This window comes from Synchiropus splendidus, chromosome 1 (assembly GCF_027744825.2).
Source record: "Synchiropus splendidus isolate RoL2022-P1 chromosome 1, RoL_Sspl_1.0, whole genome shotgun sequence".
Lineage (NCBI taxonomy): Eukaryota > Metazoa > Chordata > Actinopteri > Syngnathiformes > Callionymidae > Synchiropus > Synchiropus splendidus.
In genome coordinates, this window is record NC_071334.1 from 45,620,997 (window position 1) to 45,737,260 (window position 116,264).

Consider the following 116,264-nt stretch of genomic DNA (forward strand, 5'->3'; position numbering starts at 1 on the left):
TGTCCATTTGCTCTATTGCTGAATGAAATTCAGTATCAAGTATCAATTACGCGCTCACGTAAAATGTAGCTGTTAGAGCGTTTCCGAATTAACTGTTTGTCATTGGCCCACACTGACACCGTTGGTAATCCCTTTACATGCATGTCAATATTTACTATTGTCAACACTTGACCAGGAGAGCATGAGTTATTTAACAGCATGAAATACTGCTCTATAAAGGCACTCGCGTGTGGGTGTTTCCGAGGTTGCTTGGATGTAAATTGGTGTTTGTGTATTCAATTTTAGCGACCACTGCCACATACTTCTGTAGATTCCACAGTTGGAGTGCACCAGTGGATGACTGAATGGATGAATGGTGCACTCTACGGTGGACAAATCCTACTTTTGGGTTCGGCATTGGAATTTTAGTGAAAATTCATTAGCTATTTGAGTCCGATGTTAACTGTGATTTCACTTTGCTTGTCGTGTTTTGAGTAGTCACTGGAATTGGAAGTACAAAATGCAGATAAACCAAGATTCTCATGTTAAAGAGGTAAACAAAGAGGGCCAAATGATTCGTCAAACCTAAGTAACAGCTGTGACCGGATAGCTGTACTGTACCGTTCATTAATCCCAAAATACCAAAGAACTGAAAATCTGAATTCCATGTCATGTTAAAAAAATTGGCTTTGCGCACATGCTGTATTCAGATTTATGAAAACATCAGCAATAGAGGCAGCTAGACACAACTAAATCCCTTTTAAATATGATCATATGATCAACTGATGTCTTATTTTGAAAGAACCTATATTATTCTTATTCAAGTTTTTACTTTTATTTCTTCTCATTATTATTTGTATTATTTTATTTTTTTTATTTCATGACTTACCAAAGCACTTTCCTAATAAATATTATTATTATTATTATTATTATTATTATTATTATTATTATTATTATTATTATTATTATTATTATTCTTGTATGGAGTGACTTCTCTCCCTCACTATTCGGTCAGTGAACTGTCTCCTCTGTGTGGTACATTCGGTGAACTACCAGGCTTTTGGGAACACAGCCAGTGCAGTACCACTGTTTACCGAAGGAGGGCAGCAACGAACTGTAACAATTTCTATTGTAGCAGTCAGGTAGATTTTAACGAATTGATTTGCCCGTTACGATCAACAGCTTGAATTAATTCAGTGATTTATGCACATTTGATTTCTTGCCTTCGATAGTTTTCTGATGGCTGGACTTCAGCGTGAGCCCATGGTTCTCAGTGGGGGAACTGAAAGCTTGTTTTAGGTGAGAGGTTTGCCTTGAGAGGGGAAGATTTGTGGCTCTTATTCAGGAGTGGCAGCAGGACAGAGGATGGATTATGTTAGAGACCACACATCTCAAATCCGAAAGAATATCCACCCTAATATAGACCTGCTTCATACGAGGCATACACTAAGTCAAGTGTATTTTCTGTAGGACGGGCTCACTTGATCTGGTTGTGATGTGGTTTTGTTTCGATCAGCAGCCCCCGTTTCTCCGAAGCTGAGCGGACACCTACAGTTATGGGGGTCTCATATGGTTTAGAGCCTGTCGATCAGAGCATGACTAGAATATGTGCCGGAAATGATCTACGAAATGAGAAAATACTGAAAATAAAAATCCCGATAAGAGCAGGTTCAACCCCGTCACTTGAAAGAACTGAATTTGACCTGCTCTTTCGACCCTCTTACTTTCTCTTTTCCTTCTCACTCTGTCTCCTTCCGACGTTGTCCATCAGAGTTTGCCTTTCCAATAAATAAACAAGTGATTAAACCGACAGGATGTCAGGATACCCGCTCCTGACCCCACTTGACCCCTCATGACTTCTGTCACAAGTGATCATGTGACCAGGCCTGCAACGTCCATCTCTTGTGGTGGCACCAAGGCCAGGTCATTGCTTTGAAAAAAAGAAAATGTGGATCGTTTTTTTGTTGCAAATTTGCGGACAGCATGAATAACAACTGTATAACCTGCAACAGAAACGTGTCTCTGCCACGTTGTAAACACGAGTGACGCCTCTCAACGGCCACTGAGCTGCTGAAGCAAGAGCAGACCTGCTGCTGGCTTTGCACGCAGACAAACAAACAGAGGAGCTGACAAACAGGCAAGCGCAGACACAGATGACAAAAATACATTCACACTCTCTGATGGTTTCAGGCCAGAAAGTCACATCTGTTTCTATGACGGCCGAAGAACGGAATCGGCAGCTGCAATCACAATTACTTTTTACACATTTGCAGTTAAGAGGTTTGTGTGATGCAATATCCTGTACATGACAGCGATGATCACTCTTATCGGCCCAGGGTAAGAGAGATCGGGGCTCCCACGATGTTTTTTTTAAAAACATATACAAGACAACATAAACTCTGATTTCTATATTTACACTTCTATTTATAGTTTTGCACCTGGTATTCCATATCTGCGCGCAGTCTATTGTACGTTTCTATGATATTATGTCATATCAGCATCTTTTTTTCGATTGTCTTATGTCCTTTATTTTGTGATTTCATGTAAGTTCAATATCCCAACATCATATTTACTGAGTGATATTTTGACATTAAAATGTCCTAATGTGTTTTTTAATTTTAATGTCTGAATATGTATAATATAGTGCCTGTATATATACCTTTGACGCCATTTTATTTCACAGACAAAGCATCCCTAAATAAAATCCTTAACTCATCACTACAATTAGATTAAAAAGAAAAAATATGCATCAGAAGAATAATACTTGAAATATGTTATACCATCTTGTGGAATATTTTAAGTCAGTTTGTCTGCTTTGGCAAGACAAAGAGTGATCACTAATGTCTCAACGTGAAAAAAGAGGAAGGAAAATAACTGCTTTGTTATGAATCAGTAAGGACTTTTGAAGCGTCACTTGAGGGATCAAGGCAAATGGTGAGAAATTAAAAATGAATGGCTCAGTTGTGACCATCTTCCAGGGAATTAGGAGAATTAAGTGCAGCCTTGGTCGCTGCAAATTTTCTGACTCATTTTCCAGCCTCTGTAATCTGGAAACACCGAACGAAAACGTTCTCCCACCAGTTTAAGGAACAATAAAGAACCGCTGTACTCCAGAGTGATGTCATTTGGCCCCACGTCAGAGTTTGATTCGCAGACTTGGGTCCAGATAAGAAGATAAACATCTGTTGTGGAGAAATCACACAGATAACAACGTACGCGAACGACTCTGGAGGTCAGCACCTGCACTCGCAACTCTTTGTTTTCCTTTGCTCAGTTTGTCCACCCTGGCTGAAGGCAGGTTGTTGTGTGTGTGAGTGTGTGTTTGCAGATGGCTATCGGGAGGCTTGGTTATATTTAAGATACAAATCTATATGCGCGGTTGTTGAGCGCATGGAAAGTTGAAAGGGAAAAAGCAGTGTGTGTGTGTGTGTGTGTGTCTTTCATGTTTCAGCTGCTCTCCAGGGAGTCGCTCAAAGGTTCAGCAGCCATGATGACAGACGACTTCAGCTGCAGTCGCTGCCTTGCTCAAAAGTACACCAGGAAGTACGGTAGCCATCATCACAACGTTCTAGCACAAAACTCTTCAGTTTTCTAGTTCACCTTCATCACGTGTGGAAATAAGCTAACACTAAAACGCTGTGCTAACCCTGATGTGGCATTGAAACGCTTATCAGGCTCAATTATTTAGGGGGAAATTTGCTTGTTCAAGATTAATTTCTATGTTCCATATTCCTCAGAATATTGATCTCATCTTCAAAGAAAGTGCAAGTCTTAAATATTGACACGTCTTTGAGTGTGTAATATTATTCCAAATGCACTTTTTTTCTGCAAACGGACCTAACACATTCATGCTAATCTGAAATTGTATTTTATTATTTTGATATACAGAAATATCAAGCACAATATAAAAAACTGTTTCATATTCATGCTTTTTCTTATCTGTTGCATGTTATTTAAATGCTTTCCTTAGTTGCACACTAAACAATTCTTCACATCCCCACAAGGGCCTAAAAAATAATGGACCTTCTCCAGACATGGCGGCTCATTGTAGAGACTTGCAACACAGACGTCTTATCCACATAGTCTCATCTTCGATTTAACCAAGGGTTAAACACATCTGAAGCAGATGCAATGGTTGTGACGTCGAATGAAGGACCTGACGCTTCACCGCTTTCCGACAAATCCGAGATACTTGGGATGTTGGTGAATCGGTTTCAAAGGAGCCGACGGAGGCCAGACCCGACACACGAGACAATAATGATGCAGCACTGTGATCCATCGCTAATGTGATCATTGGATGTTTGTTTTGAGCAAAGAGCTCAAAATCCGCCGATGCTCAGCTTTACTTCATCTGCTCCCATTAACGGCTGGCACAGCTCTTGTTTTTCCGTTGTTGTGCAAAGAAGCCTTTTCATATTCATGTTTCATCAACTGACGTTACTTGGCCACGCGTCCGCTTCCTCGGGCGGCTATTACTCTGTAATTATTAAAAGGATCGCACTGAAAACGTAATTGTTGAAACCCGAATTGGACTGCACAGTTAAATGAAAGGATCTTAATTCAATCACAGGGTATTAGTGGCAGAACCGATGTTTACTTCATGTCCAGACTGAATTTACTCAACTGCTGTCACCATTTTGATGACTGCTCACCAACATGAAGTTAAATTAAGAATAGTCTAGAATACACCTCCTCAATTTCAGATCATGTTCCCAGTCTCTAAATCCTTGTCGTTTTTAACATCAAACACATATTTTGTGTTTTTCTGGGTATCTGGCAGTGTGGTCCATAGCTCACCATCACTTCAGGAAACTAACAGTTCTGTCTTCACCTTTTTCAAATATACCGATACATTACACACACCAAGTTTGAATCTGTTTTTCCAATTGTTGTTGTGCAAAGACAGCAGTCCTGCAGCTGAACATTTTCAGTCAATGTACAGGCAAAACTGAATATGTTTCATAAGTTGAGAAACGTCTTTTTAATATTTGGAGAGAGCTGTTTAGGATGTGTAACACAATGATTAATGTTGTACAATCTAGCTGCATATTTAAAGCGTCACGTGATCGAGTCGGGACTCCATGAAAAAAAAATTATATTCAAATTAATAAGGGGTTTCATGATTAATTAATCATTCATTTATTCAATCATTTGAATATTTGAGACCACAATAACCAAATTCAAATTCAATGATGGGGGAGCTGCTTGCTGCTTGAAGTGCACAGAACTTTTTATTGAATATAAAATTTCCGTCCATCAGCACAATTTCATTTACACTCTGAAAACTGAATCTGGGCTGCACTCCATTTTTTCTTTCTTTCTTTCTTTCTTTCTTTTGTTGATGAAACATTTTTACACTTGAGAGAATAAAGACATGGAATTTGTTCCACATACTGTGGATACAGAAGCAATGGGCAATAGGCGGAGGACAAGTCGCCAGTGCATTACAGGGCAACACATACAGTATGTAGACACACAACCGTTCACAAGGCAGCACAAGTGAGTGCTCAATGATTTTAAGGGTAAAAGTGTCACATTTCTTTTATCATGTCATGTTTTGGTGATAGAGCATCACATTATGTAATATAACTTGCCATTAATGTGTCATTTACGTAGCGTTTTATTCCCTGTACTTACTTACTCAAAGTAAATGATTTCAGTCCCGGCCCTAGTTTAAAGGCAACACAAACAAACTTGTATAATAAAGTAGATTGTATAATCAAATGAGAAGTATTGAGCTCGGAGTTCCTGTTTTCCCAACACAGATATTAGGAGGATTGATGTATTTGGTGCATAACTGAATGACCTTTAAATGCCTGGATCAGGGGTGGCCAACCAGTCAGAGGCTCAGAGCCACATTGTTTCATTGTGTCTCTGAAAAGAGCCACATGCTACACACATGTAAGGCTCACCTGAGCAGCAGGTCACGTGACTTAGCAGCAGTATAGCGGTTCAAGCACATCCCTGTGTGTCACAAGGTCGCTGGTTCACGACCGCCGTATGTCTCTTGTGCACGTACTTTTAAAATTCATACATTTTACCATGATCCTCCTAGAAAGATCAAGCGACGTAGATAGAAATGTGTGCGCCATCTATTTTACTTCTATATTTTTTTACGTGGCTCATGCCACCAATAACATGGCGCCAGTCTGTGTGTGTGTGTGTGTGTGTGTGTGAGCGACGCTCCAGACTGGAGCGTCTCATCTTCACTCCACTGGATTCAACAGATTTCATCACGATCAACAATGAATCGTGGGTGAAACACATGCCATACCTTCAGTTTAGGGAAAGTGAAAGTGTGGATAGTGGCTCTGACAACGTTCCAAGTCTTAGGACCGCGACTCACATTGCCATTGAAATATGCTCCAACCCCCACCCCACTTCGACCTGGACCATGTGCGAGGAGGTTCATTGTTTATGTTATGTTATGTTATGTTATGTTATGTTATGTTATGTTATGTTATGTTATGTTATGTTATTTTGACATTTTGCCGGAATAGCCCTTACTTTTTCATCTTATTTCCTGTATAAACTATCATCTCAACAGCAACTTGACCAAAATCGCAGCCAGCTTTGGCGGCTCATTTGGTGAAGAGGCGCATGAAACTGGGGAAAGAGCCTCATGGGTTGGCCAGGCCTGGATCATTTGCTATTCTTAGCGGATGCTAAGGTGCTTTCCACCAAATCGTGGGTTTATCTGAAGCTGTCTTCAAGCACAAACAATGACTAGTCTTCTGCTGTAAAAGTCGTCCTATTCTACAGAAACGTGTCGCTTATAAGCTGTTTCAATGCTACTTCAAGAGGTGTGTCAAGCCAAGTGATGTAAAAGATGAACGCGTAAAAAAGAATCACACAGATAATAAAGATATCCAATGAGGTCCGCTGAGCATAAATCTGAATTCAAATCTATTCCCCGATGAATGTCATGTTTTGAACCCAACAGTTAGCCAGCCTGCATCCGGCGTCATGGTCAAGACCCAGGAAAGTTTGGGGTTTGTGACACATTTTGGGACTCACTTCTCCAAGTAAGTTGTTGATCAATACGCCTGGCAGCGTGATGAATATGCAGCAGGCGTCCGCCGGCGTCAGCCCAGAAATTGCCGGTCGTCAGGGGTGGCGGGCTCCGTAATTTGCATCTCGGGGATCCTGCAATCAGCCTTCTATTCATTAGCGCGCCTGCCACTTCATCTGCTGTCCACTCCAACCTGCCAATCTCACCCCCAGCAGCCAGCGCATTAAAAAGCACTGAATGAGAAAGTTTCAATTACAAGCCACGGCGGCGGGTAGTGGTGTAACAAGTCCCTCGCCCTGTATTTAGGCCACTTTAATCGGCTGTCGCTGCATTGTGCCGGGAAATTGGCAAGAATCTCGCCGTAATCTTGTGTATTTCATATCACCTTTATCTGGAGGTGACGCAGTGAGCAAAGAGGGAGTCTGCCACGGCTTTGTCTGTGAAGTGGGTCTTCAGCTCCGCCGTTGTCATCCTGCGGGGGTGAGGCGCCGGTGTTAAACATCCATAAGGGAACATTGTCTCATGATGATGATATACAGAGTGTTAAAGGCTGAACAAACAATAGAGCAGTGATTTCTAATCTGCTTTTGTCCTTTTAATGCTATTTCCGCACTGAAGACTGTCGGATCGCTTGACGTCGGGACATAAACTGACATCCTGCACACTCTCATTGAGACTATAGAGAACAGAAATGCAGGCAAATGGTTAGAAAAAGTGTTTCTTGTTTAACTGCTATATGGTTGTGATCAAGATCAAAGAAAGTGATGGCTGGTTTCTCCAAATCTTGCTCTGTCTTTTTCATTCCTTCAGATGTCCGAGTCTACCGAGGCTATATTCCCAATTTACCCAAATTTTTGCAGAGCACCATTCAGAGTTCTTACAAAGGTCGTGGGGCAAAATCACCTTTCCATGGGCTGTTGGTGGTGTTGTGCTTGCAATGCTGCTTCCTGATTTTCGCAGTCAAACAAAGCTCATGACACAGATGACAGGTTTTCAACAGGGTTAAATGCCATGGTACAGACTAGAGCAGGGAAGCAGAGTTAAGGAATCGCACTCAATATTACTGCTTTTATCTCGCACTGGTATCACCTCACGCAAGGACACACAAAAATTTGCACTTTCACATCCTGCACCCAATCGCTTTTGTTTCCTTCGTGCGTCACTTTTGTTTTACAGAGAGGATACACGAGTGCTTCAGCTCGCCCCGACTGACTTCACAACTTAAGGATGTGTCCCTGCAGGAAGGGAGTTCCTCCTGGACTCTTATAAGGGAGCCAGAAGAGAGTGCGAGAGCGCGTGTGTGTGTGGGGAGGTGCGTGTTCTATTGTATTACAGCGACACAGTTGCTGTTTCCTGCATCATAAATCCAAGCAATATAACAAAATACTATTACTCTCAATTGGAGGACGACTTACACATTTAACTTGAGGAACCAAAACCACAAGAGGGTTCAGTTATATGATGTCTCCAGAAGAATGTTCACAAGGGGCCACAGGGAAATGTTTCAATAATCCTGCTGTCTGGAGACTGTGATCAGTGGATTGTCAGTCAAGTGTTGTGACCGATCACGTGTGACAGCCGGCGCTCTGATGAAGTTGAACTGGTTGTGATACGTCCGCTCCTCCCTACTCGCTGCTCACTCAGCTGCAGCATGGCTGCTTTGGAGGTTCTTTCAATCTGTCATGTAAAGTTTGCATCCTGCAGCACATGCACGGGAAAATGCTGCAATGAAACACGCCATTTAAAGCTCCAGCACTTCACGGAGCACGGAGAGTTTTCTTGGCTCATGAAAGTGAAGGTTGTTAGCGCAGCTGACTCTTAGCAACACCGGCCATTCTGAGTATGACATTTGGAATGATAAGAAATAAACATGAATTTCGCAAATTTAGCAAGATGAGCAGGCTTTCTCAGGTGTTGTTTACACAGACACGGAAACAGAAATGACCAGATCAGTCGCCGTCTTGGAGTAGGGTGCAGCGTTTGTCAGCCACCTGAATCATTCACAGACATCGAGCAGTCTCCGGAGATTCACCTGTGACATCTCACATCAAATTAAATGTTTTTCAGTTGTGTCTTTTTTTTGCCACCGTGAAAAGGTATATTAAAACGTATCTGAATGAAAATGACTTAATGGTTCATAGTTTTCACATCATGTACACAGGTCTCATCATTTTGATTAGAAATTCATTGTCAATCCATGTGATCGGTGTCGGTGATCGGCAGCAAAAACCCTGATCAGCGCATCCCTAGTATTTAAATATAGTTGTATTTGACACTGGGGTCAAAACTTTAATAATTAAAGATCAGAACTGAGGATTCTAACAAAAATGTTCCACACGCAGCATCACAGTTAACTTTAGTCTATTTTTGCCATTTCAGTCAAGAAAGATGAATCCCACAAAGAACACTATTATTTATTTGAATCAATCGCATGGATGGATTCTTAATAGAGTCAACACTGTTGAGCTGATTAAAGCCACCACAACAATGTGGGGTTGAACTCACCAAATCATTGATGAGAAACATGTGTCAGAGCAGCAATCATAAAATAAAATGGGATCTGTATCAACATTGCGTCTCAATCAAAGGTCAGGCTCGGAACCGTGATGTGGAAATGATCTGAGATCAATTGAGCGCAGGTTTCCGGGAAGAAATGGCTTCCAGTAATGTTTTATTAAAATACAAAAAAGCAAGCAAACATTGTCTTTTCACAAGTCACAGAAAATATAAATCTATATCCATCTATAGCCTGTGAACGATGAGGCCACACACACTCACTGTTGGCTCGGGAGAGTGTTGTGAGCGTTCAGTTGTGATCCGCTCTTTGTTGAACTAATTTTTTGTTTGTTGAAACATTTTTAGTGCAATTACATTTCATAGTCTCCACATAGAACTATATTTCTACTTCATAGAGTGAAGTTTACCATCCCATCACTCTCAATAACAAACAGTTATGGTGACCTAAACAGTTCCCATGATGCTTTGCAGTCCAGTCAACCAATCGCAGTGGTTGATGGCAACAAATTGGTTCTGTCTCCACAGACGGTCAGTTGACCTGCGGAGGAACAGAAGAGAAGTGGGAGGTAGAAGAAGGCGGGACACATATGGACGAAAACAGTTTCAGCACTTTAATGTAATTTCACTGGTCTGACGTCACGTCGCTCAATCTTAGCAGCATGAAGCTTGTGCACCTGCAAAATTCCTTATTATACTCCTCAATGACTGTGATTGGTTGACAGTGCTGCAGAGCATTGTGGGAAGTCACTGTCACTGAGCTTGTTGTTGAGGGCAGTGGCACCTCACATGCTAAATTGGTGATATTATTTTACGTAGTGGCTGAGCAGGGAGGCTGAATTAAAGAGAGCCTTTTAAATAACCAAACTCCTCCATCAACAGAGCTGAGCCATAGGAGCCCGACCCCTGCGATAAATGCTTGTCTCACCCTCAGACTGTCTGAATCTTGTCATTTCTGAGAAGACAAAACATTTATTGGCCAAACAAGATCAACAGTTATTGAATTCTCAGAAACTGACCATGGTTAACAGAACTTGATTTAAACCTTTTGAAACAAGAGCTATGAAAAGAGCATCAGTTGTTTTCCTTTGGAAAAAAAAAAATTTCTACAAATAAATGTGCCTGAATTTTTCAGTACATGCATGTTTCAAAACAGTGATTCTTAACCATAGGGCCGGTAAATAAAATATATTATTTTTATTCTATGATATTTAGACATGGTTTTATTGTATTTATTTTATTCAGAATTTCATTCATTTTTTTCTCTAGTACATTTGATGAATATGACTTCTGCTGCTGGTTCTGCTGCAAGTTGGACTTATCTATGACAAATAAATATCTTTACGATGATCACATGGTTTCATGTCATTTCACAAGGTTTTGGTTTATTCACATGTAAGTAGATTAAATGAAATCAAGAGTCATGAATCAGTACTGTTCCTTGAATGGGCCCATTTGTTCTGGAAAAGGTGGACCCCGAGATAAAAATTGTTTTAAAAACAAATGTCTTTCCACCCCACCCTAAGAATATCTAATCTAATCTGAAGATACCTGTGTCAGTAATGACAGAAACAACAGTCATTTGACAGGGTTCTGCCCTGGAACATCCCTGCTCGCATGTCTCTGCTCCTGTAACTGGACTCCCCCAGTACTTCTCCCGCTGACATGCGTGCACACCCACACAGCTCCTCTCACTAAATGACTGAAATAACACTGTTATGCTTGCTATCATCGTGTCAAAACCCATTTCTGTTTCAGTCTGTTTCACCTGGCATGGCTGACCGGACTTGCCACTGTCAAAATACCTGACAAAATGGGGGGGCAAGTTGGTTGTGAAATGACAGAACACAAGCAGTTGAAAGGCAAGGTGAATTCCGAAGTTGTAAAAAACTGAATTAATGATGCCGCATGTCCGGGTGAAGAACAACAAATCCCTTACTGCTGAGTGGTGTGAGCACCGTTGCGCTCTCCTGCTACTGAAAAGCCAGTGGAAACCCCTCCGATCTCCAAAGCCCTCCCAGAGACGCACCTCAGCACGCACCTGTCCAGACCTCGGTGAGGTTTGGATGCAAGTGGAAGCAGAAAAGGCAGATTGAGTGTGAAAAAAAGTGCATGAGGGGCTGCTCGGTGGGTGGCAAAGGAAGGTTCACAGGATTTGACAGGAGCTATTTGACTAATCCAAAACAACAGCTGTAAGGTAGACCTGAAGAGGACGGGGGGGAGGGAAGGTGAGGAGAGAGGACGGCTGGCAGTTGAGGAGGATTTCACAGAACAGAAAAGAGAATTATGGAAAGTAAGTACGTAAAGGAATCCCGCATGTTAGCCCTGAAGGGGAAATGAACCTCAAACAGGCAGAAAAAAATGCAAGAGAGATGGAGGTGACCTGTCGGGGTCTCTCATGGTAGTGCATCCATTAGCCCCCGCCACAGAGGTTAGATCAGCAAACAGCACAACACAGGTGAGAATGATTACACAGCGTCCTCCTCACGCATGCTCCGGCCTTCGTGACACATCTGGATGGATGGTTTTTTTCTGGAGGGAGGCAGCAGTGGGGTGGTCCTCACTACTCCTGCACATCTGTCCTGCTCACCCGCTCGTCCCCGCACCACAGCCACTCACATTCCGCCGCTTTGTTTTAGGAAATATGGAAATCACTTTAACCTCCTCACGGCTACATTAACAGGCAGAAAAATCTAGAATTGAGCCAGACAATAATGACTAAAAAAAAAAAAATATATATATATATATATATATATATATATATATATATATATATATATATATATATATATATATATATATATATATATATATATATATATATACGCATTCCATCTGATTTTAAGAGTATTTGGCTATTTCCAAAATATTACATTTGCATTTTTACTTAATACAAATTGTGGAACATGTTTCACAATCTGATATTGCTGCATTCACTGGTCATATGCAGTTTAATATAGACCTTGGATTTCATCTATAAAGGCGGCTTGTTTTCAATCTCCAGCCTCTGGTCATGATTATTATATTATATATTATTATTTATATTTTTATTATTATTTATTATTATTATTATTATTATAAATACACACACGTTTGTTTTTCTATCCTTGTGGGGACATTGGGAGGTTTCTCATTGCCATAATGCTTTCCCCAGCCTCTCACCCTAAACCTAACCAGCCAAAACAAATGGCTCACCTTAACCAGCACTCTGAAACTGACAAAAGCTATAATAATATATAATATACAAACTGAAACCTATAATGACCCAGTTATTTTGAAGTCTTCATCCTCAAATTGAGGCTTAACCACGTGGGGACCAGGCAAATGTTCCTACAATACGGACCTGACAAGGATAGTGTTTTGTCGAGAATCGGTCCCCCCAAAGTAAACAAAGAACATTTACGAAACATATAAAATGAGGAAAAACAGATGAAAATGAGGTCAGTCTGATCCTTGGAAACGATGGGTTATAGACAAAGTCATTGTTGTTTGTGTATTGTTTAGTGGGACAAAAAAAATATTATTATTACTTATACTTATAAACAGCTTGCAGATCACATCAAAGTACACAGGCACAGCGTGACCTGGATGAATCTCAACACTCACCTATTCAACACAAGTTTTCTCTCTCATTCAATTCCAAGGAAGATTTACCGGAATCATGATACAATAAAACCAAATTCCGCTCCGTGCTCCCCTCCATGTGTTTTTCTTCTCGACTGTGTTTATTGAGTCTATATATTCTGACAATATCTGAAGTCGATATTTGTTTTTCTTTGTTCTTGCACCTATGTTTCTCTGTAATCTCCTCCTCCATACTGGCAGATTAAGTCAGCGCTGACTCAAGCTTCACATCCTAGATTAAAATCACAAGAAATGTTCTGCAGGTGATGGGAATGTGATAAGAATCACAGTGATATGATCAAATGAAAAAAAGTTGGTGCTTATATTGCAGGATCATCGCACACTCTGCTGCTAATGTGCCAAGATAGCTCTGTGTATCTTCGTTGAAATATGTTATTGAGATCATTTAATCCCATCTCCTCTCATATTGATCCCTTACAAGGCAGGAAAAACCTGTTGATAACATGTTTTTGAATGGCCTGTGTATGACATTTTAACATTGGTCGTCTATTGTTTCAACAGCATGTCAATGTTTGCATTGTTACATATTTATTCATCCAGACTTCCTCAGTATAGTTGCTTTGCTTCCAGAAATCTTTAATGATCATCATCATGACAATATGATGCCGTGTGTTATCCACATCCTGGGATATGACGCAGATAAATGCTGCCTCACATCCTGTTTTTTGTCAAGAATGTCACTGTAATTGGATTATATATGTTTATGTTTAGCATTGTGGTTGATAAATGAAAACAAACACAAGGTTTAAGTGGAATCCTGGACCTTTCTGCATTCCAATGCGAAGTACGACAAACTGCGGTTCTGTATTCCATTTAACCAACTGAGGTTATAATGTCGGCCCTGTTCAGGGTCTTGGCTGTGAAGCCCGGTGCCTGCGGCTTTTAAGACCAAACCAAGAACAGAAAGCAGACCGTTTCTAGATGTCTGGTTTCTCTCATCACGCCGCTCAATGTCTTGTCCGTCCTGGTCCAGTACGCAAAACTGTCTTCTTCTCCCGTCACAGCGGTAAATACGAGGCGCTCACTCTGATAGGATCACTCCATGTTCGGTCATCAGTGCGGTTTGGGCGAAAAAGATGGGAATAGAAGGGAACGAGAACTGACAGTTGAAGGCTTCATGTTGAAGGGTTGCTTCACAACGCTATTGAAAAACAACCTGCTCCCTTGTTGACTCAGGTCCAGATTAACTGCAAGTTGAAAGAAGCGGAGGATATTTCATTGTATTATCTTTTTGTGTATTTGAATTTTCCTTTTCTGAGGCTTGATCAGAATGTAGTTTGTACTGACCAAAATTTGTTCAGTCAACATAAAGAAGGACACAGCAATAGTGCACAGGTGCACACAATAGAAGTTAAGTAAAGTCAGGATTGTGATGTGAACTGTCCACTGTTATATGTGGAAACAATGGCATAGCAGATTCCAAAATGGGATAGGGAATTTTATTAAACACAAAAAATATATAGATAAAAAGAACAAATAAATCAGTGGCAATTTGAAGATGAAATGTTTGAGTCATATGGTGTTCCAGCAAAAAAAAAAGATATTGTATCACAAAATCAACTGTAACCACAGTAGCAAAATAATGTGAGATTCCAACCATTCTATATTTCTTTCTTTGTTTTATTTTGAAAAACATAAGCATAGAAAATAAAAAACAAAAAAGCATAACGAATTGTTAGGTCTTGCATTCACCTGGAGTGATTTCGAATTATATGCAAATGAAATGTCATAATTTGGAGGAAAGGTGACAAGGTTGACAAATAGAAACATATGAACAGTGTGTGTGAGAATTATTTTCCTTGTACCAATTCTTGCAAAAGGAACACATTCTTGGAAAAGCACCTCCTTGTGGGGACCTTTGGCTATTTGTGGTGTTCCCCCAAGTTTAGTTCTCAATTTCAGGATTAAAACATCAAAAAAAACAGTGCCATTCTAATTTCATTGAATTTTCCTTGAGTTTCAATGGATAGTTTTAGGGTTAGAGGCTGGGGGAAGCATTGTGTCAATGAGCGGTCCCCACACAACAGAAATACAAGCATGAATGTGCACCTGGAAGTGTGTAAGTAACAGCAGATGCTGCACTGACCTAAGAGGCTTCCTGGAAACAAATATGAGAGAAATGGGTTTGGGTTAATTCAGCGTCACTTGCGCACACATAAGCACAATGTGCATTAGAAAAGCAACATATTATTCTAATGCTAACAGCGGCTCATTGCAAGTTCACAGTTAAAAAACAACCTTGTTATATTGTTTGTTATATTTAAGTTTGTATGAGGAAAATACAAACCTTATTTTCAAGCTAAGCAGAGGAAAGAGAGGAAAGCTAGCTGAAGCAGACTGCACATGACATGGAAAAAAAAAAACAATAAACAAGGAAGCCTTTTTGTTTTATAAAATGAAACCAGTTGAATTCAAACAGCATATTTGGGGTGGACAAACTGCAAGCTTGTTTGCTTGTCTGTGACAAGAATGCGCAGTTGAATTTGAATTATTGCACCAAACACATGCACCTCTGATTCGCCCTCAAAGCTTGATCCATCGTACCCACGGCTATTTTCGTGGAAGTGTTTTTGTTTGTGAAAAGTTACAGCCACAGTGACAGAGCTAGGGCTTGGAAAGCAACTGACGCTTGCCCGGACGGTTTGTCTCTGGCCGCTGATAACGCCCACTATCAGATGTGTGATTGAATGCGGCGCCTCACTGAGAACCACGTTGCCCTCACATCCATCTCTAGCACCGGAAACAATCCCACTATCTCGGTGACGAACAAGTGGCCTGGCCGCATGATATCACCTCTTTAGGAAAACAAGAGGAAACGCGTGCCAGTTGCTCGCACATGTGATCAATTATTTTTCGGGGGAGTCAAGTTGAGGGGAAATTTTCGACCATTAGCCCTTTAGTCCGGGGGATCATACTGAGGCTAATAGTGACTAAACACTGAATAAACACATTTGGCTAATAGGTCATTCAAACCTGAGGCTGAGGTGATGGGTGAGGGGTCTGTTGGAGAGTTCAGCAGTTACCTGCTGCTCTCTGGAACCAATGAGTCTGTTAGCCACTGGACCACACTCAGGCACAGCAGTGAGACGCCGTTTGACTGGGGGGAAAACTTTTCCATCTTAATAAAGTTGAGTCCTGCTGTGGGCTAGGAGTTGGGTCAAATAGTAAATATGCAGAATAATCAATATAATATTGAGCTTTAAATAAAGGAAGCACAACTGGAAAAACAGTGCACAGTCCTGTCACTGGTAGAGCACTATACGCACAGTTGCTGAAACAGTTGTGTGAACCTTGTATTAAATTGACTACAGAACAGAATATATTGGATATATTTGTTTATTTTTTTCTTAAACAGACATCCCTGTAAGTGTATCGTTGGCTAAAACACAAGACTCATAAATACATATATTTCCCTTGAACAATTTTTTCCCTCATTTATGATGTATTTGTTATGCTAATATCAGAATCAGCAGATCTTTCAGATTGAAATAAAGTAGAAAAACAAAGTTAAGCTACTTAACTAGTAGTTTATATAGAAAAGACGATCCACAAAAATGACGTTTAATTGAATAAATGCAGACAAATTGATTCCTACTGTCAGTCATCTGAAACCATGTTAACCATGTCCTGTTACAACTTTTGAGCATGAATATTGTGTTTACAACTAACCTGGACATAAGTTTTAAGAAGTAAGTTTTAATTCACATGGCAGACAGTGCATTTAAAAGTTGAAAGCAGATTAATAATTTGCAATTTTTCTTCGGTAAGTAAGTTCAGTTCGTTCGACCAAATTCAAGACAACTTCTATGGCATAATATGTAAAGGCAAATTGAAATAGCGTGATTTCATTTCTTTATTTGTCCAGGATTTTTTATTTAATCCTAAATGACTGAAACATGTAAAAATGAGGAAAAACAGAATCACATTAGAAAAGAAGACGGGGGCCAAGCGGGTTTTCGACAAAGTCGAAAGTCGTAGTTTGAGTATTGTTTGGTTGGACAAAAAAATAAAAATAATAATTCTTAACAGCTCACAGATCACATTAAAGCGCACAGAGATGCAAATACACACCCACATGGCGGCACCAGCTGAACATTTGCTCTCTCATTGAATCACCTCCATTCCAAGGAAGATTTACCCAAAATCATGATACAGTAAAACCACATTCTGCTTGGTGCTCCCCTTCATGTGTTTTTCCTCTCGGCTGTGTTTATTGAGTCTGTACATTCTGACAAATATCTGCAGTCAATGGTGAGCAGTTTGGTCCCATTACTTTTTCCTTTAATGATGTTCTCATCGCACAAAACTCATGTGGGCTCCCTCTCTTCCCATCTCCTGTCCTTCTCTTGCCTCCTTGTGTTTATTCGTCTGGCGGAGCAGCAGGCCCCAGAGCCCAGAGGCAAGTCAAGTTCTCAGGGAAACAGCAAGTCTCCACAGAGCTGATATCAAAATAGTTTAAAATGTGAATCGTCTGATAGTTCCCAGTGAGCGCCGAGCCGATCCAAACACTTCCAGATCGCCCTGCCAGCAGAATGTAAACACAGCCGGGGCTGGGGGAGGACGCAAGTGAACCTGTTGAGTTTTGGCCACACCACAACACTTGGATTGAGTCTCGGGGTCCAGCCTTCACCAGCGCGATGGTGCAACTCCGGAGGTGGACGTCAAAACAGTAGGCAGGTTCATCAGATGGGTGACCATTCACACCAAGACTTCAGCAAACACTGCCTTGCTCGATTCATTTTTTTCCCTCTTGAATTTCAAAACTTTGCCTGGATTCATTTCTATTTGACACGGTCATCTAATGCTGCACATTGTCCTTCAGCCACGTCTTTAGTAAAATGGTAAACATTTGAAGCGTTGTTCAGTTCAGATCATAAATAATAACAGGCATAAAAACTTTTGTTAAATTCTACTTATTTTTTATGTAACACTTTTTTTTATGTAACATTTTTTTCTTTTAAGTCCTTTCAGTCAGTTTAATTTCGTTTTTATCCTTCACATTTTTTACTTTATTTGAATTTGCACTTGCATAAAAATGAATGTATTTTGTTATATGAAAAAAATAATAATAATAAGCAAAAGTTGAAAGAATGGATAAAAAACAATGTGATGAGTTAACAATATCAGCTAAACTATTTTAAGCTGGGGGTGTTTGTTTTTTCATGTTGTGAAGAAAAAGATACAATTAATGAATACTCCTTTATGACTTTATCACAGCCTGATATTTTTTTTTTAATCCTCACATTCAATGTCTGTGTTCTGGTTTTAAAATCTACTACAGAAGAAGGTGGAAACATCACTCAGTTAAATGAACAAATGCAAATAAAAATAAGCTCATATATATTTATGCATGGATCTTTTATTTAAAAAAAAACAGTGTACTTCACTTGACCTAAAGAAAAAAAACAGACTTAATGAATGTCTTTTTCATAAGTCGACTGATAAATAACAGATGTACGCTTAACATCATTCATTTCCCATCTAAACATATAAGGTTATGAAGAAGAACTAAACATATCTGCTTAAATCCTGTTAAAATTATTAAAAATGATCAAATTGGAGAACAAACAGCAGAATCACCATCACATGCAACAATAATGTCTGAGTTCTTTATTTTTATTTATCTATATAACTTCTACTCTTCAAGATATTAATTCTACATTTTTTACAAAAGAACATTAAAATAATCTCAGTAAAAGGGTGCAACTTTGTGAAAAAGGAAAGAAACCCTTTGTATTTATTTTTTGTCTGTGTTGTTTTCTCAGTATTGCAATGCATCACTTGACATTACCCAAGCAAGCTTGAGCTGCAGCTCATCAGCTGTGAGCAATTTTGTCCTGAGCGCAGCTGCCAGGCGGATAAGACTTTCCTTCTTTCGTTTACTTTGAAATGTTCCCTTTTTTTTTCAACATCCAAAATACACAAAGCAGCCAAATTGCTGACATGTGTGCGAGGGGCAGTGAGACTCCTGCATTCTTTCATGCCCCACTATGCAAAACTCCACATTGTTTATTTAAAGAATGCTGAACACTTTAGCACTATTAAGAAACATGTCATATAGTAAACTGAAGGTTTCCTCTCAGGAAAAATCCTCAAATGTTTATTTGGCTTTTGCAAAAAGTTATTTTAGTTGTGACTCATAAACTGCTTGCATTCACATCAGCCAGTAGAGAAGTGAGGAGGAGCAGCACGCTAACTGAGTGAGTAAACATGGAAGTCGTGTGATTATTTATGTGCCGGGGTGTGAACGCAGATGCATCATCTTCGGATGATACATCTATGGCATCATCCGTAGATGCGTAGATGCATCACCTCACCTAACCTCCGTTGGGTGAGAGACAGCATCTTTATTATCGATGAAAGGTAAAACCCCGATAAAATATTGTTCTTCGGTTTTAATGCTTCAATATAATGTGCCTGTAACTTACCCCACTTCTTGATTCTGTTTGTGAAGAGAATCAATCCAATGTCTGTAACAGAGGGATTAAAACATTGACATGAAGAGCTGGGCTCAGGAAGTCTGACTGCACCCAAGACAGGACAGGACACTCACAAACCCAAGGAGAACAAACACATCTGCCCATTTCTCTGCAGAAGCTGCACCAATACAAGCTCATGTTGTAGCATGTATAAGAAAGCTACACTCATACTGATGCGCACAAGTGTGAAGAACTGGGCCAATGAGCTTGTGCCACTGAGTTAAAACCAGAGATACACTTTTCATACTAAAAGCCAGCCGGAGTTGCAGCAAAGCTCAGGGGGAAACAGATGAGCAGAACATGAGAAAGTTATCCAGGGCATCCATGTCCAGGGTAGAATCAGCAAGATGGCGGGAGTCTCCAACCAACAGCCTGCAGCCTGACCCCGCCACCAGACTTGGCTAGGCAATCTGTCAAACTCAATGAATAAAAACATGGATTTTTTTTGAACAGCCTCAAGCTAGTACAAAGCTTTTTCTTCCCTTCTGTGGTTAACATTTATGATCGCTTCTTGTTAGAAATGGCTAACCTTGAACCTTGGCATCTCTGTGAGCCACAAGACTGAGGCAGATTCACAAGTGAAAGCGAATGTGGCCACTTGAAAAGACTTACGGGGGTAGGATTTGGCCCCCAGGCCTCGAGTTTGGCTGAAAATATAAGTGGCAATGTATTGCCAGTTTGACATTATTGAACCCATCCACTCCAAATAACCAACATATCGTGGATGAGGAAATGTGATTCACTGGCCTAAGGTGCCTTCCTGCACTGCTTGTTCATCTCTATTGTTTACAGACCTGGCTGGTGCATCTGAGTCATCCGTGGGACTGGCCTGCCTTCCCTCCACTTTTCGTCGTGGTCGCGCAGAACCCTGCCAACAGAGGATTCTTGCTAGGACCTGGACACTGAAGTGCTCACTCTGTCATGTTCGTTTCTCTCCTACTTTTATTTTGTTATTTCCAGTTTTGTTCCGCGTTTCCTTTTCTTTGTTTTGCTCCAGATTGCTGATCTTCTTATCAAGACATTTTGGATATCCACACCTTGGGGCCAGAGCGCGTCGCCAGATGGTTACTTCGCATCCTCACGGTTTTGACCCTCTCCCGATATGTCTTGTCTTCCTCGCTGCACTTCTGGTGTCGACGCTCTTGGTTTCTCCGTTCACATTTGTCTTTGTAATAGTGATGGGGCCCGCAACACCGATGCGGCGGTGCACGCACCAAGCTCACAGAGCAAGCCCCGCGACGGTGCGAGTACTGCTTTAAGACAATCACTGGACCGATGAACAAGTCGACTCGGCAAAAACGCATCAAACTGTGTTTACAAGGAAGAGCATCTGTCAACAGGATGTAACTGCTGAAACAATCTAACATCATGGTTCATTGTAAATGTCTTTATTATTTACTTAACGATGGACCAGAGGGAACTCAAGTTGACTCGGACCATTTTGATCATTGACATTTTGAATAATGTAATTATTTCTAATTTGTTTTACCGAGTTTGTCTCAGATTTTGGACTTGTCTTGTTCGGTTCCAATTAATTTCAGGCGGCTCATAGTTCACTATTCACATTATTTCTTGCAAGAAATGCAACATACTTAATTTAGAACATTTCTTTTTTTTTTTTTTTTTAATAAAAAAAATGCCCAAAAACTCACAAGCATTCACATCGTTTTCACTTAGCCTTTCACATTATGATACATGTTGCCATTATTTAAAGATATGGAATAATACAGTTCAGTCTGTCAAGTCGGTGGCCTGCAGGGATTTTCAATGTCCAGCAGGTGTCAGTATTCAGTGACGCAGTATCAACACAGTATCAACACAGTGTGTCGAAAGGCTTTATGATGCCTCATTCACCCATGACTACTTTGTAATACCCGTCTGTGTAAATAAATCTGTTAATATAGCCTCCTTCTCCCGAGTCTTCTATCAGGCCTCAACAATCCAGCAACTGGGTCAGACTCCCAAGACAGCCATGACACACTCATCATTATTTCCTCCCATTTCCAATAGTCTCTGGAGATGGTTCACTTCAAATGTTGACCATGCTCAGCCTCCTGTCTGCTGAGGAACCTGTCTGACCCTCCACTTGGGTAAAGTGGAGCATTTAACACCCGCACATCTTGAACAACAACACCCACACGAGTCCCAAAGTAAAAGTCTCACATCTGTGGCAATGTTAGAAGAGGTTTAAAAAACAGGTTTCTTCTCCACATCTGCGGTATTACTGACCCCACATCATTGGAGGAGGAGACTGCCCTGATCCGTAACGGGACGGAGAGAATAATTAAACATGACAACATGAGGCCCAAACTCCGAGGCAGAGAGTTGTGTGCGAGACAGAGCGGGATGTAAGTCCTGAGAGAGACAGACAGGGGAAAAGTCGAAGCCCTGACATGTAAACCGGAGATGACGGCCAGAAGACGGGCCGTGAGTCAGTGGGTGGGAGGAGGGCGTGGAGGGAAGGAGAGGGTCTCGCTGTGAGTGATAGCCCACCAGGGCCTCCCAGCGCTGCGATACGTGGAACAGCTAACCTACCTTGACATGCGTAGGAAACCCAAGCCCCTCGGAGCCCTGCGTCAGATAGGAGCCACCCAGAGAAGCCGGCCACAACTGTGTAGCCCGAGCCGCCGTGTGTCCTTTTTAACTAGCCGTGTTTAGATGAGCGCACGGCCAAGGAATGCTACAGTATAGCTCGCACTAACCACAAGCAAAACAGCGACAATGCTTTTCCACGCTCATGGGAATAAACCCAGCTACCAGAAGGATCATTGCCTTTGGTTGTCCAAGGGTTCGAAAAACACGCCCGGAACTTCAGGACACATTGTGTTAAAAGGAGACTTGATGACAGTTTGACATGAACAATGTTAAAAACGCCGCAGTATATGGACCGTTTCTGCCGATACCATACATCATGGTACCTCCCTTTTATTCCAGCTGCCACTCATTTGTCCCAGTTGGAGTGTAAACAGAAACACTTCCACATTATTCCCAAATTTCTCCCGTGTGTAGATACTCTCGTCTTTCCCTGTAAAATCTCTGCACTTAACTGGAAAAATGTGCAGTCGGCTCTGACAAAGGTCACCAACATCACTGAAATCTAGGGCTGCAACTAACGGTTATTTTGGTTGTCGACTAATCTCTTCACAGTCCAGTTCCATGACAATCCATCACAATAAACCTTGTCCACATGGCTCATTGCCCTGTCACCTAGTGTTGTAAGTACTTCTTCCCCACCTTCCTGCCATTTACCCGCAACAGGGAGACGGATGCTCTAATGTGGCCTTATATATTCAAGTAAAGTGGCACCAGCAGCATGGCACCTTACAGTGGATAGTTTTGTTAGAAAAGGCTAAACTTTCTCTCACCAATGCAAGAGGGGAAATGTCCTGACTGGACCCAAATAGATTTGTTTGGACAGAGAATAGAAAGAAAGAAAGAAAGAAAGAAAGAAAGAAAGAAAGAAAGAAAGAAAGAAAGAACGAAAGACGGAGAAAATGGAGTAGAAAGAAAGAAAGAAAGACAGAGAATAGGGAGTAGAAAGAAAGAAAGAAAGAAAGAAAGAAAGAAAGAAAGAAAGAAAGAAAAACTGTCACAGACATGTAAATAGCTGCAGGATGGAGGCAGGGAAGTAATGACGGTCTGGGATCTGGCCAAAATAAACACAGGCAAGTCCTGAAGAAGTCCATCACATATGAACCTGTGCTGACTCACAAACACGCAAGCACGAATGAGAACTTCACAACGCCGTCACTTACAGTGGGCGAGAGGCAACGATGGACTCTTTGTCTCCGTGTGTGTCTTGTGTGCATGCGTGTGTGTGTGCTCATCTGAGTGTGTCTTCTGCGTGCATGTGTCGGGTGTTTCCTCGCCGGGCCTGTGGAAGTGTGACTGAGCCTCATTCGAATTCTGTGAAGCGAGAGTCCTCCTGCTCCGTCTTGTCCTCCATCAACTTGCCCACGAAATGTTCAAATTTGACCGAATGTTATCTAAGGCAGAGGTGTTCGGCAAACTGCCGTGTCAAAGAGCGTCTCTGAAGCGTGCCGGATGGAATGCATAACACAAGTCACGAATATCACTCCATCACTGTTCAGCCATGAAAACCTCTTTTTTCATTATTATTGTGTCTGTGTGTGTTCTTGTGAGCTTCTTTCTAGGACACTCTTAATGAAACGTTGACGAATATTAAGTCTCAAGTGAGAAGCAAATAAAGTTCGACGTACATAATGACATAAGTGTTCAAAGTAGAATAAGTGAGGAGAACAGAGGCGCTGAAGCCATTAGAGACTCCTGAGCTACATCAAAAAGCAAACAAATTGAGCCAAGACTTGGAAGCTAGCATCACGTAGAGATACAGATTGTTGAATGACGGGGGAAACAAACAAAAAGGATTTATTAAATGCATTTTCTCTGACCTGAGTTCCTTCAATTGGATCTCCCTACCACTGCCAGCATAGAAGCCATAGAGGTGAACAACAGCAAGGTGGCTTGGATGCTGGACAACACAGTTTTCTCACTGTTCTCTCGCCATGCTTTCGTAAAATGTTAGTGATCTCAGGTGCTACTCCTGGACATGACATCTCCCTAAGTTCTCTGACCACACCGTTATGATGAAACAGACTTGTTTGTTGGACTAAAACTAATCGCGGTCCACGTCACTAACATCCGTCACATGTGTTTGAACTTTATTTGTGTCACTTATACTTCAATCCTTTTGCTTGTTGCTGCACTTTGATAACAGCGTGAGTAAACTCTGTGTCATGGCTAGTCAATGATATCGAACCCAGTAGCTGAATTGGTGCAGGTTTACAGATGACTCGGGAGAGCGAGGGTAGTTTTAACAATTACAATAAATAATATAAACACAAAGGACGAACAGGAACGATGAACCAATGGCGTCAACACCAAAACGCACAGTGAGGGACACGAGCAGGGACAGGGAAAAATCTGAAGCAGAAAACAGGTGAATAAGATTAACCCTGACTAAGGGGAACAACGGAAACCGCGCTCGGTGGTTGCTCACGAAGCCCAAATAACAAAAAGCGCTACTCACACACATGCGAGGAATAACTATAACGCGGAGAAAAAGAAAAAGGTAACAAAAGCACTCACACATGAACTAGCAGCAAAAAGCGATAAAGAAAAAACAAAGGAATGAGAGTAACTCAGGAGGCAGCTGAGAAAAACGTCAGGCATGCACAGAATCTAAAGAAACCAGAGCATGAGAGAAATGAGTCGAAGGAGTTTACCGTGAGGACGCAAAGCAACCATCTGGCGACACGAGCAAATGTATGCCGTGTCGCTCGGAAAGCAGAAAAGGAAGCGGAAACACGGAACCGAACAGGCCATGACGAAATAAAAGCACCAGAGAAACACTCTCATTGCATCTTACCTGAAGATCATATTTCAACTAATCAAAGATAACCTCATACGTCAAGAATATTTTCCCATGGAATAGGTTTTTCTTCAATAAGGAATAAATGGGCAGCATTGTTGGAAACTGACGTCGATAGAGCATATACTACAGTCAAAATCGTGTTTGAAAAAGCTGTTTCTCTAAGTCTCTCTGTTATTTCAGTAATGTTTTCTTGACTCAGAGGAGACATGTGTTTCAGGAGCCAGCATGGATGACTGGAGTAGGCCAGGCAGAGGTCTGGCTGCTGAGAGGTAAATGCACCTGCATGACTCCTCTGACAAACACTGAGATTAAAACAACATTCGTATGTTCAAGTACATCCTCCTGTTTTGAAGTTCCTGGATTGTTAATGTCCAGGAGAGCTGGAGGTGGATAGGCACTTGACAGGTGGGTGTGTGCTCCCCGGCAGAAGTAACCTGCATGCCAGTTCAAAGCCCACCCTGCTCAGCAGCATGAGGGGATGAAAGCTGCTCTCAACAATATGCAGACATGACTGAGTGAAACAGCAAGATCCAGCCAACACAAACAAATGGAACACACCTTATTTCTTGTCCTAAATGCACCCTCATGTGCACCGCAGGTGGATAGCTGCGTGGATCTGGCAAATTTGCATTCAAAATGTAGGATTGAAACAAATCGACATCTAAAGAAACAAATGTTCATCTGGTTGATTCAGAGACACACAACTCGTACGGTATTTTATCATGTCAGAATGTTCTCTCATTTTCTCCATAAATGAATTCAGACCTGAGAGAAAAACACATTGACATTTTACTGTGTAAGTACACCAGGGGGTTCATCCAACCATATATTCTAAAGAAGTCTCGACTGTGTCAATCACACCGGAGAAAAGCCAAACATCTGATGTCATTGCAGCGTCTGGCCACTTCAACTGTGGCCAAACTGACCGTCAGGTGTTGTACGGAGGGAGCGACTGGTTTGAGTGTTTTGACTGTTGAGCTCCCAGGCGAGCTGTAGCTTCGGTATTGTATTTCTTTCCTGCGCTGGAGCCCGTTTCCTGTGGTGGTGCCGTGTCAAACAACGATGACCCTCAACTTCCTGTAAGTCGCATGGAGACGAGTCTGCCACGAGCCCTGAGGCCACGCCAGAAACCGCTCAACAACCTCAGGGAACCCCCCATTTATCCTGCTTTCAAGTCCTTCCATGGCTTTTCCACCTCGCCTCGCACTCCTCCCTCTCCATTGCCCCTTCTTCCACCTTGTCCTTATTCACCTCTCTTTTCCTCCTCCACGTCCTTCTGCTCCCTTCCTTTATGCATGCCTCCTCCTCTCACCCCGTCATCCAGGTCAGGAGGAGGTTTGTCAGACGTTTCCCGTGCAAGCCACAGGTTCAGACCACACCTTGCGCGGGGGATTTCTCCACCATTCTCCAGAAATATCTGCCTATTTTGTTGGCAAGTGAAAGAGCTTATCGGGTAAACTGTCAGTCACTGCTCACTATTCGACACACGTATTTGCATATTGTTAATAGGCAGAGAAACTTTATGTTTGTGATTGAGGAAGTAGGTTGTTTCCACAAACAACCCCAGGCCTTGTTTTGAGTGTGAAAGCTGTCAACCCTTAGTTGACTATTGGTCCCCATAGAAATCAAAGCTGTGACAGGGGTTAAAGGCTCAACCCAACTGCTGTTTGTAGAGGAGAAATCAAGTCTCTACCGCCGAAAGAGCAGATGTCCATCAGCTGATAACGATTCTCTGAGCGTGTGTGGTCAGCTGGATGAAGTCTGTCAAATGAAGTTCTGCACGTCTGACTCACTGTTGCCCCGATTGGACGGAGAGGAAACCAACCCATGAGGCTCATGGATGCGAAGACGCAAAGAGGATAGGTGTGAGAACGGAGGATAAAAAAAAGATAGATTCCACTAGGGACTTACTGTGGCAACCCCTTATTCTAAATTCCAAAATATGACTGTAGGTTTCCTAAGATGAAAGTATTACAGTACTTTCAGAACTTTCTGACAAGAGGACTTTAGACTGATAAAACCAGTGCTCACTGTAGTGTTTTTTCTGCTGCGCTTGAACAAAACTTTTGATTTTATTCTGTAAAGGCTGAACCTCATCTGAGGTTTCTCTGAATTACCTACTAAATTCCACCTTAACTGAAGCACACATGAACCAACAGGTCTGAGATTAAGGTTTTAGGTTAGATAGCCATCATTTACAGACAATTCAGAGATCCATGTGAGCAGACAGACAGGTGGGAGATTCAGAGCTGTTCCCAATATTATGAATACTTTCTAGTTATTTATTAGTCAAACTGTTAATCCAGTGACTTTCAAATGCAACATCAAATTATATTCAGGCTTTACATGGTTTTAAGATCCTAACATTAGTGGTTGGTGCTGATAAAATATAAATGTGTAATAACCACTAGTGGACATTTTTCAGACATGTAACATACACGTGCGTTGCCAAAAAAAAAAAATCTCTCCCTGTCTCCAGATCAAGCCTTGGCCCAGTCCAGGTCAAAGACAGGAAGTGAGCTGGGAGAAAAGGAGGAAGCAGAAGCAGCACTCTGTGACTGCAGGTAGTGAACTTTAGTCTTGACCTCCAACCTCGGCCTCCATCAGTGTGACAATATGCACACTGACAAAACACAGATGTGCCAACACAGCAGTACTGCTTATATTTGACCAGCGCTGGAGCAGCCGCGTCTGGCCCATTTCAAGGCTATTGAGAGTGGAAAAGTGCGTTTACTTTGGCGTACGTCTACTGCTACCCTGAGCCAGAACAATGGCCGTGTTTGCATTAACAGCAATGGAACCAGACATTGTGAGGAACACAGTAGGGATGGCAGTGTGGTGCATGTCTCTTCCCTTCATGTGGTACAGAACATTAAGTCATTGCTGCACCACTGTATACTTGTGGAACAGCTGAACAACTACCACATTGCAGCACACATAGACACACATGTATTCTTCCCAGGCAGAAGCCAAGATCATAGAATTGCCTGAAAGTGACCACATTTCATTGGGAAAATAAATATGATTAAAACCTTTGGTTCTTGTAACTTCAACCGTTGGATGCGCTTCCACTGTTGCAGTGCATTATGGGACTCGTGAGGTGGAAGTGCTTTTAAGAGCAGGTCATGAATAAAAGACAAGTCAATGAGGGTGGGGACAGAAATGTGAAAAGACTGACTAAAATTATAGTTGCTTTTTTATTATTTGACAACAATAATAACAGAATGCTGATTTGTTCAGGTATTACATTTACAGAAGTGTGGAAGGCGATGAAGTTTTCACAACGATCCTTCTTTCCTTGGTGGAACAGGAGCAGCCTCGCAGACTTTAAACAATCGCACCAGCGATTCAGGCTGTTCTGAAGGAGGGGAGCTGCCTCACCAGGGCCAGAAGAACAACCTGCTGCCATGTTTGGAGGGCTCTAGTTTTCCCTCGATGACTGGGTTTGGCTCCGGGCGAGGACGAGAGTGGAAGGGGTTCTCAGGTAGGGGCCGTGATGTGGCCACCTTGGTCACCTACCAGAGAAAAGAGTTTTGCAGTTTTAGGTAAAAGCATTTTAACACCACAGCATTTTCACAGTTGAGCAAAAAAAAAAAAAAAAAAACATTTGGTGAATACAGTTGCATTTTTGGGAGACATGAATGTGCAGACTTTGAGGTAGTTAAGAGTCAAATGTGCTACCAGGGTTCGCTGAAATTCAAAACGGTGAAGCTTCCGTGACCCTTGACAATGAGAAATAATGTTCACCTTGGACAGCTCGCCCAGCTCAGGCCTCTGCCAGCCCAACTTATCAAGAACGCAGCTGTCGAAAGCCTTCTGCTGCTGACGACAACGACGCAACTCAGTCAAGTTGGAATAATCCAGGCAGGTCCAGTACTCAGTGAAGGACTCTGAACAGTTCCCCTTGATTTGTCTGGAAAGTAGAGAGCAGAGGCGGCCAGTTTAAGTACATCACCCTGAAAGAAATTCCCAGTTCACAAGCACAGTAGCTACATGTGGTCAGACATAACCATTATTGGCGTCCAATGTTTAGAGGGATTCAACTGATATGTTGATAATGTAATAAAAAGTTTGCTGTTAAAATACTGGCACCCAATAAAACTGATGATATGGGTCTAAATCTGGGGTGTCAAATTGGCCCTCAGAGGCCCACAGTGAGTGCAGGTTTTTGGACACTGGTCATTTGAGTCTGGTGCTGCTTGTTTCAACTGAACCCTGAATGAATGTATATCTGCTTGCAGGGTTGGAACAAAAACCCACACTCACTGTGGATCAGTTTGACACCGCGGGCAAAGTTCATGAATTAATATGAAGGGCAAAAGAGTTGAAAGACCCACATGCACACAAGACCCACTGAGGTGACTAAACCATATAAACACGGACAGTCTCCACAACTGAAAGCACTTGGGCGCAGCATCAGTGACAACACAAGGGCACTCTGTACTGCTCTCAACAAGCCTTGCAGATTGAGAGCAAAAGAAACATTTCAATTTATTTCAATTTCAGAGGTTGACTATATAAACACTATATAAGAAAAGTCACATATAGCATAGTCTCTTCACTTGAGGGAAATTAGCTCATTCATGCAAAACTGTCCAAGAATGTTGGTTCCCCAGAAGAAGAATGCAGTGCTTTGATGTAGCACTGCATTTCACTCTTGCTACCTCCTGTTGACCACACACATTAACCATATAATGTTTCATGACTCTGAGGAAAAGAAACTATACAAGTACCTAAAGAAGTTGAGCGCACACTCATTAACCTTCCTTCCCTCCTCTAGACATTTTCTGGGGTCTTTTTCCTCCCAGCGGCAGAGCATGAACTCCTTGTTTGGTTTGTCGCACTGCGAGCCATAATGATGGGCAGCAGCCTTCAACACTGCAGACGACACCTTGATCTGCAAGAAGATATCAACAGTGACATGTAATAGACGCACACATGCTAAATGACATTTCAGAGTACAGTGGTACCTTGTTCCAGACCGCCGTTCGAGAAGCGAATTGTTTGAAATCTGAATCGATTCTTTTCCCATTACAATGAATGGAAAAAGAAATAATGCGTTCCAAGCCTTAAAACAGGCTTTTGTAGGAGTGAATGTAGAGTGTCTGCTGCAGGTGCGCTGTTCGTCTATGTGTGTGGCCGCTGCATGTGGGAGGGGTTGCAGAGTGAGTGCCCTCGAGAGAGAGCCGGCACTCTCTCAAGGTGCCCGGTGCGTGTCCAGTTCTGAATGTGCGGTTCTGTGCAGTTTGGCTGTGACAAAGTCATAAACCAAGTAACGCTCTGTCCTCGCCTCATCCCTGTCCCAGCTCCAGCCCACAACAGGACATCAAACCCTGGAGTGAGCGCTCCAGCCTCGGAGGTGTGGAGAGCGAGCACCTCCCCTGTGACACTCTACCACGGTCCAGTGTGGAGACAGGAAAGGTTTTACACCTCAATATGAAGAACAAACAGTTAGGAAATGTAGCTAACGGGACACTGCATACAGAGGCTGCGTTATACACAGTAACAAAGCACGTCGTGGGTCAGCTGATCGGTCCACGCATGTTATGTTTTTCGGGGGCGTTCCGAGTTCTGGATTTTCGTTCGAAATCCATATTAAAAAAATCTCAAAATTTTTGTTCACTTTGTTTGAATTCCGAGGTACCGCTGTACAATGTATTTTCCTCGAAAACCTAGCTCTAAACTTTGACTTGTATGGACCCCATACAAGGTTCACATAGATTCAATGAAAAAAAAAACCCAGACACCAAAGGCTAAAAGACAAACTGAAAAAAAAAGAAAGGACACATTTCTCATGATCTGATATAAAAAATAGTGAACATTGCAACCCGCAACATTGTGGCAATGATGAGGGACGAAATAATACTAGCAAATATCTCTGCATAATCTGCATCTTGAAATAACAGTCTATTTTAAAAATGACATTGGAATTGGTTGAGAGAATGTCATCAAGGACAAGGCAATTATAAGAAACACAAACATGCACAAGCACATATGTGACGACACACAGTATAAACAGGGAAATATATTAAGCTGAATATAAAGGGCCAGATCAACTTTGATGTGCATATTTCTAGATCTCCTGACTCCCAAATAAATGCTTTAATCGCTAGCTTAAATGGAACATCACAAAAAAAGCGATGCACTCACTGGTATAAAATTGCTGTCTACGGATAAAAAGTTCACAGGGGCTAGTTGGACGTAAATAGTCATGATCTTGAACTGTTTGACAGTTAGCGTCAGCTGGCTAGTTAGCTAGCATGCTATGCTAGTATGCATCCTTTCCCTTCATGTCCGCTGCTTCTCACCTCATCCACGCTCAGCTCCTGCAGCGAGGGCACTTCCAGCGTGGTGGGCATGGCTGGGTCCCTTCACGACGCACCAACAGACAGACAGTCACCCACTATAATGGAAACACATCCAAGGTCCCCGTCGCTGCAGCAGGACGTGGGACCGGGCCGTGAAGAAGGTCAGAAGATACCGCGATGAGATGACGCTACACCGCGAACCCGTGAGCATGCGCAGTAAGCGCGTTATGCTGCGTTCATTTGATTATTATTTAACGTGACCATTTAAAATGTGACTGATAACCAACGCTCATCGCCCATATGAAGGGCAATTTCTTCAGTATTAACAGTGTTTGCTCTTATTTAAAACCTAGACGTCAGTCCTCTTGTTGCCACGGTAACGGAACACACGACGTCTTTAACTCACCTAAAGGCGCAGGATATTCACTGAATTAATCCGGTGACGCGATTAAAGTCGAACGTTTTTATGACTTTCATCGTGTATATATTGCCTCTCAGGAGCTGACTTAGGAAAGGACTAATTTGAGCAGACAACTGAGATGGAGAGGTAAAACTAAATCAAGAAAGAACGTCAGTAGATGTATGGTGTTCCAGCCCTGCCAAACTAGAATGTTTGACTGCTTTTCTTTCCACCGCAGGACTGATGGTTTTGGAGAGTACACGTTTCCAACAGGCACAAAATACGAGGGCGAGATGAAAGACGGAATGTTTCATGGGAAAGGGGTGCTCTTCTTTCCCAATGGAAACAAATATGAAGCCATTTGGGAAAATGGCATTGCCAAACAGGTAGGAGAGCAACATTTGAAAATATACTGCCAACAAATAAAGGCTTGATTTAAGATGTTGAATGATGAAAAGTTTTCTTAACGTTGTAATATTGACCCTATTTACGACAGTTGTTTATCCGACTCATCACCCAAGTGTCCAAGAATTCCTGTCTTTGAAGTGCGAAGACTGTTTAGATCACTGTTTCAATGTGGAAATGTGTTCTCCTCAAGGGAAATTTCAGTGTGCCTGGGGTCCACACATCCTACTTGCACGCATGTCACAATGTATACAGTCGCACAGACGCACTTGTGTGTGGTTCACATTGGTTATAGTGAACGTGACATCTGGTCTCTTTTAGCAATCACTCACCATCTTTGTCCTTAGTCATTCTGCCTCTCTTCCGCTTCCTTCGTGAAGATACTGTGTGTCCAGCATGTCAGTGATCACAGCCATCATTATCATCATTTCGGTCTCGGGTCAGTGCCTCTCTGAACCATGACTAACTTTAGACCAGGACTCCTACACACCTGCGAGCCTGGAAAAACTGCTTCCACCAGCCCCGGGAATTCAACCTTTAATGCAAATGACAGCAACATAAGGGTCCAGGTTACCATGGAGTTGTCCGACCCAAAATAACGGTGGACTTTATTTCATTTTTAATTTGCATCAGTCCTCCCAAGTAACCGCATCAAAGTGCCTGAAATTGATAAGATTTTTATGCAGCAAATGTTTGAACCCAAAAACCGATGGCGCTTCTCTTGCAAACCTCAAATAACTATATCAGATGAATGTAACAATGTTCAATGAAGAAACCTGTTTATTATGCAACTTAAGAATAATAATTTCAAGTTGTGAAAAATGGGAATAAAAGCGTGACATATCGAAAACGAATGACATACAGTACTTGCTAAGTGCCCTATTGCCTATAGCAAGAAAAGAATGAAATAAATTTAAAAAAAACGTGAGGGGTGTTTAAGAAAAAAAGATTTTGAAAAAGATTTAATAACCAATAAACTCTACTGAACCTATATATTGGCTCACATTGGCATCCAAATGTTCTACTTTTAAAGTCCTTTTAAAGGCCTTTTACATTGATGTCACGGGTTCTACCTGCATTCATGTGAGTTTCCTCAAGGCACTCTGGTTTCCTCCCCGAGTCCAAAATGTAATCCCTTGAACCAATTAATGTTGGAATTTTGAATAATCTGAAACTTGGTTTGTTATACTAATAATAATTTCTTTTATTTGATATGCTGACATGGAAGAACCAAGAAAACAAACAAGTAAAAAAAAAAAAATATATATATATATATATATATATATATATATATATATATAGCATTGGCTTTTCTACATATTATACTGTAAGTGGAGGGACACTAAATCTTCTTGAACAAAATCCAATGAAACCATTATGTCATTTTCACAAAGAAACTCCTCCGTCCCACATCAAGACTTCTAAGAAAACCCCCAAGAGAAACATGCTTCCACGATCATCCTTTTGAGGTTTTGATGCGCTCTAAGATTTCATTGTCGTCCCAAAACAATGTGGGGAAATATGTCTTTTGTGGTGCCTGGAACACTTAACATATTTGGATGTCAGCTGCATCTATGTGAGATAAACCCTGATAGTCAGTGACCACTGTTGACTTTCTATTAGATTTGATGAGTCAAGTCAAAATGTTTTCAAACAGAATGTCATGTTGACTTACACTAATAGTCTTAACTGCTTTTCATAAAAAAAGGGATCCTTCACATACAAGGATGGACTTCAGTACCAGAGCAAAGACTGGGACTATTGTGTCGGTCAGGACAGGCGCTTCTACAGTGAGAGGTGCAACGGACTGCGGCCTGCAGGTTTGAGCACGTTGATGCACAGTTTAATCTAGCAGCATGAATTGGCTAATCGCCTCAGTGTCTCTGCTATCCAGGCAGAAATGTGAAAAATAATATCAACACCTTCCCTGTTGTCATCCATCCATCCTGCCTTTCTTTTGGCGATGTCACATGTTTCCGATCCGCCTTTGAATATGGCAGTGGACCGCAGTTTGTAACACTTATCATCTCAATGACTAAAATATTACAACTGAAATTTGATCAAAATTGGTGATTTACTGTGTTAGCAAGATGAATCATCTTAACATTTACACTGCAGAGTGAAAGAATGATGTTCGTCCGTTACTGAAACATTTTGCTTTAGAAATGAACCTCCACGATGCAGTTGTTCTACCTGATTCCTTCTGACTCCTGATGTTAGTGTCAAGGGGTTTTACCATTATAGAAACTCAAGTGTTGAAATTCAGCAGGAATGTTTTACCAAGATGACACATGAGTCGCTCTTGTGCTTTAAACAACTATTAATATAAAAAATTTGTTTAAGCTGCTTTAAATTATTCAGTGATTGATATTTGTGATTGTTGAGATTGTAAGGGACTCTAAGGCAGGGGTTCTTAACCTTTTTGATCTTGGGGCCCACCTTTCACAGAACAAATGATTTTGTTTGATGCAAACATAATAAACATAATAAAACCATGTCTAAATATCCTAAAATAAAAATAATGTATTTCATTTAAACTCCAAAGAAGATATTAGAAAAGTGTAAATGGAAGTATCGTATAGTAGAACATGTTCAAATTAATTTTCAAAACTGCTTCAACAGGTGCTTTCATGAACAGTTTTTACTGTTGGGGCAGCATCACTTTATTATTATTTCTTTTCAAGATCTTCTCCATAGTTGGTAACTATCACAGATTTGCAGCTGTCAAGTCAATTCAGTGACACACAATTCAGTGCCACCATACGTGACTAATGTATTAAAACTGAGTCTCTTGTGGCCCTCCCGGTCCAGAGGTGTAAAACAAAAAAACTTTTAGCGGCTCTCAAGGAGGCACTCCCTGCCCAACCATGGGTCCTGGCCCTATGGTTACGAATCAATGCTCTAAGGCACAGCATCAGCCATTTTTGTAGTCTATCGTAGTCCTTGACCATCATTCAATATAAACAGAGCGTTTTGAGCGAGGTGGCTATTTTGCCAAATTCAACTTGATATAACCTTAAAATGACCAACATTTAAAATATTATTTTGATTTGAAGCTACTGAAAATTCATGCTAAATAGGGCTCCTTTAAACGCATGTCTTGCGGGTCTAATGACTTCAACAGAATTTTGGTGCTTTGATATCAGTTATGGGGGTGTTTTTTACTGCAATGGATGTTGTGAAACTATGAGTTAAAATATATAAAATAAAACTCCCAAATGCCCACAAGCCTTCAATTTGAGATGGCTACCCAAGACAGTAGCATCTCCTCTCAAGACAATCCAAGGACCAATGCACGGTTGGGTGGCTACTCTGGCTTGAGAACGCCTGAGGAGCCCTGCTAAAACTGTCCAAACAGCATTGGACATTCTGATGCCAGACTGCTAGCAATAGCTGAGACACTATCACACCCTTCGTTAGGTCAGGACGCTCTCTGTTGCTTGACTTGGCAGATGGACTTCATGACTTCATAGCAAGGCTAGCAATAGCCAAAATATTTGGCTCATCCTCGCATCACGACCCAGGGGTCTTCTTTCCTGAAGCTATTACATGGTAGACCTTCAATTGGGAACATGCAGCCGAGCTTCTGCTGTTAAACGCCACAGTGCGAAAGGGATTTTTCAAGAATTCTCCAGCTAAAACATGAAAAATGAATTGAAGTTGCTGGTATAAAACAACCTTCCTATCTCTGAAAAGTATGTTCTTGACCTTCTGTCGTTGATCAAGACAAACATAAGGCCAACTTCCCATTCTCTACTTTCACTTGACACAGTACATTTTTTTCTTTTTTTGTTCTTCAAAAAGTCACCTTTCATGAATTGTCTGGTTCACTTAGGTAAATCGCAGCTAACAGACCTGCATCCTCCTCGTGTCATCCCCGACGGATGTTACGACTGTGGCGACGGTTTCTACGACCCCCTCACACGGGTCATCACGTCTTACTCAGGAGGATTTCTCAGGAATGCCGGTAAGAATCCACTCTTCATTTGTGATTTGAAGTTGACACAATTTACAGTACAAACAGAACAGCGTACATTGCTGCTAAGCTGGCTAAGACACCTTTCTGTCTTTAAAATGGGGTCAGCTGTAAAGTTCTACATCTAAATCTTAAACTCAAAAGTGTGAAACTCACATATAAATTGTGAATACATTCTGAGCTATGCACTTCAGCCCAACAAGCTAACTGAGACCGACAGGACAGTATTTTGCAGCCCTCTACTTCACTACAAGTTTTTTGACTTGAGTATTTTTGGGACTTTTACTTCTGAATTTATCACTTATAAAACTTTTTTTTTTTTGGTGGCAATACTGCGTGAGGCCGCTGATCCTCTTACAGGAGTGTTGCTGTGCATTCAGAGTGTATCTGCCTCTACTTTGGCTTTTTAGAGTCAATTGTTGCCTCAGCCCAACAGCTACTGGGATAAAAGGAATACACCAATAAAAATTCAGAACAACATTTTAAGTTATTGTTAGGTCTGAAACTAGAGCGTTTATGTGTGTGGAGCTCAGGAGACACAAATGTTTGGGTTTCTGGTTACTGTAAAAACAAAAGTGATTTACTGGCTTCTTGTTTATGTATTTCTTTTGTAACACAAGTCTGCTGTGAGCAGTTGCACATTCATGTTTCTTCGGTTCTTTAACACCATTATTTTGTCCTTTTACTGTCACCTTTCGTAGTTGCTGTGCGGCGTTTTTAATCGGATAAAATCGATGGCGGAGTTTCATTTTTAACTTGTGTAACATGGATTTGAGTTGCTCCTCAAGCACAGACACTTGCAGAGTTAATCCATTTCACTGATTAATCTGCCGAGCTTCCCTCTGTGGACCAGGATTGTTATTTCAAAAGTGTATTTTTTTTTCTCCTGCTGTTTGTCAAAATGGAAAAATGTGAACCACATTTCCTCTTGAGCGGATGCCCAGTTCTTGAAGTAAGATTTTAAGTGTATGTGGTTTGTCAGGTGGCCAAAGGAGACAATGTTGTGAGGGAGACAAAAGTTCCTCCTCTCTGTTTATTACTGAGGAGGGACCGAGCGGCTGTGAACATTGTAAACCCTGTTGCGTATGGATGGATAATATTCATTAGTCTCGGTCTGACCCGGGCTAAGTGCCACACACGGGTTTCCTTTTGGTCCATCTTCATGAATGAAATTATTTATGTAAAAAAAAAAAAATTGTCACAAAAACCAAATGAAACCGATATTTCTAATGACATATACTACCCCCTTATTTACTCTTTTTGCTTGTTTTATTACATTTATTTTCTCCCCCCGTCCACCCGTCCCCCGACACGGTGTTTGAAAAAGAATGTGCACTTATTAAGTCCCACCCCTGATCCACAGAGATGACGGCTGACTCTCTTGGACATTTCCTGTCCAATTTAATTCCCCCTCCCGCACGGACATGAGGTAAAGTCTTGTAGCGGTCATGTAGATTTGACTTTTTGTTGTTCCTCCAAATTCCAAACACATTTCTGTTTTATTTCACATGTTGATTCGATTGTTTGTTACACTACAGATGCACACGTGTGCTAATCCATGAGCTGGCAGGCGCAAGCATGTGACTCACAGACCTCCAGAGCTCGAAATGCAACAATGAGCTACTTGCAACATTATACAGATTAATTCCACAGGCGCACAAATGTGATTTACATATGTGTGGAGGAAAGAAGAGCTGCGTCTCAGCCAGATGTCGGCAGGAAAACAAAATATGTTTAGCGATTCTTTCCGTGATGCGGTTTGGTTCCTGATCATTACAGCTCTGGTATTGATCATTGAGGGAAACGTCGGGGAGATACGGAGCTGGAGAACAAAAGCGGATGGGGGAGAAAGATTTTTTGGAAGTTGATGAAAAAGAAGAGGAAGCGCACACTTTCCAACAATATTTCAGCTCTGGATTGAATTAGCTAAATATGTAGCGGGAGAGGAACTATTCAATTGTTGCATGAGTCCCGACGGTGTGTGTGTGTGTGTGTCACGTGGTTATACGTGTTGAAGAACAATGCTCCCATATCCTGTATGGATTTATTTTTCGACCCACAGAGGTGCAGGCACATTTGTCAGATTGGGTGTGAAGACACAATTTACAGCTCTGTAGCTTCCGTACAGGATGAAGTGGGGGCTTGACATGTCTAGGACAAGCCCCCCAAACACGGGGCTTGTCCTGGACATTTACAGTTCCTCAGGATCACCTGATGTCTACGACGACACTGACAGTGTTCCATCAGTCAAGAAGAGTGGAGCCAGGATTTAAAGTCCAGATGATTTTGGTTTCCCCTCCTAACGTTAGACTCCTGCCCTCCACGGTTACAGTTGCCGGGGTGGATAAACACTGCAAACAACTGGCACCGTGCCAAGCAGCAAAACAATAGGATCTGTTGATAATATTCCCCAAGAGACAATGTATTATTTGGTGTTGTCGCTGGGAGCTGACGGAATTACACAATAAAGCGGTCAAACGCGCTGAATGAATACTTCATACTGAAATGCAGACTGTTTAAAAAAAGGAAGATGTTTCGATAGCTATCAACTTGTGGTGGGTGGGTTTGCGTGCAGATGAACCAGCTGCTACCTTGAGTCACTAACCTGGGGAGATTGCAGGAGAATTATGGTTACCATGTGATGGTATGGTGTTCAGCACTGTGTCGACGGAGAGCATCTGTGTCTGGTCAGAACTGTAGCAACTGCAACTTTGTCTAAGGAAAACAAAAACAAACAAACAAAAACACTAAAACAGCTTGGCTGGAATATACTGACATCTCTGGGAAAAGTCATTAATCCATGTCCATGCTTTGGAAATGACTTAAATAAGGCATGAATCTGAACATAAATGAGAAATGATGTACTGTGTGTCAGTCCATGGCCTGGAAACCAAGTCTCTGTTGAAGGAAATGGTAAAAAGACTCACGAGAGATTGTAACTTACTTTGCTGAGACAATTTAAGACAAGTTGAGACTTAGAATCTGAGGCTTCTAAAATGTGCATTCATTTCAGTCTCATCTCATCCAGTTGAGACTGACTGGCATGTACATGACATACACCATTATCGTCATTATGTTGTTTGTTATAGAAGAACAGAAGAGGGTCAGAGTGAAGAACACTTGTTATCATTCTCCTGGTTTTTGACTATATGCCACTGCATGTGATGCTTTTGGTTTCTTTTTTCAGGGCTGCTTGTCTTTCAGATGTCGATCCACTTGGTTTCCTCTTGTTTGTGTGTCGTGTGCTTGATGGCCACTTGCTCCTGATTTGAAGTCAATGTCTTTTCTCATTGGAGGTTTTGTTGGAGGTACAGGTTGTGTTGTGCTTCATGTTATCATTACCTTTGTTTGCGAGTCTCATGAAATATACATTAAATATATTAATAAATACACAGAAATGATGCAATACATCTGTAATAATAATAATAATAACAATAACTATTGTTGTTGTTGTTGTTGTTGTTGTTGTTGTTATTATTATTATTATTATTATTATTATTATTATTTTACTGTTATTATTATTATTATTATTATTATTATTATTATTATTATTATTATTATTATTGTATAAACAATTTGGGTCTCAGCACTGAGCCATGCGGCCTGGCACACGTTTACATGACCAACAAGAATACAGTGTATTGTACTTCCATGTATCTGGCTTTGAAAGCGCTGCATATTATAGGGTCAAAACAAAAACAAAAGCTTGCATGCGAGCTGTTCAAGTCTCATCATGTCAATTTCATTTCTTTTTTATTCATCAGAATGGTGAATGAAGTGATGAACCATCTGCTGATGAACAAACTAGGCGGTGGTTAGAATTAGATTTCAAATCAATGACACAAACAATTCGCAGCAACAAAGGAGAAAGAAGGCAGAGACCGCACAGGACATGCAACACAACACATTTTTGGCAACTTCCAACTCTCTGTTTGGCATCACTGAAGCTCCGTCAGAACAATAGCAGCTGGCCTACCGTCATAGATGCCTAAAATATCACCGTTTCATCTTTTATCATCACTGCCGACGATTTAATTGCTCAATTTTCTGTAATTACAGTTGTGTACTGGATTTACCGCGATTGATGGAATGTTTTCTTGTTACCTCGACACTGTGATGTGTCACACCGGCAGCTGCCGCGCAAACAGCTTCAAAAACCTTCAGAATCTTTAAGATAGTTTCTGAATAAATCACCCTGGTTAGAAGAAAATGCTGCTTTGCTTCTCCAGCTTTCCAGGTCCACTTCTTCATGCACGCCGACGTGTCGCCGGAGGCCCAGGAAATCAGATCAGATTCTTCAAATGCATTTTTAGGTCACAGAGCATGCGCTTCCATCTGTAGGAAAATAATTTTCTCAGAAATATTTGATGAACTTCAGTAAATGAAGCGTTAAAGCGCGACTGTTTCCTTGTCATTATACACCCATGTATTGTTCCAATAAAGTGTCAAAGGTTACAATCCCGGTTCTGTTGATCCCCTGAAATATCATACACTCACTGCAAACCCGGGAAATGAAAAACAGTCCATCAAATGACGATTGTGTCGACTTCACTGCTGAGGCTAATGGAGGTCAACTGGGACGTTGAGGCCATGAATGGCTTAAATAATGACCTTTTTACTCTGGCAAACACTGGCGTGAATGTTTGCATGGCAGCTGTTGGCGGAGCCTGATCAGTTCAATTGACCTGCGGGTCTGAGCAGGTAGGAAGAAAGAGGGAAAAAGGGCCGTGTTTAACTTGAAGTGGCTGTTAGTTGGTGCCCAGCGCTGGCAATTACACACAATCAGTCAGGCGAAGCCGCAGGACCCGCACTTGCGCACAAAGGAGCGCCTGCGCCGCGCAACCTGGGGGAGATCCCGCTCAAGTGCGTGCAGCTGCGCGTGCGGCACCAGAGCGATGACTTCCCCTGCAATTAGCTCCTCATTTCGGCTTGAACAATGAGCAACGGCTTTATTATCGGCGGCTCTGCGACTCCTTTGGATGCAGAAAGTGTCAGTTCTTCTGCGGGGTTAGTATTTACTGCCGTCTCGAGTGGCTGCCACAAGTTATTTTCTCCTAATTGTCAGGCTCTTTTTTATTTGGATTTGACAAATTTAGCCGTCACGTGAATGGCCCTTCATAACCTTCGCCTTAATTGTGGCGCTTTATCGTTTTTGTGTCGCCGCCGTGCATTTTTACGATTCAAAGCAGACGTCTTCACCGTTGTTCCTGACGTTTCAGACGACGCTGAGCATGACTGGATCTTACGGACCTGTCGACTAGCGGACCTTCATCCGGGGAAACGACCCAAACCTTCTTCCAGTCGACAATAAAAGAAAAGTAACCTCAATTAAACATGTGAAAACAGACGGCTTGTGTTCAATTATTTTATTTTTTTTGGGCGAAAATTCAATTTGTTGTATTTATTGAGCTAAACCAGAGGTGGGAAATTAAATTTCCTAAAGGGCCACATTAGAAACTGTAACGGTTGTGAGGGGCCACCATCAAAAGAAAGACAGCGATGACTACAAAACATGATGGAAAAATATCCAAAATATATGCATAAGTAACAAGGACAAAATGAACCTAAGACGATTAAATCTATTAACAACCATAAATATGCCATGAAACTTACTGAAATATTTCATTTTATACGCACTTAATTTGAATATAAATCAGCTATGGACTAGACTTTCAAGATAAAAAGGCAATTTATTTCAAAATATATTTTCAGCATTACTTCGTATTTTATTTTGAGGAACAAGGAAAACACAAAAATTGCCAAGGCCTCAAAGCAAAAACATATATTTACTGCAGAAGTGGTGGTGGTGACTAAAAGAGAACAAACAAAAAAGTTTTGTCTGACATCAAACGGGCCACAAAAATACAGGCATCCGGCCGCATATGGGCCCCAGGCCACACTTTACCTAGCTGTGAGCTAAACTATATGACTTCTTTTTTGTTTGTTTGTTTGTTTTCGTAAAATGGTTGGTTGAGCACGTTTGTGTCAAGCAGCCAATCTGGTTTCCTCGAGTGGTTTATCGCCCCATTTATGCTCAACGTGACGTACAGACCCGGATACGGACGGAGGCTTCTGTCCGTGCTCTGCTGTATTTCTGCATGTTTCCACCAAGCTTATGAATACGGACCAAACAGAGCAGTACCCCCCGAAAACCGTGGTGGTCAGTGTTTCTTTTACTAGCCCTAATGACACACAAAGAAGACATAGCAATGGCGGAAGGCTGTCGCCTCCCTGAACGTAGCCTCCGTTTTGTCTTTTGTGCGAGGTGTACATTACTCTGCACTCCCATACATTACATTACTCCATCCTTTGTGTGAAATAGTGTCAGAAGTAGGATAGCCCACCGATCCCACCCAAATAGTAGCCACTGTGACTGATCATATCTGAAAGACCAACGTGTGTGTGACGGATTCTAAAGACAGTGAAGCCAGTGACTGATGGCATTGCATGAGTCATACCATGAAAAATACCTGCTGTCTTGCTGACTTTTATGACAAGTGCACCATACAAAAAAAAAGACAATGAAAAGGAGTGAAGAACAGTTCTGACCATTTCTGGCCTTTAATCCCACTTTTCTTACTTCATAGCGCTGTGTTTGTGTATAACTGTGTGTAAACTTGTGGAGACATGTTTGTACTTTAAAAAAAAAAACATTTCATTGGAATTCTTTTTTTCCTGTTTTTCCCATCTTGTGTCAGATTGAATTACTAAATTTTATTCCTTTGCATAGAGGGAGCGAGGGAGTCGGGGGTGTTGGTGGGAGGTTGGAGAGAAAGTGGCCAATGAAAGTCAAGCCATGGATACACAGAGAGGGACATTCCAGTGTATGACGATGAAGTAGAGGCGGAGGAGAAAGAAAATAAACAGGAAGAAAAAGAGAGTGAGTCACTTGAAGTTAGTAAAGAGTCGGGTGCACGACAAATCACCACATTCTATTTTATTGCAATTGAAAACACAAAACATTTAGGATGCACAGTCTATCAAATAAACTTTTATTTCTTAAAACAGAACAGTTTAAGAAGAACAAAAAAAGTGCTTTACAGGGATTTTTACCATCTCAATAAATACAACGACGTTGAGGTCTTGTCGAATCCTGCTCTTCTCACAATGGCCGACACGCACAGACACACACGCACTCACACAGGATGTCTATGTACATTCTGTTTCATATTGACCATTTCTGTACCAAAACTCCTCCGTGTGTGACGGACTCACACGCATGCAGAGGCTCAACAAGCAACCACAGAAATCATAAATAAGTGACGACACGCCAGTTTGAGGGAAATGTAAACTGTCACACAGCGGATTTTGTAGGAATGTGGATGATTCAGCTAAAAAAAAATTGGGTTTGGTTGATTGTTTTTAGGGCTGCAATTCAAATGTTAGATAAAAATGTCCTTCATAAAGAAGAGCGCATTTGCAAAAGACTCTTAACTGGCCGTATGTGGTTTTTCAGGTCATATCTGACCCAGGCTCTGTTGGTAACAATAGTAAATATTTATTTTGATCATTGGGCTTCCAATACCAAATGATTGATGGGTTGTGTAGGAATGTGAGCAAAGGGATTGAAATGAATCAAATGGCGTCACAGTCAAAAACAACGATCAATGCACATTAAGCTTTACAGTTAGGTTTCCTTCATGTGTAGAGGTGAGCGAGTCGACTTCATCCCTCTACATCCCTGCTCGAGGGTCGTCATGTCAACGTCAGTCTGAAGTCCTGCTCACGTGCTCAGTTCCGTCCTCATCCAAGTCCCTTCGTCTGCCAGTCAGAGGATGGCAGGGAAACAAACCTACGTGAGACACCTTCTGGGTGATCGGGACGCGCCGCTGCGCACTTCCTGCTTGTAATAAACGCTTCACCAGTTCGTGCCTCTGGCGAGACGCGACACAATTGTAGTCTTTCCTGTTTTATTCCCAGTTTGTACTTTTATAAGTGAAAAATGTGTGCGCCCAGCCGCACTTCTATGTCACAGGGATGAGCATCTGCGGGGTGCTAGCGGCTGAGCGGGAGCTGAGGCAGTGACATGGCCTGATGAGGAAGGTTCTGTGAGGTCAGCATGGAGAAGGGATGACCTGAGGACACAACGCACATGTCAGGTGGAACAGACTATTCTGGAGGACTTCAAAGCGCACAGCACCACCAACTTACTGTCGATGTACCCGTGGAGGGCCACCATGCGCGCCCGGTCCGGACTTCCAAAGGGGGAATAATGCAGCTCATCAGGCATGGATGAGGGGATCCTGGCCTGGGGGTGACCCTGAGGACCCCCACTGTGCTGAGGTGTGTGCTTTTTGTGTCTTGCTCTGCAGTTTTGAAACCAAACCTATGAAGATGCAACGTTACCAGACGTCATGTGGCTATAATCGTTCACAACAGAGCACAGCAGCACAGCAGATTCTAGTAACATTGGGGGAAACTTGAGAAGAATGCTTGTGTCTTGCTCTCCCTTCACTACGTTACTGACCTGACCCTTGACTCTGAATCTGGGCCTGATCTTTTCAAGGTCGAGTAGGAAGGTTGCTTTCAAGTTTTATAATGTTTATATTAGTGGTGGGACTTTAACAAGTTAACTACGACTAATTTATTACAACATTATTACAATTAATTAATTACAACAAATATTCTGTTTAATTTAATTGAACAGTTTGCTCTCCAGACAACAGGGAACCTTTGTAAGTGCAGGAGTTCCTGGTCCACTGATCCCACTGATGCACAAGACACGTGGCAGCTAGGATGATAACAACAACAACAAACATGGAGGAATCCCTGAACAAAAGCAAACAAAAGCATCTGTTTGCTTTGGTTCAGGGATGTTTTTCACTACACAGTGGCTACTACTACTCTGAATGTACTTGAAATTCTTATAACATTAAAATTCTTATACAAATATTTTCAAGACATTAAAAGAGCTTTAGTTTAAATAAGGCGATATAAAAACCTGAATATAGACACCATCCTGATTTATTGTGCTACTGTCAAACTGATGCAAAATGAACAATATTGTGTTGTTTAAATGTATGTATGCGTCCATCATTTGATTCAGTAATATACCAAATTCATTCCAATTGAAAAATGAGGCTTCTTGTGGAAAATATTCTTACACCATTAAACTGCGATTAATTGATATTTATCAATCACAAATTCTCTAATAAACTAGATTATTTTTTATTGAATCCCACCCCTTGTTTATATTGATGTTTATATTGCCTCTTCTTCGCAAATCCATGGGACCTAAAAGCCTCCAGCTCTTGAGATGATAATCCTTGTATCCAAAACATCTCCTCCGTATATCTCTCCCTTTGTCCTACACCTGCCCTTGAGTCCATCTCTTCAACTGCACTTCAAACACATTTCGATAGGAACTGGAAGGGAGCGCTACTGATGTCAGCAGACATGGTTGCCTCCGACAATAGAACACTTGCCCACAAGTGAGTGCAGGGCTCATTACTGACCTGTATAACTCTCCGGCTCAGGCCCGTCATGTCCGCTAGTTTCTGTAGCGTCTGAGCATCCGGGTTGTTGTCTTGCGCGAACTGGGCCTGCATGATCTGCACGGGGCGTGAGTTAATATCCAGTTCTACATAAATGCAGCTGAAACTTTGAGGCCTGACATGTGTTTCTTACCTGTAGCTGTTCTGCAGTGAAGGACGTCCGCGCTCTTTTGGCTGGCTTGGGTTGACTGTCTTGTTCTGTTGGAACCGCCCCTTCAAGAGTGATACCGTTGCCTGGGACACGAGGCGGGAAGTAGTGAGGATGAGGTCAAATCACAGACATCTAGATGAACATGTCATTATCACAGACCCAGTGAGAATTTGGGGCATTACTGCGAGGATTCATTATTAAGTCGGAGCAATGTGTACACAGCTAAATAGTGTGTTTCCTTGTTGGACAATGAATGTTGGTGCGGAAGAGGAAGGCCACCATTGAGGATAATGGATGACCAACACAGGAAAATGATAGGTTTGCCTCCGGCGGGCTGAGTCAGATTGATTAAGGCGGGGGGAGGTGACTTGTTGTAGCAACATGCTGCATCAAGACAGCGCAAATCTGCTACCTGAAAATGCATGAAGGGGGGAAAACAATGCTATTTCCAATGGTTTAATATGCCAGTAAAATTTGGTGGCATTTTCCTTTGCTCAAGAGCAATGGGTTACACGGAAGAAAAAGTTATTATAAAAATATGAATATAATAGTAAAATTTATGAAAACCATTCGCTTATCATCAGACATTTAACATGACATGTCATTGATATTTAGTACGGTCATGATTTTTATTTTTATCTTGCATGTTTGTTTCAGTAACATTCTGTGTTACCTACTCTCTCTGTTTCTACATTGCTCTTTTATTTTGAGCAGGAGTTACAATCTCAGCGCACAAAAATATCTATGCTGCGCAACAAAAACTCCCGGCCCGGCATTTTCCACCATTCCACCTTCCTTGCAGACCGTCCGCCGTTTGACACCACTACATACACCATGAAACGAACTGCAACTACAAGAGCTGCTATTTGTTTTGGACTACTAGAGCTGGCTGATGTTTGAGTTCTCTTAAAAGTCGCTTGTGGTTGGTCAAAATGTGCGCGTGTACTGAGCCAATAGGGGCGGCGGAGTTACGCATAGGAGAGAGAGTGCTTGCAGCGCAGGTTTCAGACTACAATACACAGAGAGTACTCTAGTCAGGTGAGGAAATGAAAAGTGAAAGAAACATGTTCCTTCTTCAATTCAGCCTGATCCACACGGACTCACTTTGAAAAACGGTCACAAAGTACGGTGGCCTCAAGTGGACAAAATTAAGTCTCACACCAGACGGATTCATGAGCCTTATCTATCAGTTTGAAAAAGGATAACTGTTTGTAAAAGTTGTTGGAAGTTCTTTGATATCCAGCGGCCTCAATGGTGTAATGTGACTTCAATGACTTGAGTTAGTTAACTTACTATATTGGAAGATTCATGGTATACTGTATATTTATTGTGAATATATTACATTATGACTCTGTGATTCAAATTTTAAGAATCTATACAACTTAAAGTCATTTAATTCTTATTTTCTATTTTTAAATTTCACACATGTTCCATTCCTCAATGTGAATTATGCAAATTGTACTTTTTTTTAAAATGCTAATGTAAACTATTATTGCAGTCACCACGGCCGTCAATGGCAGATGGCTCACAGTGGTCCAGGTGAGCGCTCAGAGAGTTTGTGTGTTTGCTCAGACACATGAAAGATTAGAAGGAAAGCAATTTCTCTCCTGATAAATAAAGCGATTCTGATTCTGATTCTGATTCTAATAACATTTATAATGTATGACGCACCTCCCTCAGCGCACACTCACCACTCTCAGCTGCTCTCTTCAGGTTCTCCACCATGGTGTCGTAATGGATCCTGCAGAGAACCTTCTCCTCCACCAGGCCAAACTCCTCTCCGGTGGACAGTTGCCTTTTGCAGGAGAAGCAGGCAAAACACGCCAGGTGATATGCGTTCCCTCGGGCCCTGCGCACCCAGTCGCTGGCGTAAATCTGGCGCCCACAGCGAGCACACTTGGTACCAAACCTACTGTGAGGGAGAGAAAAAGAGGGATAGAAAGAGAATGATGAAAAAAAGGCTTCCTTGAAGCTGCATTTAAACAATTCCAGAAGTAGGTGATCTTTTTCATGTTATCTCCAAGTTGTTTGCAGACAGTGACAGAATTGACCCGACATTCAGCTAATGTGCTATAACCTTTAGATTTGGCAAGATTTAAAGCCATTCAAGAGGAAACCTTGGAGGAGGATGTGGCCTTCAACATAACTCCGGACTGTGGCTGCAAGTTGAGCTCTGAATGCAAACAAACCAACACCTGCAATTTCCTGACTGATGCATGAAGACCCTGACGTATACACACATACACACACTCCGGAGAACAAACCAGCACCCCAGCACACCACAGTGGTTTCTCAGAGTGGGAGATGAAGAAAGACTTGGATGACATCACTCGGTATCGAGCGTCTGTAACTGATAGCAACAGTGAGGTCAGGCAGCAAATAAACCCAAACCACCTGACTCACTGTTCGGGATGGATGAGTGTGTGGGTTGGGGGTTGAGGGACATCGAGGGAACAGATGACAGATAAATCGAGTTTTCGAACCAGAGAGGCTGCACGATAAAAAAGTTTGAGGTCAGCCAAGACTTTCTCAACTCTCCTCATAAGCACAAAACAAGTTGTTGATGTGAAATAAACATGTTGTTTTTGCATTACTGCACTGACCTTGAAGTAGGCTTTTGTACAGTGTCCACAAATCAATGCTTCATATTTATTTAAGTGTTGTGCTTATTACTGGCCCATATAATTTTGGATTCATTGTTCTAAAAAATAATAACCAGAGGCATGGGGTGAAATCTGGTTAAGTCAACAAAGAAGTTTATCACTGATGGAAAAGTGGAAATATTTTGGCGTTTGTTTTGTTTCAGTAGGAGGTTGTAATTTGGCCTCCAATAAATGTGAGTTGCCTGCCAGGGCTCTTATTAATATCTATGTTTTAAAAGAGGAATTGTCGATTTAATCTTCTACACTAGAAGCATGAACCTACAGATGGACAAACTACAGAAGAACGTTATGTTCTTTGTCCTTCAAGTTTCTTTGAGGCTAACGCTATCCAAGGTACCGTGTGATACTTCTTGCTACTTCAGACTTGATACCAACATTAGAAGCTCATGCCACCATAACTTTCAAAGAATACACGCAGTAAACCAACTCAGGCATGTTGCAAAGGCTACATCTCAATACAAGTAAATAACTTGTACTTGTTGGAGATTGTCTGGGGCAAAGCTACTCTAGAGTCATACAAGATTAGAAGGAGGACTTGGCTGATTGGCATGCAAAGCGACTTTTGGTTTTAGAGGAAGGTCACAAGCAAAGCACGAAACAACCGCGAACCAAGCTTATAAACAAATATATTTCCAAACCATACTGAAGTACAATGCCGTCCTTCTGGTAACACATGTATCAAAACCAGCACGAACGATTCCCTCTTTGGATATATAAAATCAATCCATTATATCTGTTGTTGAATCTCATTTCCCATCGTTCTATCAAGACATAAACACTTGATCTGTTTAACTTTAAATTCCTATCCACAAGCTAGTAGTCTCAGGTACAATCTGCCTCCATCTGTATGGAAAGCAAAGACAAGCCGCAAAATGGGTCCAAATACATTTTCTAGCACATATTTCAAAGCTGTCACATCTGATTATCAGGAACAGTGAACAAAAACAGTCAAACGCCTTGGCAGCCCACGGAATGTGTGTCATGGCACGACGAGCATAGGAAGCACTGCACAATCTAAAGTGCTGATATGTGTTGCTTCCAAGAGAGGAAGACTAAATTCTTTTATGAAAACAGTGTCGCCAACATGAGCCAAATGCAGTCGAAAAGCTCTAAAGGAGAGAGGCCTGACGTAGGATGAGAGGAGCAGATGGGGCGACGGATGCTGTACTCAGAGAGGTGGTAGAAGTACGGATCATTGATGGCAGGGGAAGAGCAGGGGGATGTCGACGCAGGAGAGCCACCAATTGAGTGGGTTTGGCAGAGAATCACAGCACTCTAGTCCACTCCATCTGTGATGGAAGTACTATACGGAGACGCTGACATTTCACCAGCAGACCTTCCCCATGCAGAAGAGCTGCCTTGCGTGTCAGTAGCATTGCAAACAAAATGCCCTTTATCTTTAGCCGACTGTGTTTATGCGGGTCACAAATGTCGATTTCAAATTTAGAAAAAATTCAACGCACACTGACACATGCAGGAATGGAGCCAAGATGAAGGTGTTTCTTGAAAGAATCTGCTATTGTATCACAGGATTTAACAGGCACGTACGAGAATAGGGGAGCTCTTGCGACCCATTGGTGGTTTGTCTAACATGTGACCACACGTGAATAAAATGCTGAAATTATTTTTACACACAGCAGAGTTCACATAAAATAAACTTCTCTGACTGATGGTTATTTGCTGATGTTTCATCACAAAAATAGAGTACCGTTTATAGGCGAGTACACGACTCATGATGTGGGTGATAACAGAGAACATTTCCACCTTCCTGGATGGAGGTTTTATTTGCTAATGTATTGATTTATTTCCAGTCTTATTCGATACTGTTCTTCAAAACAGTTTATAAAGTAATTACTTAGATGGAGCACAGAGAGAAAGACCAATTGTATTTTAATGTGATCTAAAACGGATGTTTATTTAGTTATTGTTCTGCAGCTCTACTTTTATTTTTTCATTCAGTTAAGTAATTTGTGCTTGAGGATTGAAAAGTTCTAGTCATCTCTCGTCCAGTTCATTGTGCCACTTGTAATGAAAATGATATGGCCGTATCCATAGTTCAACAAGCATTCAAATTCATAACAAACATCTGTGCCCAGCATCAGAGAGCGTGAGAAAAGTCTCCCGGGTGACTCTAAACTGGGCTGGCATGGCACTCACACAGAGCTTGAGCTGTCACAGCTTTAAGGAGAAAACTCTTAGTAGCCGGTGAGGCCATTCCACAGACAAATCAACTCCACTGCCTCCGCATACGTATCATTTCAAACTACAGTAAAGAGAAAAAACATTGTGGAACGTTACCACTAATCTAGCATGACAGCTTGTCAGCTTCATACTCAAAGACAGAACCCAGAAAACCTCAATTCATCTCCTTTTTTCATTCCCCCTCTCCACCCTCATATGCTTCTACTCCTCCCTCTGTCTGCCCTCTCCTTTTTATTCTGTTTTATCTTTGTGCCACGATCCTAATGTTTATGTTGGAGCCAAGTCAATCTGTATAGCCCCAACACTGCTTGCAAGAGGAAAAAAGAAGTCCACACTACAAAAAGGCTTCTCCCCGCAGACCTCTCATGTTTGCAACCCTCTCTTCCTCTAATCTTTCCAATTCACCTGCCGGTGAAATCCAGAGGAGGTACACGTTTTCTGGATTATTGTTGATGTACGAAGTCGAGTAGTCACATCTATGAGAGCGGTCCTGAGAGAGACTCTGTGGTTAAACTCTTCATTTGTGTCAGAACTGCTGGCTGAAACTACGAAGAGGGGAATTTTATTGAAGCCCTTTAGAAACATTGAATAAATGGTCAGGTTGAGAGCAGTTTTGGAATAGCTTCTTCCAAATCAAAGCACTGGTTTTAACGTACCAAGTTGAGCACACGAGGAGTGAACAGACACATTTAGCAAAAGAAAAAGCAATAAATGATGCAGCAAAGTGAAGCGATATTGAAAACTGTAAAGTGACGTGTGGTCATGCACTAATATGGTTTCTTTGCGTCCTGAGGACACACATTCAGCCACACATGTTACTGGTTAGCGAACACTTGACGATTTAGCCACAGAAGCTGAGGGGTTCAAATCCCAGCGCCACCAAGAAAAGGAAGTCGGTCTTTGACGTACAAGCACAAGGAAATGTAACATATGTGTTTTGTAGAGTACCCACATGCACACGGCGTGAATGGAGGCACAGCTTTCTAAACAATCACCATGGTTCGGCAGGAGGATTAAAAACAATAATAATTCACACATCATGTGACACTTTAGGTCACACGTATATTAACTGGAATTTTACAATTGTGGGAGGAGACTTTATTGATACGAGCTCTCTGTCAGTCATGGTATCTAACCCTGGTTGTATTGCAAAGAGCTCAAAGTTTAATAAAGCCAGCGTAATAATAGAGACTTCAAAGGCAAATGAATACATCCATTTTAGCGGGCGGTATTCCCTGCTGGAAACATGCCCTTTATATATGTGATACCATTTATGTCTTCTGGCTGGTTACGACCTTTGTTTCCATGGAAACCTAATCAGTGCTCCAGCGGCGGTATGATGAGTAATTACTGACAATTCACGTTCCACCGCTCTATTTCGGTCTTGCATTAAAAGTCATGGTCCACGTCTCCCATGGTGCCCCTGATTACTGCAGGAATAGTAGTTCCTGTGTGGCCCTGAGCTCACCAGCCGAGCTGACGTTTCTGTGGAGTGAGAAGACGGAGGGAGGGTGTGTGTGTGTGTGTGTGTGTGTGTGTGTGTGTGTGTGTGTGTGGAGGTACATGATAAGGGGGTGAATGTGTGAGCATGTGCCTGTGCAAACCCCCAAAATATTGACATTGAACCTAATGGCATGGCAGGGTTTTGCCCCAGACCCTTTTCCTCTCTCTCTCTCTCTCTCTCACACACACACACACACACACTTGTGTACACACAGTGACAAACACGCACACAGAAAGACACAAACGTGCGAGGAGGGAAACCCACTCTGATTTCCTGCTATTACGCCCCATTAAAGCAGCTGTCAGTCCAAGTTCAGATGAGAGACTGACACAGTCAAGGGAGCGTCTCCAGAGACGGACAAACTGGACTGCGATTCTGGTCCGGTTCACATTTCAAGCCACTTCAAATCTCAAGTGGTTTACATGGTAACATTTTAGACATCACACCGTTTTTAATATTCCATCACAACATCACTCTGTGGCTATATGGTAGTCTTGTCCTTTCACTCTGTTTCAGACCATGAAGCTAAACCATGATGTGCCTCTGGATCCTAAAGCCTCCACTGTTTCAGCTGTGTAGTGTAACACCAAAGCAAAAGGCACCAAACCATTTTTACGTTTCCTACTGCAACTGCCAGAATGTGGACCACATAAAATTGCATTTTATCTGGTTTGGTCTCGTCCTGACCTCGGTGAACAACGCTTTCACACTCATCATATCTTAGCTCACATGTACTAGACCAGAACAAATGTACTTATTTGCGCACTGATAAACAATGTATTTCACGTTTAAAAAAACAAAATAACTGAACTTTGCAACGTTGCTTTTGAACTTTTCCTCACAATCACCACACCGCAGCTTACCGGTCTGCTTAAAAATACTGTGTGAACTGCTTCACTGTAACAGATAGTCACAAATTTTAAAACCATATATTAACGTGACTCTCAAAATTAATTTAACCATATTTGTCTCTAGATGTTGAGCGAAAAGAAGCATTAATGATTCAAACGGCAGCGTAAAGAAGACTGGTGAGACTCTCATTTGTGCAGGGCCACACGCTCACTAGGAGACACATCATTTGGCTTCGATCTGTTTGGACGGTGACATTGTCATAATTCATTGTGGCTTCTCTTTGATTGGAAGAGAAACAAACCGCGGTGGCCTCACCTAGCAGCATTGCAAAGAGCCTGGATTGATATTTTCACTGCCATGCTCACCAGAGACTGTTTTCGTCAAAATCCCACCACAATCTGTCCAGACAAATCAAACACGTGATGTTCCACCACATAACTAATAGACATTTAATGCTCATCCATCAGCTATGAACCACAGGAAGACAACTGGAACCAAAAGGTAAAAGATGGATTTTATGAAAAACATTTATACCCGACAAAACTCCAGAAAATATCATCCGTAACTAGCTCACTCATCTTTCAAATTATTACACTGAAAAAATCACACACAAAATAATTACTATTTGGAATTACCTTTTATTGTCTTTGCAAATGAGGTTACGTGATTGTTGGCGTCTGTCATCTAAGACAACTCAAATGTGGTTGAACTGATTTCAGTGTAATTTTCAAGAAATGCTGAGGGCACTTTGGTGGTGTTTCAGATCGCCATTCGACCCAGGAAGCTTTTGAGGGATTCCTAACTCACAGTTGACAGCAGCAGTGCAAGTCACCAGCTGTCTTCCTTCTTTACTGTGTGTCAAATTGAGCTCACTGGAATTGAACAATAGCAAACAAATGTCGATGAACGGTATCTCGCCGTGTAGATTAAAATTAGACAGGGATATAACATTCAGTGGAAATGACGATTTGGAAAGAAATGAGCTGCTTGGCGGAGGTCTGCCTTTTGTCATTGACTTGTTTAGAAAATAAATACCTCCGGACATCACCTCTACTTTTTTTTTCCAACTTCCATCAGTTCAGTCTGTTAGAAATATTATTTGAATTGTTTGCGTTTAGAAAACTCTTTTAGAAACCTGACTAATAATAAGTAATGTCTTCATCTGGTGCGTCCAATTATTTTTTGTTTGTTGGGGGCAATACATTTAATTAAAAAAGCGAAACCGTGTTGTCACTTGTGTTGTATAGAAAAAAGGGTCAGTTGAAAAAGAATTTTGAGAAAGCATATCACATACAACAACTACATTGGATGAAACCATATACAATAGTCTTTTCGAAAACAGCATTCTAAATGAGTGTTGTATTGAAATGTATATTATGTTGTTTGTATTTTGACACTGGTTGGTCCATGGCTATATGAGCCCCCGGGCCAGGCACTTACATAGACTTTTATAGACTCACTTTCATTTTTAAAAGTACATCAGCATTATAAAGCAGCACATGCGAACAATGCACAATACCTGAGAGTTGCTCCAACTAGCTCAGCAGGTGAAAAAAGCATGCTTTACACAACAGGTTTTGAAAGTCATTACTTTTTCAGCTTTGTCGTTAGTTTGTGTGGTACTTCGTGTGGTAATTTCCCCCAGTGAAACCCTAACAAGATCCAATTCTGGAACCCTTTTCCAGTCCATTCCTCTGATGGGCGTGTAATATAGGAGTGTGTGACAGCTACATCTGCACTGCTGCTTGCCATTTTAGGGAAGTCTAATGAACGGACATATTTAGAGTCACGTTTAATAACGGTCCGGCCGACTCAGCCTGCGGGGGGTCAGCGCTGAATAAATGCAAAGGGGTCAACTGGAATATTATTATTTTGATGTGGCAGAGCAAACAGAAAATCCCCGTTTTGTTAAAGAAATGAGCAAAATGATTGGCAGCTGTTGGACGGGAGTAAATAAACAGAGATCTCTGACTGTGTCTTTGTGTGTGTGAGCCTTTTGGGGGTTATTAAAAGAGGCAATGTATGCGAGTCTGTGTAGTCTTCATGATATAAGCGTACTCATTTAAAGCCTTCATGTTTTCACAGTGAAGTGCTGATGATTGAGAGTTCACCTATATGTCATAAGCGTGTGTTTTGGGTTTGGATAGGAAGCACATTCAGATCAGAAACATGCTGACCAGGCACTCGGGCAGGTCTAATTGCTGGTCTGGAGGCCGGAGGGTCTGGGGTGGAGGACAGCAAATTGCTGGTGATTATAAACCTCAGAGTAGCAGCTTCGTGTCAGGTTTCTATCAGACAAACACCACTCATGACTTTCTACACACACACACACACAGGCGCATGCAGGTGTTGGTGTTAGATTAAGACTAGCATTAGTCCGTACTGTTGCAAGTGTGAAGACTATTCAACGTTAAACAATACACCCTGCATATGCAAGCCTCGAAATAATTTCATTTATTATTGATGTGGAGCTCTCGAGGGGTCTGAAAAAAATGCACTTGATGGATCTACAATTTTTAATACTGAGCCAAGATTTCTAAGGCTGTAAGTTTCTCCTTTAGCGCTATTATGTCTTATTATTTAAATATATTAATAATAAAATCTGCCATATAATTAGCAAAAATTGTGTTTGTTTATGTTTGACAGCTCCAAAGATGGCCAGATGTAAATCTTACAAGCATAATGTTTTTGTCATTATTCATTCATTGTCAACAGTGACAGTTTTATGATTTTTCATGCTCCTATTTTTAATGATGGGGTCAAGCTTATATGAATAGAAACGATAATTTCATGAGCATGCAAACAACATCACACATTTTTTACAAATTGGAAAAAGATCCTTTTGTTTTGCTGTGGCCTAATTTTGCCCTGTGTCAGATCCAATTGTGGCTTGTGGTTGACTTTTTGAACCCTCAAAGAGTTACGTACTGTTGGGATTCATATTGAACAGCACAAAAGCAAGGGAAAAAAAGTTAATGAAATTGAAAAGAAAATATACAATGCTGCTAAAATCCAACCGAGGACGATGAAAAGGTCCAACACTTCATTGTTTTTATGACTCCACTGTCTCTCACACAAACCCATCCACCCACCAACACACACACACACACACGCTTTACAGAACGAGAAGCACGAACTAAATGTTCACGTGAAAGAAACAGTTGCATGCTAATCTTCGCGCATTTCAATATGCTTTTTGCACCGCGGTCACGTTCTGGGTGTTTGTGTAGGGAGGCATTGGAAGAAAGCCAACAGTATTTTGAGGAAATATAAACTTACCCTACCTGAAATAATCCATTTTACAAAAGATCTCCTTGTTTTTGATGTAGCAGCTGTTGTGCTGACGTAACGACGTTCTGCACACGGAACACTCCAGGCAGCGCACGTGCCAGATCAAGTTGTTCACCTGTCAATCACAGCGGCGGTCAGTGAACGCAGAACGTCACCGTAAAGCAAAAGAAAAACAAAATGAGACCAATGAAGAGGATTGTCATGAAGTCACTAGTATATTAAAAATCCAATATATCTGCCTAATAATAAGCCACAAGTCAGAATCAGAATCTATTTCATGCTGTAAGGTATTATATAATTATTACACATCCAATGGCATATTGGAACAGTGCCGAAAAGTATGAATACAAAAGGAATCATTGCGATACTGATGAGATAACTAATGGTTCGCGTATATTTTAAATAGTTGTGATTCAGTATTACACGGTTGTCACTCAAGTAATTGTTTCGCATAATCCTTTCATTCGCAACGATCTTATTATTATTATTATTATTATTATTATTATTATTATTATTATTATTATTATTATTGTTATTATTATTATTATTATTATTATTACATATTAAACTATTGTAACAACACCTGTAATTCGAAGACAGGTTTAAATATTTTGGGCCTGTGTCTCACTTATTCGATATTAAAAGCTGATAAAACATATGTATATAAAGAAAAAAAACACATAAGTTCAACGACGGTAAATTCGTATTTCTCTTGAGGGTTTTTTAAGCGCTGCTAAAACCCATTAAGTCATACATTTATTATTATTATTATGTCATTATTTAAAAAATAAAATTAAAATATTTGTGCTTGATCCAAATGTGTGAGCGTTTGTGGGATTTGAGTTACAAAACGAAATGAATACATCCGAAAAGAATAACGAACGATTCGTTAAATCATTATCGATTATTGGTTTGTGACCAACTTCATGGATAACTAGCGCTTTTCTGAAGCGTTTTCAGTGTGGTGTGGACCTAACACTCTCTTCATCGGTTGCTTGTTTTCAATGAAGTACTTATATCCGCTGAAATATGCTTTAGTTGTTGCTACGTGACGAACAAAAGGACGAGAAACGACACCGGATGGTGGCGAGCGACGGAAACGTGTCCGGGTGTTGAGCACGCGAGCGCACGCGACCCAGAGGAGCGGAGACGGCAGCCGCGTCCATGTTGTGTCTCCGAGCTTATCTGAGATCAGCAACACTGATCTCATCACAGAGGCAACAGTCTGGTGATGGAGCCTCCGGAAATACACTCGCTGTGTGTCACTGAGACGTTTCTGAAGGCAGCTGCTCGCCTCATGCGCTCACAATTGTTGCTCAATGAAAACAACTTTTCAATTCTTGTTTTCTACCAGGCAACGGAACCCGGCGAGACGAGAGGCCTGTCCGAACCAAAACACCACGCTCCATAATCGTCCTCTCCTTTTGGTCACATTTCACTCGCTGAAAAACAATTCTAGTTATCGAGCATGACATCGAACCACGTTTCTTTATATATATATAATTATTAAATGCCTGGATACATAAGTAACCAAACATTTACTTATTATCTAAATGCAGATTTAAACTTCAGTTAAACATTTAAGCACGTAAGCCTGTCACTTCATTTCCTCTGCAAAATCATATCTAGATATACAATCTCTGAGAAAATAAACACCGTTTGTACCTTTATTTAATTTTAATGCTCAACAAATTACAAATTATTTCTTGGAAAATTCTTAAAAGGCCACTTGATAGTGCAAGTGTTTCTTTGTAAAGAAACAGCGTGGGCCCCTGTGGTCTCTCTAACCAAACGATCGTACTTACGCGTATTATAGCTCCGCTTACGTCATCATTTCATTCAATTTCTCCGCAGTCGTATTCCAGTTTAAGCGCGCTTCAAGTCTAATCTTTAGAGGATATTCTAATAACCAACGTGGGTTTACATACTCCCCGTTAGTTTAATTGTTCTTCCTTTACGCTGAAAATTCATCCAAACCGTTTTAATGTGAACAATCTTACACATGGGAAATAATTGTAACCTAAAGCCACGTGAGTGACCGTTTTCGTCAACACCAACGTTTGTGGAATTTTTGGATATATTTAAATGTTTGGCATTTTAAATTGTAGTATATCGGAAATGAATACATTGAACGAATGCAATGCATCTTCATCATAGTTCAGCGTGATTAATGCAATACATATATTTTTGCGGTTGTGTAATGCAACATGCATTGTACTGTATATATACTGTATATATATATTCGAAAGCATAGTTACTGATGTAAACATATTGTAATGTGTATTCTATTTATTCTATTTATATATTGTGAAAAACATTTGTATTGTTAATGGTGATATAATTTATTATAGTGTCGTGTGGGCGTATTGCATACAGACAAACTAATGGAAAGTTGTACAAGAAATAAAATGTATCACTCCGCAGTAATGACACTCTTTTCTTCTTTATATTTCAACACTTCCCGAACAACGTCTTACGTCGACGTACATAGACAGAGAGAGAGAGAGATTGAAGTCTGTTTTGACCCACCTTGAGCAGGTATCGGTCCAGGATCTCCAGACCGCAGCTGGCGCACACGTTCTTGCCGGTGGACGGCACCGAGCTGGCGGTGGATGTCGGTGAGCACACCGAGGGAGTGGAGGGGGAGCTGGGGGACGAGCGCGTGTCCTCCCGCTCCATGTGGGACCGCTGCGACTCTCCGTCCGACTGAGACTGCAACAGTGTCACGCACGAGTCATTCAACGTCCACCACACGCACACGTTCGCCTTACGATTTAAACGCAGGAATTTGCGATCCTCACCATTGGTGTGTGTACGGGGTCCACGGAGCAGCGTGACGCCCCCGGCGCAGGCTCGGCAGAGATCACCTACGAGACACTCTCTGGATCACTCGGAGGGGATTTTAAAGATCGAGCTTTATACACCAGCCGCCACAATTAATCCATCGGGTCCCACGCCACATTCAAAAGGAGCCTCTTACAATAATAACATTTTGGGCGCAATTCTAGACACGAGAGGAGGGAGGGGTGGGGAGAACAGACTACCTGTAATTACAAATAGAAAGAGGACGAGAGGCTGCTGGAGTGTCAATTTCAGCTGTCGATCATGGGCTGCGCCAGGGTCAGCTAAATGATTGCGCGTTTGATTTTTAATGGTGGCAATTTAATGGAACCGCTTCGCAGAGGCGTGGACGGCTGACAGCGACGTGGAAAACAACGAAGAAAAGCCGTATGCGCACGACAGTTTTGGAGGCAAAGAAGCGGTTCTGACGCATTGTTTTCACGCAACAAGTGGCTGCTAAAAAGATGTCCTCACCTGCTTCGCGGGAATCCCTTCGGAGAGAATCTTGTTTCCCTCAGAAAGAGGGGACAGAACTTCATTTTTCCAGTACATGAACTCCCGGTCCGCGTCTCGGATGCGCGTCTGGCTGTGCGTCAGGACTGCTATCATCCAAACGGCGCCGCAGGTTTGCGCAGACTTTCCTCGCTTTGTCGATCACACCCACGCAAAGTAGAAGACCTCAGCTGGCCGAAAGAGTCCGCTTTTCATCGGAAAAGGTTTTGAGTTCGGCAAACGGAGTCAGTCCAGAGAGGATGAGTGAGCGCGGAGCAGCGGAGTAGGAGTGAAAGTTGGACTCTGTGGCCTGTTGTTAAAGAAAGAGGGGGAGGGCGACAACACAGAAGGCTGGACCTGGTTTGTTAAGTGGTGACACGGACACTCCGCATTGAGATTTTACACATCTAGGACCCGATGTTGGTCTGGCAGTATTGCAAACGCCTTTCACGCTCATGTTCTTGACGGAGCAATTTCGCGCATAACATTGTCCAGTTGACTTCAGCGCTACAGTTAACTGCAGGGATGGGCATCACTGCCTCCAAGTCAGAGCAATAAGTTCAGGTCGGGGATCGAGAGTGACGAGATAGAGATTTGATATCAGTATTTGCGTTTGTAGTCTCGCGTTCGTGACACCTTCTTCATGACTGAAATTCATTCACTGAGAAGCTGACGAGCGCTGTCATTCGTCAGAGCCCCGGAGGAGAGCCTCGCTTCCTTGGTCAGCATTTACTGGGCAATCGAGAACAAAAGGCTCAAGATCAAGAGAATAAATGCGGTTGAGTCTCAAAAAAAAAAAAAAAAAAAACACCGGCTCCATATATATATATATATATATATATATATATATATATATATATATATATATATATATATATATATATAGTTGTTAATCAAAATAAAAAGATTTGCATAAGAACCAAACAACCCTCAAATGTTCGAATTAAACAAACTACTTTGTTTTGTAGACAGCATCAGTTTTCAATGTATACTGTTCAAAACCTCTTATTGTGTTAATATCTTTTATGTTCACAGTTTCCTCATTTTCCGACATGGATCTAAAAAAGAAAATCACGGAACAAATCAACCTAGTATTTTTGTGTCGGTGAAGTTTTTTTAAAATATAAAAACGCAAGTTATTTCCGCCGTATCATCACTTATTGATTAAAACAAAACCACAATGATCGCTACAATTAAGTATTTAAAATACGTCTCCAGATAAAATAAACGGAAAAATGTTCCAGTTTTCTTTAAGCATTTTTTCAGCCCATTCTTTTTTTAATGATACTAGATGTGTGCGACTAGAAAATAGGCGGTTTATTTTGACGAGGGAATTGTGACTACGTGGAGACAAAATAATTTTCAACATAGATTGATAATATTGCCTGTTCATTGAAAAGCTTGGGCGTCTAACTTCATGTTCGATTTTATTTTATTGTTTTAAATATCAAACGGGACGGTGGTTAGAAACGTAATTACGACGGAAGTGTTTCTTTCGGCGCTGCTGTTAACATGGCTTTGCGGCGGAAATATACTCTCAAGGTGACCCATTTAAAACGCGTCCTTCAGCTGCGTCAGTCCTAAGCAAGGCCATTAATTCCATAGAATATCGAGGGCAAATTTGAGAATAGAAGCAGGGAAATATGTGTCGCTTTTAATCACCGTCTGAGTAGCTATGACGCAAGCACAAATATTCGGAAGAAAAGACGCAATTCTAAGGCAAAAACGTGATTTTTAAAAATAGCAATGTGCTCATTTTACTTTTTGAAAATCCATTTAGCATGAAAATGTCGTGGTCCTCAAATCTACCCATTAGAACCACTCGGTGTTTCCAAGTACCATGTGAAACATAAAGTTAAATGGTGAACGATATTTTCAATTGAGTTCGTTCAGGATGTTACATTGTTGATGGACTTGCTGTAAAAAAAAGAAGGCATATATTGACAAAAAAACGGTTTTATATTGAATTTCACAATTGAAAAATAAAGGTGCCATAAAACTCAACACACAAAATTAAAATGAGCTGCGGTGAGACTCCAGGACAAAAACAGCACGCTCATCAAGAACGAAGAAACCGGATAGCTTTCTTGTGCTGTTCATTAAAACAAATTCATTTTAAATATTTGCAAAAGAGGAACATTGTAACACGTGGACAAAACATAACAGAACCAGTGGTGAGACAGCTTCCGACCTGCATAGCAGTCAGGTAGAGTGGAGACAGGAAAGTGGATGCTCTGACAACAGACATTTGAGACAATACTTTAAAAATATATTCCAACGTTGCTGTTAACCACTTGGTGTGTTCAGTCTGTGTCCGCATGAGTGATCACCATCAAGAGGGAAGTGGGGGGTGGTGGTGGTGATGGGTCATCTCCTGAACCTGCGGAAGGGTCTGCTCTGGTTATGGTGGTGCGATTTTGAGTAAGGCTCCCAGCGTTTCCTCTCTGGCGGTTTGTTGTGAACGTAGGGTGAGGGGCCCGAGTAGCTATCATCTGGATTCTCCTCCATCATCTGGAGCTTGGCCTCAATCGCGCGGATCTTTGCGCTCGTACTTCAAGAGAAAGGGGGGAGGAGAGCAGAGATGTGAGCATCAACGCTGAAGGGAAAATACCACAGCTTGGATGGAGAGGGGTGAGCGGGCCAGAGAGGTGGATCAAGACGAAAGTGAGATTAAGCCTAAAGAGATGCAAGAGAGGCAGACTCGGGTAGCGGCGGTGAAATGGAAGTTTGAAGGACTAGGACTTGTGAATGAGAGCGTGAAGAGCGACAACAACTGCTGGAAAACAGTTTCGTTTCCTCTCAGGTTGTGTGAAGCAGCTGATTCGAAGTTTACACTAGGATGCAAGCGTGTTGTGCACACGCTGAAGAGGCCTGTAATAGCCGGAGTGACACTGAACATCTCACAGGCTAAAGACCTATTTGGTTAAAACACTCTCAGTGTGCGGTTGACAGAAGGGGCCACAGTCACAGCTTCAAATTTACATTGACACGGCTTCAACAACTTAATCCGTACAGTTGGAGGGAAACCTTTATAAACGCTCAACAGTCAAAAATGGCTTCATCATATCATGAGGTGTCCCATTCTTTAAATGATAAAAATAAATTATTTTCACACACTTGGCAGAACCATTTTGCAGGTTTAAGTATGAACTTGTGGCTCCAGATGTACGCCCAAAAATGTCATGTTTAATAAAATGAACAATGGGAAATAGGGAATTTATAATAACCACGTCATTAAAAATATGTAATGAGTTAGCGATTGGACAAATACATTTTGCAAAAACAATGTTGCACAATTCTTGAGATGTTTTTTTTTTTCTATATCCATATCTATTGATACAAATTATAGCAGTGCAGTACAGAGAAAATTGTATTTTTTTTGGCTAAATATAAAGGAGTACATTTGTAAGAGGGAGAAAAAAACAGCACAAGAAATAAAAATGCTCATACACTCATTCCAATGGAAACAAAACCAGTGTCCAAGCACTTCATCACCCACAGTCTCCTTTGTTCCTGTTGGTCTCATGACCAACAGTATATTTTCAAGAGACTAAAGGGTGTTCAGTTTGAGAGTTGACACACGTCTCTCCAGAGACTTGAGATGCATCTGATCTGATCTGATCTGTTGCTGAGGAGATACCGAGGAGGTTTAACCGCTTTGGTTGGGAAGAACTCACCCATCGTAGATATTTTGGTTCACTACCCTTCCGAAATTTGACCATGGTGTCAGAAAACGTTGTCTCTTTCAGACTGAACGGACACATCGGCTATAGCGTCTTTTACAGGGTCCAAATCAGACCTGGGCAAAGTGCGGCCCGGGAGCCATATGTGGCCCTTTGCCTGTGTTTTTGCAGCCCTCTTGGGGTCAGACAAAAACCATACTAATAAGTTGTCATTTTCTGTGATTTTTTTGGTTCCATTTTAGCCAGCACTAGTTCAACAGTAAATACAACACATTTATGACTAAATTTTTTGTTCCTTCTTTTCATTTGTCATTATAGTATGATCCTCAAAAGTTGTTGAAAGAAAATTGTATTTTGAAATGAATTGCCTTTTTATATTTGATGGTCCATATTTTTATTATGATTTCAATTCATTTAAGATGGATGCAGAATGATTTTTTACAGGTTTAATGCCATATTTACACTTCTTAATATCTATCCTTGCTTCCATGTGGTATGGTTCATTTCGTCCTAGTTGCTTTTTTTCCGTCACATTTTATATTCTTTTGGCATGATGGGCCCTCGCAACACTCACAGTTTATAATGTGGCCCTTTAGGAAATTTAACTGCCCACCGCTGGTCTAAAAGGTTTAGAAACTTTGTTGCCATGGTGATCATCACCTTAACATTGAAAAGGAATGTAAATATTGTGCATGTACCTGAGGTGGCTGTTGGTCAGAGACTGGTCAGAGGCCCCGCTACTCGATGGTTCCAGGCTCGTGGGCATCGTCTTCTCATTACGGAAACCTTCAAATCTCTGCAGACAACACAGGTGGCCGAAAAGCGACCGGCACACAATGATTGGAACAGAAATAGGCAGACAGATGGTAGGAGACAAACAAATCGGTAAAACCTCATGATAGTGACATTTATATGAATGAGTAAGAGGTAATTCGACAATATTAGAGAGCATCACTCATCTCTTCTTTAAGTGAGTAGTGTTGATCAAAACAACTGAGAGATTGGCTGAGTTAAACTCCCGTCATGTAACAGAGTCAGTCAGTCTGGCCGGTCAAACCATTATATTTACACCATCGAGGATGAGAGTGCATAACACGGCAGCAGCTGGAGGACAAAAAGCAACGTCTGCACTCATTCTTCTTAAAACCACCATCCAAACATCTGCACCAGCCAACACAGAATTCTTGAAGCCTGTGAACAGAAAGAGAGACAAAAACAACACCAACGTTACCAGGCCGATATTAGAAACCAGCAGCGTGCTGCCACGACCAGCCTTCAGCAGGAATTTTGAGTTCCACACTACTGCACAGGAACAAAACAGTTACACAGACAAACCATATTGTACGACATTTGGCAGATTTAGAAAGTGGCATGTCCAGCTAAGAATAGCACAACAACAATGCAAGTTGCACCAGTCGGGTCCCCTCCCCTTCCACCTATTCCGTCAGGCATGTGGACGGAGCGTATGCAGACGTAGCACATGCATAAGTTCAGATACCTGGCTGAACAATATTCTGAATGAAGATAATGATAAAGGATTAAAAACATCTCAAATATCCACGTCAAACATGGAGACAGCTAAGATAAGACAGGATAAGACAGGCAACAACGGCTCAAATGCCACCATCTTGTAACCCAAAGCAGTTGTTTTTTTAAATGTTGATTTCCGTAGACATTAAATTCTAACATTTCTAGCAGCCGTGTTTCAGATCGCAACCTTATATAGGCTCATATATGTTGAACACCAGCTGTATTGTTGAGAATACGATGCTCGATAAGTGTTTCAATGACAATAAAAACTAAACCCTTCAACTTAAGGGGCCAAGTGACAGTTTTTGCATCAGCTGAAGACATCAGTCAGAATTGATAAAAGACAAAATTCAAATGTTTAAAGTGTTTTTCAATGAATGACAAAACATAATCATTTATCTATTTAGTACCCGAAACGGAGTCCTACTCTACAGTATTTTAAGATCACTGTTGAGGCTCATTTAATCTCTTAAACATCTCTTCACTAGCATTCTATTACAATTGCCAGAGTAGCACAACATTTGCATAGACTTTGCACACTTCGGCATGTTGATGACTTGGCTCGGATTTTATTAACCCAAGTTCAGCTACAATCCACAAAAATCACAAAATGTAGAGGTAAAGAAACTGGCCACAAGAGGGTGACTTGATGACCCTTTTGCACAAAAATACACTTTCTATTTCTACATTTAACATCACAAAACACAATACTGGGAGAAGGTGGGTTGATAAAGCATCGCAAATATGTCGAGACATTTAAATAAAAAGTGTAGATGATTATATATTAAGCCAAACTGAGTTTTAAAGATGAAAAAAAAACAGACTTCCCTCAACACTGAATATTCCTAATGTTATAGTGTAAACATTGCGAGAACACTGGAAGCTAAAACTGTAGCTAGTATTTATAGCACAGCCGTGCTGGATTGAGCCAAGCTGCATTCAAGCCTGGGTTTGTTGACGAAGAGACAGCAGCATTAACCTCGACCTCTGTTGACCATGTGATTGTGTCTGCGTGTGTGCTGGGCGTGATTCATCTCTATACAGGATATCCCCTCACCCTTTGCCAGTGGGCGGTCTATTGTTAGGAGCCAGTCACTGGGAGTGCTGGTGCCCCTCTACTTTACACGAGATAGAAACATAACAATATCTGCCACTATCACAGCAGTGTTTCACACGACAATGTGACGCACAGTTAGATGTCACCAGGTTTGACACTTACCCTCACCTGTGCGTGCGCCCAGCGCACCACCAGCTTTTTGGAAAGAGCAAGCTTCCCATTTAAACACTGGATGGCCCGTTCAGCTTCCTGCACATCGACAACACATTCATTTCTCACCAAAATTCATCACGTAAGGGACATTCATTACTCAAGCATATATGTCTTTAGAGAGCAGAATGATATGAAATTATTGCTTCATGAAGACAAACATTTTGGAGTATATTCAATATTTTCTGTACCTGCTTGGTGTTGAAGTTGACAAAACAGTAGCCCCTCGGCTGTCCCTCTAAAGGTCCGGACTTATGAAACAGGAAGTCGAACTGTTTCACATTGCCAAACTTTTCTAATAGCTTCACCAGGTGATACCTGCCAAGAGATAAGTAGGAAGATTTGCTTGACATCTAGAACATGGTCGCTTGAAATACCTCGACTTGAATCACTCACGTTAAATCAAAACTTGTTCTGGGATGTTATAAAGTCTTCAGAATCAACTTAATCATATGCCTTGTCCTGATATCCATGTGATCAACGATTGAAAAACGGGTAACAAACACACATTAGGGTCGAACTGGACTCCTTAACTCCTTCATTATGAAACTGACTGACGAAGTTAATGAGAAGGACAGCTCTTGCTCTCTGACACCTCTTTAGCAGCGGGGCAGCTGAGGTGGCCAGTCAGTGACGATAAATCTCTTATTGAGACAATGCTGAGGATACAGTAGCCGGACAAAGGGGGAATAAAATAGAGGAAGCTCCATCACCTCTGCTCCCCCACCACCAGCTGAGCACTGCGCTTCGCACAAACAAAAGTGAACCGACTGTTGGGCTGAGCTGCCAGGGACTGTGGGACATCCAATAATAGAAACAATATTAGCTCACATGAGAAAATATGAATAACCTTCTGATGATGGCAATGAGAACACAGAGCAGTTTCACAAGAAATTTTCCACTATTCCCATCCCCTACTCGTCCTATCACATCAGCGTCGAGACAAGTCCCGTTCAAGTGGTGCCTTTACATGACTGACTATTGCTGTTATTTACATTACTGAGGTAGTGGATTGGCCCAACACATGAACAAATAATATTGAATGCGTGTTGGACTTTTCCATCTTTTGCTAAGAAGACGATAGGATTTTCCCACACAGCACCATTACTGATGGCTATATGAGACTGGATGTGAATACCTGTCCATGAAGCACATCCCAGGGACAAAATCTGTGCATTAAATGGACAGTCAAAATGGCTCAACCACAAATGCAGATGCCAGCAACTAGATCATTTTTTGGATAACAGCGTGCCAAACCACAATGGAACACTCCTCATGGGAGCCGTAAAAGCCACTGAGGAAAAGGTGGACGAAGAGAGGGACGGAAGGGGAGTGAACAGTTAAGTTTCAGAAAGAAGTGTAGTGAGTGAAGTGCAGAGCAATAGGACAGTGTAAGCAAGACAACAGGGAAGTGCCTTCCCAGTTAAAGTCGGATTCAAAATTTTTAAAAAAATGAGGGGAGAGAAAATTATACTGCAGTGAATCAATTCAAAATGTAAAGAGAGTAGGCAAAATTACCTTCCTAACTCATTACCTTCACAAAATACATATGCACGCATGCACACGCACACACATATATTATCTCAACATTAATGCGTTAACAACAGTCAGTGGTAACGTCACTAACATTTATCACACGTCTCATATACTCCAACTCTTTTTATGCATCAACAGTGTGACAGAAGGATTAGTTCAGTCCAAATCTATAAAACACAGGCAAAATTAATATCACAATATTTCATACGCAAAAAGTGACCTGCCTATATTAAGCGGTGCAGACATATAGATAAATGCATAACTAAGATTTTCTTGCACCATTATGTCCCTTGGGTGAGGCGCTGAAAACAGTGAGTGCAACCAGGAGCTAATTCATCTTCCCAATCAGCCACAGGGGTCATGAGTATTTCTCATGTTTTCCCTCCATATGGTGAACCGGCAGGCTGTTTAGGTAGAAGCAGAACAGAGCTGAGGAAAGGGGAAGGAAACGCCTGTCTAGACGCCCACCAGAGCTGCAGCATTTACATTCACCAGCAGCTGATTCAAGCTCCAAAACAGCCCCTTTCTGTGAAAAACATCACTGCCATCACATTAGCTCTCTCTTCACATGAACAGATGCAAATGCAAGGATGTGTCCGAGGACTTCATGATATTGTGAAACATGAGACACACAAATAACACACAGACACCTCGGTGAATTGAGGCTTGCACCTCAACACACCAAACATTAGCTATGTATGTTTTAACTTGCTCACGCAGACACACAGGTTGACACAGAGAGAGTAAACAGGGCAGGTGAGTGAGGAATGATGGCTGCTCCTTAGCAGAGCAGGTCTCCACGCCTCACTGACCCCCTTTCACACACCCAACCCTGTCTGTACAATCTCAGCCTGCAACACACACGCACTGCACACACAGTTAATCAATCATACAGGCAGACACAATGCATCACCACTCTGTGGGGCAGAGCCGGGCTGCTTTGTGAGCAATGTTTGGGTCTGTCCTGAAATGATGCCCCCAAACTCATAGCGCTCTATAAAAGAGAACCTGACCACCAATGTCTATTATCCAGCATATATTTCCTATCCTTCATTTCGTTTTATCAATGCAAGGGAAACCATGTGATGCCAATTAACACGAAACACTGCTAATAGCTACCGTAATTTCCAGACTATAGAGCGCACCAGAATAATAGCTGCACCCACTACATTTAAGAAGGAAAACATATCTTGTTCATACATAAGCCGCAGCGGTCTATACGCCGCAGGTTCAGTGGTGCTCTGGCTTAAAAACGCTTTTCAAAACTAGTTTTGAAAACGGGGTCCAATATCGAGAGTGATGAAATAGCAGAAACAAGCTGCGTAGCATAATACGGAGCGTCTGGATTTATCCACGCTGCTCTACAGCCAAGATCAAGTCAGCAAGCAAAACCCAACTCGCTTGAGTTAACGTCAGATTTTTTAGCAGAGTGCACTCTGTCTCGAGACAACGTTTCACATCTTTTAGTCACATTAAAGCCCTCAAAAAGCGCTGTTTTCGACCAGGTGACACCACTGCCGGTCTCAGTGGCTGCTTCTCGATTCCAGACCTCCAGGAGATCCACTCTGTTGACGGTGATGTGGACACGTGGGCGATAAGAGAGCATTTTGAGTGCTTTAAGGGTAAATAAAAAGCCTCTGATTTCATGGACTCTGATTTAATCAGCATTTAAAAATCCATATATTAGCAGCGCTGTTGTATAAGCTGCAGGGCTCAGACCACAAGAAAAAAGTAGCATCTTATAGTCCGGGAATTATGGTAATTCTGCTCAATTTTGCTCCATGTGACAATGACCCCACAACACACCTAAACACTGGTGAGCAAAACTAACCACCTACAAATTTCTAGATTCGAAGGTCACAGCTTTGTCCTATTTGAAATTATCCAAACAGGATCACAAGAGACATGGTTTTCTTTGAGTGTGTTTCCTGTTGACATATATTCTGAAGCACATTAGAAAGAAAGATAGCTGAAAAAGTCGTGTGGTCTCAAAACCCCTTATTTAGGGTCTTAGTCTCGAACAATTTGTTCTCGTCCTGGGAGAGTAGGCGAACCCTGGGCACTCTCAGATACCTCCCTAGTTTGAGATACATAATGTTTCCCATCAGACCCAAATAAATTAAACTTATATTACACCAGTTCTCTTCCTCCTCACCTTCTTTGACCTAATAAGAGCTTTGACTGGAAGGTAAATGAAAGTCTTCTCTTTGTCCTTTTTTAAATATGTCATTACAATTTTCTATACCGTGCCTTAGAATATACGTCACACACGAAACATACTTAAAAAAATCTGTTCCTGTTTGGATAACTTCAAATAGGACTGAGCACTGACCCTGAATCTTAGGAAATTGAAGGATGTTCTTTGATGTTACTCACCAATATATATATATATGTAACTACTTGAATACTAAACAATCAAGCATCGCATTAGTTATGAATATTAATTAATATTAAGAAGTTGCAAGGAGTTGAAGAAAAAAAATTGTTTTGTTGTAGGACTGTAGTAGAGGTTGACCGTTCAGTCGCACAAATGAACAAGACAAACCTTTAACAATAGTAACTAGGCGAGTATTTGTTCCAGCCTCAACCATTTACCTTTCTACTGTCATAAATGAGTCTTGAAAAAGTCCCTTAATTAGGTTTCATGTCCTACACATTTGAGGACAAGAACTATGGTTCAAGTATTTTTCTTTTAGAACGACAGGCATTCATGTTTGAGGCTCAGTTTGGTTCAACATGTGTCGGGAGTTGCTACTTTTTGTCCAGAGCTTGTGTTGAGCATATTTCTATGTCAATTTCGCTGATGAAGCTTATTGTTATTGAAGCAGTATTTGTGATATTTAAAATCCCCCCCCCCCACATCAATATTTTCACAATATACTGTAACATCAAGCAGTATTTCTAAATTTAACTACAATTTTTGTTTTAAAATAATATACAACCAAAAATATAATGAACTATTATATAATGAACATTTACTTACTCTGTGATTTTAGGATCGATGTTGCCAATCCATAATCGGTTTCCCTCATGGGCCCCACTCTCTGAAATGATGGAGGCATTTTCCACACTCTCCGCTGCGGACGACATGAAGTCTATGGATAGTGAGAGAGATTCCATAAGAAAGGCACTGGGACAGCACATACCTCTATCAAGCCACTCTACACACTAAACCAAAACTATGATTCTGATTATATTGTCCTACTTGTCTATGCAATTCACGTTTTTTATACAGTCCCCATACAATGCTCAACAGGTGTAAGCAGCGTGAAGGTTTCTTTATGAATGAGATAATCTTTGTTGAAGAATGTGGGTAAATCCACATTTTGTTGCCACAGACACATGAAAATGAATTCATTTCAATAATAGGAATGAGTATTCCATTTTACTACAATTTCAGCTTGTGCTATTTAAGTGCGTGACCAGTAAAAATTACTTATTTGCAATATTTGCAAATCCAAGAAAAACGAGAACACCACCCAATAAAATCTCTTAGTTTGTCCAGTTTGCAATTACTCTGCTTTTAAACAACTTTATTTATTATCAAGTCTGATAGAGTAACATCCAGCAGAATACAGTGCATCGTATTCTTAAAGCAATACATTCAATGTAAGTAATTATAATGTAATGAAGCTGGAAAACAAGAAAATTCAAAACAAAAATGTGGAAGTCTGGTGTAGGAAAATGCATCTGATTATCTACATCTGTTAAATGAAAGACATTCTGAGTAAATGATAAGTGTTCCTATTGACAAAGCACAAGGGAGGATGAACTAGACATGTTCAGATAGTGGAGGTTGACTGCCTGTGGCACCAATGGATGGGAAATATTGAAAAGACATGGCGTCTGTATTTATGTTGACATAAATGCAGACGACATCAAATCATATTTGTGAATATGATTTGATGTAAAACAAATGAAAATGTTGTAAAGGGTGGCTTTTATACTGCTAAGAAACCTGTTAAGTGTGGTTCCAGATTTTAGATAGAAAACAAAAACGTGAAACTCAAGTCGAAACAACCTAACAGTCAAACATCAACAGTTTAGTTTTAAAAACTGCTTGCATTACAATTCGTGCCATTTGTTGACACAGCAGGATATTCACAAATATTTAGTCTGTAGGCGCTATTCCACTAGAATTAGTTTGGCGTTGAGATATCTGAGATAATCCTTAATTACAGGACAAATTCTATTCTTGTTACACATATAAAAAAAAGCCTCGACAAAATGTATCCTTCACAACCTACTTCATACTGAGATGAAATAACGATTGACATTCATTTGCAACACCAACTTGTTTCACACTGTTAGCCGTTAGCTAGATGGTATCAGTTTACCTCTTTTTCAAACTCCCTTCTGAACGACGACTAAATCCTCTTCTACTACCAATTCACTCGGAGATCCCCCGTTCGGGAATCTTAAAAACGCGTCAAAACATAATATTTTATGTCGACTTCCTGCAAAAAGGGCTGTACTTCGCTAGCATGTATGATAAACACTCCACCGTCTGATAACAAAAGGCGCAGGGTGATGTTGTAGCTCGCTCTACTGCTTGGCGCCTGTTTTGTAAGCTTGTCACGTCCCGGCTGCACAAAGCGGTCGCATTCAAACCCCTTTCCTCATAACGAAGGTAGCTCCGCTCTATTGGCGCACGCGGGTACTCGTAACAAACGCACACGAGCACGTCGAGCGATTATGACAGCTTGTGTCAAACGTGTTTCTCCTCGATGTAAACTCGGAAGAATCCTTGCAGAGAAGGTGAGTTTTCAGGTAACACATTAGCTTCATTTCCATCATTTTGATACTAAACGACATAGTTATGGGTGCTGAATTTGTTTGAGTGTCTGGCTTATCGAGGAGTCGTTTTGAACAGACGACCTTCAGTCCCTCACTTGATATTTTCACTTGAATCTGATGGTGCATTGATTTTTTTGTTTTGCACAAGTATAACTTACCTTCTATTGCTGCTTTACATTAAAACAGCACAGAACGGTGGTGAACCAAGTGGGTTCAGTTTGTCACCACTATTCATTTACTGCCACATGCTCAACAAACTCTTTCCCAACACGAAGCTCAGATTAAGGTTAAGCATCAAGTAAAGGCTCCTATTAAAACTATGAATATGTGTGTGTGCACGAACGACAGGATACCAGGCTACAGTATCCTACTGAACACCTGTGTCACACCGGTAATGCTTGACTTCTCATACAAAGGCATCTATCACCGCCCCACATCTGCTCAACCACCTCTGATATCGCACTGCCTGGAAAGCTGGCCGGCCGAGGAGCCTGGATTGGCTTTTAATAGTAACTCTACAGAATTCTTGCCCTCCACTTAACACGCATTTAAGTAAAGGGAAGCATCAGAAGTGGAAAACACCAAGACAAATTCACAATGCATTATCTTCAATAAGTTGAGCTGTATGACCGGAGCAGGATGGTTCGCATTGCCGGCAGTAAATCAGACCTGTTCCCGGTGCATGTTGGTCTCCGCCAGGGCTGCCTTTTGTCACCGGTTCTGTTCATTACTTTTATGGACAGAATTTCTAGGCGCAGCCAGGGGTCGGTGGGGATCCGGTTCGGGAACCACAGAATTTCATCTCTGCTATTTGCGGACGATGTTGTTCTGCTGGCCTCATCGGACCGGGACCTTTAGCATGCACTGGGGCGGTTTACAGCCAATGTGAAGCGGCATGGTTCTCGACCGGAATGAGGTGGTTTGCTCTCTGTGGGTCGGTTGAGAGTTCTTGCCCCAAGTGTTTGAGTTTAAGTATCTCGGGGTCTTGTTCTTGAGTGAGGGAAAAGGGGAGCGTGAGATTGATAGATGGGTTGGTGCAGTGGCAGCAATGAGCGGTCGCTGTATCGGACCGTCGTGGTGAAGAGGGAGCTGAGTCACAAGACGAAGCTCTGGATTTACCGATCGATCGATCTACGTTCCCACCCTCACCTATGGTCACGAGCTTTGGGTAATGACCGAAAGGATGAGATCGCGGATACAAGCGGCTGAGATGAGTTTCCTCCGCAGGGTGGCTGGGCGCACCCTTAGAGATAGGGTGAGGAGTTCGGTCATCCGGGAGGAGCTCGGGGTGGAGCCGCTGCTCCTCCACATCGAGAGGAACCGGCTGAGGTGGCTGGGGCATCTGATCCGGATGCCCCCTGGACGCCTCCCTGGGGAGGTGTTCCGGGCATGTCCTACCGGGAGGAGACCCCGGGGAAGACCCAGGACTCGCTGGAGAGATTATGTCTCCGGTCTGGCCTGGGAACGCCTCGGGATCCCCTGGGATGAGCTGGAGGAGGTTTGTGCGGATCGGGAAGTTTGGGCTTCCTTGCTCTGAATGCTGCCTCCCCGACCTGACCCCGGATAAGCGGCAGAAGAAGGTGAAGGTGAAGGTTGAGCTGTACCCCTCAGATAGAAGCATTATGTACATACATCCTCTCAGCTTCACTGGTTGTATGTGTATGTGAGGCCCTGAATTATAAAATTTTGGCCATGTAATTTCACTAATATTGTAGTTATTCATAATATCTGTCATATTTAAATATTCTGGTGTTAGATATGAGGTGTTCTGAGAGGATGAATATAATGAACAATTTTTTTTCCAAATAAACCCGTGAAATTGTTTTAATAAACTACTAATAACTGAAATTTTATTTCACTCATCAGTATTTTAGTAAAACAATTTATGGTTTTATTTGGAAAATTAAATATTTGCTTCAGCATGCTCATCCTCCATTTTCTTAAATATAATTTACTGGCCTTTTCCACTAAAGGATGAGTACATTTCTGATTAGACTGACTTCCCTGGCGTTGAAGTGTTGGTCCCCAAATGCAATAAAATGCACAAAAAAACACCTCAAAAGATATCACAGCCTTCAACTTTCATTCGTTTGCTTGCAGAAGTTGTTCATAGTGAACAGAAGTGATTCGACATAATTATTGCATTTTCTTTGCAACATCTGCTCCCCTGCTGTTATCGCTGTCACTCTTCTGGTGTACTACTTTCCCTACACATTCCAGTGTTATCCAATCATAATCACGTTGCGGCCAAGTTCAGTCAAATAGTGTTTGGAAGTTCTGTTTGGCGAAAAAGTCCCCCGTTACACAACAGCACAATTTAATAAGACGGCAACATGCTATGTTTCTCCACACTAATGCAGCGAGCTGTTCACAGCCGCTGACAATGAAAGACAAGCTTCATTCTGTTTGTGTCTGTGGGACTTTTGTTGTGTCGAGGTTTGTCTACGCTTGTGTGCACGCCAAGGTTCAGTGACACAGTTCACAGTTAGCACGGTGGGAGGTGGCTGCTACTTGTGGTGTTGTTTTTTGAATGGGAGGTTCCCCCTTAAAGGAATTCCCAAACAACTTTGTCTCTGAGCATCTGTGAGAAGGAGAAGTAGTTGAAACAATTACTGGGCGCTACTTGTTTTCACAACACCGGCATTTCTTGTGCTGTAGTGTTTCATATTGAATGTTCTTTGGGTGGGTTACTATTTTGCACTGTATTACTGAATATTCACTCTGAACGGCCTTGACATCATGTCCCTTGTCAGGTGAAACAATCTTGAGCCCTGTCTGTGAGAATGCTGTTTTGGTTGGTCAGTTGAAAGATCTGGATTGTTGGTCGGGGCGTCTACAAAATAACTACAGCTTGTGAGGTGTGACGAATTTGAAGAAATGAACTCTGGAATGTTCATTTTGTCTTCAACAATTGTGTTGAAATATATTGTCAATTGTCTAACACAGCAATAAAATAGTGCTTAATGATTTCAGTACAAAGCCGCTTGTGCTTTAAGGCCATTGATGTTCTGTGCCGTCACTCACAAGGTCTTGTGATTATATCTTGTACCACTGCAAACACTCAAGTCATGGATGCTTTGTTGACTGCACAACAGAGGGCATGTGTGCAGTTCATGGATTTATTCTCAAGTTGTTTTAATAACATCAAGGCTGCACTAACTATCGTTGAACTAAAACAAGAAACATTTTAATTCATCTGAGCCATCTGAATTAGACATTCCTCACATGTTGCACCCATTTATCTGTTGAAAAAAAATGATTGAAACCGATGTTTTATGAAGTTATGTCGCATGTCTACCTCCTACTGGTGTATATGACTTACTGCACGACATTTGGCAAATAATAAAATCTTTTCAGTTCCTGTTTGATTCCTGACTGTGTGTTCCGATCCCCTCAGATATGGCGATGAACCATCTGAGCCTGCTGCGTCCTCTGCTCTATCAGAGCCTGGTGAGACAAGTCCGGCACACCGCTATTGTGTCGGCCGCAGTCAGGCTCCCTCTTCTTCACCACAGTTTATCCTCCAAGCCAGCAATTTGCTCCAGGTTTTATGCCACGAAAAAGGCAAAAGGTTTGCATATAGATTGTAATTTTCTTGAATATTCCATTTACTGTTTACTCATTGTCTCCTGATCACAGCAAAGTCTAAAGGGCAGGCAGCAAAGGTGAGTATCAACACTGCTCTGGTGGAGGACATCATCAGCCTGGATGAAGTGAAGGAAGAGATGACTGCTGTGGTCAATGCGCTAAAAGAAGACTTCACTCGGAACCTGAGCATTCGAACGTCGCCAGGTATTCATCATATCTCTTTCCGAAATGAATCCCTTCACATCTGGCTCTGGCTGGGTTTGTGATCTCACCCCCCCTTAAATGTAGGTTTATGGATTTTTGATACCGGTGATGGCCTGCCCAGGAGTTATTTATGATCATTGAAAACCTACCTGTATTGGACATATTCATTCTAAATGACCTTTTCCGTGAGCACGCAACCGCTCCTTCTGCATATGTATAGATATTGACAGTGAAGTAGTTTTAGCCTCAAATTACAAGGCAACAGGTGTTATTATATTATGGTGTTATTTGGACTTACAATGAAAAAATTGATTATTTTTAGTTTAACATGTAAATGATTTGTGTTGATATTTTGAATTCCTGTTCCTGAATATAAAAAAAAATGTAATATAATTCAGAATCACAAATTTTTACTAACTACATTCCCAAATTACGCCCGGCATTTCACAACACTTATGTATAAAGATATATGACACACCTATTAGATTAGATGGTTTGATACTAGATTAGATTTTATGCAGTGCAACACTTAGACTACAGGACCAAGTAAGATATAATTATGCACATACTCTTCCATTGAAAATTATTGTGTATATATATTTATTTTTACAGTCAATTTCTTAACAGTAGGACCAAAGCAAGTACCTGATTCATCTGCTTTAACAGGTTGCAGTCATCCATGTAGGATGTTCTATGTGAGTGTATCTTGGTTTTTGGTTTATGTCTTGGGAGATAAAGTCATTTTTCTCATCAAACCTGTTGTACCAGAACAGCGCCATTTACTTGTACTTGTCATCAGCCAGAGGAGACCTTGGTGTGCCCTTTCTTTCCCCAACTACATCCAGGTCATGACCCCGATCCCTTGGGTTCCGACAAATTGAAAAGCGCTCAACTGGTGATGATTAAGATGAAAGGTCTGGTGGGACAAAGCATGTGCTGAATTCAGACTTCAAACTTCGATATTTTCATCAGTGACCCCAATATTGTTCATTTTTGTCTGTGGTCTAATTATTCATCTTTGGATTTTTCATCTCTTCATTCATTTGACCCACTATTTTTCAAAATCCTGAGATGCGCCGGAGGACGGAGTGGTGGTGATCACATTTTCTCTTCTCTGCTTCTTTTCCGTCTGTGTCTTCAGTCTTTCTTTTCTTCTTATTCCGGTCATCCTCCCTTCATCTAACAGTCTGTCTTTCCTGCTGCCCCCTCTCTTCTGTCCAGCTGCACAGTAATCCACAGAGGCAGGCGGACTTAGGGTTGACAGCAGATGATGATGATGATGATGATGGCGATGGAGGAATGGAATGACGTCAGTTGTCCGAAAACCGTGTGTGTGATTCTGTGCCTGTGTACGTGTGCAAGTGTTTGTTCCATGAACTCATCTGGTCTGTGTTAAGACTCCAAGTGTGTGGATGGACTGCTCTGTGTTGATGCCATGATGGGATTAGTCGACCTTTTTTTCCTACCTTTGCCAAGTTAGTTCAGCCTATTGATGGTCAGCGCTTCAGTGGATTGGGTTATCGAGTGTTGTTTAAATAAGGTGGAAGTTGTAGCGTTCACTCATGAGTCGGATTTTAATTCAGACAACTACAAAGGTGTAGGTTGTGTCTTTATGCCCATTCATAGATATGCTTGAATGTTGTTTGAAAATATGACATATTGCGTTATCATTAAAATAATACAAATGTAATCAAAACTTATATTTGTATTATTTTAGTCCATTTATTCTTATAGTTTGGTCAAAATTTGTGTTTACAAAGTGTTTTTTTTTCTCTAAAAAATAATATTGTCACAAAATACATTTCTATCCTAATCTGTTTATATATTAATAATTTTATTCTTGTCAATAAATGTTTTTCATTAATTTTGAAATCAATCAGGATCCTTTTTTTTTCATTCAAATCCTCACTTTGAGTAATTTGTATATTTCTATATATTAAAAAGTCATGCTTTTGAAGTACCGCTAACTTTTCCTACGGAAACATCGCAAACATCCAGAATTTTATAGTGAAACTGTATTTATTTGCCACCACACTTTATCACAACACGTATCACAAAAAACAATTGACAGGTTTGCTTGCAAGTGCACATTTTAAAACAAAAACAGGCCTGATGTTGACTATGTGCCATGTTTGAATATAACAATTTTCTCTACACAATGCTTGATCTAACCCCTTTCTTCTTTTTGTAAATAATTTAAATGATATAAGATTCACGCCGGGAAAATTGCACAGTTGGCTCACCTCCGCTTCACCCTCCTATTCTGTGCGCACACACACACACACACACACACACACACACACACACACACACACACACACACACACACACACACACACACACACACACACACACACACACACTACTGCTGCACAGTCCATTGCAGCGAGGGAGTGATGTAACGCAGAGATGAAGACGAAGGAAACAACTGCTTCTGAGGTTAGCCAGACGGAGGAGTTGAAGAGAAGAAGAAGTTGAGGAGGGTGTAATAGAAAGGGATGAAGGGAAGCGGTGAAGTCGCCCAGTGTTGGCCAGCACACCTTTAATTTCATCATTATGATTGTAGATCATGGAAACTGTCTGATAGCAGTCGTTTTATTCTGTCTGTTACAATTTGTTTAAGCAATTTGTGGCCCCAGTCGCATTTGTTTGGCCCCAGTTTGTCATTTTCTATTAATAGTGTCTATCTAGCGTCAGCATCTAGCGTCAGCAGACCATGACATGTTTTTATGCAGTTTCAAAACTTCTCAATAGCCACATCTGAAGCTACCTTTCGTGAGAAATATGAAATATTTCAGAAATATATATACATTAGATGTACCTCACCCAAAACTCTCACTATAAGCCTTGCCGGCGGATCACCTTCCTCCATCTCTCCCTGTCCTCTGCTTCCTCTTCTCTCAAACCTCCTTCACCACCTCCATCAATCTCCTCTTTGACCTTCCTCTCGGGTATGTGCGTGTGCGTGTGCGTGTGTGCGTGTGTATATGTTGGGGGTGGGATTCGATAAAAAAATTTAACTAGTTAATTCGAGAATTTGTGATTAATCTCAATTCATCGCAGTTTAAAGGAATAAGAATATTTGCTACAAGAAGCCACATTTTTCAATTTGAATGAATGAATGGTATATTACTGAATCAAATGATGGACCCATACATACATTTAAACAGCAAAATATTGTTTATTTTGCATCAGTTTGACAATAGCACAATAAATCACAATGATGTCTATATTCAAGTTTTTATATCGCCTTATTTAAACTAAAGCTCTTTTAATGTCTTGAAAATATTTGTATAAGAATTTCAATGTCATAAGAACTTCAAGTCCATTCAGAGTAGTGGAAACTCTGGCCATTGTGTAGTGAAAAACATCCCTGAACCAAAGCAAACAGATGCTTTTGTTAGCTTTGGTTCAGGGATTCCTCCATGTTTGTTGTTGTTGTTATCATCCTAGCTGCCACGTGTCTTGTGCATCAGTGGGATCAGTGGACCAGGAAAATATATATATATATATATATATATATATATATATATATATATATATATATATATATTCAAAGTGCTTTGACTGAAGCATTTCTTTCAATACATCAAGGGTTTAATGATCATGATTAAACCCTTGATGTATTGAAGTTTGCTGCATGAGGTCCAGTCCAACTCACTGAGCAAACAATTCTATTCTATTCTCACACATCTATTTGCACCACTCCATGCGCTTTATTTCAGCCTGTCCTTGGGTTCTGATCTATTTCGGATTACTCGACACATCCTCCCAAACAAACAAAATCAGGGTGATTGCTCACAGGCAGGCAACCGATGCTGCGAATTGTCACTGTGGGTAAATACTGAGCACTTCTTAATCTCTGTGTTTGTCTAGGAGCACTTGATCACATTGTGGTGACAACTGCGGACGGCAAGTTTCCTCTCAACCAGCTGGGTCAGGTCTCCATGAAATCACCTCAGGTCATTATGGTCAACATGAGCAGCTTCCCCGAGGTACGAAACACACACTCGCGTGATTCGCCGTTTCACTGCGAAAAGTCCAGCTTCTTGGTCAGGAAAAGTGAACCTGAGCAGAACTTGACTCCCACAACTCTATAAATGAAACGTGAACCTCCTCCGCCTCTCAACTGAATCAGAGGCTCATTGATTGATCACTCGGGCAGCCCTTTGTTCTGGGGTGAACGATGGCAACAAGGAACTCAGTGTTTGTGTGTGTGTGTGGCGGTATGCGGTTATGTCTGTGTGTGAGTTTCTGCAGAATAGGAAATGACCTCATTATACCCCCAGGTTAGGAAGGAATGGATTATTTTTCTTTTTCTTTTCCCCTTTTTTCCTTCTCAGATGATACACTACTGTACTAATCACAGCTCCATTTTGTCCGCGCATGCAAAACAGGGTGTCAGTAGCCAGACGCTCTGGAAAATATAAAATTACTTGTTGTTTTTTTTTTTTTTTTTTTTTTTACTTTTAACAGAGTAATCTTCAATCTTCCATGAGAGGGCAGCTGATGACCGGTCTCTCTTCTCCTCATATCCGTTATTTAAATCACTGCTTTGATCTTTTATCTCCAGAATATAACTCAGATGTTTCACTGTGGTGAAATTTTATCTGCTTCAATTAAGTTTGACTTTAAAAACATTCACTTTGGCGCACGCACACACTTGCACAGTCTGACTTTGAGAGAACTGACCAATACAAATTACACTGCTGGAGCCGTTTTGGCATTCCAGAAAGTTTTCCAAAAATATTTTCGTGTCAGCATTTCATTTTTCCAAGGTGCACCTGAAGCATCGTCATGGCGACCAGCAGCACAGCAAAATACAGACATGTGTCTGTCTGCCATACTGCTTAAAGTGTCTCCTCTTAGAGTAGAGAAGGAACCCCCTAACTATCGGTTTGTGCTACCCCAAAAGTGTTCGAGCAAGGTGAGGAAATTAGCTAGTGATAACAGCTACTGTTAGTGATGCACACAGGCAGTGAACTATGTACAACAACAATGTTCACTGTCTGCTGTATAAAATAATGAAAATATACTGTACAACATTTTAAGAATCAAAACTTTCACTGTACACATTGTGCAGCTATCGGGTCTCTCTGTTCAGACCACACACAAATGCATGTTTGTTTTTCTGTTTTTGTGAGGACCTCTCATTGCCATTTTGCTTTCCCCAGCCTCTCACCCTTAACTTAACCATCTTAAACAAATGGCTCACCTTAACCAGGGTTCTGAACCAAACTTGTGCCCAATTATAATAAACAATTTTTACTGACTGATAACCCTCTAAACCTCGTACAGGCCAAAATGTCCTCACAAGAAGGTCGTGTGTCACGACTTGGTACTCACAAATATGGCTAAACACACACACACAAACACATTTTTGAATTTCTATCCTTGTGGGGACATTGTGAGGTTTGTGAGACATTGTGAGACATAACCCTTCCCTCAGCCTCTCATCCTAAACCACAGGTGGGCAATTCAATTTCCTAAAGGGCCACATTAGAGACTGTGACTGTTGTCATCATCAAAAGAAAGACAGCAATAACTACAAAACATGACGGCAAAATATCCAAAATATATGCTTAAGTAAGAATGACAAAATGAACCTAAAAAGATCAAATGTAATTAAGGATATTAAGAAGTGTAAATATGCCTTGAAACATATTAAAATATTTCATTTTATACACATTTCATTTGAATATAAATCAACATAACTGTGGACCAGACGTTCAAGATCAAAATGCAATTTATTTCAAAATATATTTTCAATATTCCTTCAATGTATTTTGAGAAACAAGAAAAACGAATATATATTTATATTTATATATTTACTGCTGGAGTGGTGGTGTTGGTCACTAAAAGAGAGAGAACAAAAAAACAGTTAAATTACAACATCAGTTATAGTTTTAGTCTGACGTCAAAAGGGCCACGGAAATACAGGCATCGGGCCGCATATGGCCCCCGGGCCGCACTTTCCTCAGGTTCTAAACAAATGGCTCACCTTAACCAGGACTCTGAACCAAACCCAATTATAATCACCCAGTTATTTATAGTCTTTATACTCAAATTGAGGCTTAACCTCGTGGGGTCGGGCCAAATGTCCCCACAAAGGCATATGGTCCTAGTGTTATGTCAAGAATTGGTCGCCACAAAGTAGGCCAAACAAGCCCACACACACTCACTCGAAAGTGAGACCAGCTCGCTCACATTAAAATAGAGTTTTAATGATGCCTATCCATTACCAGCCTCACCAGTCCACCTTCGATTGTTTTCCATCCATTCATTAACAGGAGTCTGGGACACAGTGAACCCAGAAATCCTGCATCCCACCTCCAAACTCTTCAAGCAGAGCCCTTCTCTTCTGCCTGCTCGCCTTTCGTCTTTGAAGCGCCTCGTTCTTTGATGTGAACCTTCAGACTAATTCCTCTCCCTCGCCGACATATTAACCAGAACCTGGTCAGAACAATTCCGCTCGGGTTTTCCCGCAACCACCAGGGCGCTGGTTTCGGAGGAAGCAGTGATGAATTTGATGCTGAGAACAATCAAACATAGGTATGGATCGAATCTATCACCCGCGCTCAAAGAGAGCAACCAGAGGCCTGCTCCCCGGACGATTTCGCACAAAAAACAGCAGCGAGAGCTCATGAATTAATTTAATGCGCACAAATAAATTCCTTTAATCTCACTGCCATTTTAGTCTCCCCATGGGAAACAGCAGAAGGAGCGTACGGAAACCGGAGAGGGGTTAAAGGAAGTGGAAATTATATGCTGCTTTGACTCGCGTTTCACATTTGCACCTTTGTTTTTTTTTATTCTCTACCAGAGTTCAAAGACGGCCTAAATTTTGTATATATGTGTGTGCGTGTTAAAAAGCGCGGCTGTCGATTTTTTACATAGTTTCTGAGACCGCAGGATTGTGTTGTCATTATTAGATTAAGTGGCCTGCACAATGTCAGGAAAACCACATTGCAATACACATACAAATGCAGTTCTGCTCTTCCAAAGTACTTCTGATGCAGTTTCAGTGTTGCATTTTCCAAAGATCATTTGAACATCATCACATCCACGCTGTCACTCTGTTGTCCAAACACACACAAGTCAGGATGCATTTAAAAATCAAACGTGGCTTTTGAAGACGCTTTAAAGATATCGTGTCATTGAATTTTCCCACAGTGGGACGAAGAAAGGCCTTCTGATCGAATCTATGAGACAGAATATGTATGACAGAGAGTAGGTATCTTTAGTAGTTTCTCAGTCGCTTTTTATTTACATTGTGTGTCATGTAGCAGCGAAGACTGAACACTAGGCTTAAGTAGGCTGCCATGTCAGTCCCAAAAATATGAGGTGAAAACGATGGCTCATCCAAACAGACTTGTTGCAGTCTCGACTGTATAAAGGAAGTAATGAAAGGTTGAGTAATATTTTTTTCCAAATGCTGTTTTGTATTGCTCTCTTCTGTCATTGCGTTCCAGTGAGAAGTAAACCAAGAGTGGGCACAAGGTTCAGTCCTCCTGAAGAATTGCTCTTCACTGTGAAAATGTCACCACTATCGTTTACAAGCCCAGAATATTAATGTCTTCTAGCGTGTGCTGTTTGAATGTTTCTCAGCCCAGTGGCGTTGACGTCTGGCCTCACAAGGCTAATCCCAGTGAATCTCGTTCAGTCTTTCATGCGGTATCAAACTGGACTTTTTCAATAGCAAAAAGGAGAATAAGATGACCATCAATAAAGTCCCGTGTTTACAAGACCAATGTCATGAATCAAATATTTCCAAAATAAATATGCCATAATATCCAACAGCCATTGTGTGTGTTGGTGCGTATTAGTCTCCAGGAGACTCTCCTGTGGGGTCATGAGGGGTCAGTGGCCTGCCCTGCAACCCCTCAGTCTTGTCCCATGGGGCTCGGCGCTGACAGTGGCCCAAGGCACTTCCATGCAGCATGGCCTGTGCCAGAAACACACACACCTACACGCACACACACACACACACACAATAAACACAATACCGTAATGACTGCCAGCTGGAGTGAGACCACTACCTGATTCTGTAGCGGAGCTGTTTCATTCAATCCTCACCTTTTTTTTGTGTGTGTTAACCTCCCTCAGGCTACAGCGGCTGCCACCCGTGCTCTGAGAGAGAGTAGCATGAACCTAAACCCTGAGGTAGACGGGACAATTATCAAGGTGCCTGTTCCCAAGTGAGTTTTCCCCCAAACACAGCCACACAACTTTTACTTTCACTGCTCTCCTCATATCCATAAGTCTTTGCTTACTGTGGTAACTTTTATTTACATTGTAAGGTTTGACAAAACTGTTCTGTTATTGAAACAGATATTTATTCTTCTTTTATTACCAGTATTCAAATTGTATTGATAAAATGGGTGAAATCAATAGTTGTATCTTAAATAAAAAAACAAAAAAAAAATTGTAGTCAACACTGACATCCCTTTGTAAAACTCCTCAGATTTCACAATTGAACTCTGAACCGGAATCAAGCCCAGGGGTCACTGACCTCTTTGAAACTGCCAGCTACTCCAAGGCCATAAAGGCAGTGACAAGTTTGAAATAGCAAAAGCTGTGCACTTCACCATTGCTACACTATTATTTAGAATGATAAATGATCTTTGTTTAATAAAATTGCCTCCTGTTATATTGATTCTTCACAATTTAATAAGGTAGGAAACATATAGTGAAAGTGAGCTGGTTTATACTATATATATATATATATATATATATATATATATAAATGATATACAATTTTTCATAACTAAGGCTATTCCTCATATATATTTGGTTTTCTGTAGGAAAGGCACTTTGGCTTCTGACTGCTGTGACTCATATTTTTCTCTCAAAACACATGCCTCAGTAGGAATGTACACGCTGTCGCTCGCACAAATGTTTTCACTCTCATATCGATCACTTTGTTGCTCATTGTGTCATCACAGTACATGTCGACCTTAAAGTTGATATTGGAAGGAGAGGGAAAAAAAGTGCAAGCGTAAGGAGTGTTTTTGACGTTGTGATGGTTGGTGTGATGCAGTGTCTTCCAGTTCTAAAAGTAGAAAATGACGGAGTAGCAAGCCGCTCGGAATCATCATACTTTGAAACACAGTGGTCACAACCTTTGGATGTGACATGCTAAATTGAAATAGGTATTATAGGGAATGAAGTCGGAAATGAGGTAATGGATATTTTTTTGGATTTAAGAAGCGAATGTTCCGTTCTTTGTTATGGTCGTTCTGCAGTTGTAGCCGTGGTAACCAGGTCATCGCTGAAATTCACTCCATCCACTGCATGTGAAGTCTGCAAGTCTGACTACGGGTGAGGGGGGTGAGGAGCAGCAGGTGTTAGTGTGGTGGTAGAGGAAGGACATGAGCGTCAAACTGCTTCCCCCTCCAATCAGTCGCAGCACGCTCTCGGCCCTCATTTGCATTTCCTGAGAAAACGCTCCTTGATTGGCTCTGGAATCAGTAATTAGGCCGTATTGTTGGTGGTAAATAGATGCTGCTCTGAATTGTTTGCAAATAGTCAACACGGCAGAAAGCACGGCGAAAAATATAATTACGGGCAAAGACGGAAAGTTGGGAGGGTTCTCTGTTTGATTAGCCACTGTTTGGACTGGAGAGTGCCAAGTCTGCCAGAGAGTGTGTGATGCTCTCCTCTGCATCGCAAGTGTGTGTGAGTGTGTGTGTGCGCGCGTGTGTGTGTGTGGGTGTGTGGCGGAGCTGACACTTTCACTTGGTGTCAAACTTTTGCTCTTTTTTGCCACGGTTTATTTATTGTTTGCTTCTAAATTTGTGTCACTCGTGCTGTCATTTTTATTGAGTTTCACGTGCTGAAGAGCTTGTCTGTCTCTTGGCAGAGTCACAAGAGAACACCGGGAGAATCTCGCCAAAACAGCCAAACAGTTCAGCAATAAGGCCAAAGACTCTGTGAGGAAAGTGCGCACCAACGCTGTCACACAGGTCAAGAGAGCCAAAGAAGGACACTCTGAAGACACCATACGACTAATAGAGAAACAGGTGGGACGTGACAGATGTCTCCGCCTCCGAGCACGTTCATCATATCATTCAGTTTCAAATGGCTTTGTGCACATTTTTACATCATTTCTGTTTTTCATTTTACATTCATTTATTTTAGTTTTATAGTATTAATTATTTATTTAAGATGTATCTGATCATCTGAAAATTATTTTTTATGCATGCTTTTGTGTCATGGACTTGTCCATATGTTGCCTTCATTGTAGTCTCACTGATCCTCCGTCTCCACTGGTTTTCTTTCTGCCATCTTCTCCTTGTTCTTCCTCTATTTTGTTGTGGTGTCTCTTTGTCTGGTGTTCTGCAACTAACGATTATTTTAGATGACGACTAATCTATTCATTATTTTTCGATTAGTCGGCTAATCGCGATTAACTTTGTTTGGACCTATTTTGAATTTCTGTTGAACCTAAAGTTGCTTAAATCATCTCACTGTGATAGTCCGACACCATACATTATTAAACAAGTATATTAAAGTAATGACACATCATGTATCAACCCTGTGAAGCACAGACCATGACAGTTGACAGAGAGCTCCAGTTCTTTAAAACGGAGGTCTTTATTGGTCCTTGAGAAGAATTTAAAATCATCAATATTCATACATGTATCTCATATAAAATATCCACATCAAAAGTTCGTATTTGAATAATAATCTAAAATTATCTGTTCAGTGTAGCTCCCTAGTTCAGTTCTGGTTATTATTGTGAAGGGGACACTACATCTACAACTTACAACAAGCTAACCGACATGCTAGCTGTTAGCTGGAGGGTTTATGGCATCACAGACCAAACACTCTTTCATCATTCTACCATGGTGTCGAAGGGGTTTGCTCATCCTTGAGACGTGTTACCTTCGCAAACAAAACAAAGCCACACTTTTGAACACTACGACCGGTTGCCGCTCGAGTTGGAGGAGGTGACGCGTAGCCTGAGGCGCGCTGCGACGGTGGCTTGTTGGAGTCGGACCTCAGTGAGGAACCAATTAAAGGAACAGAAATGAACATATCTTGATGATTCCAGAGAATGGGATATTTCCTCACTGCTTCTCAGTAACAACCAGTTCTCGATGGTCCCGTGTGTGTTTACCCCAACAGCAACATGACACATCGACACACAGATTTTGACGTCGACGAACTTTTGTTGTCAACGTTATTGATGACATCAACTGATGTTGCAGCCCCAGTCGCAACAAAATTTCTCTGTCACTGTCACTTCTAAAGAGTTGGACTTTTCCAACATGTAGTGAGCAGAGGGTTGTCAGCTACTTTTTAGCTGTTGTTGTACGCGAAACAAAACCTCAAATTGAATTCCAGATGCAGGATGTGCACTGCATACCTGCATCTTCATACGTCTGCAGCTGTTGTGTCTTTTCGTCAAGTGTGTGTCTCTATATCCTTCTCTAATTCATCATTTTTCACGGTCGCCTCCTCAGATCCAGCAGATGGCCGACAGTTTCGCCGCTGACATCGACAAACAGTTGACTGCCAAAACGAAAGAGCTCCTGGGTTGAAGTCGAGGAGCCCACAAGCTTCATTCAGGTCAACGTCTGTATTTTCAGGCGACTCCATTTTCTTGACATGATTTTACAGCTCTTGTCGTACAAAGAGTTTTTGGCTCTGAGTAAACTCACTCGACCGATTGTTGCCCACATGATGGATATTTGTGTTCAGCACTTAATATGAAATTGAAACGACCAGCATCTGCCATCTTGTCCTCCTCTGCTGCTACTTCTTCCTGCGTTCAAACAAACACAGCGTGAAGAGCCGATGGAGTTTTAATGGGAATGGTGGGCTTCCTCCTAATCCAAACTGCCTGGCCACAAGGCCTGGCTGTTTATCCAGAGCAAACTCCAGCGTCTGGATGTAAACTGCTGCAGGCTCATCTCGGCAGCAAGAGAACACGTTTGTTCCACGGATCCGGGGACGAGCTGAACGGATATGGCTAGCACATTTCGAGTCTTTCATATAACTCCAAAATCCAAGTGGAAGATGGATAATAAGGCGCTCTCTTTTAAACACGGAGAGCAGCGTTATTGATGGGCTCCATTAAAGAAACACTGCTTTGTACCACATGTGTCATCTCTCTTGTTTTCTTTGCTGTTTCGACACTTGCGCTTCAAAGCTGCCCCCTCCTCCATTAGACGGAGTGATAATGGAGATTTCCTGCGGACGGAGCTCTCGGCCCCCGGGCTGCTGGCACCGCAGTCGTCCATTAGGAAAAGCGTAATGCTCCCTGGAAATAGCTCCACTCTTGAAGAGCCGGTCAGGACTTGGGTCAGCCGGTGTTTAAATAGCACAGGACGGGCATTAACACGCACCTCTTCCTCCGTCTGCTGTTTCATCCTGCGGTTTACTTCTCCTTATTTATTATGCTTTTTGTTTGTCCTTCCTTTTGATTCGCACCACATCAGCGAGCTTTAATTTTCAGCGTCGTGCCCACACGCTCTCACCAACCGGTCATTTTATGATTGCGACGCCACAACATTACGACTACTCATTATCTCAGTCAAACGCAATCACGCGTTGAAACTGGTGGGAATAACTTGAAGAATGATGGCAGCGACAGTGGTGTGAGCGACGTTATTGCGCTTGACCCCCCCCTCCTCCGACGTCTGAACGGCTTCTCTTTAATCGCCTAAACAGACCCGAATCGTTGGATAAACAAGAGTTAAGCGGAGGAGTGGCTGCACCGGGACAGACTGGAAACGGCAGGTTTTGTGGTGTTGCCGGGTCCATATGTCAGCAATTTGAGGGCATTGTGTACCTTGGCCTAAAACAGAGGCTTCATGATCGATGGCGGGGCGAAAATCTCCCAAGTCTCTGGCAAAGGACACAAGCGCGCACGAGGAAATTGCTTTCAGCTGATCGCTTCATGTTGCTTGACATTTATCAAGTGAATTGCTTGTTCTTTTTTGGATGTTTACGACTACCAGCACCGCCATTTAACGCGTGTTTGCTAGGTATATTGCTTTAATGGAGCAGGAGCGCTGCGTCTGTGTAGACTGCTCTGTTGTGTCATTTGGCTAATTCACTCAATAATATACAAATCTAAATGAGTTTAGTAAACCCAATGAAGCCGTCTGCTTTGGTATTTGAGATAACTAGCTTTTTGAACAAACACCTTAAGTGCCAAGGGGCTCCTTGTCAGTTGCCAGTGATTCAGGAGGCAGGATTTTTTTATAGCCCCATTTGGTGTGTTTTAGTTGCTGCAACAAGATTGTTGCTTTTTATTAAGCGCTCGACTCTGACACAGATGTTTTCCTTTCCGTTCATGATCGGAAAGGATTGCTACCCACATTGAATTTAATCTTTAGCCATGTGTCAGCTGACTTCACCTGCCGAGCAGAGTGATGAACCAAATCTCCTGCTGCTGCAACCCAACAAAAATGGCCTCTTATATAAGATTGCTATCATGGAAAGTGTCCAAAAGGGTGGTGAGGCCAGCAATGTTGTATGGTTTGGAAACAGTGGCACTGAGGAAAAGACAGGAGGCAGAGCTGGAGGTAGCAGAGATGAAGATGCTGAGCTTCTCTCTGGGAGTGAGCAGGATGGATAGGATCAGGAAGCAGTAGATCAGAGGGACAGCACATGTGCTCAGGTGTTTAGGAGACAAAGTCAGAGAGGCTAGATGGAGATGGTTTGGACATGTTCAGAGGAGAGAGAGCCAGTACATTGGTAGGAAGATGTTGAGGTTGGAACTGCCAGGCAGAAGGTGGAGAGGAAGGCCAAAGAGGAGATTGATGGAGGTGGTGAAGGAGGACATGAGGTTTGTAGGTTTGAGAGAAGAGGAAGCAGAGGACAGGGAGAGATGGAGGAAGATGATCCACTGTGGCCACCCCTGAAGGGAGAAGTTATATATGAACTTATATTGCTGGTTTATCTTTATACAGTGGGGTTTCTGCTGCCGCTGGATTTAAAAATAAAGAAATTTTGTGATACTTGGCTGTGAGTTTGTCGATAACAAATGAAGGGTCTGTGTCTCCTCGGGTGGCAGACACTGAAAAGCAAAGCACCTGAGCCGAAGAGGTTCATAAATATGTGGGGGATGACTTTTTTAAAGCTTAAAATATATAAAAATACTAAACTACACATGGAATGAAGTGCTCTCTAATGTAACCCATGCAGTAATCCATGACTGCTGTTTCTGCAGGAAACAAGGCAGGAAAGACAAAAACAATTTCTTTAAGCGTCATTGCTCACATGTAAAATAAGTGAAGGTGTATTGCCATGAATAAACTACTTATTTACATGTGTGTTAGCGACATACTAGTCAGTAATGAATCATGACAAGGTACTGAGGGTAGTTCTCTAGAAACAACATTGTAATTACTGTTTATTTACAGTAAATAAGCTCATAATTAGTTTATTAATAGTTAATTTGTGATCCCTGATTTAAGGTGGTACCAACCATATAAGTTCTAGGACGCTGCTTGTACTCGAGTCTCTTTATTACTTTAATCGTTTGCCACATAAAGCCGAAGCGAAAGCATTTCGATGAAAAGATTCATTTTCAGTGATTCACTAATCCTGGTGGTGATGAGGGTTAAAGTGCTCTGCTGCAACACTTCGCTTCGGATTTCAATTATTTCATACTGCAGAGTGTCCAATTAAAGACAATGGTTCAAGTACAAAAGCAAAATTTGCGCCATCTCAAGTGTGAGATATTGTTGCCGGCGGAAGCCAACACTCTTATAATATTTGTCATTTCTTCCGCTGATTACTGGAGCCGTCCACTTCAAGGCCCGCCCGACCCACGTCTCCGTCCATCCTCCGCCGCGGAGTCCCCGGGGCCCGGAGAGTGGAGGGGCCCTCGAGAGCTCACCCCGTCCCCAATCAGCGCGTGAATAAGAGCGACACTCTTGCGGCATGATGATGATGATGGCAGGCAGACACTTTCTAAGAGCCTCCCGTCTGGGGTTAAAAAAAAAAAAAAAATAGAAACCCTGCATATGCAAATGGAGCTCAACATTTAGATGCACAGGATGTGTTCCCGAGCGAGATTTCACCAACCTCTTGTAGTTTTATATATATATATATATATATATATATATATATATATATTTTTTTTTTTTTTTTTTTTTTTTTTTTTTTTTAATGTACATGTTATTAACAAACTCACAGGGATAGTAGAGCATCCTGAACAGGAATCTAATGAAACATTTCATTAACCTCTTGTGTGGTTTATATATATATATATATATATATATATATATATATATATATATATATGATATACATGTTATTACAGTACATAAAGTCAATTTATTTCATAATTCTACAGTAAAAAAACTCTTCTAATTCACAGGGATAGTAGAGCATCCTGAACAGGAATCCAGTGAAAGATTTCACTAACCTCTTGAAGACACATTCTTACAATACGTAACGTCTATTTATCATCTCAGTAACACACAGCAACACTTCACAGGAGCTTACGGAGTCGCTACCGTAACGGCACAAATAGACGCGCATGTTTTTTTTTTAGTGGGCTGGTGAGCTGGGTATTGCGGTATCGCGGGCCAGCGTGATGCCAGTGACTCTGGCCCTGTTGTCATTTGAAACGCAGATCGGTGTGTTCATATTTATGGCGGGATGATGCAGGTGCAGCCGCAGAGCATTTCAGGAGGATGTTGCAAATCCTCATAATCAGGTGAAGTAATGCCAGGAGGCCCGAGTGTTTCCTTCCGCCGCGCTGGTCGTGTCACTCATTGACAGAACGGCTCCTGTCTGAAGCCCCGCACACTGGGGAGTGTTCAGAGAAGCGCACGAGGCTCCCCGACACCATCCGCCAGACGCGGCAGCGCGCGCACTCGCGCGCACCCCCCGCCTGTCTGAGCGGTCTGAACAAAGCGTTCCTCAGTCGAAAGTGGTTAAACTGTCGTTTCGAATGGTCTGGACGTCATGATTACCGGCATGGGAGGAATTATATATTTAGCTTTATGTCTGTCACCATTTCCTCCCTCCGCCCTGATCCGAAGTGACGAGCGCCTAGTGCCCTCCATGTTGCTATCTCGGAGGAGTTTCAGCCCTTCCCCCGGGACACCGGCCTAATCAAGGACTGCCAGCAGGAGTGGTGCGAGAGGTGGAGGAAGACGAGGAGGAGGAGGTGGTGGAGGTGGAGGTTCTGTCTGATGGGATGGCGCAAGGAATGGCAGAAGAATCAGCATGTTACGCTTGTTAAACACGCATTCCATATATATATATATATATATATATATATATATATATATATATATATATATATATATATATATATATATATATATATATATATATATATATGTGAAATGTTTTCTTTTTTGGGTGGATGCTTTGGACCTTAATAGTTAAATGAATGTATGACTGAATTAACATTCATTTTGTCAAAAATATTGAATTGGCTGTGTCTTCAAATATTTAAAACGTTTTCCCACTCTCACAGATATATATATATATATATATATATATATATATATATATATATATATATATATATATATATATATATATATATATATATATATATATATATATATATATATATATATATATATATATTACAACAAAAATATAATTTATTGCTAATTTAATGTAACAGTTCTCTCTCCAGACAACAGGGAACCTTTGTCAGTGCAGGAGTTCCTGGTCCACTGATCCCACTGATGCACAAGACACGTGGCAGCTAGGATGATAACAACAACAACAAACATGGAGGAAGCCCTGAACCAAAGCAAACAAAAGCTTCTGTTTGCTTTCGTTCAGGGAGGTTTTTCACTACACAATGGCCAGGGTTTCCACTGCTCTGAATGGACTTGAAATTCCTATAACATTGAAATTCTTATACAAATATTTTCATGACATTAGAAGAGCTTTAGTTTAAATAAAGCGATATAAAAACTTGAATATAGACATCATTGTGATTTATTGTGCTATTGTCAAACTGATGCAAAATAAACAATATTTTGTTGTTTAGATGTATGTATGGCTCCATCATTTGATTCAGTACTATACCAAATTCATTCAAATTGAAAAATGTGGCTTCTTGTAGCATATATTCTTAGACCATTAAACTGCGATTAATTTAGATTAATTATCACAAATAATTTAATTAACTAGATTATTTTTTATTGAATCCCACCCCTAATATATATATATATACGTATTATTTGGATTAATTATTTTATACAAATTCATTTGACTGCATCTATTATAATTTATTTGGTTATTTCGGTCACTGGATTCATGTTAGATCATCAACATAAAAATGAAATCTTCTTTTATGAATTCCACTCATAATAAATAATAATAATAATAATAATAATAGTAATAAGACTTTTGGGACTGAGGGACAGAAGAAATGGGTGGTTCACAGTGTGAAGAGTTCCTTTTATCTTTCCCCTCTTCATGCCATTCTTTGATTTCCCCGGTTTCATTTCATCCATCATGAAAATTCAGGTTCATCCTCATCAATGTTGCTCATAAGTGCAAGCAAGCGTCAGAGGGAAGTGGATGAATGGAGCCATTGGATTGAGCAGGAAGTCTGTTAATCTGCAATCCAATCCAGGCCGAGTCAAGTGAAACCCGGATCAGCGCGGTTGGCTGAGAGGAAGGAAGTGAAGGACTCAGGAAGTGGCGTTCCGAGCTTTCACCAGTCATATCCATCACAATTCCTGGTGATGGAAGCATGTGTGTGTCCCGGTTTCAGCAGTCGAATCCATCACACAACTCCGGGCCAGAGAGTCATTAGAGGGGCTGGGCCGCCGCGCCGCACTTTAACTAAACATCTTTTCCATCATATAAATGCTTCCAGGTTACTGCGGGTCCCGGAGAACCCGGGTCACTGCACTTTAGCTGCCACTCATCTGATCCCAATTACCAGCCGGGCTGAGTCAGAGCCGGAGAGCGGATCCTGGATGGAGTGGTGTGTTGGACGGACCCTTCGTCACCTGACATGGCTGCAGCTGTGAAACTACTCCTGTCACTTCTCACTGATGCTCAGTTCAATATCCACACTCGCGCACCTCAGAGCAGGTCACCCTTGGAACCCACTTCTGAAAAACGTAGTCATACTCTGACAGCAGGCGGTGACATCGACACTCCTAAACTCAAAACACTTTTCATTTTTGTTGAAGGAGCTGTGATTCATTGTAATCCATGGTTGTATATTACAACTGACAACACTGACTAACACTCTTCAAACTGAATGCATTTAATTTTATTTCTTGCTTCGTTTAATCTTATGCATTTTGGATTTGTCATCTTCTTATTGTCTATGGCATTTTTACCCAGTTTTTTGCACACCGAGCTGTGAACTCAGCGAGGCCTTCACAGGACAGTTCAGATACACCGAAGAGTAAAGTCGTCGCTCGCTGTTTAGACTCTTCCACAAGTGTCACGGCAGCGAAAGACTAGCAGAGGAAGACGCCTTGTTCCGATGAGCTACTTTCAAAGATCACACACAAATGCAAGTGCATACAGTATATTTCATGTACTTTTAACAGTGTACGTTTCCACTTCGATCAATTATGTCTTGCAAAGTCATTTATTTACATTACTTTTTGTTGTCAGTATCTGAAAGTGAAACTGTTGTTTTTTCACACTGCAGTGTGGAGTGAAATGTTTGTGCTTGAACTGAACACCATCCAAACTGGATCGCCAGCTGACTTTAATATGTTTTCAAGCTTAAATTGCTTTTCAATGTCAGATGCAGTTTCTGTATGAAATTATTTAGAGACGACTGAAACTGTTCCATCCTCCACATCAGCGTGATTTTTTTTTTTTTTTTTTTTTTGCAATTGATAGGCTCCACCACTAGATGTCACTAGTTCAACATTGAAAAAAGATGCGTTTTAAACACGCGTCATCATGTGCTTCATTCATCGATTAAGGAGTCATAATCTTTAACGTCATTCATTGGAAAGCCTGGCTTCCCATTTGCACATTTACAAACCAACCCAAACAGTTTGAAGTCATGACAGAAAGTTGTCCACATATGGAAGGATCCGCGTGCAGCAGAACTTTCATGCAGGCCTCTGGAACTCACCACAGACACTGTCGGTCGGCTGGAAACCTGATCTTGAAGAAGAGGGAGAGTAGATCACTGTGATCTATATGTGCTTGTGCTCAGGCCTGTTTCTGCCTGTGGATGAAGCGAGCGTTTACCTCCATACATTATTGAATAATTGCTTCCTGATGCTCGGGTCCACTCCGGAATATTAATTACCAAATGATGAAACCGCCTCTTTGGTCTGTGGGGTTGAGGTTGAAAGAGGAAATGGGGGACAAGCATGTGAGAGATCAGTCCTTTTTGATGGGGTTAACTCTCCACACACTCTGTGTGTGTACGTGTGTGTATGTCCTCGTGTAGCTATACCTGTGGGGACCAATTTTTGGAAACACACCTCCTTGTGGCGACTGTTTTGGGTTGAGGGCGAGAGGCTGGGGACAGCATGAAAGTCAATGAGTGGTCCCCACTAAATGTGAAAACAGGGAGAGCTCTAAACTGTCTTATGGGGAAGTTAGGCTACTAAAATTCAAGGTAAAAGGACAGCATTTAAAAATCCACATTTGCAAGTTGCAGCTGTGAAGACAAAAGATGCATCTGGTGGTCGACCTCTATCCCAGTGATGATTTTCAGGTGGAGTCACACGCTTGAAAAGAAGCAAGCAGGAGGAGACTTGAATTAAAAACAAATCTGGGAAAAGTAAAAGTGTTAAAATGAAGATGAAGAATGGCCCATGTGAAATTCTAATGTAGAAGACAGCTGTGTGGTCAAGTGTTGTAGTGGGTGGAGGCCATGTGCATGCCCAGGCCTGGGATCACCGTGTTCAGGACAGGAAGTCTCTGGGTGGAGGGAACTGCCTCTGCTGCCTGACCTCAGATAAGCCGCAGCGAATGGATGGAGTGAATGTCTTGGACGCCTCCTAGAGTTGGAGGCTTGGACAGGAAAGGCAGCTCTGACAAGATGAGGTGAGCTTCAAGCGAGGAACTTGAAAAATCAAAGGCCAGCTTGCAAAATATTGAAATGGAGACCGACCATCTGCACGACGGTGAACAACCATTTTTATCAGACAATTCAACTGGAAGTCTTGATTTAAAGGTTTCAAATGAATCTCAGGGGTTGCACTTCCGTTTCCAGAAGAGCAGACAGTTTCACTCACCTTTTTACTAAGTCAGTCACGACAGACGGCGGCCACTCCGCAGCCCAGGAACATATGTCACATTGATGTACAGTAAAGTACTGGGATACGTACTTAAATTCTTACTTTAGAGCCTCAATCAGTTGTTCTGTACCTGTGTTCGAGTAAACCCTTGGTTTCACTGAGTCTCAGGGGTTTGGCGGAGCCTCTGCCAACACACTTGCCAAGGTGAAGCCACACATATCTGAACTGGTCTCCCAAAGGCAACAGCAGAAGTCACACTGTGTTGCCATTGTTCAGGGTTCATTTTGTGCACCAGTAAAAAAAAAACATGCCCACGTCTTGAAATTTAACAGATCTTGAATTTGAAAGACAAAAAAAGACATTTCATTTTTCACCAAAGAAGAGTTCGGTGAATGCACATCTGAAACTGGTGGGGTTCGGTACCTCCAATAATGTTGAGAATCACTGGCCTAAATTAAGAAGGTCAAGCTGAAGTTAGGCGACAGCACCACCTACCGGCCAAAAGGGAATACCACAATAAGTTCAACTCAAAAGCAACACCTAATGTGACCCCTCTTAACTCAGATGGTTCAGTAACTATAAACTATAAACCTGCTTCATAACCCCAGGAGAAATGTCACTTGAAATGTAAGTGCTAGGTCAACTCAGAGCATGCGCTACTGTGGATGTAGCTGGAATGTCCAGGGTAAACCACTAGATAGATAGATAGATACTTCATTGAATTCCCCATTTTCAGCAGCATGACAGGTGGAAACATAAGAGCAGGTAAAAAAAACAATGCTACAATAAGATAAGAAAGAATAAAAATAAACAACAACAGTCTAGCATGTGAGTGTGTGTCGCGAACTAAAGTGCATGTGTGTCTATGGTGTAAGTGTGCAGTGAGTATTTGTCCATTTTATCGCGAGAGATGTTGAAGAGCCGAATGGCGTGAGGGAGGAACGATCTCCTTAGTCTGTCTGTGGAGCAGGACAATGACAGCAGTCTGTCACTGAAACTGCTCCTCTGTCTGTCTGGAGATGGTGTTGTGCAGAGGATGACTAGGATTGTCAATGATGGACAGAAGCCAGTTCAATGTCCGTTGCTCTGCCACTGATGTTAGGCTGTCCAGCTCTGCCTTGCTCACCTTCTTCTGCCAACACTGATGCACAGAGCATCAGTCCAGTTTGTCATCCAACTGCACTCCCAGGTATTTGTAAGTGTGGAAGAATCAAAGGGCTCGTCCGGGATTTGAACCCGGGACCTCTCGCACCCTAAGCGAGAATCATACCCCTAGACCACCAAGCCAGACACTAGTGCCTCTGAGGCTCACTGAAACCTGCAACACAGACATGTCATGAGGATGGAATAATGTTTGGATTGAGGTGGCCTGACAGCTGCTGGTGTAGCATCCACATCACGAAAACATTTTCCAGATAACAGGAATAGATTTCAAGAGGTTTATTCTTCACACATACGGTTTTACGCAGTACAACGCATGGTGAAATTCTTTGTGTCCCTGCATCCAATAAAAAAGAAGTGTGCAATAGAAGATGCACAAGATAATAATATTAATAATAAACTATAAAACAACAGTATAAAAACAACAGTGCAAAATAAAAATTAAATAATAGTGCATATGTCTACGTTAATGTGTGTGTGTGTGTGTGTGTGACCGTGTGTGTGTTGAGGTTTGGAAGACGAGAGTGACTGAAAGTGACAGTGTGACACCAGGTTATCCGACTCGCTTGAGTAGAAGAAGCCTCTTCTCATCCTCTCAGCGTTGGTCCTCATTAGGCAGAACCGGCGTCCTGATGGTCACGGGCAGAAGAGACAACGTCCAGGGTGGTGGGGCTGTCCGAGGATTCTCTGAGCTTTTGACCTGCATCGTCTGGTGTAGGTGTCCTGCAGGTCGGGAAGTGCTGTTCTCATAGTCCCCTCAGCCGAGCGGACTACTTTCTTCAGAGCCGAGAAGTCCTGTTTGGTGCAGCCACCCACCCAGGTGGTGATGCTCCCAGTCATGATGCTTTCGATAGTGCAGGTGTAGAAGTTCCTGAGCACCTTGACGGGGAGTTTGAAGTCTCTGAGACGAGGAAGGAAGAAGAGATGTTGCCTGGCCTTCTTCACGGTCTGGTTGATGTGGCGTGACCATGAGAGGTCTTGTGATATGGCCACGTCGAGGTATTTGAAACTCTCCACTCTCTTCACTGTGGACTGCCCGATGTGGAGTGGAACGATGTCCTCCCGCTGCTTCCTCCTGTAGTCCACAATCAGCTCCTTGGTTTTGCTGAGGTTCAGCATGATCAGCGTGATCATCAGTAATGTCTCTGTGTTCAAGGTGTTGTGTCCATATTACGCAGCTTGTTTCCCCTATTTCCTTGTAAAATAAACATGACAAGACTCTTTCATGTTGAGTTTTGGCTGTGAAACGCCACATTCAGTCTTCTCAGAAAAGACAGCAGCATGTGTGTCAGATCTGAAAGGGCTCACGACCAAAAGATGGACCTGCTACAAGGATCACAGTTTTTCCAGCGTCAGTATATTTTCACTCGGGACTGTGGTTTTGAGTGTTGGGCATTGATCCAGACGTGACGTGACCAGTAAGCGACTTTCTCTTATTTCATTCACAAAAGATATCAGAGAAGGATCGAACTCCGAGTTCCCCTCCACGTACCCGTCCAACACCAGAAAACAAGCAGAGCTGGTCATCACATGCTTGAGCTCTTCGGACGTTTCCAGATCACTGACAGGCAGCTGACTTTCCACGGTTCCTAACAGATCTCCTTCAGTCACAGAAGCATCAATCCAGAGGAGATGACTGACATCGCTGAGGTCGGTATCGCTCATCCAAGAATTCACCAACATGTGGACTAGGGATGTCTTTCCACTTCCAGGAGGACCTAGCAGGAGAACCGTCTCACCAGGTTCTCCCACTCCCCACACTGACGACAGTGGGACAGTTTGACCACGTCTGGAAAGATGAAGGGTGGTGAAGTCGCATGACAATCATAGCAAGAACTGAGTCTTTCAACCTTTTTTAAGTCACAGCAATATGGTAAAATACACCACAGTTTATACATTTATTTTAAATAGTTTCTCAGAATTTTCAGAGAAATCTTCAACATTCTTTACCTCAGCTCAACGATCCTTTTATCTTTTCACATTTTGGAGCCCATTTATTTGGTTCTGCATTTAGTTTATAGCCACCTTCTAAACCACAGAGCAAACTTTGACTTTTACTCATGTATACTTAATAAAATGAAATTCAGTTATAGTAGTTTTTGCTATGGGACAACTATAACTTGTTCTGAGCTATGGCACCATGACACCAAGGCATTTGCAAAATGCAAAAACATGCAAGCAAAGCAGGAAATCATTTCACAAACAAAGTAGTATTTTCAGCTCACCTGTCTAGTACCATTGGTTCTTCCAGCCCAGTGACCAAGTCCTTACTGTTGTAGTGCTCCATCAGCAACCTCCTCAGACTCTCTGCAGTAATCAGAACCATCAGTGTCTAACACACAACATGTATATTATTGAGGGTTATAAAAAGGTCTTACCTCTCTTACTTGAAGTAAATACAGCCTTTTCTTCTGTGGAGCCGCTCAGGCTTTTCTTACTTTCTGCAGAAGAGAAAAAGGAAAAGGTGACCTGAACCATCAAGCCAGTGTACCCATCTGTTCCAGCCCTTCACAGAGGAAAGCTGAGGTTTTAGCACACTTAACACACAACACAAGACACACTTTTAAGATCCAGACCTGCTCCAAATTCAAAGTAACCGACCCCGGAACAGAAACTGGGAGCACCCACCGAAGCAAACACTGTCTAATGATCAAGCTTATCCATTAACCACTACATTATTCATGACTCAAGTGTTTTCCTAAACTAAAACCTCCCACAGCCATCCCCTTGTCTGACAGCATCGAATCACTACAGGATTTCAAGACCAGGTAGCAGCATGGGAGTTCCCTGTCTGGCTGGAGATCAGTTAAAACCAAAGGAGGAATAAACGCTCAGGTTCAACGGTTCGGAGCTGGGAGGAAGGAGAAGTACAGATAAAAACTGGTTAGAGGCATTTGTTCTGTCAGCTCCATTTCAAGTTGAACCAGTCAGACATGACTCAACAGACATTAAAAGGTTTCACAACATTAACTGCTTAAATGAACACCATTTAGCCCAAACCAGGACCAGAAAATCCTCACTATCACATGAGGTCCAAAGCATGTGCGTCCGGCCCTTTGTCAGTTCTTAAATGTAGTAGCAACGTGACACGGTTGGAACGTGATGTCTGGCTCCCTGCAGGCAGCTGTGACCATGCCCTTATTAAATTTGATCATGTGGGCGTTATATCAAATATTGATTTCATGCTCTCAGAGCTGAACAGAAACCAGGCACCGGAGCAGGTCTTCTTCCTAGCTTCAGACACTGCTGTGAATGTTACAATTCCTTCAAAGTGTGAGAACTCTTGGACCCTTCAGTCTCAACAAATGAGTGTTCTCTTGTCTGACCAACCAGCTATTGTGGTTTTGTAAGTGATTCATGGACTGAACTCTTCCAGCCACCTCACACCATTCATACAAGACTTTTTTTAAATCAAAAATGTGGTTGTTTCTTACCGTTTACACATCGCGCATAGAAGATCATTCCAGTAATTGTAACCAGCAGAAGAGCGATGCAGATGAATATGCCAGTATTTCTCACTCGGTCAGTGTGGAGGTCCCCTGAAAGACATTGTTTTATACGTCATTTCTTGCATCAGGCGACATGATGACGGAAACAATTGACCCAGAGAACAGCGTCATGCTACTTTTTTATGAATTCCCTGCAATCGTTTCACCGCCAGATCCTACTTTGACTGAACCTCTGATCCATGTTGCTCTGTAGACATGCTGTAGTGGCTGATGCTTGCCATGCATCTCAAGGTTGTGCTCCGGGTTGCGCAGACTTCTAAACTTGTGAACATTGTCCCCACACGGATGACATCTTTGGCTCAAATTCGACACCACATTCTGGTCGCCACAGTTCTAAGTTATTTTTCCAAAGTCAGCACATTGACTAAGTTGACTTTTCCACAGTTGAAACAGCTTGTTCTCCTGTCATGTGATTAGGGATGCTTATTTTGTTTGTTTGTTGGCAACCACTACAATGGATGTCAAACTTGCAGTCACGTTTTGGAAAATATGGATATGGAAACTGAATGTGTGACATGTTCATGGACAATATCCGTACATCTCCACTTCAGAGTTCATTTCATTTATGTAACTATGTGTTGAAATAAAAAAGGTGACCAAATTGCATGCTCTATATCCATAAAAAAAAGTAAATTAATGTGTAAAAAAATAAATGGTGTGTTACCAGGAATATGAAACGTTGCTGAAGAGCCTCTTTCAAAGTGGCACGTGTAGGTGTTCCACTGGGACAAGCTGACAAGCGCATGACTGACAACCTGGATGAGTTGATCCGGTGTTGTTTTATTAAAGGTGCTGGCGACGAGGCTTTGCTGCTTGGAATCAGTCCAGGAGATACGGGACACAGGGTATCCTTTCGACTCACAGGTTAACTGAACTTGGTCTTTGTTGTAAGGTTGGATCAGCTTGGTCACATTGTCATACTGAGCTGGAGAGAGAAAGAATCGTTCAGTAGCTGAAGTATGAATTAGAGTCAGGGAGGGGCACAAAGCAAGCAAACAGGAACAAAAGGAGCAAACAGACACAGAAGGTCGAGACTGGTGCAACTTTCCCCACATACTTTCCACAGCATGACCAGACTCAGCAACGTAAGCACAATCACTACTGTCCTAGATCGGAGGCATAGAGAAAGAAGAAGACATGAGCAACATACCTGTGACAGACAAAGTCATTTCCTTGTACTGTGCTTGTGCAACATTCTCAGATTGTATCAAGCATTGGTAAATGCCTGAGTCATTTATTTGGAGGGAAGACAGCTGAAAATAAAACAAACAAGAATTAAGGATCATTCAGCTTCCAACTCTCACTGGGATCCATGAGAAAGAATGTTGTTTCTCTGGGGAGTGTAAATGTTGTGAGTGAAAGACCTTCAACTTGGCCCAGCCTTGGCTCAGCTCCTCTATGAGAAAGCTGACCCGTCCTTGATAGTGGGAGTTCGCCGGTGGCAGATGCTCTTCTCCGTCTACCAGCCGATACACTTCGCGCTCCGTGTCTCGAGCATTCCAATGCCAGGACAACTTTAAGTTTCTCGAGGCATTTTTTGGAATGGGTTGGAACCTGCAAGCCATTTGAACCTCGCCCCCAAATGGAGAGTCGTACTCCCTCTTCTCCAACTCAACGGTGAAGAGCTCTGTGTGGGGAAACAAACAAACCCATTCAGAAGGAACTGTCTGCACTCCTGCGGTCATGCAAGCATTATGTTTGTAGTTTTCTATATTTCAATGATAACAAGCATCATCATATCCAGGTCACTGAACGACATACAGTACCGAAGGCAGATGACTGGAACAGCAACAAGACAATCAGGACCATCTAGAGCAAAGAAAAAAACACAAGCAGGAAGTTTTACTTCATGAGTGAAAATGGGATCTACATATACAAGCTGACAGGACAACAACAGTAATATTTGAAGTTAGGAATGCTTCGATTGATCAGTCACCGATCGTGATTGGCCAATTTCAGCGTGAGCGGCGAATGCTGATCACTACCTGTGACTGTCGATTTCAACAACCGATCACGTGTGACAGCCAGTGCTCTAATGCTCTGTGATGCGTCCGCTCCTCCCTACTCGCAGCTCACTAACATCTCAAGGTTGCCACACTGCACATGTTGTTGCCAGAGCTCCACCGGAATCCGTTAATTTTATTAGTACTTGTAAGCAGGTTTTCATGTCGGCCTTGCATCCGTGTGTTGAGTTCATTCAGATGATGAACTATATCAGCCAGGTATGCCACACCACACATCACTTGCTTGCAGCTTTGAGTGATCAAACCTCTTGTTTGACGAAAAAACTTCCTCTCGTAGCTCATACACACAGGCCAGCGCTTTGCCGCACAACAGTCACCGGACCTTTGTGTGGAGCAATAGGACTTCACTATGCGCACAACATCATCCAACACCGAAGCTAGATCTGCTGGTAAGGTCTTTGCAACGAGGGTGCAGTGCAAAAAACAGTGCGTAACAATAACTCCTGGGTTTCTTTCTTTGACTCTGCTTACAAAGCCTTTGACCATGGCTGAGGCACCGTCAGTGCAGACGTGATCGGAAATATTTCCTCTCCTGTTGATTTTTCTGGCAGTGCCTTGCAAAATAGGAAGTTTTCTGTTACGGCTTCTCCATTCACAAAACATGCGTTGGCCATGAGCTGGCAATGTCCACATCTGTCGACTCATCGAGTTGCAAGGCACATTTCTGACTAATGCACATGTTTTCCAAAACAACACTCATTTACAATGGCTTTGCAAGCTTTCCAAAAAGTTGCTTGTTGTTTCTCATTGTTTGTACATAAGCATAACAAATAGTCCGTCGGCTTGTTTTGAACGGAATGGTGTTTCGTCTGGAGATGCTGTTTAAGTTTGCTTGGCACCATGGCGCTGTTGGCCTCTCACACACCAAGCACTGCAGATTTGGTTCCGTTGCATCACTGGTGAAAGTAAATCCAAGTGAAAGATAGCTTTTACTGTATTGCCTCAACTTCACCGTGTTGCCTTTTTTCTTGTGTCCGCGACTCGTACTAGGGCCTTCATCTGGGTCAGGGTCTTGTCCCTGTCTTGACCCTGTTCAGCATTTGTATTTTCCCTTCTCAAAAACTTCTCCATCACTTGCTCGTCTTGCACGTTTACACAGACACAGCGCAAACCCCGCCCATATATATATATATATATATATATATATATATATATATATATATATATATATATATATATATATATATATATAGTCATACATGTCACATCCAAAAAAACAAACACATGCATGTCACTTCCAGGGCTCCGTACAAAAAAAAAACGGAGTGAAGCCCGCGCCAAAACGAAACTCTGCAATTCCACATTGCTTGTGTAATGAGAATATTACGGTAATGCCAAAACAAAGTTGATTTGAAAGTAAAAGGCACGGAAATATACCTTATTGTTTTAGAAAACCAAGTCATTGGTCCCATGAAAGACACCCTGGAAGTTAGAACTCAATTTCATGCGTCATTTCAAAGCAAAAGCCTTTTGAAAATCCTACTTATTGAATATGGATGTGTACATATTTATAATGATATTTTGGAGAATTCCTTAGGTTGACCAATATTCCACTGGTCTAGTCTCAAACTAGAGCATCTCTGGAAGCCACCCAAGAAGTTTGAAGTCAATCTCATGTGTCATTTCAAAATAAAGGCCTTTTGAAAGTGATACATATTGAATGTGAGTGTGTGGACAGACAAATTGATATTGTGAAATATCCCTTTCAAGGGATTGCTAACCAATTAGGGTTTCCGCCAGGGTTTGTTAAAACTGTCCCCGACTTGAGTTCCGCGAGCAACAGACTTCAGTTTTTTTTGTTTCTTTTTTTTTTCTTTTGTTTGCTTTGGTTCAGGGATCCCTCCATGTTTGTTGTTGTTGTTATCATCCTAGCTGCCACGTGTCTTGTGCATCAGTGTGATCAGTGGACCAGGAACTCCTGCACTGACAAAGGTTCCCTGTGGTCTGGAGAGCACACATGAATGACTACTATCACTAACAGGTGATAGTAGTCATGGAAGCAGAAATGGAATTATGAATTATAAAAATTATATTATAAAAAATAAAATAGTTTTCTATGACTTTGTAAGTTGTCTCAATGATGTTTTGTATGTGTGTGTGTGAACTATCGTGTTACAACCATGAAAGACAACAACCTCGGGACATGCAGGCAATATCGTATCTTCTGTCACATTTTATTTGAATGTCAAAATACATACTTATATTTACTTTGTTTTGTTATAATTCCATGTTTTAACTATTTAGTTGATTGGATTTGATTATGAAAAGACATGTCATGAAATTGACAAAAGACAATAGTCCGTCAGAGAGTTTGATTATATGAGGGATAGACTGAGACTGCAGAGCAATCATGACCCACAACTATCACAGCGGTTACAAGCAGGGATTCATCACAGCAGTTCAATCATCTCGCAGAAGTGAAAACCCAAAGCAAGCAGGTCTCGTCATCGGAAACAATCAAATATAAGCGGTGTGTTACCAATATAAAACAATGTCCGGACTCACCTGCAGCCTGGAGTTGTGCAGCATGGTTGCTCTGACCTGTAATGAAACATAACTTCCTAGGACCAACATCAATGTCGAACAACAACTGATTTACTAATAAAATTAATATTTAATAGCCGACAGACAAGGGTGCAAATGCACAGTCCACCACCCCATTGACCATAAAGTAGCAAACTTTGGACCCTGACAGACACTTTTATGATTACTATTACTATGATTACTTATTTATTATAAATCGTCTGACACTGCAAACGTGTCGCAAATTACCTTTGTGTAACTTTTATGTCACGTGGCTTGTAGTCTTAGTTCCATACAACTCATACAGTCAATGTTTCTACTTCCTGCTACGATGATTTTGGAAAAACATTGTTATGATTGTAATTGTTGTCATATTTGATCTCAAATTAAGGCTCTTAATAAAAGCCAAACTTTTACAAAAAAAATGGATTTGTTCTTTTTCTTTAATAACATTTGTCCCATTGTATACAGGTACTTGAAAGTGAGGAGAAAAAATCAAAGTGAACTGCAATATCTATGTTGCCATCTAGTGGCCATTCTTCAGTTAAACACTCAACGTTATCACGTCAATGTGTTAACGTTGAAGACAGGCTTCGCGTGTGTAGCATCAATGCTTGATGGTACACATCAACCATTGCGCTTGCATCTCAAACAGGCCACAAAACTTCAGCCAAGTGTTTCACAACACTGGAAGTAAGACAGACTTCTTTAAAGCAGACCTTTGAATATGCTCTTAGTATATTAACTTATCACGTTATATTATATGGTTGTGATGCAACAGGTCTAAAGAGTTCGTTACCCTATGTTACATCGGTAATGTCATTTGTCTCTTTATCTTTTCTTGATATTTTCGAGAGTAATGTTAACCGATGCTTGTTTATTCATTCGACTGTTTCTGTTTGTGATGTTTGGACTCGACATCTCGCGTTATGTTTTTGAATTAAACTTGTCGTAGTAGTAGTGTTATATATCTTGTTGTTGCTGTAGTCGGCGCTATTGTACTGTTAATTGCGTAACCTAGGAAAAGGTTTTGGTTGGCCAGCAGGTAATATTGTAATGGTTAGGATGTGTGTGTGTTGGGGATCTCGCGAGAGTGGTGAGGTGCTGGGCTTTTGAAGGTTGTGCGTGAGACTTGAGTTTTGGAGCAAGAAGCAACAGCACGTTAAAAGCATCTAATTCTCATCCGTCTCGTTCCTGAATCCTCCGGACATTACACTGGGGTCAGAAGTGGAGCTTTACGGACTGTTTCCCGGACTTTTTTTTCGCTGAAGCATCAGAGGAGTTTCTCAGCAGTTTGTCAGGTGCGGTTTGCTGTGCAGGAGCTACCATGTCCATCGGAGCCGGAGCGCGACCTAAAGTGAAGAAGGAGCCGGTGGATGACGATTCCGAGACGGTAAAGTTTTGGAAGTCAGAGATGGAGCGTGCCACAGAGACAAAGATCCGTCTGAAAAACTCGGTGAGCCGCATGGCTGCGGATGCGGGGTTGTGTTCGACTACTGCCGCGCGTGACGTCAGAACCCCGACACAGACGGAGAGTGTCTTTCGCAGTGGGATCATTCACACTCCATTTGACAACAGATGCAGGGCTAAATATAGTGGCGGCACATCTGCAGAAAGACTCAACTGTGACCCTCTATCTTGATGCGACAGGTGGTATGGTCCAAAAGATTCAGGGACAGAACAAAAAAGTATTATATTATGCTCTGGTATTGCCAAGTGTGGGGAAAAACAGGCCTCCCTTGCCAGTCACTGAAATGGTAACAAATAGGCATTCTGTTCCGACCCTATCGTTCTGGCTCATGGAGTTCAGAAGAAAGTTGTTTCACATCACAAGGCGACGGATCTCCAAGGTCGAAACTGACTATAGTGGGGCTCTGATGAATAGCGTAGTATTATGTATCTTGCCAGAGCCCACCAAATAGTCTATCAGAGGAAAACAAGGTCCCGCTCCTTTACTGTGCTTCATTTGTGCTCTGCACATATCATCAAGGCAGTGTCGCAGGCCATTGGGAAGCACATTAAAGACCATGGCATTGTGGAGTATGCAATGTTTTGTTTTGCGCTACTCCTGAACTCCACAGAAATGTCAACTGCAATGGACGTGTTCTACCGCACGTGTGTGGTTTTTGATGCAGAAAAGCACACACATGCAGTTAAATGCAGCAAAATGCACCTGGACTCCTGCGATCCAGCTCAATAATGTCTGAAGAACCCAGCTGTGTAATGCCCAGGAGTGACACCGCAACATTGACGACATCAAAAAGTGTTCTAGCCAAATCCCCGTTCACATCTGAATTCCAAGTTCAACGGGAGCAGGCTCAAGTGGACACAGAGGATGCTGCTGAAGAGAAAAACAGCTTATACAGCTCAACTGTCAAGTCAAAGAGAGCAGAGGAAGATCCAGAAGAACAATGGAGCAAAAGGGACACATATGCTGGGAAATCCTCTTCTAAGTCCAAGTATTTCACCCCACCAAAAGTAGTGCAGAGCGCCAAGAAGCATAAGAGTGCGGACCAAAACGTCAAACAACAGGATTCTGAAGCAAAGGTCAAAATTCAGTGCTCATGATTTGTCACAATATGTATTAATACAGCTGTAAATCTATTTGACTGGATCACCAAAAGTTGGTTGTAAATGTATTATATTCATCAACATATTTACATAGATTTCAAGTTTCTGGAAAAAAAGTTATCTAAAAAAATAATGACCAATTTGCCCTTACAAATAGCCTATGTTCAAAGTATTCTGATTTACAGATACAAAACTGTGGAAAAAGCAGGCTACAGAGATAGTCGTTGCTGTGCTGCCATCTCAGATGAAGGGCAACATCCTACTGCATCATAGTGATTTTTGCACACTACGACCACACCAGTGGTTGACAGGGGAGGTATGTGATTTTCACTATATATATATATATATATATATATATATATATATATATATACTGTAGCAAAAAATCTCAACTTAAAAATCCAAGTACTAATGACCCAAGGGTTATTAATATTTCTCCAACATACTTTTGCATTACCTCGTCAACAAGTTGAAAATGGCAACTAAAAAGTAAAATAAGCTTAAGACTGTCTTTGTCTGCACCACAACAAAGTGACAATTTTATTTATTAAGTTTTTTTTTTTTTAAGAGAATGACTGTCTTTATGTTTTTTTTTTAAATCATGGTTGTGTGATTTATTTCTATAGATAATCGAGGGACTCCTTCATCTTGCAGCATGTGAACACCAAGTGTCCAACCAAATCTAGCTCATGAATCATTAGTCTGCTGGTGTTATGTTATTCGGTGACAGATCACTGCTTCATCGACACAGCATGCCTAAGGTAAGTGAGGGTTCGTGGGTAATATATATATATATATATATATATATATATATATATATATATATATATATATATATATATATATATATATATATATATATATATATATATATATCTCATGGTTGTAAATGTTGACACAGGTACAGTTTGAAAAATACAAGGCAATCCTGACATTCGTCCTGGTCAACAACAACCATTGGAAATTACTGGTTAGTAATTCCAACTATCATCTACAGTCATTGATATCAAACCAATGTCATTATGAGAAATTTTGTGAAAACCAATACTTTTGCTTTTGTTACAGTTCATTCATGCGGAGACAAGCAATGTTTTCCTTGTTGATCCAGCATCCAAGACATCAGAACTTGGTGAATCAGAAAAAGCCTGGAGAAGAATCCAGTGAGTTAACTCCTGCCCAAACAAATGATGTTGGACCCAATGCAAGCACAACATAAATAGATGCAGTACGGTAGTTTACAAATTTGAAAAGGAGAGTGAAAAACAGTGTTTCGAATGTGAAGCCCCATCTTCTGAGATATGGCTGCTGAGGACCTTGAAGTCTTACTGGATCATTATATATCGTACTGCAATGATGTTACTGTGCATGGTGGAGTCAAGCTAGCCAAATGATCTGTGATAAATCATGTGTTGTCTGCTGCACAGTAGACTGTGGACCTAATGCTTAATTACACTCTAAATGCTGTGACATAACAAGTGAAAAATATTGCAGTTAAAAATGTAACAGAATCATTTGTAAATAATGACTGAAGTAGCCAACGTAAGTGTAGTATCATACTTGAGATACTCATTTTAGTAAATAAGAATGTAAAGAAATAATGACATCATAATTGTAATGATTGAACAATTGATCTGATTTTTTGAATCTACATATCTTGTGTAATAATATGTGTAATAATACAAACCTAATGTAATTATTGTTCTGTCATGCAATTTAGAGAATACTTTCTCATGAGAAGAACATGCCATGGAAAAACCAAATGGGTTGATGTGAAGTGGCATGGAGCAGTTTTGCATTACAGCTTTGGCATCATAATTATAAAGGTTAGTTATTTACAGCATCCACTTTTTTTTTAGATACTTAAACTATAATTGTCCTTCCCTAAGATCCCTGACATCAATTTCAAAACCTCAAAAGAGGAAATGAAAAAAGAGATTTAAAAAAAAATCCTTCAGGGATCAGGTCAAAAACTTAAAGATTACATGCCACGCCATGTGACTAAAATCTTTTAAAATCATATTCCTAATTAGTGTTTGATGAAAACACCTGCTGTGCGATGTGTGCAGATAGAAGACCCCCGGGGTCAGGACGTCCCCTGACAAACTGGGTGAGTTCTTCAAAGAAAAATGACAACCTGTACAATATATGCAAAGAAGAAGAAAAATAAGGCTAATGACATTGTTGTAATGATATAACAGGTCCAATGTGACGGTTTCATGCCCAGTGTTTGGGGATGGACCCCAAAAAATATGTGGAGGCACAGGACTTACAGTGGAAGTGCATCCTCTGTGAAGAAGAATGAATGCAATACGAGCTCATAATAAAAACAAATGTTTACTAAGATGGACCACTGTAATCACAGGAAAATAAACATTGTTTTGTAATTGTTAATGTTCAAATTGTATTGACTGGATAACGTGTGTTGCTGTGCTATTATTATTGAATACAAGCTGCTTTTCCCAATTCATTTGATGTGTCTCGTGTCCTCTGACTGTTGACAATAGACTTGGACCCATTTGGTCCCATTTCCTGGAAGCTATTGAAGAATTATTGCAAAATATGACATAAAATATTCACAATTAATGACGGTATTCTAATGAAATACCAACTGCTGTCCCAGATGTGTCTCGTGTCCTCTGACTGTTTACAATAACTTTGGACCCATTTGGTCCCATTTCCTGGAAGCTATTGAAGAATTATTAGAAATAAAATAAATTATTACAGATTCACGTCGCATTCTCAAAATGGTTATTTTGGCTGTTGATCCATATTTTTCTAGTGTGATAAAATCATATTCATAACTGTCTCTCCTAAAATGGGCGTTTTTCATTGACCTCGTTGATGATTTCACAAAGATAATGACGGTGAGAATTTGCTGATGGTCCCTAACTGGTAGCGCTCCCGGTGCTTGTGAGTCTGTCTGGCCGCGATTAGTGCGCCGTATTCGGGGACACAGCAGAGGACGGCACCGACGTGGTGGTCCTTCGAATAGCCAATATCCGTCTAACTTCACCGCCGTCAAGTATCGGACGTTGACGGAGGAACCGGGCACGTCAGACTGTGGAGAAAGTTGCGTCGACAGAGCAAAGATGGCTATGCAAGTGGGACGAGTGGATGAATATAATGAACACAAGGAAGATCTTGAATCCTATCTGGGAAGGTTGGAACAGTGGATGTTGGCTAATGTCAGTGATGACAAGAAGGTATGCGCAGGTTATCAGAGAGTGATCTGGGTTTTCCCGAACATGTGAAATTGCTGTGTCGACGGAGTTAGCGTCAAAGAACACGTTACAGTTTTCTGGCCATGGTGCTCAAGAACAGTTGAATGCCGCGACCAAAGTTTCTGGTCGTACTGAAAAGGGAAGGAAAAGCACATTTAATCGTGAAAGCTTCAACAAACCAGTACTTGGAGGATTCAAGACAGACAGCAATGCTCAGCAGGCATGTTATCGATGCAATGGAAAACGTCTACCAAGAGACTGTCGATTTAAAAATGAGAAGTGCCACGCATGTTCCAAAGTTGGACATATTGCTCGGGCATGCAGGAAAATTAGAGGCAGTGCTCAAACTCAGTTTGTCGAGATGGAGGGAAATGTGACAAAAAAGCACCACGATGCGGCTGAACTTTAGGACTGTATGCAGTGTACAGTTTTTCAGGCTGTGAAAAGGCATACACATGACGTTTTACAAAACCCACCTGTCCCAGTATCAGCTAAAGCCAGTGACAGAGTTGAAAGTGAAGTCATACTCTGGGCAGAACATTGCGGTTCATGACTGCAACATAGTTCCAGTAACGTATGAAACACAGAAAGTTACTGTACCACTGGTCATTGTGAAAGGAGACAGACCAGCACTTTTTGGAAGGAACTGGTTAAAGAAGCTGAATTTAAAGTGGACGCAGATGTTCACTGTAAACAGCTTGATGGGAAATGTTGAATGTGACAAGCGGGTGCAGGAAAACCAGTCTGTGTTCTCAACTGACCAAGGATGTAGTACAGGGTTTGAAGCAAAGATCAGAGTGAAGTCAGATGCTTCACCTACTTTCTGCAAAGCTTGTCCAGTTCCCTACGCACTTAAGGAGATGGTGGACAAGGAGCTTGACAGGCTGGAAAAAGTTGGAGTCATATCCAAAATGGAGAAAAGTGAGTGGGCAGCTCCCTTAGTTGTCGTACCAAAGGCTGACAAAACAATCAGTGTATGGTGATTATAAGGTTGGTGTGAATCAGTGCATTGATGCCGAGACATATCCTGTGCCAAACACAGAAGATTTGTTGGCTACATTGGCAGGAGGAACGTTGTTTAGCGAACTAGACCTATCCCATGCATACCAGCAGTTGCAGTGAGATGAGGAGTCAAAGAACTACCTGACAGTGAACACTCATAAAGGACTGTACAGTTATACACGCCTCAGTTATGGTGTTTCAAGCGCACCTGCAATTTTTCAGTCTGTCAAGGACCAAATTCTTCAGGGGTTGGTTCGGGTCACATGCTTTTTGGATGATATCCTCATAACTGCCGGCGTCTGGAGAAACGTGGTCTCCGGGTAAAGCTGCCAAAATGTCAGTTCCTCAAGAGTAGTGTGGAGTATCTGGGACATCGCATTGATAAAGATGGTCTCCATCCAACAGAGGAAAAAGTGAGAGCAATAAAGAACGACCCGCCACCAACAAGTGTCGCAGACTTGAAGTTGTTCCTGGGACTTCTGAACTATTATAGCTTGTTTCTGAAAAACCCTTCTTCTGTTTTACAGCCCCTGCATAACCTGTTGAGAAAGGATGTCAAATGGATGTGGACCATCTGTTGCAAGTGATGTACTGCATATTGTGACAAAAATCAACATTTGTTCAATATGATCCATATAGAAACGCATAACAATTTGGAAATTGGGTGTTAATATTTTTCTTTGCCCATTCTGCACCTATAAAAGGGTCACATATGGTTGACAACCATTAAGGGCCAGTCTACCGTGAACTACACATTAGAATTTCATGCTAACTTCACTGTTCTCTCTCTCTCTCTCTCAGAGTGCACAATCTTGAAGTATTTGCCTCATTTGAAATGAATGAAAGAGGCTCAGAATAAGAGAAGATACATTTGTGTATTGTCTTGATTATTATTGTATTGAAACTTTGTTTCAAGTGTTCTCCAGTATTCTGTGCTAGTTGAGTACACAATTTAAAAGTGTGTATTCGTATTAAAACACATTCGAACAGTGAAACCAGAGAGACCAGATCCGCAAGTGACGTAACGCATGAGTGGGAAATTGGAAAAGAAAAGGACAAAATGGAAGACACGCTGATTTCTGCGGTGGCTGCATGCCCGGTCATTTACGACCCGCAATGCCCCTTTTACCGGGATAGAAACAGAAAGGAGCTTGCCTGGAGGGAAGTCAGCAAAACCATTGACATCCCCGGTGAGTTGTGACATTTATCATTTTGCTTAATATACGTAGTGCACGCGCTATAGTGGCTGTATCGTCGGGATATTAAACATAAATATTTACTTTTACTTCAGTGGAGATCTGCAAAAAAAATGGAAGGGACTCAGGGATATATACATGAGAGAGAAGAGGAAGGCCATGGAGAAAAAGAGTGGGTCAGCGGCATCGAGCCAGGGAAAGTGGAGGAGGTTCGGCGTCCTCTCCTTCCTGGACCCCTTCATCACCCCGAGGGAGACGTCGGGGAACATGACTGCAGCAGCAGCAGGTAATAGTTGTTGTTGAGAATCTAAATACTCACTATATTAAAGTGTCATGAGCTTTCTGAATAGGAAATATAATCACACTATGTTCTCATTTTACAGAAACATGCCATCATGTTGATGAGGAAGAGGAGGAATTTGAAGAAACCTTTGATGAAGGTACAGAGGTGGAACCTCCTGCTTCCTCATCTGCTGCTGCTGCTGCTGTGTCAGCTCCTCCACCTTCACCTGCCGCTGGCCCATCCACATCCTCTGCTGGTCCCCAAAGTATGTATAAAAACAATTTTTATGCATTCAATATTAAGTGATTGTACTGTTATTAAAATGTTTCAACTCCATAACATAAATTGTCATAGCAACATCATTTTACTTACCATTTATCTGTGATTTATGATATACAGATTATTATTGACTTATATAATTGAAATCAATATATTCCGTATTTACAGAACAAGGAAGAGGTCATCCACCTCATCCGTGGAAGAGGAGGACAGAGAGTTGCGACGGGTTCTCCTCGCCTCTCTGTCCAAACCCACTGCTCCACCTCCCTCAGCAGAGGAGTCATTTTTGCTGAGCCTGGTTCCTATGATCCAGAGATGGTCTTTAGAAAAAAAAGAAGCTCTTCTTTTGGACATTCATAATTTAGTTTATGAACGCACTCGGGAAACAAGTTGCTAATTATGTTATTAGATTATGTTCTTGTTTAATTTCTTTTATTTATTTCTGTATTTTTCATTTCCAATTTCTGGATCATAGGAACCAGGCTCCCTGTCCTTCCTCTTCTCTCTCAAGTCCCTCGTTCCTCCAGGCAAGCTCCTTTCATAAAGAGTCTATGAGTTGTGTATGTACAGAAATGTGTCTTTTTGTTAATAAATGTTTTGAATGGGAACCTTGGTCTTTTTGTAGAAATGCTTAGTTTCAAGTTAAGAAACTGAAAAACACTGTGCAAAACTCAGCAACTCAAGTTAAACAAAAGGGACACAGTTTTATTTTATTGCTGACATGATAAATAATATGCAAGGAACTTTTGCTCTTTTGAAATAGGTGTGTGGCTCTTAAAAGAGCCGTTGTGGTGCACTGAATGTGCTCTAGGTGTGTGGCTGCCATGGAACTGCCCCCTCTGCAGAGAAGTACTGCACAAAGGTTTCCCTCATCCGGAGAGCTTCCCTGCTCTGGTTGTTCGCTGCAACACAACCCAGACCTGGAAGTGGCTCGCCTGCATGAAATGGCACGCTCTGTCTTGCTGATGCATCCCCTGTTGACATCCGTAGGTAATTGTGAAGAACACACGTAGCCTTCATGCACTTCTCCACAACATCAGGATGGACATCAATGACGCGCCTAAACAACCTCCACTGTGATGATAGAACGCCAAAAGCATTCTCAACAACCAGCCGGGCCCTGGCCAGACGGTAGTTGTACACACTTCACTCAGGAGGGAGGGTGTGCCCAGGGAATGGTCTCATGAGGTTCTTCCGCAGGGGAAAAGCCTCATCTGCCACAAACACATATGGCTGTGGTCCTCTGTGGCCATCTCCGGGTAGTGGACGGTCAGCAGGCAGGGAGAGAGAACCGGATCTCAGAGCCTGACCAAAGGCTGAATTTCCCAGGATCCCACCATCGCTACTTCTCCCGTACCCACCAACATCAATCACTCGGAAGCAGTATTTGGAGTCTACAACTGCAAGGAGAACTAGAGAAAAAGTTCCCTTGTACTTGTAAAAAAAGAGACCCTGAGTTTGGTGGGATTTGATTTCATAATGATGGGTTTCCCGTCCAGGGCCCCACAGCAAAGCGGAAAGTTCCATGGCTCTTCAAATTGTTGAGCAATGGACTGCCACTCGGCTGTGGAGGGCACAGCCATGAACTCCCCCACAAGGCGATCCCAAATGGCAGCTGCAACTTCTGGGACAATTCCTTGGACAGTTGACACACCAACACGGAAGCTGTTGGCGATGGTCCTGAAGGAATCTCCAGTTGCAAGATACCTGCAAAATTGAATAAATACTTGTGAATACATAAACACAAATACTGTTTATATATTCATCTACATGAATATATAAACATGAGAAGAGAAAATAAATATGAATCTTAAAACAGTACCTTCACACAAAACATATTGACTTTATAACTGTTGAATTAAGTTTTCGCCACTGAGTGGCGCCCACTGACAATAATCAAAAAGTTTTTATTTTAAACATCCACTTGTCAGAATATATTAGAGGTTTACAGTCTGTATATATATATATATATATATATATATATATATATATATATATATATATATATATATATATATATATATATATATATATATATATATATATATATATATATATATATATATATATATATATATATATATATATATATATATATATATAAACTGTTCAG

At 41.6% G+C, this 116,264-nt stretch overlaps 6 protein-coding genes and 1 non-coding gene across 18 annotated transcripts; 2 read left to right on the top strand and 5 right to left on the bottom strand.

Moving 5' to 3' along the window:
• Positions 1 to 28,202: 28,202 nt before the first annotated feature.
• Positions 28,203 to 31,518, bottom strand: ndufa8 (NADH:ubiquinone oxidoreductase subunit A8). The gene is made up of 4 exons (XM_053878000.1): positions 31,333 to 31,518; positions 29,758 to 29,921; positions 28,772 to 28,937; positions 28,203 to 28,539 (listed from the first exon to the last, which is right to left on the bottom strand). Exons 1-4 carry the CDS (start codon positions 31,381 to 31,383, stop codon positions 28,402 to 28,404), a joined length of 519 nt encoding a protein of 172 aa, XP_053733975.1. The 5' UTR covers positions 31,384 to 31,518; the 3' UTR covers positions 28,203 to 28,401.
• Positions 31,178 to 42,856, top strand: morn5 (MORN repeat containing 5). 10 transcript variants are annotated; one of them, XM_053877960.1, is made up of 6 exons: positions 31,570 to 31,879; positions 31,971 to 32,118; positions 33,846 to 33,957; positions 35,973 to 36,104; positions 39,301 to 39,421; positions 39,878 to 42,856. In XM_053877960.1, the coding sequence occupies exons 1-5, from the start codon at positions 31,872 to 31,874 to the stop codon at positions 39,378 to 39,380; spliced, it is 480 nt and encodes a 159-aa protein (XP_053733935.1). In that variant the 5' UTR covers positions 31,570 to 31,871; the 3' UTR covers positions 39,381 to 39,421; positions 39,878 to 42,856. The 10 variants fall into 10 exon arrangements, with proteins under 10 accessions (XP_053733944.1, XP_053733891.1, XP_053733883.1 ...); XM_053877916.1 differs by lacking the exons at positions 39,301 to 39,421; positions 39,878 to 42,856 and adding an exon at positions 31,182 to 31,535 and having other exon boundaries at positions 31,831 to 31,879; positions 35,973 to 39,291; XM_053877908.1 differs by lacking the exons at positions 39,301 to 39,421; positions 39,878 to 42,856 and adding an exon at positions 31,183 to 31,493 and having other exon boundaries at positions 31,831 to 31,879; positions 35,973 to 39,291.
• A 228-nt stretch (positions 42,857 to 43,084) lies between these two features.
• On the bottom strand, positions 43,085 to 59,864 carry lhx6a (LIM homeobox 6a). 2 transcript variants are annotated; one of them, XM_053877897.1, is made up of 9 exons: positions 59,586 to 59,864; positions 59,072 to 59,137; positions 58,800 to 58,982; positions 56,264 to 56,385; positions 47,450 to 47,667; positions 45,741 to 45,841; positions 45,569 to 45,664; positions 44,265 to 44,439; positions 43,085 to 44,188 (listed from the first exon to the last, which is right to left on the bottom strand). In XM_053877897.1, exons 1-9 carry the CDS (start codon positions 59,718 to 59,720, stop codon positions 44,109 to 44,111), a joined length of 1,176 nt encoding a protein of 391 aa, XP_053733872.1. In that variant the 5' UTR covers positions 59,721 to 59,864; the 3' UTR covers positions 43,085 to 44,108. The 2 variants fall into 2 exon arrangements, with proteins under 2 accessions (XP_053733872.1, XP_053733862.1); XM_053877887.1 differs by having other exon boundaries at positions 47,450 to 47,670.
• Positions 59,865 to 61,431: 1,567 nt separating this feature from the next.
• rbm18 (RNA binding motif protein 18) lies at positions 61,432 to 72,169 on the bottom strand. The gene is made up of 6 exons (XM_053847372.1): positions 71,957 to 72,169; positions 70,603 to 70,714; positions 66,275 to 66,401; positions 66,042 to 66,122; positions 63,985 to 64,082; positions 61,432 to 62,154 (listed from the first exon to the last, which is right to left on the bottom strand). Exons 2-6 carry the CDS (start codon positions 70,707 to 70,709, stop codon positions 61,971 to 61,973), a joined length of 597 nt encoding a protein of 198 aa, XP_053703347.1. The 5' UTR covers positions 70,710 to 70,714; positions 71,957 to 72,169; the 3' UTR covers positions 61,432 to 61,970.
• A 51-nt stretch (positions 72,170 to 72,220) lies between these two features.
• mrrf (mitochondrial ribosome recycling factor) lies at positions 72,221 to 88,303 on the top strand. 2 transcript variants are annotated; one of them, XM_053847352.1, is made up of 7 exons: positions 72,221 to 72,377; positions 75,814 to 75,987; positions 76,056 to 76,208; positions 80,085 to 80,203; positions 84,315 to 84,406; positions 86,071 to 86,230; positions 87,677 to 88,303. In XM_053847352.1, the coding sequence occupies exons 2-7, from the start codon at positions 75,816 to 75,818 to the stop codon at positions 87,752 to 87,754; spliced, it is 774 nt and encodes a 257-aa protein (XP_053703327.1). In that variant the 5' UTR covers positions 72,221 to 72,377; positions 75,814 to 75,815; the 3' UTR covers positions 87,755 to 88,303. The 2 variants fall into 2 exon arrangements, with proteins under 2 accessions (XP_053703327.1, XP_053703335.1); XM_053847360.1 differs by having other exon boundaries at positions 72,287 to 72,389.
• Positions 88,304 to 97,597: 9,294 nt separating this feature from the next.
• On the bottom strand, positions 97,598 to 97,669 carry trnap-agg (transfer RNA proline (anticodon AGG)). Its single transcript has one exon. It is a non-coding gene; the product is annotated as a tRNA-Pro (tRNA).
• A 1,189-nt stretch (positions 97,670 to 98,858) lies between these two features.
• On the bottom strand, positions 98,859 to 105,606 carry LOC128762593 (butyrophilin subfamily 1 member A1-like). The gene is made up of 9 exons (XM_053870975.1): positions 105,582 to 105,606; positions 102,819 to 102,861; positions 102,417 to 102,679; positions 102,203 to 102,305; positions 101,717 to 101,977; positions 100,978 to 101,082; positions 99,922 to 99,984; positions 99,769 to 99,850; positions 98,859 to 99,332 (listed from the first exon to the last, which is right to left on the bottom strand). The coding sequence occupies exons 1-9, from the start codon at positions 105,603 to 105,605 to the stop codon at positions 98,879 to 98,881; spliced, it is 1,398 nt and encodes a 465-aa protein (XP_053726950.1). The 5' UTR covers position 105,606; the 3' UTR covers positions 98,859 to 98,878.
• Between the last annotated feature and the right edge of the window lie 10,658 nt (positions 105,607 to 116,264).

Bases quoted from the DNA above. Each gene is read 5' to 3' on its own strand.
- ndufa8 (XM_053878000.1), bottom strand. From the start codon at position 31,383: ATGCCCACCACGCTGGAAGTGCCCTCGCTGCAGGAGCTGAGCGTGGAT. The intron at 29,922-31,332 runs GTGAGAAGCAGC...ATCTTCTTGCAG, and splicing joins AGGAGCTGAGCGTGGATGAG to ATCAAGGTGTCGTCTGCAGT. The intron at 28,540-28,771 runs GTGAACATTATT...TTTCTCTGGTAG, and splicing joins AGCTGGGCGAGCTGTCCAAG to GTGACCAAGGTGGCCACATC.
- morn5 (XM_053877916.1), top strand. The intron at 32,119-33,845 runs GTAGGAGAGCAA...TCATAAAAAAAG, and splicing joins AAAATGGCATTGCCAAACAG to GGATCCTTCACATACAAGGA. The intron at 33,958-35,972 runs GTTTGAGCACGT...TGGTTCACTTAG, and splicing joins CAACGGACTGCGGCCTGCAG to GTAAATCGCAGCTAACAGAC.
- lhx6a (XM_053877887.1), bottom strand. From the start codon at position 59,720: ATGATAGCAGTCCTGACGCACAGCCAGACGCGCATCCGAGACGCGGAC. The intron at 59,138-59,585 runs GTGAGGACATCT...AGTGTCTCGTAG, and splicing joins AAGGGATTCCCGCGAAGCAG to GTGATCTCTGCCGAGCCTGC. The intron at 45,842-47,449 runs GTGAGTGTGCGC...CTCGTGTCCCAG, and splicing joins GAAGAGAGCAGCTGAGAGTG to GCAACGGTATCACTCTTGAA.
- rbm18 (XM_053847372.1), bottom strand. From the start codon at position 70,709: ATGTCGTCCGCAGCGGAGAGTGTGGAAAATGCCTCCATCATTTCAGAG. The intron at 64,083-66,041 runs GTGAGGGTAAGT...TGTTGTCTGCAG, and splicing joins TGCGCTGGGCGCACGCACAG to AGATTTGAAGGTTTCCGTAA. The intron at 62,155-63,984 runs GTACATGCACAA...TTTCTCTTGAAG, and splicing joins CTGACCAACAGCCACCTCAG to TACGAGCGCAAAGATCCGCG.
- mrrf (XM_053847352.1), top strand. From the start codon at position 75,816: ATGGCGATGAACCATCTGAGCCTGCTGCGTCCTCTGCTCTATCAGAGC. The intron at 76,209-80,084 runs GTATTCATCATA...GTGTTTGTCTAG, and splicing joins GAGCATTCGAACGTCGCCAG to GAGCACTTGATCACATTGTG. The intron at 80,204-84,314 runs GTACGAAACACA...AACCTCCCTCAG, and splicing joins ACATGAGCAGCTTCCCCGAG to GCTACAGCGGCTGCCACCCG.
- LOC128762593 (XM_053870975.1), bottom strand. From the start codon at position 105,605: ATGCTGCACAACTCCAGGCTGCAG. The intron at 102,306-102,416 runs GTCTTTCACTCA...TTTTATTTTCAG, and splicing joins AAGGCTGGGCCAAGTTGAAG to CTGTCTTCCCTCCAAATAAA. The intron at 99,333-99,768 runs GTGAGCTGAAAA...TCATCTTTCCAG, and splicing joins GAACCAATGGTACTAGACAG to ACGTGGTCAAACTGTCCCAC.